At 40.2% G+C, this 144179-nt stretch overlaps 2 protein-coding genes across 7 annotated transcripts; one reads left to right on the top strand and one right to left on the bottom strand.

Annotated features, from left to right (window-relative positions):
• Positions 1 to 1533: 1533 nt before the first annotated feature.
• On the top strand, positions 1534 to 98315 carry Arhgap12 (Rho GTPase activating protein 12). Of its 6 annotated transcripts, XM_038332700.1 has the most exons (20): positions 1534 to 1684; positions 18530 to 18664; positions 23530 to 23566; positions 25778 to 26532; positions 56106 to 56366; positions 60416 to 60556; positions 61891 to 61971; positions 64894 to 65019; positions 69491 to 69565; positions 73814 to 73875; positions 78157 to 78238; positions 85375 to 85476; positions 87934 to 88032; positions 90434 to 90536; positions 91827 to 91943; positions 93616 to 93714; positions 95244 to 95321; positions 95425 to 95559; positions 95798 to 95900; positions 96775 to 98315. In XM_038332700.1, the coding sequence occupies exons 4-20, from the start codon at positions 25855 to 25857 to the stop codon at positions 96947 to 96949; spliced, it is 2517 nt and encodes an 838-aa protein (XP_038188628.1). In that variant the 5' UTR covers positions 1534 to 1684; positions 18530 to 18664; positions 23530 to 23566; positions 25778 to 25854; the 3' UTR covers positions 96950 to 98315. The 6 variants fall into 6 exon arrangements, with proteins under 6 accessions (XP_038188628.1, XP_038188626.1, XP_038188630.1 ...); XM_038332698.1 differs by lacking the exon at positions 18530 to 18664 and having other exon boundaries at positions 1535 to 1684; XM_038332701.1 differs by lacking the exons at positions 1534 to 1684; positions 18530 to 18664 and adding an exon at positions 2297 to 2537.
• Positions 98316 to 101599: 3284 nt separating this feature from the next.
• LOC119816320 (histone H3.3A-like) lies at positions 101600 to 109410 on the bottom strand. Its single transcript, XM_042055315.1, has 4 exons — positions 109269 to 109410; positions 107408 to 107535; positions 102015 to 102174; positions 101600 to 101955 (listed from the first exon to the last, which is right to left on the bottom strand). Exons 1-4 carry the CDS (start codon positions 109408 to 109410, stop codon positions 101600 to 101602), a joined length of 786 nt encoding a protein of 261 aa, XP_041911249.1.
• Between the last annotated feature and the right edge of the window lie 34769 nt (positions 109411 to 144179).

The raw sequence follows: 144179 nt of genomic DNA on the forward strand, positions 1-144179 counted from the left end.
CAGTTTCCTTTTTGCACAGTCCTTGTTTTGGTTTTGGAAAGAGATCAAAAGGGGATTCTGTGGAAAGTAGTTTCAGAAGCACACAGCATTACTATGTATGCGGAACAGTGGCATTATTCTGTATATGCTGAACGAGGGCATGGAACAGGCAACATGTTAGACTGGAGGAGACGGGAAACATGATGAAAGACAATGAAAGGGAATAAATAGCAAGTGCAAAGACAGTATAGTCTCTTATTTTTAAATTCATCTTGAGCATCTAGGAGGAGAACATCTTAGAACATTAGCCCAGTTTGATTTAATAAGGACTATAAGAGACAACTGTAGAAACCTTGCCAACATCCCAGTTGGATTTATTGATTATCACTTAACAAACTTGAGAGTTCAGCTTGTGCTAAGCTGACACTGCTGAATCTTTACGGATGAAGCCAAAAAAGAGCTATTTCCAGAACCTGGCTCTTGAATCCTATGCCAACTTGCCCCTCTTTTCTGATGTTATTGAAATCTGATCTGGACATCCTAAGAGGCACAACCAACAAGTGGTTAATGGATCATTTCTGAATTCCCAATACTTTATTTTCTTTCCAATGTATTTCGCTTTCAGAGCCGGAAGGTTTTAAGTCAACAGTCTTCACGGGATAGTGGAGGTGCAGGCCTCTGACGATTTGAATTCTAGCAACTCTCACTACACGATCCTTCACCCAAACCCTTCACTGTGGGCCACTTCCGGGTTCCACGTTGCCACTCTGCAAACTTTGGACAATGACATCCTGGCCCACAATGATTGCACAGCAGGCCCCATGGCCTCAAAGAGCAGCCACCTGAGCACTGCTCATCCAGCACTCTGAGACAGGCTCAGGCCACACTAGCTCCGCGTAGATCCAGTAGCTCAAGATCACCAGAGTTTCATTTCGTGCCCATATAAGTGCCGCACATTCCCCAATTCCCAGGGGTTGCCAGCCTGTGGACCCGTGACCTAGCGCGCCATTAAGCCCCAGACGGCAGACTCCCTGACGCCGTAGCACTTTCCGTTCTCCATTCCCCCGTATTCCCACTAGCGTTTTCCCAACACTTTCCACTAGATGTTTACGAAGTGTTGACACCTACTCGGCCGCCGGCTTTCGCGCCCTCCCTGATTCCTCTGCACCCCGGAGGCTGCCGAACCAACCTCCGGGTACCCCGCCCATCTGGAACTCTGCGGCCATCTCTCCCCGCGCGCCCTTTGCGGCCCAGAGCCTGGCGCCCCGCCCACTCCGACCGTCACGTGAGTCACCCGCGCTTCACAGCGCCAATGCCCCGCCCCCATACCACGTGACCAGCCCCACCACGCCCACCGACAGCAGCCACCACGTCCCCTCCCATCACGTGCAGCCTCCGCCCCGCCCCTCACGGGGACTCGCCACGCCCTCTATCACCACGTGATCCACTCACCCCGCCCACACCAGAGACCGCCCCCTCCTCTTTCATCACGTGCCACGACGCCCCGCCCGCCCCTTAGCGCCGCCCCGCCCCCGCGCCGGCGCGCTCCGACGTGCCCTGGAACTTACCCTCCCTCGGAGAGCAGCCTGCGGGGACGCCCGGCGGTGGCGGCCGCCTAGTGAGCGCTCTTCAGGCGGGCTCTCCGTCGCTCGGCCACTGCGCCGGCGGAGGAGGGAGCTGCCCGTCGCTAGGTCTCCGACCCTTGGTAAGAAGGCCGGGCGCGGGTTCCCGCGGAACGCACAAAGGCGCTCGGGGGCGCGGGCTATGCCTGCCTGCTGAGGGCTGCGCCGGGGAGGGCGGCGGCCGCCTGGCCCACGGGGCGAGCAGGTTTACATGACCGGGGTCTCAGCCTGGGCTCCCGGGCTTCCTGCCTGCGGGCAGCGGGCCCTCGGGAGGGAGGGAGAGCCGGCCCGCCCCCCGCGGCTGCTGCCGGCGGACACACCTGCCACCTGGGCCGCGGCGGGGACCGTGGACGCGAACGGCGCGCTCTCCCCGGCCCGGAGGAGCGCGTCTGCTGCCCCCGGCTCTGCTCCGAGAAATCCCTCCCGAGCCCTCGATTCAGAGAGAAACAACAGACTTCGCTGCCAGCGCTCTGCCTGCCTCCCGTCCCGGGCGCTTGTTTTGTCTTTCCGGAAAGGCTGCCCTTGACACGTTGTGTCTTAAGTTACTGCAGACCCTCGCAGACAGAATGGCCACAAGGTGGTCATTAGGGAGAAAGGCACGCCCTTCAGTTTCAGAGGCGGGTGATGTTTTCCTTTTTTTTTTTTTTTTTTTTTTTTTTTTATCTTTTTGCCTGCAGCAGCAATTTAAAATGCCTTGCAAAGGCAAAAGCTGAATGTTTCTAGTATACCATTTTTAAAAAGTTGGAATGCCATTCCAAATGTAGAGCCACGGGTAAGGGTTTTAAAACTGGTTACAAGGTTGGCCGTGTATAGTTCATGTTGACACGCGGAAGTAGATTTTATTGACCATTTAGGCACACATTCCTAAAGGGAGGTACATTGGAGGAAGGAGTCACCCGGCTTCTGGTTCAGATTCTGCTGTCCGACTTTAAAGAGGTGAGACCTTGGAAGACTCCGAATGTTGCAGTGAGAAATCGTTCAGAGTGTCTAGCCTGTAGCACTGCTTCTTTTGTACTTAAAACTGAGAAATGGTGGCCTGGAGGTGTTTATTTGCTCACGTCCGGTTGTGCCTACCAGATCTCTAAGAGGGTGTAAGGTGGAATGGATCATCTTTCCGTTTCTCCACTGCTCTGAGTCTGGCTGCAGGTGCACTGTTTTCTATTTGAAAATTGCGTTGTAAACCTGTCAGAACAGTTTTTGGAACCCAAAACCAGACTGGTTCGTGAAGGTATGATTTAACCATGCCATCGAAGAGTTAGGCCAATAGGGTACACATAACTTTCCACCTTTCTGAGGTGATTTTTGTCCAGGAAACAAAGCGTGTGTGTGTGTGTAGTTCTTAGTATTTATTGACAATCTCCTGTTCTTTATCAACCATGGGGTTGGAGATTGCCTTGAGTCATGATATGATGCCACTTGTGTATATTAGTTGTGCTTATATAATTATCAGTCTTTTAGTTTTTGAATATACTATAGTTTTGAGACACAAATGAAATATGTAAATGCCACAGAACAGCTTATTAATTGTATCATTGACTTTTTTAAATAAGAAAATATTCAGTGCTTTTAAAAAATGGACTGATATGAAACATAAGCTTTGCTAATTTAGTCCTAAAAGTGCAAATGACATTATTGGGATTAAGGGCAATAATTTATTATTTATTTGTTTTATTTTGAGATAGGGCCTCACTTTATAGCCCTGGCTGGCTTAAAACTCATTATGTAGACCAGGCTGGCCTTGAATTGACAGAGATCTCCCTCCCCGCCAAAGCTGGGATTAAAGGTGTGCCCCCGCCATGCCCATCTAAGAATAATAATTTTAAATTGACTGAAGTGAGATAGTGATCTAGAAAGTCACTAGGTAATAGCAGTATTTATCTGAGAAAATGGACATTGCAGTTTTTAGTAAACAGTGAGAGAGAAAAGTGAAAATAAGCTTTTATCACACTTTGCATTTAACAGTTGTAATTTTACTTAGGGGTATGTGCTGCTGGAAATCAAACCCAGGGCTTTGGCATGTTAGGTGACCGTTTTCTTATAAAACCAATAACCTAATAAATATGTCACAAATATGTTCTATTCTGACTTTGTAACACAGGAATTCATTGTACTTCAAGTCACCTTCAGTTGAAGACCCAAATACTGGCTACCATCTTTGTGATTTTACTTCTCTATATTGTTAGCTGGTCTACTTGTGCCAGAACCATGTGATTGAGCCATTGCCTTGTTGATTTCATAGACCCAGTGTAAGTCCTGTGGTTCCAGTTTGTAGGTGATTTGACATGGGCCCCAAAATGCTGATGCTTCATCTTGGAGCTCCTCACCTCTGTTGACAACCTAAGGCCTCTCTTACCCTAAAGTACAGGGGAATCATTCTTCTAATAAGTCCCCAGGTCATGTGTGTGCTGTTGTGTGTAGATAGAAATGCACTGCCAGCTATCCTGTAATTTAATTTCTAGTACACATGTTACAAAAAAACTAAGCAAACTATATAGCATAAATCTATTTAACCTAGTATATTAAAACTAATAATTAATATGAAAATTATTCTCATTTTTTGATTAAAATTTTGATAGATTGTGTAGCTTATACTTAGAGCACACAGTTTTTCCTGCCTGTGTTTCAAATTTTCAGTAGTCACATATTATTAGTGGCTATTGTGTTATCCTATATATTGTTAGTCTGAATTTTTTTTTTAATTTTAAATTTTATTTATTTTTATTTTACACACATTGGTGTTTTGCCTGCATGTATGTCTGTGCAAAGCTGTTGGATCCACTGGAACTGGATGTGAACACCATGTGGGTCCCGGGAATTGAACCTAGGTCCTCTGGAGGAGCAGCCAGTGCTCAGAGCCATCTTTCCAGCCCCTAGTCTGAATCCTTGATATACTGTTCTAAGTATGTTTGCAGATTATTGCCTTTGGCAACGTGTTGATTTTGAAGTGTAGATTTTGGGGCCTTAGTTTCATTCCGTCATTAAAATTTCTAGAACTGGGACTCGCTAACCCTTGGTTTATAACTCCAGGATCTGATTATGGAATGTCTGTTTAGGTGGGATCCTAGATGAGAAAATTTGAATGAAGTATGGACATTGTTATGCATACGGTGATTCTGATTTATAGACTTAGAAAAGTGTGCCAGGTGTAACATTTAATGAGACAAATTGGATCTCAGGCACATGGGAACCTTTCTGAACTATTTTTGTAGAATTCTTTTTTTCTTTTTGTTGAAATAAGGTCTTATGTAGCCGAGACTTACCTTGAACTTAATATGTAATGGAAGGTAACCTTGAATTTAAAATACTCTTGCCTCACCTCCCAATTGCTGGGTTTATAGGTATTTGCCACCACATACAGTTTATGCTGTGGTGGGAGTGGAATTCGGTCTCTTTTATGCTGTGCAGCTACTCTACCTAAATATTAAAAATCTTGTTTTTTTTTTTTTGTTGTTTTGAGACAGAGTTTCTCTGTGTAACCCTAGCTGTCCTGGAACTCAATTTGTAGACCAGGCTTGTCTCAAACTCAGAGATCTGCCTGCTTCTTCCCAAGTGTTGGGGTTAAAGGCTTGTGCCACGGCAGCCATCATTACCCTGCTGCTGCTGCTGCTGCTGCTGCTGCTGCTTCTACTATAGATTTGTTGTTGTGGGTGGTGGTGTTTTTTTTTCCTCTTTCTAGACAGGGTTTCTCTGTAGCTTTGGAGCCTGACCTGGAACTAGCTCTAGGCTGACCTCAAACTCACGGAGATTTGCTTGCCCCTGCCTCTTGAGTGCTGGAATTAAAGGCATACACCACCATCACCTGACTGAGTTCTATAAATCTTAAACTCTTCTAAAATAAGAAATACATTTTGTAACTGGAGATCACCTCCCCCCACCCCTCCAGTTCCTGAATTGTAGCACATATTCAGATTGGTCTGATAACACCTAGAATCAGCTATCAGGGAGCAAAGCTGAAAGATCAGAGAAGCAAGCAGAGCAGCCAACCTCTGGAGAGTTCTTACCTCTACCAGTACTCAGACCGAAGACGCAATCCTTTCTCTACAAATCCTCAGACTGCATGCTCAGCCTGAATCTTCAGACTGCATCTGAGCTCCTGTCTTCCCCCCCACCTTATATTCCTCCTCTCTCTGCCTAGGCGTATCACTTCTGTCTCCACCTCTTTAGTTTCCCTCTTTAGTGCTGGGATTAAAGGCGAGTGATTGGGATCACCTTTGTGTGAGCTCTGTTTCTCTTTTAGATAGATTCAATCTTGTGTAGCCAGGGTGGCCTTGAACTCACAGAGATCCATCTGCCTTTTGTCTCTCAAGTGCCTGGATTAATGGTGTGCCACCATTGCCTGTCCTCTATGGTTTACTAGTGGCTTAGCTGTGAACTCTGATCTTCAGGCAAGCTTTGTTAGATTACAAACAAAATGTCATTACATTTCCTTTTTTTTTTTGTCTAAAATTAAAAAGGCTATAACTAATATAAGAAAAATATACAGGCAATAAATGCATCAACAATACATAAATCTAGTCTATTTGCATTTGACAAATTCAGAGAAAATACTCCATTATCTGTTCTATCATGGTGAGTCCAAAGTCTTGTACCTAATTTACTTTCTGTCATAACTTACATTACTATCCAAAACTATCTCCTGATGTCTCTCAACCTTATACACAACTATATTCTGATGTCTCTACACCTTAAACACTTTACACTTCTTTAGTGAGTTTCTTTTCTGAGTCTAGTAAACAAGGGAAGCTATTAACTATCTAGTCTTCAACTTCCTCAGACCTGAGAAGGAAATAATATTAACTGAGTAATCAGGAAGTACAAGCAAGCAACTTCCAAAAAAATGTGAGAAATGACCAATAGCTGCCTGCCTGGGCAGTCACCCAAGGTTCCTTTGCAACGTTGGGGCATCTGTCTTTGGCCTACAGGCCTAGAAGCAGGATTTTTGAAGAACAGTCCCGCCTTGTCTTGGCAATGTTTGTTAGTCACTTTCTTTTGTGTCCTGCTTGTCTAATTTGGACAGCATATTATCAGCAATCGAGGCAAGAACACTTCCTTGCTCAGTGGCTTATTTTTGCCACAAAGAAAATAACTCCATGTGGAGTTTCTTCAATGCCCATCATTGTCTCCGATGTAGATTTGTGCTGCCAAGAGCAAATATGTCTCAGGGTCATTAAAAAAAAAAAAAAACTTATGCCTGGGCGGTGGTGGCGCACACCTTTAATCCCAGCACTCGGGAGGCAGAGGCAGGCGAATCTCTGAGTTTGAGGCCAGCCTGGTCTACAAGAACTAGTTCCATGACAGGCTCCAAAGCTACAGAGAAACCCTGTCTCGAAAAACCAAAATAAATAAAGAACCTATGTTATTAAAACATCTCAAATGCCATATTCTTCCAATCTCTGAAGTGTTTGAAGTTGACCTGTTTAAAATATATCTGGTTGATTTTGAAAACATACCTAATATGACTACAAGTTTAATTGTAATAGGTGACTAATTACTAATCTGCATTTCTTAATTATCCTAAACAATTGATAATAATAACTTTCAAGAACTAGAAACTTGCATTACATTGTTATGTGAGCTGTATATTGAACCAGATTTGAAACATATGTACAGTTTGTTTTAACAAAATCTCAAACTTGTATCAATATACAAAATTTGTATACAATATACAAAAGTGCAATCCAATATAAAATATTTAAAACTAGTAGTTGCTTTATAAAAGTAGATTCAATAGTATACATTTTTATCTTATATCTGTATCCCCCTTTTTCTGTTCAAAACAAGAACCCTGAATATAATCTCCTTTTTTAGCTTTTTTTCCTGACCATTACCAATAACAGCTTGTAACCAGTCCCCAAACAATGACAAAATACCCGTAATCCATTAAATGATCGACAGACCCGTAATCCATTAAATGATCGAAAGCTACCCACCCCACCTTTTGGGAATGTGGGCGTTGTGTTCTGGCTCTGAATGTACAGAGATCTGTCTGCCTCTGCCTCCTGAGTGCTGGGATTATGTTGCATTGTTTTCTCATTGTTGGTTACAAGTTAGTAAACTATTTTCTACGAGAAGAGTTCTTTGTTGAAGTATGTTTTCAGACATCTCTAGCTTGCCTATTCAATTTTTTTAGTGGTTTTTTTTTTTTTTTTTTTTTTTTTTTTAATGTCCAGTTGGAAATCTCTCCAGCTACTATAGTGAAACCAACTGTTTCTTGGTGGAGGCATTTTGCCATTAGGAATTCTGACTTCTTAAATTGGTAGAATAGAAGCCAAACATAGGTGAGTTTTAAGGTAAAATAAGGAGAGGAGTCTTCATTTCTGTTTTTGTGAAGTCTGGCTATGGGAGCAATATTCAGTCCGTGGAGCATTCTGTAGGTTCGCAGCCTGATGCTACTAGGGATGACAAGAAGTAAAGGGCCGTGGTAAGCTTGTTACTTCATATGAGACAATGGACATGACTAGTTTTGAGGGCAGTTAGTTTCCCTCCAGCTCCTGCCTTTGTTACCACGTGCTGAGAAAACCTCAGAGGAGCTCCAGAAAAAGATTTTTAATTTTGATGAAATCCAGTTTGAATTTTTTCTTTTTTCTTTTCTTTTTTCTTTTTCTTTTTTCTTTTTTTTTTTTTTGTGGCAAGCTGACTGTGATTGTGCATGACTATAATTCAGTAATTGAGAGGCCAAGGATGGTGAGTTTGAGGCCAGCTGGGCTACGTGGTGAGAACCTGTGTGAAAAAAATAAACATTTGCCAAACCAATATTCACTTATATCTTCCTAGTTATAAGCTTTTAAAAATCTGTGATCCATTATGTTTTCTATGAAGTATATGGTATATGAGAGCTATATGAATGTTGAAATTTATTGTTTGTTGAAAATGCCAAACTGTGGATATATAGGTAAAAATCTAGGAGTTAGCAGGGCAGTTGTGACTCACTCCTTTAATCCCAGCACTCAGGGAGGCAGAGGCAGGTGGATCCCCAAATTTGAGGCCATCCTGGTCTAGAAAGTAAATTCTAGGACAGCCAAGGCTACACAAAGAAACCCTGTCTCTGAAAACAAAAACACCAACAAAATAATCAACAAAACAAAAACCTAGGTGCACAATTGCTACAACATGTGCTAAAAGTATATGTTTAGTTTTGAAAGAAACTTCCAGTGTGTTTTCAGTAGTAGCTGTACCATTTCACATTCCCACCAACAATGAAGGAATACTTGGAGCTCCATTCTGGCTGGTACTTGATGTTGTCAATATTCTGGACATTGCCCTTCTAATAAGTATGCAGTAACATCTCATTATTATTTTAACTTGCATTTCCTTGATAGCATATGGTATGGATATTTTGATGAACCTCCCCCCCCACCCCCCCCCCCAAGTTTCTTTCTCTAGTGCTTGGTGTCCTGGAACCTGCTCTGTAGACCAGGATGGCCTTGAACTCAGAAGATTGTCTGCTTTTGCCTCTCAAGTGCTGGGATAAAAGGCATGTGTCACCAGGTCTCAACCACCAATCTCTTTTCTTATGTTTTTATGGTATCTGTAATATTATCTTTGGTGAAGTATCTGTTAAGGTCTTTGGCTCTTTTTTTTTTAAAGATTAATTTTTAATTTTGTGTCTCCGTATGTGCACGCTGAGTGTAGGCACCTGTGGAGGCCTGTGCGTTGGGTTTTATTTTGTGTCTTTGTATGTGCACACTGAGTGTAGGCACCTGTGAAGGCCTGTGCATTGTATTTCTAGGAACTGAAGTGTTGTGAGCTGTCTGGCATGGGTGGTGGGTACTGAACTTGTGACCTCTTTCAGAGCAGTAAGTACTCTTAACTGCTGAACTATCTCCAGTCCTAGCCTATTTTTTAGTTGAATTTTTAATTAAATAAATGGATTTTACATTTTTAAATTATTTTATTAAATGTGTATGGGCGTTTGCTTGCTGGATACATTTGTGTCCCAAGTGAGGAGGCCAGGAGAAGGCTTTGGGATCCCCTAAAAATGGAGTTAAATTGTTAGCCACCAAGTAAGTGCTGCTAGTTAGCTAAACCTGGGTTCTCTGAAAGAATAGCTGGTGCAGAGCTGTTAACTTCTGAGCCATTTCTCCAAACCAAATTGATTGGTTTTTAAATGATTAACTTTGGATTTGATACATTATAATTTGAAAATATTGTTGGAAGGTAAGCATGATGGTGCATGCCTGAATCCCAGAACTTGGGAGGTGGAGTCAGGAAGATTAAGAGTTTGGGGTCAGTAGGCATAGGCAGTTCACAGCTAGTTTGGGCTACATGAGATGTTGGAGGGTAAGAGGGATCCATTTTGTTACAATGGATTAGCAGTTTTTTGTATCTATAATCTTGAATGATACTGGTTAGTATCATTTTTTTCCTCTGTCAACAATTTGTTTATGTTGCTTATAACTATAATGCTAACTTTATAGAGTGAGTTGGATTCTTTTCACATTGATCTTTTATGGAGGTTTTTGTAGAAATGTGAGTTTTCCCTTAATTTTGAGTAAAATTAATTTTTTTATTTTTTTATTTTATTTATTTATTTTTTTATTTTATTTATTTTTTTTTTTAGGCAGGGTTACTCTGCTTTTGGAGCAGCCTGTTCTGGAACTAGCTCTTGTAGACCAGGCTGGCCTCAAATTCACAAAGATCCGCCTTTCTCTGCCTCCCAAGTGCTGGGATTAAAGGTGTGGCCACTACCGTCCCGCCCAGCCAGGAGTTCTTTTTGTGGATAATTTTTAATATTTACTTTGTATATGTTGTGTTTGTGCATGTGTATGTATGTGTGTGGAGGGCAGAGATCCCACTTTTTTGTTTGTTTTGAGACTGAATTCTCTGGACTGGAGCTCATAGATCAATAGGCTGACTGGTCTGCTGTCTTGTTTTCTACATGAGTTCTGGGAACTTAATTCAGGTCACATTGTATGCTTGTGGGGCAAGCACTTTACCAACTGAATCTTGACAGCCTGTGGCTAGTTTTTAAATAATCACTCAATTTGTTGCATAAACTATTTAGGTATCTATCTCTTTTTGAGTAATTTCTGGTAATTTTTGTCTTTTAAAATTTTTGTTTTATTCATTTATCAAATTGGTAAATTTCCCTCTCATTGTCTTAGGACCTGTAAATATATTCCTAAGTTTTGTTGTTGTTGTTGTTGTTTTGTTTTGTTTTTTTGACATTGTGTCTTCTGCTCTTGAACAGTGTGATCACAAGATGCCAGTTTATTGGTCTAGAAGAACCAGATCTGGTTCTACTGATTTCTTCTAACATTTTTCTGTTTCCTATTAACTGACTTTTATCTGCTTTTTATCATATACCTCTGTTAATTTTGTATTTTATTAGATTTTTGTTAGTTTCTCAGAGTGTCATTTAGTAGAGATTTAAAAGTTGTTTTCTTTGAAATAATAGTAAATAGTGTAAATGTTGGTACTATTTAGCTTTGTGTACCATTGAATTCAGTTCAGGTTTTCTGAGTTACTTTGAAGTGTATTGTCTAAATAGCAACAATTTTACTTTTTCAGTGGTGTTGAGGATCTAACCAAGAGTCTTTTACTCATGTACTCTGCCTCCAAATTACATTCTAGCCCTCATTTAGGGTTCTTGTAACTTGGTTTTGTAACTTTATTACTTTATTCTGAGCATGATTCTGTCCTTCATATTTTGGGACTTGCTTCATTACCCAGAGTGTGGGCTCTAGGAAGCATGCCTTCCCAGAAGCTGCTCTTCAGTTGTGTTTACTGCTCTTCCTTTGCCAGAGTGTTTTGTTGTGAACATGTGGTACTTGGTTTTGGTTGTTGCTGTTTGTTTTCCTTTTGTTTCCTTTTAAAAAATAATATTTTGGACAGTGGTGGCACTGGCCTTTAATCCCAGCACTTGGAAGGCAGAGACAGACGGATATCTGTGAATTAGAGGTCAGCCTGCTCTACAGAATGAGTTCCAGGACAGGCTCCAAAGCTACAGAGAAACCCTGTCTCAAAAGAAAGAAAAGGAACAACAACAACAACAACAAAAAACCTAAAAATAATCTCTTTAAAAAGTATGAAATGCTTCACGAACGTTACCCTGGCTGGTTGGTATTGACCTGGTTCCAGTGTGTACAAGCACTTTGCTGGTCACCCCTGTGCTTAGTTTTGTTTTGATAGCTTGATCTATGATAGTTGGTGAATGGTGATACTTTTAACTTTTTATTGATTCTTTGTGAATTTCATATAATGCATCCCCAATGCCTCTCATCTCCCCGTCCCTCTGTATTCAGCCTCTGCTCTTGCAGTCTCCCCTGAAAAGAAAACAAAAAATAAAAACTAAAAATGAAAATTAAACAAAAACAAAAAAGAGTATCTTGCCATGGAAGTTGTGATGTGTCACCCTGTCTACTAAACTTTTGCCCAGTTTTACTTGCAAGTGTTTATTGCAGTGAATTATTGGTCTGGTTTGAGGCCTCAGGCTTCTGCTACACCATTAATACTGAATCCTCAGGGGGACTCCTCTCAGATATCCTGTTGTTGCCCTCTGTCATGGAGATCCTGCAGCTTTGGTTCTGCAGGGCCAGCCCTTTCACTCCAGCAGTTCTTAAATGGGGTAGATGTTGGGGTGGGCCAACTCAAAGCCCTAGATTGAGTTGGGTGGTAACTAAATTGGTGATCCTGCCTGTGCTCCTGTGACAGGGCCAGCTCTCCCACTTTGCCCAGGTGAAGGGCGGGGCCATTTCTCTGATCTGTGATAGCTGTCAAGGGGCAGTCCTGCTCATCTGAGCTCATGCTGTCAGGGCCAGCTCTCTCATCACTGCTATGGAGAGGGGCAGGGCAAGCTCTCCCATGCTCATTCTACCAGAGCCATCTCTGTCATTGCCCAGGTGAGGTGCAGAGCCCCCTTTCCTGAGTGCTGCAGCTGGTGAGGAGTGGGGCTGTAACACAAATTCTAATTGGTCTTAATAATAAAACCTGGAGTCCGATATAAAAGATCAGAGAAGCAGAGCAGCTAGCCACTAGAGAGTTCTTATCTCCACCAGTGCTCAGACTGAAGGGGCAATCCTGTCTCTAAGATTCCTCAGAGTGAATGCTGTGGACAGAGACTGTGCTTTCCTTTCCCAGCTTCCCAGATCCAAATAATCACACAGAAACTATTAATAACAACATTGTTTGGATGATGGGTCAGGTGTATTTCTAGCTAGCTCTTACATCTTAAATTGACCCATTTCTATTAGTCTTTGTATTGCCACATGGCTGTTTCTCTTTTAGATGATTCAATCTTATGTAGCCCAGAGTGGCCTTGAACTCACAGAGTTCCATATGCCTCTGTCTCCCTAAAGCTGAAATTAAAGGTGTTCCAAGCAAAATATCACTACATGGACCTGTTCTCTTGCACCACCAGCAAAGAATGAGACCATCTCTCCAGTCTCTACACCTCCAGGGCTAGCTAAAAGGTGGTTTCTTGTTTAGGTTTTAATTTACTTTTTAAAAATTAAATTTGAGTAAAAATTAAGATCTTTGGAGTAATTCTTTTTGATTTTTTGTGAACTTGTATGTTGCCCATACATGTGGAGGCAAGAGGTTGACTCAAATATCTTCGTAGTTCTTTACCTTACTTTTGTGACAAAGAGTCTGCCTGTGACTCCCAGGGATCCTCTGCATCTGCCTCCTCAGTGCTACAGGTTTGTGCCATTGTGTGTGGTTTTTTTTATATGGTTTCTGTGGGACCAACTCAGGTTCACATGCTAGCATGGAACACCAGCTGAGCTATCCAGTCCAGGATTTTCTTAAAAATTTTTTTAATTAAAATTTTATTTGTATGTGTGTTGTTTATGTGTCTGTAGAAGCCAAAAGGTGATGTCTGATTCCCTGGAACTGGAGTTGCAGCTTGTTGTGAGCCATCATGTAGGTGCTGAGAATCAAACCCAGGTCCTCTGCAAGAGTAGCCAGTGCTCTTGCCAGCTGAGCCATCCCTCCAGCCCTGTATTTCTTTGCTCTCTCTCTTTTAAAAGTTTTTTCCCCCAGAGACATGTTTCTCTGTGTAGCCCTAGCTGTCCTAGAACTCTCTCTGTAGACCAGGCTGGCCTGGAACTCAGAGATCTGCCTGCCTCTGCCTCCTGAGTGATGGGATTAGAGGGGTGCGCCACCACCGCCCGGCTTGTGGTTCCTCTTAAAAGAGGTAGAGGACAGAAAGCTCTAGGATTTTGGGAACAATAGTTGATTGCTGGTGTGCTACTGAAGTGCTGCTTCTTCGTGTTCTGAACGTTTGTATGCCTACTTTTTAAATATTTTACTTTGAAAATAACTATGTGATTAGTACTTTTATGCTGTTTGAGTAGGTGGGTGATTTAAATTATACTCTATAACCACCCTTTTTTCTATCACTAAGCTATATCTTAACTTTTATAATCACTTAAAATTTTTTTCTTAAAATTTTTGCTTAAAATTTCCCATTTTACTGTATGTGTGTGTGCATGTATGTGTTCCTGGGAATTGAATTGTGGGCCTCATGCATGCTAGGCAGGCACTATATTGCTGAATTACACCTCCAACCCCATTTTAACCATGTTTAAGCATACCTGTCAGTGGCATTGAGTAAATGTGCATTGCTGTGCATTCATTACTATTATCTATTTCCAAATGTGTTCCTCATCCCAAATCGAAATTCCATACCCATTCAAAGTAATTCTCTGTCTCTTGATAACCGCCATTGTCCTGTTTCTATGCATTTGACTATTGAGGTACCTCATGTAAGTGGAATAATGCCACCTTTTGAGATTGGCTCTTCACTAGAAATGACATTTTCAAAGTGCATTCTCATTGTATTTTGTCAAACTCTTTTTTTTTTTTTTTTTTTTTTTTTAAATAAGACTGAGTACTCGGGCCTGGAGAGATGACTCAGCTGTTAGGGGAACTGGCTGCTTCTCCAGAGGTCCTGAGTTCAATTCCCAGCAAACACATGGTGGCTCACAACCATCTATAATGATATCTGGTGCCATCTTCTGGTGTGCAGGCATACATGCAGGCAGAACATAATAAATAAATGTTAAAAAAAAGACAGAATTCATTGTGAGTGTATACTACATCTTATTTTCTCTAGTGGTTGTGGGCATTTGGTTTATGTGCACTCTGGCTACTGTCAATCATGCTGCTGTGAACATGTGTATACGAATAACCTGAGTCACTGCTTTCAGTTCTTTTGGACATATTTCCAGAGTGGGATTTTTGGAGGAGCTGTCACACCGTATGCCCCACTGTTCAATTCACATTTTGCCCAACAGTGTACAGCAATACTGATCATCCTGCTTCACTACCCAACTGTTTATATATTAAACCTCTCTCTATATATATTAAACCTCTCTCTCTCTCTCTCTCTCTTTCTCTCCCTTCTCCCTCTCTCTCTCTTTCTCTGTCTTCCCTCTCCCTCTCTCTCTCCTTCCCCCCTCTCTCCCCCCATGTGTGTGTGGTGGTGTGGGGGCATGTGCATGGAGTACATGTAGAAATCAGAGGTGGGTTTTTCTTTCACCATGTGCATTCTAGAACAGCAGTTCTCAACTTGTGGGTCTCAACCCCTTTGAGGATTGCTTATAATTCTGCATATCAGATATTTACATTATGATTCATAACAATAGAAAAATTAGTTATGAAGTAGCAACAAAATAATTTTATGGTTGGAGCTAACCACAACTTGATGAACTGTATTAAAGGGGTCACTGTATTAAAGGTTGAGAACCACTGGTCTAGAAGTTTTCCCTCTCCTGCTCTCTCCTGGCTTCCCCAAGCTCTGGTAGCTGCTATTCATCTGTTTGTGAGATCACACTGGATTCAATTTCTGACTTATTTAACATATGTCCTGTGGGTTCTTTTCATGTGTCACAAATGATAGGGTTCCATCATTTTTTATGGCCAGCTACTTTATTGTGTCTACACAACATTTTTGTCATTCGTTGGTGGGAACGGTTGATTCCATTCTTGACTGTTGTAAATAGAGCTGTGATAAAAGTGGAATTGCAGCTGCTTCTTCGGCATGCTGATTTGAAGAAGTTTTTAATTTTAGTAAAGTCCAGTTTTTTCTCCCATATGGATTACGAATTTGTTACATCAAAATTCATTGCCAAATCCAAACTTGTATTTCTGATTTCTGTTTTGTATTGAAGCACCCTACACCCCCATATGTACACTAAACCTTGCACATACTGGGTACCACTAATTTTAACTCCAGCCTGTGAGCTACAATATTTCCTACATTCTAGTAGCCATTTCTAGAAAAAGCCATTGAGATGCCCATTTCTGTCATTCGTGGCATGTGGGTCTGCAGATACCCTGTGCAAATTTTCTTTTTAAAAAATTTAATTACATTTTTTTTTCTTTTTCTGAGACAGAGTCTTACTATACCCTGGCTGACCTGGAAATTTACTGTGTAGTCGTCCTTCAAACTCAGAGATACTCCTGCCTCTGCCTTTTGAGTACTGGGATTAAAAGCTTGGGTACAGATTTCCCTCTTATTAAAATATGCTTGCTTCTCCACATGCTGCTGCTGTTGTCTCCTCATTTCTGTTTCAGACTTACGCCTTGCTTTGCATTCCTTCGCTGGTCTTCCCTTGTTGCCTCCTTCACTGCTTCACAGCCATCAGCTTTTTTCCTGTGTTCTAGTTTTGCTATTTCTTTACAGCCAAACTGATTTATGATATTTCCCTTTCCTTTTCATTACCTGTTTTAGTTCAGAGAAGTGTTTAATTTTGTGTATCTGTTCATTCTTAGAAAGCAGAGATTATTCATTAAGAAAAAACTTGAAGTACTTAACTGCTGGCTAATGATTATAAATGTACAACTTAGAAAACTAGTTGGTCACTTCTGTTGGTACCTCTGTGGATTTTTGTTGTACTCATTAAATTTTATTTTATTTATTAGGTGCCTGTTCAGGAGCTGTTGTTCTTATTTTTTCCCTTTTGTGGTTCTGGGGTACATACTAGGCAAGCACCAATTAAGCTGTATCTTCAATATTTTGCTTTTTTTTTAAAAAGAAATTTTGATTTACTCTTTGACAGCTTTGTACATGCATATATGTTCTATCACAGTTACCCTCCATTTCTCATCCCTACCCCTCCTTGGCTAACTCTCCATCTCCAGTTACTTTATTCATTTTTTGTTTTGGGGCCTCACGCATGTTAGAGACTGCTCTACCACTGGGCTATGGCATGTTTCTGATTATTAATTTTAAGCACTATTTTTTTAAAAACTATGTGGAGAACATAGTGCCAAGAATTAGTGATTTAGCTGTAATATTTTAGATTGCTTAATATTTACAAGTTTGAGTCATATTTTCATTTTATTGTTCTAAGTACTAGAGTATTAGCATTACTGCATGTGATGTGCATATCTGAATTAGTCTTCAATTATAAACCTTTATGGATGTATTTACTTAAGTTTTTGTTTTTCTTTAATATATTATTTTCTTGTTTATTTTATTTTGTATATATCTGCTAAGATGTGGTTGGTTAGAACAGATGTCCTGGGGGAGGAAGATAACATTTGCTGAGCTGTATAATTTGTGGTAGGCTTCTTAGTAATTTTCATGAGAAAGACAGTTTAAAAAATAACAGATGGGAAAAAGAGATTATCAGATGATAAAGTACCATGATAGAAAATTCTGAGTCTGAGTTCAGAGTAGAGCAGCAGTAGATGTGACAGTGCTCCTCAGATGGCTCAGTTGGGAAAACCTGAGTTTGGTCCACAGAACCCACATAAAAAGCCAGGCATAGTAGCATGTGATTGTAATCCCACGTCTGGGGAGATGGAAACCCAGTGTATCCTTGGGGTGTATCCTTGGGGCTTGCTGATCAGCCAGCCTGGGCTAAGTGGTGCATTCCAGACCAGTGAGACACCATGTCTCAAAAAAGAAAAAAGAACCCCAACAAAACCAAGCCTGGTGTGATGGCTCACATATTTAATCCTACACAGTGGAAGGAGGATCTCTGTGAGTTCGAGGCCAACCTGGTATACATAGTAAGTTTCAAGACAGTCAGAGCTACTTGGTAAGACTCCGGTCTCAAAACAAAACAAGCGAAACTCAAAACAAAAAATAAAAATAAAAAGTAGCAAGGTACATGACACACATGCCCCTTCTCAATTCCCCCTTCCTGTCATACACATACAAAAGATGTAAGTAGGTACCTGTGTGTGTATATGTTAGCTGAGACAAAAGGGAAGACATGATTGCAGCAAGGAAGGAAGAAGACTGGCAAGTGGCCTGAAAGTCGCGTGGATGTTTGAAAAATTGCTGAGAAAAGCAAGGGTGATGTTCAAAGCTGTAGATATGCAAAAACTGAATGTTCTGGTAGTTGGGTGCTTAGCAATTTGTGTTTGGGATGAACACGGATGGAGGCATGTGGTGATAAGTACTGAATAGGTTTCATTTCAGGAGAGTTCTGCTCAGAGAGTTCTCTAGTTAAAAAGCAAAATTCTATCTAAAGTTATCAGAGTGAACAGCTTTTGCCTTAATCTAAGTAGAAGAGGAAGAAACAAATCCAAATCAGAAGTAAGGTTTTTTTTTAATATAGCTTGTTCTTAAACAAAATAGAATAAATGATTCACATAATTGTATATGATTTTCACATAAGCCTGTTTTTGTAGCTACCCCATGAATATCTTAATCTTTCAATTGTTTATAATAAGACTTTTCTTTCACTTTATTTGATTTTTTTCCCCTAGGGTTGTGTGTACTGCATAATCTGCTATGTAGCTTTTTAGATGTTTATGATGTTAACAATTAGGACTTTCCAGTTTTATTTCCTACCTCTTACCTCCCTCGTGAGACTACCTTTCTATATAGATTATAATTTGCCTTTTCTTCTCACATCTCAGTGCCTTTATCTAAAGCTATAGATTGGATGTCTGATGTTGAATTAGTGAAGTTGACTCCTTGTATAATTCTTCTCTTTCTCACTGTTTGTGCATATTTGTCTTTGTAGTCACCAGGGTGGGTGCAGTCAATCATAAGGCCTGGCAGTAAAGAGAGAACGTGGATTGCTGTTCTCCAGTGCCACAACCTGTACTCACATGAAGCCAAACACCATGTTTCCTTAATCATATCTGTGTCTTCAAAGGTACTTTTTATTTTCTATTTCCCTGGAAAAAAAAGAAAACCCAATTCACCCCAGGATAAAGTACAGTATGTTTTCATTTAACAGTAGAATTATGAGAATCTGCATTGGCTGATTGCCTCATTGTTGGACCACCAGTGTATTTACCAGACCTGGACTGTCACTGCTTTCTGCATGCAGTAGATGATGTCAGCACATGATGTTTAATGGTTCCGCCAGCATTACATGTCATATTGTTACAGAAACTCCTTTTTTTAAATTTTTTTTTATTGTTTTGGTTTTTCAAGACAGGGCTTCTCTGTAGCTTTGGAGCCTATCCTGAAACTAGCTCTTGTAGTTCGAGACTGACCTTGAACTCACAGAGATCCACCTGCCTCTGCCTCCAAAGTGCTGGGATTAAAGGTGTGCGCCACCACTGCCTTAAGACTAAATTTATGTCTTAGGTGATAGTTTCTAAAATAGCAATGAAATGCAGTATAAAACACAACTATACAGTCATTTATTATCATCAAGTACTATGCTCTGCATATAATTGTTTATATTATACCTATTATACTGTTGCAACATGGTGTGTGTATGTCATTATTACCAAAAACATGACTAACGTGTCACATTAAGATGTTAAGATGCCATTATAGCAATTTTCAGTTTTATTGACATCTTAGGGACCACTGTCTGCCTCCAGTTTTTGTATTGCACATGACTATGATTCAGTATGAGCTTTCTGGGCTTTTTATTTAGTTTTTTTTTCCATACAGAGTTTCTCTGGCTGTCCTGGAACTCACTCTGTAGACCAGGCTGGCCTCAAACTCATAGAGATCTGTCTGCCTCTGCCTCCCATGTATTGGTGTTAAAGGCGTGTGCTACCATTGCCCAGCTGTTTTTTTTTTTTTAATGATTATTGTGTGTGTGTAGATGGAGCACCGCGTGGCTAGCTTTACACCCAATATAATTACACGGAAACTGTATTCATTTAAACACTGCTTGGCCCATTAGTTTCAGCCTCTTATTGGCTAATTCTCACATCTTGACTAACCCATATTTAGTAATCTGTGTAGCACCACGAGGTGGTGGCTTACCAGGAGAGATCTTAACCTGTGTCCGACTCAGAGAGGAGAGGCATGGTGACTGCCTATGGACTGCCTGAAGCACCTGACTGACTCCCTTTCATTCTCCCACAATTCTGTTCTGTCTACTCCACCTACCTAATTTTCTGTCCTATTAAAGGGCCAAAGCAGTTTCTTTATTAACCAATGAAAGTAACACATAGACAGATGACCATCCTCCATCATTTCCCCTTTTTCTGTTTAAACAAAAGGGAAGGCTTTAACTTTAACATAGCAAAATTACATATAACAAAACAGTTATCAAGCAAGAATTACAGTTACAATATTTATATCTATTTTATCTTTTATCATAACTAAGGAAAACTATAACTATCCATTCTTCATCTCCATCAAAGACTCCAGAAGGATATAATAGTACGTAAGTAAACAAGAAATAAGCAACTTCCAAACTCTAGAAATGACAGAGACATCTTGCTGCCTAGACAGTCACCCAAAGTTCCTCTGTACAGTTGGGGCATCCATCTTCAGCCTTCAGGCCCATAGTATCCAGCGGACATTTCCATGAAGCAGGAAATTTCAAAGACAGTTCAGTCACTGTCTGCTGTGTCCTGCAGAATGTCTCACAGACTCTTTTATGAATCAGGAAACCCGAAAGACCATCTCACCTTTAGGCAAGTTCAGCAGTCCTCTCTCTGTGGGTTCTTTGTGTCCAGTTTGTGCAACAGTCCAGGCAAGAGCAGTTTCTTGCCCAAATGGCTATCAAACTCCATAAGGTGCCTCTTCGATGCCCATCTTCTTCTTTTTTTTGTTTTTGTTTTGTTTTGTTTTTTTCGAGACAGGGTTTCTCTGTAGCTTTGGAGCCTGTCCTGGAACTAGCTCTTGTAGACCAGGCTGGCTTCGAACTCACAGAGATCCGCCTGCCTCTGCCTCCCCAGTGCTGGGATTAAAGGCGTGCGCCACCACCGCCCAGCTTGCCCATCTTCTTAAAGTGTCTCATTGTCATGAAAAGTCCTAAATTATTAAAACATCTTAAATGCCATGTTCTGTAGTCTTTGAAAGATATGAAGTTAGAACTGAAATATATCTCTATCTAGAAAATCTAACTAACATGACTACAAGCTTGACTATTATTGATGATTATCCATTAACAACCTATATTTCCTGATTATACATTGCATTTTAAATGAACTACATAATCACAATACCTTAATATCAGAAATACATATACATATAACAAAATTGACCTTAAAATCCATACCAATGCAAATTCATATCTATATCATATCCCCCTTTAAATGTAAAAGAACATTTATAAATAATATTTGGGAATATGGGCGTAGTTATTTCTCTCCAAACTGCTTCATGCTGAATGGGGGCGCTGCTATTTAGGTCTTTCATGGTATAACCTGTGTGCCAGGTTCATCTTAGTTGGCAGTTGAGTGAAGTGATTTTCTGAAGGTGTTCACTGCTGTAACCTTTCAGGAGGGTGTGGTCTATCATACCATATTGGGATAGAAGCAGTCCACAGGGTCTCATCCTCTGTGAAAACAAAAGAAGGACTTTTCCAAAGATCCAAATTTTGAAGTTAAGGTATTTTCAAAATATCTATCTTGGATTAGTTCAGCAGTATTTATAAACAAATATCTTTTAGCAGCTGTTGCTCATTCCTCAGCATTCAAACAATTCAAAGAGAGCATAATAGCATACAGTATCAAGATTCTCTGTATATTTTCCATCTTTATGTGGCTTTATTTTAACCTCTATTTTGTTTATTTTTACTTTTATTTTTTTGAGACAGGTTCTCTGTATATCTTTGTCCTGGAATAACTCTGTAGCCCAGGCTGTCCTTAGAACTCTCAGATATCCGGCTGTCTCCGCCTCCCAGGCATTGGGATTAAAGGCGTATATCACCACACCCAACTACTCTCTTTCTTTTTTTACTTTAAGAACTTTAACTTTTTTCTTTTTCAAGCCTGCATATATTTTTAAACACACTGTAAATCATTTAGAGGTTTTTTTTCTCTTTGAATCTCTCTTTACTGTATATCTCTCTTTTTCTAACTATATGAGTCTAAGGAGAGGATTAAAGCCATGGCTTTGACGGCTGGATCCAGCCCATTCCTTGGCTTTCCAGCCTTGTGGCTGAGGTACCAGCCAGAGCCGTGTTCATTGCCACAACTCTACAGTGTTTCAAGGTCCCTGCCAGCAAGCAAGCTGCAGCATTCTGCTCACAGACCACACTCAGTCGGACTGCCTGCCTGAAAGAGTCAGAGTTTGCCCTGGCAGGACAGCCCAGAAAGCCGGCATTTTAAAAAGGCACAGCTTTTTTCCTTCTAAGGCTGAAAACCGAAAAGCATGTATTCAGCTTTTCATCAACACGGTTTAAGTGTTTCATGGCAGGACCTCTTAAAAGAGCTGCAGGGTTTTGCAGCTAAAGCTGAGTCAGGAAGTTTCTCTTAGATGAGAGTGTTTGCTTGCCTCTAGCAAGCAGAGCAGATCCGAGAAATTGCTGCTACCAAGAAAACATGCTTTACTCTATTCTTCCCCAAGCTTTCTCAGGCTTTCTGTGGATTCAGTTATCCATGTCTGGGTGCCTTTCTTTCTCCCACAATTCTGTTCTGTCTACTCCGCCTACCTAATTTTCTGTCCTATTAAAGGGCCAAGGCATTTTCTTTATTAACCAATGAAAGTAACACATAGACAGATGACCATCCTCCATCATGTGTGTATGTGTCTGTATCTTTATCAGTATCTGTGTCTGTGCGTGTTAACATCTGTGTGTGTGGCTATGGAAGAAGCCAGAAGAGGTCTTTGGAGTTGTTGTACCATATATCTGTGGCCACCAATACAGGTGCTAGGATCTGAACTCAGGAAGAGCAGCAGGTGTTCTTAAGTACTGAGCCATCTCTGCTGCCCTCATGATGCACTTCTGCAAAGTTGTGAAAAACTGTGTGGAATTAAAAGCACAGAGCGACTTCTGTATGAAATCAGAGATGAACAGTTCAAAGGTTGGAAGTTTTCTTTCCTGTTATGTGCAGATGTGACAGGAGAGGGGTGTGTAGAGACAGGAAGTAGGTTTTGAATGTGGTAAATTTCAGGACTTCTAACCAAACAGTTTTGCTTATAAAAATGTCTAATATTGAGGAATATTTCCCCCTTTTGTAGTTTTCATGACATTGACTCTTTGAAGAGTTTAGTTCTGTTGTGTAATGTCTTGCCTTCTGGACTTATGTGTAACAATTTCATGAGGTGAAAAGTACTTTTGATAGAAACACAGTACAGGTGACAGTCTGCACTTCAGTGTGTCTTATTTAGGTATCCACTGTTGATTGGTGGTTTGATCATTTGGTTTAGAACGCTTGGTTGAAAAGAAGCATTATGATGTCTGTTTCCATTTTTGTAAAGAGCTAAGTAATCTGTGATGAAAAAATATGTTATCTTTAAATACATTTATTCTCTGTGCCCAATGAATACCATGAACTTGGAGAAACAATTAGCTTAGCAATTTTACCAAATTTGCTTATCATAAATCAAAAAAAATTTGAAAAATTGCTGTTTGTCAGAATAAAGGCAAGGGATGTTGAGGCAGTGATGGCAGCAAGCGAAGGCAGTGGCCACACTGACCTCAGTGTCCTGAGTGGCTTTGTTGGAGTGGGTGCTGAGAAGTCATATAGCCCCTTGTATTCCTTATTGCTATCGTGAAAATTAGCTTCAGAATTGTACACAACACAACATTATGTGCTTAGCCTCCATTAAGGAATCTTGGTTAGAGATAATAAATTTTTTTATTTAATTTTATAGGTTTAAATGAAACACCAGATGTTTACAGCCTTCTAAGGTAAGTTTAATCTTTTTGAAACAGTGTTACTGTATTTACTAACTCAAGTAGCTTGTCTAGAAATAAATTGCAGTTGCTGAAATTTTGTTGATGATTAATTTACTTACCACCTCAGCTTACTGGTTTTATCTTAGAGATGATAGTCCTTAGGAGAATGATTGTTTCCACACACAGTGTACAGTAACACCTGCATCTGTGTTAAAACTGTGACCCATCACTTGGGAACAGGCATGAAGTTTCCCACCTGTGCCATGTTAGTGTGCAAAAAGTTTGACACATTTTCAATTTTGGGTCAGTGATACTGTAAACAGGTGGTTTTTAACAGTGATGTTAATCTCTGCAGTGGGGAGACTGAGACAGATAGATCTTGATGAGGCCAGCCTGGGCTACACGATGAGAACCTTTATCCAAAAGTATCAAGTGTTAGTGTTGGCAGTGTGTTTGTCCTCTGTGGGCTTTAGAGAAGATCCTGCCTTACTTCATCATCACTTCTTGTTGCTGGGAATCCTTGATGTTCTGCCAGTTTCTGCTTTTGTCTTCTGTTTGATGCTTTTGTTTTTGTTTCCCTTTTGGCTTTCTTTGCTTCTCTCTCTCTCTCTCTCTCTCTCTCTCTCTCTCTCTCTCTCTCTCTCTCTCTCTCTCCTTCCTTCCTTTTTTCATCCTTTTCTTTTTTCTTTGAGACAGGTCTTTCATAAATCCTGGCTAACCTTAAAGTTGCTCTGTAGCCTAGGATGTGAATGAGAATGAGGACATGACTGCTCCTAGGTATTTTTGAGGAGAAGGATTTTATTGTAGATATGAGGGAGAGAGTTCTGCTAGAGACATCTGGAAGAGTCCAAACTGAACTGGGCCATGAGAGGAGAGAGAGGGGCAAGAGAGTGGGAGAGGAAAAGTAGAGAAGGCAAGCAGATCAAGAGAAAAGAACCAAGAGATCCAGTGGCCAAAATGGCAGATTTTATAGGAATGAGAAGCTGGAGGAAATGAAGCCTAGCCCCTGGACTGGAAAGGTTTAGGATTAGGGGCAGGATGAGAAGTGCTGAGAAGAGCCACAGGTACTGAGTGGAATCCAGGCCTTCATGCATGTTCTTCAGTCACACTATCAACTGACCTACCTCCCTACCCTCCCTTCTCTGTTTCTGGATGTCTTCTTTCTTTTTAAAGACATGGGAGGGGACACAGCTGGAGGATTAGGCTTATCTGGTAAAGTGCTTGCTATACAACCTGAGGACGAAAGTTCAGATCCTTAGCTCATAGGCAGTGCTGATGGGTGTGGCAGCCTGGCCATAATTCTGTCTCATGGGAGGTGTAGACAGAATCCTTAGAGCTAGCTGGCCAGCCAGACTAGCCAAACCTCTAGAGAGTAATAGAGGGAAATACCTTGAGCCTGCACATGGACCTGCATCTACGTGTGCTCAAACACATACAAACATACACATAGAAGAACACGCACACCATACAGTAATAATATAATGAAGAGATACAGATATGGGGACTTTAGGGTCACTCTAAATATGACTATCTTAGAGTTTTTATTGCTGTGAAGAGACACTGTGGTCACAGCCACTCTTATAAAGGAAAACGTTTTATTGGGACTGGCTAACAATTCAGGGGTTTATCATTAATCATCATGGAGGGAAGCATGGTGGCACACAGGTAGACATGGTGCTGGAAAAATGACTGAGAGTTCTACACCTGGATGGGCAGGCAGCAGGAAGAGTGAGCTGTTGGGCCAGGCTTGAGCACTGAAAAGTCAAAGCCTAACCCCCAGTGACACAATTCTTCCATTAAGGCCATACCTACTCCAAGAAGGCCACACGTCCTAATCCTTTCAGATGGGCTGTTGCCTATAGAGAGACCATTTTCATTCAAACCACCACAATGACATGTCTTAACTTTATACCTGCAAAGACCTTTATTTCCAGATAAGATCAACTTTTTAAGTCTTGAGGTGAGGACTTGACTGTACCATCTGTAGGACACAATTTATACCAGTATGGCAGTGTTTACTATTCCCTCTTGGATCATAAATAATATGAAGAGTTAGAATGAAAATATCTTTTTTTAATGAAAATATCTTAAATGTAGGATGATAACATGTGTTATTAGACATGTTTGCTTTATAGGACTTGAAGTTTAAATGGTATGTATAATGTTTGTGAATATCAAATCTAGATTACGTTTATTTTTTTTCTTCTCTTTCTCCATTTAAAGTGTTATATTAACACAGCAAAGCACAAGGCATAATGTGGCATACCGTCTGTCTTGAGAGTGAGTTTTACTGAGTAAAAATGGCTGAGAGAAGTGGGAAGATTGCTGCAGGACAAGTGTATATTGAAGTGGAATATGATTATGAGTATGAAGCAAAGGACAGGAAGATTGTCATCCGACAAGGGGAGCGGTACATCTTAGTGAAGAAGACCAATGACGACTGGTGGCAGGTCAGACCAGATGAGAACTCCAAAGCTTTCTATGTGCCCGCACAGTATGTCAGGGAGGTCACCCGCAAAGCCCTGATGCCACCTGTGAAGCAGGCAGCTGGACTGCCAAATAATTCTATGAAGACGATACAGAGTATGCATCTCCAGAGATCGACAGAAAATGTGAACAAATTGCCCGAGCTTTCAAGTTTTGGAAAGCCATCATCATCTGTTCAAGGAACAGGCCTTATTCGCGATGCCAATCAGAATTTTGGATCCAATTATAATTCAGGCCAAACTCTCAACATAAGCCTGGACCTGACCCATAATAATGGAAAATTTAACAGTGACTCACATTCTCCCAAAGTTTCCACCCAGAATAGGACACGCTTATTTGGTCACTTTCCCGGGCCAGAGTTCTTGGACGTTGAGAAGACTAACTTCTCTCAGGAACAGTCTTGTGACTCAGCTGGAGAAGGCTCTGAAAGAACACATCAGGATTCCGAGTCTGGGGATGAGCTTAGCAGCAGCTCCACTGAACAGATGAGGGTAAGAGAGAAGTCGCGTTTTAATTAAAGCCACAGTGTTATGAATTGGCTGTTCTGTTTTATATGTTCAGAAAACATGGATTCTGTCCTGATTTAAATAGAGAAAAAGTGTGAAATAGCTTATGACATTCAGAGGATCCCTCTGTGGTATTCTTAGTTCTTCTGTCTTTGTGGGGCTGTTTTTCTCCCTGCTGATGTGCACTAGGCAGAAAACTTTCCTTTAATGGTATCTTAAGCTTATGTAGAAGATGTGTTCTGCTTTCTGGTGGTATTCACTTTGACTTGCTTCTAGCAGGTGCTCAGGTGTAGTGGAGAAAGATGTCACTGGCATATTTGTGACTAACTTGCTTATGGAAACTTGATACCCTGGAACACCAAGCATTATTTCATGAATAACCCTACTTCCAGTCTTGCTTGTGTCTTAAGTGTTTCCCCTTGATTGCAGTCAGTGCTGGAAAGAGATGTGTTCCATGCTGGGTGGTGGTGGCGCACCCTTTAATCCCAGCAGAGGCAGGCAGATCTCTGAGTTCAAGGCCAGCCTGGTCTACAAGAGCTAGTTCCAGGACAGGCTCTAAAACTACAGGGAAACCCTGTCTCGAAAAACCAAAAGAAAAAAAAATGTGTTCCTGGTTGATTTTTACTTTTTTCCCTATCTGGCTTACTTTTCAGACTGTATATGCTGGTTTATTATTCAAATGAAGTCATTTTAAAAGTTCATGTATGAAATTGAAATCTCACACATTTGGGAAATTCTGACTTTTAAGTACATTTTTTTAAATTTCCAGTTTAAAATAAATTTAAACATAATATTTTGATTTGAACTTCTCTCTCTCTCCTTTTTTTGTGCTGGGAACTTTACTCTAGGTCTTGGGCTTAATAGGTCAGTACTCTGCTGTTGAACTACTCTCCTAACCCTTATAATAAAATCATTCAGGTTCAAGTTGGTTAGTAGTTAGGTTGCTCTTAGGTATGGTCTAGTTCTGTAAGTTATAGCTGTTTATAGAATTTTTGATTGAATAAAAGAAACGGGAAGATTCTATGGAGAAACTTCCGGTGTTTGAGGTCAAGGCAGGAAGTAGCACTATCATTGTCTCCTAGGGACTCTTGAGTTTTAGTGTGATACTCTGATATAGAATATGTAGTATTTGCTGAGGCTGTATGTGAAGGCGCACGCTTTAATTCACGAGGCAGAGGTATTTGCATCTCCGAGTCTATACAGCAAGCTCCGTACCAGCCAGAGCTACATAGTGAGTCCCTGTCTTTGGAATATGTGTATATGTTAACATATAGACACAGAAAGACATTTCTGAAATTTTTGTATGCGTAGTTCTTTATGGAACCTGGAGGGCTTCAGAAAGATGTTTTCTATTCTATCCAGTCATAATCACTGTTTCACAGCTAAGACTGTATTTTACATTTATGCTCACAAACAATCCTAAGTTCTTTTGGTTATGATAGTCTTAAGTTCCTGAACTGGAAGTTGATGGCTCCTGATTTCTTCTCTGCTTTAGCACGGTTTGAACATCTTAAGAGGAGTTCTTTGGCAGGCTCTTAATTCTCCATGGCAATGGTCTCAAATCTTTTGCATTTCCTTTTTTTTTTTTTTGCTGAATCACTTATACTTTACTCTGATCTTATTAGATCACTTTGCCGTATATTTCACAGCAAAAAATAATTCCCCAAACAACGCACAGAAAAGCCATGGTATAGAAATAGAGGGCATATTTGCACAGTAGTCAGTAATGCTGGCTTTCATTTTCATATGATTTTAACATTTGCCAGCTTTGTGATAATTGGGGGAAATTTACTCATTTTGTAATGCTCTTGGTGAACCCTGGGCCTTTGTGCATGCTAGACAAACACACTACCACTGAGTATCTGTGGGTTTGGCTCAATTTCTTTGTTTTTTTTTGGGGGGGGGGTATTCTCTCTGTGTAGCCCACACTGGCTTGAGACTTACAAGACTGACATTTAACTTCCTCCTAATTCCCTCTTCCAAGTGCTAGGGTCACAAGTGTGTGCACTGTGCCTAGCTTTTTCTGACAGCTCCCCTCCTTAGTTTCTTGCTTCTTGAAGTTCTTCCTCTGTGGTCCACTGAAGGAAGCCCACAGTGGGGAAGGTGTCATAGTATTCTGTAATCCTGTGATTGAGTCTCAGTTTTACACTGTGTGCTATTGGGCTGTGACTTTCCCATGTCTCTCAGTTTTGCCCTTTCCCTCAGGGAAGACCAGAGCCTCTTCTGAGGGCTTTGGAGTGTAGTGATCAGTTTCTCCAGGCTGGATAAACTTTGTTGAAGTTGTTTTTTTTTTTTTTTTAGACAGCTGGTTGTTATTAGCAGGACTGCCTGGACTTAGAGCACTGGGTACCTTTTCTCTTCTTACCAGCCATAGACATGTTTTTGTTGAACCTTTACTGAAGGAACCTGGTGGTGGACTTGGAAATAATCCCCACCAAAATCCAGGTCTCTCACAGACAGTAGTCCCTGTAGTGTGTCCATTAATTCATCATGATTCTATTAGGTGTTCCAACCAGTTTGCAACTCTAGTAGTTTCTGTTTAGTCCTCTGCAACTCTAGATTTACCCTTCCAAATGTTGAGGCAGTAGTTTGACATGAAACCTTGGTTGTCTAATGGGTGCAAGAAATCATGAATTGTTTGATTTTTGGTTTTGTCTTAGTGTTAAGAGAGTGATGATTTTGACATTTTCTGCAAGTTAGAACTAAAATTGGAAGTCGATAAGATTGTGAGTAAAATAAATTAAAATTAATGTTTGTTGAGCATGAACTGTGCATGTAGAAGTCAACTGGATTTCTCCTATCGTTATTCTAGGGATCAAATTCAGGCAGTCTCTTATGACAAAAACTTATCCACTGAGTCGTCTTGCATTTATCTGCTGTTTAGCTTATTAATATATAATATATTGATTGCTTTTTGAACACTCAACATCCTTCCTAGCTGATAATATTTTTGGTCATGGTCACATGAATGGTCTTATTGGTCAATGATCCTATGTATTGCTGAAATCTATCTATTAAATTTTCTTTTACATTTGTATTTAGAAGATGTTGGCTTGCTTTTTTTGTGCTTGACCTGTTGCTTATTAGTCAGGATATCAATGAATGAGTGGGGAAGTACTCCTCTTTTGTGCTTGGTGAGAGGATGCTTAGTTTTGATAGTGTTTTTCTACAAATCCTCCTGGTTATCATCTCATTTGCTTTCTTTAATAATGTTTGAAACAAAGAACACAGGAAAAAGTAAATATAGCTTGGCAAGGCTACATCTACAAGTCTTTGTAAAAAGAGTGCACCAGAACCCATTAGAACTAGCAAGTGCACTTGCAAAGATGATTTCTATCTTTTTATCCTGATTTTAAGTGGTGACTGCAACTCATCCCCTTGGTGGAGCTTGACTTCACAACCTGATTCAACTGGTAATCAGTGTGAAGGGGAAGTTCAAGAAATGTGAGCCCTTGTTGGGTTAGTTACTTTTCATAGTTAAAAAAAAGGTTTCTTATAATAGTTATTGGGATATTAAAAATTATCAGTTTCATTTTGGGGAGATTAGGACCCTTTAAGGAATTGGTTGGTTTCAATGAAGTTTTCAAATTTGTCCTGGCAGTGTTATTTACCAGTTCCCTGTGTACAGTGTCTTCATTGATACTTTGTGTTTCATTCGCCATGTTGTGTTTCTTTCCCCTCAGTTTTCTTTGTTAGTGTTGCAAGGGTTTGTCAGTTTTATCTATCTTTTCAAGTAGCACAGTACTTGTTTCATTGATTTTCTTTGTTTTCCTGTGATAAATCTCATTGATTTCTCTTCATTGTTTTGTTTTATTTTTGAGGCAGGGTTTTTTGAGGCCCAACTTAGCTTTGAATTGTGCAGTAAGATGACCCTGAACTCCCAATCTTTCTAGGAAAATTAAGACATTTCTCACCATGCCTACTAGCTATGGTTGTCGTCGTCTCACCCTCTCTCCCTTCTTATTTTTTATTTTTTACTTTTTGAGACAGGGTTTCTCTGTTTAACAGCCTGGAGCTCTCTTTATAGATCAGCAGACTGGCCTCCAATTGACGGAAATCCAATTAAAGGTGTGCACCACCACACCAAACCACCAGCTCTGATTCTTTTCCATAGGTATATTCCTATTCCACTTCAGCTTTCTGAAGTGAAGGCTTAGCTAACTGGTTTGAAACTTTCCTGTTTCCTAATATGAGCATTTGTTGCTGTAAGTCTCCCCAGCACTACTTTAGCTTTCTCCAGTAAATGTGCTGTATTTTGTTTTCATACTGTTGAATTCAGTGCATTTTAAAATTCTCAAGATGTGCTTTTATGTTCTTGGGATGCTTGGGAAGTATCTTGTTTAGAGATTTGGATTTTTTTCACTTTTGTGTTACTGGTTTGTGGTTTGGTTCCTTAGTACTTGAGTAACAATCTGTGATTTAATTTTAAAAAAAAATTGTTGAGAGTTGTTAAATGTCCAGGATAGGATCTTGGAATATGTTCTATAGATATTGAAATAGTGTATTATGTTTTTAGTCTATAATTTTGATGAGTCTCTTTAGTTTGATGATGTTGAGCCTTTTGTAGTCTTGCTGATTATTTATTTATTTATTCATTCATTCATTCATTTATTTATTTATTTATTTATTTATTTATTTATTATGCACACAATATTCTGTCGGTGTGTATGCCTGTACGCCAGAAGAGGGGACCAGATCCCATTACAGATGGTTGTGAGCCACCATGGGGTTGCTGGGAATTGAACTCAGGACCTTTGGAAGAGCAGGCAGTGCTCTTAACATCTGAGCCATCTCTCCAGCCCTAGTCTTGCTGATTTTATACCTGCTTGCTGAAGAGTTCAGTTGGTAAGTGGGTCTGTCTTCTCAAGTCTTTCTACTTGGGTCCATATATTTTTAGCATCATTTTCTGTGGCAACTTTGGCACATACACTTTTCCAGATTGTTATGCTTTCCTGTACATTTGATGTCTTTATAAATATTCATAATCTGTTTCTGGCAGCTTTCTTTGAGATCTACTTAATCTGCTCTTATAGAAACATAGGAAGACCTTTTAAATTCTTCCTCTTCAGTCTGTTCTGCCAATCTTTGTCTTTTAGGGGTCACAGAATGTTGAATTTAAGTAATTATTGATTGCTAAACCTTAAGTCTTCCATTTTACATTTTGTTTTCTGTTTAAGAAGAAACAGACTAGTGTAAGAAGACACTAGCTTTCTTGTGGCAATTTTTAGAGTTTACTTTTGAATGCTTTGTGTGTTCCTGACATTTGTTTTTTGTTTGTTTGGTTTTTTGTTGTTGTCGTCTTTGAGACAGGGTTTCTCTGTGTAACAGCCCTGGCTGCCCTGGAACTAGTTCTTGTAGATTAGGCTGGCCTCAAACTCACAGAGATCCACCTGTCTCTGTCTCCTGAGTACTGGAATTAAAGGTGTGTGCCACCACCGCCCGGCTCCTTTGTGTAGTTTTCGGTGCTTGCTCTAAGCATTGTGTATACTGGCATGGCTTGTTGTTCCGCTAGTGTCATATTGCCAGTTTGAGTAAACCATGAGTTCATCCTCCCTGGACTTTTTTATTCTGCCATTTCTAACTGTCCTGTCCTTTAAACACAAGAGAAGCCCTCACTGTTGTTTTCATTGCAACTGCCAAATACAGTCTGGAAACTGTAGAGGTGAATTCAGAATTCTCTCTTCTCCCTTTACAGTCCAGGTTTCTTTTCACTATTTCTGTTTTGCCTAGAGAACCAGCAGGCTTAACTCATTTAAGGCAAGTTCTTAGTTTTCTGTCATCTGAGGATATTTTGGTTTCTCGTTATTCTTGAAGCTTTTGATAACTACACAATTCTGGGCAGTTCTTTTTGCCAACTCTTCAAAAACACTCATACCTTCTAGCTTCTATGGTTTTTGATGAGAAGCTTTTTTTTTAAAACTTTCTTTTTCAAGTGAGCCCTGTTTCTCTTGTAACTGTGTTCATATTTTTCTTGCTTTTCAATTTGACTGTGATGATTTTTAGAGTGGATCTTTGTGCATCTATCCTGTTTGTGGTTTGCTCTATACTCCCCACACCTCAAGTTTCATAAGTTTCTGACATTCTACAATTTTTTTTCAGCCCTGCGCTCTCTCACTCTATCTCTCTACATCCCTTCTCTCTTTTTGGGACTTTGACAATTGAATGAATGCTAGATCATTTATGGTTTCATGGGTACCTAAGGCTCTGTTTATTTTTATTTTCTGCTTTCTTTTTGTTGATGGGATTGGATAACTATTAATAGGATGATCTGGAATTTGAGGTTGGCCTGAGCTACATAGCCAGGTCTGTCAAAGATCAAGTACTTCAAGTGGAGTCTTCATCTTTTCATTGCTCCATTCTGATGCTGAGCATACTGTATAGTATCTTCTTAATTGCCCCCATTATTAAAGTTCTAAAGTATGTGTTTCTATTTCTCTCCATATACATAGTGCTCTAGTTAGCTTTTTATTCTATGATAAAACACCATGATCAAAAGTAACTTGGGAGGGAAAGGATTTATTTGGCCTATAAGTTACAGCCCATCACCAGAGGAAGCCAAGGCAGGTGCTTAAGGCAGAAGCCACAGAGGAGTGAGGTTTGCTTGCTTATTTCCTGGTTTGTATCTGCCTAGAGATGGCACTGCTCTTCTTGTTTTGTTTTTCGAGACAAGGTTTCTTTCAAACAGTCCTGACTGTTCTGGATTTCACTCTGTAGACCAGGTTGGCTTCAAACTCACAGAGATCTGCCTGCCTCTGCCTCTGCCTCCAGAGTGCTGGGATCACCAGTATTAAAGGCATGCTCCATCACTGCCTGGCAATACTTTTACTTTCATACAGGCAGGCGTCATTAAAGGACTACTACGCATATCTTCAGTTTCATATACTTCGAATCTTATTCTCAGTATTTTATCTTTTTAGTTATTTAAAGTTAATATTATGATTGAGGAGATGGCCCAGTGGGTAAGGGTACTTCCACCAAATCTCATGACCTGAGTTTGCTTCCCAGGACCCACAAGGTTGAAGTTTCAGACCCTAAGTTAACTGTAAGCCCCATCTGCCCAAAGACCAGGTAACTTCCTGGGATGCTGGGAGTTGGTAGCTCTTGGAAAATAGCAACAAAGCCTCATGGGAAAGTACAGTGACCTATGAGTTTTGTCCATATAAGCCCCACCAACATATGTCTGGAGGCCACTTACCAGGCAAATTTCCAGATGTTGATCCTGACCAAATTCCATCTTGGTCAGTATTCAGCACTTTAATGCTTGCTTTAATTTGGCCAAAATGTTTTTTGTTTTTGTTTTTGTTTTTTTTTTTTTTCTGGCAAATTTCAGGACTAACAGAAGAGAACTAATTCCTACAAGTTGTCTTCTGCCCTCAGTATGTGCCACGGCACATGGATATGCTCCCCAGATTCATACACAAACAAATATATGTTATTTTTTAATAAATAAAAATAACTGGACAGTGGTGGCACAAATCTTTAATCCCAGCACTCGTGAGGCAGAACCAGGTGGATCTCTGAGAGTTCGAGGCCAGCCTGGTCTATAGAGCTAGTTCTAGTATAGCTAGGGCTGTTACACTGAGAAACCCTGTCTCAAAAAAACAAAAATTTATATTTTAAATAGACCAACCATTTTCAGTTTCAGGAATAATAAATGTACTTTTTCCTATTTCCCATTAAACACAATTATAAATTCTGAGATTAACAGATGATACAAACCCACAAATTCTCTGATAGGAAGAAGACAAACTAAACAGTGATATGGGAAAAGTTATTATTAGTTTGATCGATTTTGGTTTATAAGCCAACCTAAGTAAGATTAAGCAAACCACATTTAGACAAAACTGTGCCTTCCTTTCTAAATAACATCCTGGAGGTGCTCTTTGGCTTCCTACTGCTTGTCAAATCTTGCTACTTAATTTTTTATTTTAAATAGCAGGAAAGAATAATAATTTTTAGATTTTTATTTGGCTGTGTACTCAGAAAACCAGAAGACTTGAAACTTCATGGAAACTGTGAACTCCTTTTAGGAAATTCATATTTATATCACATTTTACTGTAGTTTCATAGTGTCCAAAGACCCAGATTAGAGTGATCTGGACCAAGTAATTAGAGTAAAAAAACAGCAAAACTTCAAGAAATTTGAGCCGTAGATGAATAGATGGAAGAAAGTTTGGGAGTGGAGTAAGACAGGCTTGAATTACATTTGTATCAACCTGGAAGAAGAAACTGACTCAGTTGGGAGGACTGATCTTGTTCCTTTGGCACCCCCACCCCACAGGAGATAACTGGGGTCTTCCTGTAAGAGCTCCCCTGGAACAAAAAGCTTCCTTTATTTGTAGATAGCTCTGTTCCTAAGGCCCCTTCCTCACTTGGTTGTGACCTTTTTTAGGATCTAGCACAAAGCGGTGGATTGTCTTCTAAGAGAATGCCTGTATGTGTGTTCATACATACGGTTTTATTAGCTCACAGGCCACATGAAAGCCCTCTGTGTTCTCGTCACATTGTGTCAGTGGACCTTGCTTGTATTTTTTCTCAACATTTCCCCTCCATCCCTTCTTTACCTTTTTTGGAGACAGGATTTCACAGAATAGTCCTGCTTGGCCCTGAACCTGTGATCCTTCTGTCTTCATCTCCCACGTACTGGGACTACAGGCTTGCACCATGCCCAGTTCATTTTCTCTTTGCTGAGACAAACTGGTCTGTTTTATCTTTCATCTAAATTGTACTTGCCCTTTTTTCTTCTTGGTTTTATTTTTATATTTGTTTCCCCACACCCTGCCTTCATATTTGTGTGTTAGTCAGAATGCTTACTAAGTACTAGAAACTTGGTCATGAATAGTTTAGTTAAAAGAGCTTCCTGGTTTCTGAAAGTGAACTACAGAATGGGTGTTTTCACCCGGCATTAGGTTTGGAAGAGGGACCTTACCCTGTGAGGATTCTCTTAGCCATGGTTGTCCGTCCATGATGTTGTTTCATCCCCATAACTAGAGGCAACTTACCAGCTTCCGTCAGGCATACTCCTAACTTTTTTTCCATCCATCCTTCCTTCTTTCCTTCCTTCCTTCCTTCCTTCCTTCCTTCCTTCCTTCCTTCCTTCCTTCCTTCCTTCCTTCCTTCCTTCCTTCCTTCTTTCTTCTTTTTCTTTCTTTCTTTCTTTCTTTCTTTCTTTCTTTCTTTCTTTCTTTCTTTCTTTCTTTTCTTTCTTTCTCTCTCTTTCTTTCTTTCTTTCTTTCTGGGACAGGGTTTCTTTTGGTGTAGACAAAATGTAGCCTTGTAGGCTTTCCTGGAACTCACTCTGTAGACCAGGCTGGCCTTGAGCTCACAGAGATCTGCCTGCTTCTGCCTCCTGAGTGCTGGGGTTAAAGGCATGTGCCACCACCACCCGGCCTACTCTTAATTTTTCTGTTCAACAATTTGTTTTTTTTCCCCTTAGTTCTAATGGAGCAAACCTTGGAGGAGTCTAGCTTGACTTGACTTGAGGCAGTGCTTGTACTGTTTTTAGTGGCCAAGGGTTGGACTTAAGTCCAGGGACATGATTGAAGCTGCTCTAAAATGTATAGCTAGAATTGAAAAAGAGTTCCCCCAAAGAAGCTGTAGACAGGCAGTTTGCAGAATACGGGAGAGTTGCCAGGCAGACAAAGTATACTGCCTACATATCCTAAGTCTTTCCACATTATACTTTGTACCAGAATGGCAGTTGACACCAGCTGCTATATATAAAGGCCAGGGAAGTGTAGGCAGAAAGTAAAGTTCTGGGTCACATAGAAAATTTTTATGATAAAAGAGTTTTAAGTGATATAAAGAAAGAAGAATAAAATATCTTTGAATGAATATGTTCATGTCTGACTCTCCAAGTTATAAATTTCTTGGTGCCAAAGATTTTGTCCTTTTGATAATCACTATTATGGAATATATCTATTATACATTGAAAACAATACTCGATTAAAAACAGCAGCAACAACAAAAAACCCATAGGGCTGAGGAAGGAGCCCAGTTGTGAAAACTTGTATTGTAAGCAGAGACACTTGAGTGTGATTCCCAGAACACATGAAAGAGAGCCAAGTGTGGTAGTAAGTTTGTAACCTCCAGTTTGGGGAACTGAAGAGAGGTAGATTGCTGGGGCCAGTTGGCCAGTACTGGGCTAATGAAAGACTGTTTTCAAGAAAATAAAACAAAAAATAAGAGGTGAATGGTGCCTGAGTAATGATACCTGAATTGTTCCCTGTGTACACATACATACCTAACAAATACAAAACACCTTGGTATGGCTTGTGTACAGTTGACAGCAAATAAAGTTGTGATAGTTTTATGTGCTAACTCAGCTGGTCTACACTGCCTAGATATTTTGATTCATTATTATTCTAGATGTTTCTCTGAAGATGTCTCTTGTATGAGAGTAACCTGTTTAGATTTTGAGCAAAGCATATTAACCTTCATAATGTTTGGGCATCATCCAGCTTGTGGAATGGTTGGATAGAACAAAGACTGATCTGAGCAAGAAAGAATTCTCTGAACTGTGACTTCCCTTAAACTCCCTGGATCTCATCCTGCTATCAGTCCTGCAGATTTTGGATCTGCTAAGATTTTGGTCTTGTAAGTCAAATCTTTAAAAGAAATTCCCTTCCCGTATAACATTTATACACGTACACGCTCCCTGTTTGGTATGTTTCTCTGGAAACTCTACCTAATAAACAGTAGAGCTGCTCCACGCCCTTAAGTTTTTTACCACCACAGTTAGGTGCTCAAGAAAGGAGTGAAGTTCACATGCAGACTCCTGCAGAGACTTCCTATCCTGGTTGATTATGGGTTTCATTACTCTGGTAGACTAGATGCGCACTCGGGAGAGTGTGAGGTATGAAGGGCAGTCCATTAGCAGTGCCATCAGAACTGTATCTGTTTGGGGAGAGAGCAGATAGCCAGAGGAAAGAGTGTGGGAATGGTACTTGTACAAAAATGCTATGTTCATAATAGCACAGCAGCGGGCCATGAGACCATGCCGCAGGTCTCCGAAGTGGCGGCAGGCATCAGGTCCTGAGAGCAGCCAGTCCTAGGCAGGGATGGCGCAGTTCCCCAGTGGCTGCAGCGGGCCATCAGTTCCAGGCAGGAAGCCGCATGGTGGGTGAGAGACCTTGATGGGACAGACAATCCCATGAGGAGAAACAGACAGATGGGCACACCACAGGACCACGCTGCAGGTCTCCAAAGGTGGCTGGTCCTGGGCAGGGAGCCACATGGTGGGTGAGAGACAGAGACATGGATAGGCACACCATGCATAGTGAGGTTGGACATTTATTTAGTGGGTTATGGAGGGGAAAGGGGAGAAGAGGAAAAGAGCAGAGAGAGAGGGGGGGAGAAGGAGGAAAGAAGCTGCCTCTTCAAGAGGGAGATGGAAAAGGGAAGAGATTCAGGTTGGAAGCTGAAGATCAACTTGCCTCAGTGGATGGGGAGGGCGTGGGCGTGGTTTGTCTCTTAAAGGAACAGAGCAGACCATTACACATGTAGAAATTATATGTCTGTGGGGTATATACTATGATGTTTTGCTTGATACATGTGTTAATTTTATGATATTTGAATTAGGTACACCTACTAAAATATTTTTTTTTTTTGTGATGAAAGCATCATCAGTCCTTTGCTCTGGCACCCTTCCCCAATTTACTTTTGTGTGCATGGGTGTGCATTTGAGTGGAGGTCAGAGGATTACATTAGGAAGTCAGTCATTTCTCTCCTTGCACCATGTGATCCAGAGATTGAACTCAGGTTGTCAGGCTTGGCAACGAGTGCTTTTACCTACTAGGTATATCACCCCATGTAGTGATGAGATGATAAGGCCTGCTTTTCATCCCACCCAGATCCTACACGGCTAGCTTTACACCCGAAATAACAACACACAAATTGTATTCATTTAAACACTGCCTGGCCCATTAGCTGTAGCCTCTTACTGGCTAACTCTCATATCTTGCTTAATCCATTTCTATTAATGTGTGTAACACTACAAGGGGTGGTGGCTTACCGGGAAAGTTTCAGCATGTCTGACCTGGTTGCTAGCTTCATGGTGACTGTCCCAGAGAGGAGAGGCATGGCGATTGCCTCACTTCCCTCTTCCTCCCAGCATTCTGTTCTGTCTACTCCACCCACCTAAGGGCTGGCCTATCAAGGCAGTTTCTTTATTAACCAATGAAATCAATACAAAACAGAAGACCTTCCCACATCAACCCCACATCTTCCTTCCTCCTTCCCTGTTTGAAGTATACAGTGTGTTGTTATGTACAGTTCCTCCACAGTGGGACACAAACTTCTCTTTCTGATTTAATACTCAATGTAAACTTTCCTTCTTCTTGTTTCTACTGGTCCCAGCCTTTGGTAAACACTATTCCATTCTCAGCTTTTATTAAGTAAGTTTTGTATTGCATTGTTTATTTACTTTTTTGCATGCCAGTACTTAGCACATACGTATGTGTATTGTGTGTGCAGCGACGTAGCTTCTGTGTGGAGGCTAAAGGACAACTTGCAGGAAAGAGTCGAGTCAGTTTTCTCCTTCCAGCATGTATGGGGTTCCAGGGATTGAAGTTGGGTTGTCAAGCTTGTCTGTTTATATGTTGATCCATCTTACTGGCCTGAAAAAAACTTCAAAAAACCAAAAACCTAGATATGAGTGAGATCAAGTAATGTTTATTCTTCTGGATGATTTATTTCACTGACTATAATGTCTTCCAGTCTCATGCATGTTGCTATACAGATGATGGGATTTCCTTTTTATGACTGAATAAAATTAATGCATATTCACATATTTTTCATGAATTGTATTTCATCACACATATTTATCTTATTTTATCCATTTTATCTGTTACTGGACACTGGTTAATTATATTGATTATTGTGACTGATATTAAGCATGAGAGTGAAGATGTTTCTTCTACTTTCTCATTTTTAATAAGTACTGAGGTGTGATTGCTGAATCAAATGGTTAAGGAGTTTCCATGCAGGATTGCCACAGCATTCCTCCTGACAGTGTGTGAGCATTGTTTCTTCCCTGTCCTCAAAACAATTCATACCTGTTTGAGGTGTCTCACTGTAGCTTTAATTTGCATTTGTCTTGTAATTAGTGTCATTCAGCATTCTTTGGTAAACCTATCCACTTTAAAAAAAATTTAATTTTTATTGTTTGAGAATTTTATATAATCTATCTTGAACATATTTATCTCCAACTCCCAGATTTCCTTTTTATTCATGCTTGTTTTACTGTGCAGATTTTTAGTTTTATGTAGTCCATACTGTAAGCCTACACATTCCCATATTTTGATATCCATGGTTGCCAGTACTTTTATTTGAAGGCTGTTCTTTTTTTCATTCTGTGTTCTTACTACTTCTGACAAAGACCTGTTTGCTGTCATGGCTAGTTTACTTCCAGTTCCTCTCTTGTCCTGTTCCAGGCTAATGCTATGCTGTTTGACTTCTGCTTTGAGACACATTGTAGAGTCCTTTAGTGTAAAGCTCCCTGCCCACCTCTCCCCAAATTCCTTTAGTTATTGGGGTCAGTTACATGATTCTTTGTAGATTTTAAGAATTTTTTTTCTCCCTGGTATGGAGAAAAATGTTACTATTTTGCTAGAGATTGAGCTGAATCTGATTACTTTGGTAGTTTGGACTTTCTAATGTACTGATTTAGTCTGCCAGCCTTTGTACTTTGGAGTCTTTTTCTGTTTTCTGTGTCCTCAAGTACTGGGCAATTCTTGCTTCAGAAGGGGCAAACATAACAGGTCTGTCAATTTGGGGGGGAGGGACAGCCCAGGCTAGCTGTGGTCTTCTGATCCTCTTCTAACTCTCCAGTGCCAGGATTGCAGGTGTGCTCCACCAGACTTGGCTGTGATCTGCTTTACTCGGCTCTCACTGACAGCATGTTAGGCTGTTTCCTAACAGAACACATTTCTGTAGTGCTAATCATCCATAGCAAAATCATCTGGAGAGTTAAACATGGTAGATAAAATTCTGTCTTGTCTAGAGTTTCTGCCCCAAAGAACTCAGAGTTTCATGAATTTTAGTCCATTCTTTCCAGCAGTAGCAAAAGCAATGCACATGGAAACTTATTTTTAAGAATTTTTTATGTTATTTTTGTCTGCCTGCATTTATGTCTGTGCCCTGTATGCACGCAGTGCCCTTAGAGTCCAGAGGGTGCATAAGACCCCCTGACTGGAGTTAACAGTTGTGAACTGCCCTGTGGGTGCTGGGAATTTGCCAGTGCTCTTAACCACCGAAGCATCCCCCTACAGACAGACAGACAGACAGACACACAGACACACACACACACACACACACACACACACACAGAGGTATATATTAGTATATTTAGTTAGTTTGTAATATGTTCACCATATATTTAATGTTACATTGGAGAAAAACAATGCACTATAAGAAGTATCACTTGCCTGATGCAGTCCTGGCTTTTGGTTAGGTGGGCTCTGCCTGACATTTTGAGTAGGTGTAATTGCAGAGCTTAGTCTGGTCTTATTTCCAGGCTGCAGTCTTTGCACATCTTAGAAGCTCTTAATCTCCAGACATGCTGCAAGGTACCTCCGCATCTGGCAGACTGATTGAACTGCTTTTGCTGGGAGGGGTTCCTGTGTCCATCTGTGCGAGAGAGGGTCAGATTGCATGTTGTCAGAAATGTGTTTGAAACTCATTTTAAAAAGAAATTGGTGAGTCTATCTTGGTAGTTAATTTTTTAATTTCTCAGTGATTCTTTCAAGTGTTCTTTGTGATACTGAGGAACCATGAGAATTAATCTTGAGGATTATTTCTGTCCTTTTACTAAGAACTAACTAGTGCCTCAACTGTTGGATGGCTCCATGTTAAGGTGCCAGCAGTCAAAGAGGACCCTAGGAAAAATATACATGGATCTAAGCTACATGGGAAGTAGGAAAGGACAAGAGCTCCTGAGTAAATTGGGAGCATGGGGACCATGGAAAAGGGTAGAAGGGGAGGGGAGCGGTGAAAAATATATAGCTCAATAAAAACAATAAAAAAGAGAAATACATCAAACTGGGAAAAAAAAAGGTGCCAGCAGAACATACTTGTGTAGTGATAATCTTTTATTTTTGCTTACCAAAGCTAGCTAGAGACTAGAAACATACTGAATGGGAAGTCATGGCACTGACACAGGCGTATCAGTCATAGTTTCCAGACTAAAATAAAAGTGTATTTTGATGAATATGGGAAGTGAGAATGTGCTTCTGTGCACAGGAGAAAATATTTGAGATATGAACTGGCCTGTTTTGTTGTCATGCTTAGGGAGAGAGAGATCCTTGGTTAATTATTTAATATATTTATTATCTATACTGTGTCAGACATGTTTAACACAGAAAAATTAAAATCTTCTCAAGTCTTTACTAAAAGACAAACTGAGCTAATGTGAAGTGATATGGTACTAAGGTCTCTGGAGTGTCTCTCTCTGTGACCACAGGGGGAGAAAAGTACTGCGGTGACTCGCATTCTTAGACAGTGTTAGAAGTGCTCGTGATAGTTCTGTTTGGTGGGCAGTGCAGGTTGTGACTAACAGTCTGGACTTTGGAATGCTTCTGTAACTTCCTCATACAGAGGAATACATGCCAGTTGACAAAATAAGTAAGTCAGATTAGCCTCAGAGTAAATGTTTGATAACATTAACTGTTATTTAATTGGTTTTGATTTGTTGAAAGGAAAAATTCAAGGCTTTATGCCTTTCTCTTTGAGATCTTCAAAAGAGACTACTAAGCAAAAACTTTTTTAAATGTGTAGTTTCTAAGTTAGAATTAATTCATTTTAAGGTTCCAAGAGCATGTCAGACAAGTGTAGTTCCAGAAGCTATGCCCCTCACTCTCCTTTTTGTTTTGCTAAGTTGCCCAGGCTGGCCTAGAACTTGTGATAATCCTCCTGCCTCAGCTTTTTGAGTAGCTTAGATTACAGGCATGTGCCTCTATGCCAGGCTCTGCTTGTTATTTTTTAACATACTGTCACATTGTGTTTGTCAGGCTTTCTATTTTATGAGAATGGTAAACACACTTGGAAACTTACTATGTGAAGTATGGGAAGATCTCTCTGTTGTTTGCAGATTTTCTCAAGGGCAGACCTTGGGTCTGTTACTTCATTCTCAAATTCAAGCAATGAGGTAGTGGACATTTTTCAAATGAGAGAGTGAATGAATGAACGAACATTAAAAAAAACCTAGTAAATAAAATAACTAAAGCTGCTTGTTTTTCTTCTCCCAGTAAGGCATACTCTAGCAGGATGGTTGTTTTATTACTTAGCTGAGGTATTTCTGATTTTTATGGTCTAATCTATATGATTTTCTGAAGAATTTTTAGTGTGATATTGTTTACTTCTTATAACTTATAACACTTAACCTTTTCTAATCACTGGTTGTTAATTTTTATATTAAGTTCATAGCTTTTATAAACTGTTCATCCTTCAGTAAGGTGTTATAGGTAGTATAGCGTATGGAAGGAAGATGGGAGATACAGAATCTGAAGTCATGTGGCCTAAGTTCGAAGTCTGGATGGGTCATTTTCCAGTTTTCTATCCTTGGGCAAGTAGCTGAACTTTTCTCAGCCATATTTTCCAATCTGTATAATGGGGTTAAATAGTGACATCCATACAGTGTCCTAGACACTTTCCTGTGATAAACACTGTGACCAAAAGGAATGTGTGGAGGAAGGGTTGTTTCATCTTACACTTCCAGGTAACAGTCCATCACCGAGTGAGTCAGGGCAGGAGCTTGAGGCAGAGAATTTAAACAAAGGCCGTGGAGGAATACTGCTTATTGGCTCGCTCTTCTCCCTCCCCCCCCCCCCCCCCCCCCCCCCCCCCCCCCCCCCCCCCCCCCTCTCTCTCTTTCCTTTCTCTCTGTCTCCCTCCCTCCCTCCCTCCCTCCCTCCCTCCCTCCTTTCTTTCTTTCTTTTCTTTCTTTCTCTCTTTCTTTCCTTTCTCTCTGTCTCCCTCCCTCCTTCCCTCCCTCCTTTCTCTCTTTCTTTCCTCCCTCCCTCCCTCCCTCCCTCCCTCCCTCCCTCCCTCCCTCCTTCCCTCCCTCCCTCCTTCCCTCCCTCCCTTTTCCTTTTTGTTTTTTTTTCTATTTGTTTGTTTTGTTGTTTGTTTGTTTCTGGACAGGGTTTCCTGGAATTCACTTTGTAACCAGGCTGGCCTTGAAATCACACTGCTGCCCGAGTGCTGGGACTAAAGCCACCACATCTGGTTCATCCTGCTTTCTTATACACCCCAGAACCTCATGCCCTGGAGTGGCACCACACACACTGAGCTGGGCCTGTCCACATCAATTATTAATTCAGAAAATGCCCTATAGACTTGCCTACAGGCCAGTCTGATGGTGGGCGGTTCTCAGTTGAGGTTCTTCTTTCCTGATGACTTTAATTTGTATTCAGTTGACAAAAACTAACTAGCACATATAGTTCTGATGAACACTAAGTAATATCAACTTTTAAAATAATGGGCAATTGACAAAATATACTATGTAAAGGCTTTCTGTATTCTTGTTTTATATGTATATATTTTTTTTGTAATGGAATCCAAGTCATGCAGGCAGCACTAAGATATTTTTGTGATTTTTTTTGTTTTATTTTTTGACTTTTTTTTTATTAAAAAAGGAAAAATAGCTAAACTGTGTTTTAGTATTTACTGAGAAAGTAGAACTTAAGCATGTTAGGCTTCAAACCCAGGTCAGAAGACTAACTGAGGCCATTGACCTCTCAGCACACATGCTGGCCTTCAGCTTCTTCCTGCACCCCTCAGTCCTTACCTACTACAGAGTTTAGCTGGCACCGCCTGCCCTACCCTAAACTTCTCCAGCCCAACTGTCCTTCCCTATGTCATCTAGCTCTTTCAGTTACCTGGCCTTGACCAGTCTCTTGGCCCAGGCTGCCCCTCTTCTCTCTCCTTTACCTTACCCCCTTTCCTCAGATGGCCTGCCTCAAGGTAATGTTCACTCTGGAATTCTTCCAGATGTCCCTGCCTCTGGCTATGCACTCCCTTTTATCTACAGTAAACTCTCTGCTGCTTCCTTTTCTCTTCTCTCTCTCTCTCTCTCTCTCTCTCTCTCTCTCTCTCTCTCTCTCAAAGTGAGCATATGAATGTAAAAGCTATAGGATTGTGGTTTGTATCTGATTGATGGTGCTAGCCGGTACATTGAGGATTTGGTGGTTTTACGTTAAGAACTGTGAGATTGTCTTAAGGATCTTTCTGGTGATGTATATAATGAGACAGTGTTGAAATAGAATCTGAAAACTCTTCCTAGTATTTCAGAAAGTTTGAGTCTATCATAGAAACAGTTTTTTGTTTGTTTTTGGAATTTACAACCTATTGAGTTCTGGGATTATCAGTATGCTCCACCATGCCTACCAGGAAGCAAAAGTTTAAACACATTACATGAACCAAAGGCTTTAAAAGAACTGTTAGGGTTTTTTTTTATGTATTTGTTAAATATTTTAATGATTTTTATATTTGGAAAGGAAGAGGAAAATAATCAGCATAAGCTGGTTTCAAATTTATTTGAATAATTCATTCATAAATTAATTACATAAATATTTGTTGAACACTAGCTGTGTATTTTGTGGGTTTTTGTTTTATTTTTATCTTTTGTGAGACCAGCTTTTCACTGTATAGCTGATGGTCTCCTCCTAATTGTGATCTTCCTGTCCCTGCTTTATGATTTATTTTTTTGGTTGGGGTGCCCTAATTTTTATATCTTAGAAAGTGTAAAACAAAATAAAATACCCCAAGAGCAGAACTGTCAAATTGCTGTCACACAGATAGATAGCACTTTGAGACGTCTGCCCTAGAAGTCCTGCTGCTGTTGCCATTGTATTATGGAAGGAACTTTAGGAGTTTTGCTATGAAATTCTAAAAGGCAAACTGAAAGTCAATTGTTCTGTGTGAAAGGTCACCTGAATCAACTGTGATTATTTTGTCATTTAAGATATCAGCAGAAGTTACACTTGAGTGATGGATTTCTGCGTTTCTTGCCTTTAATCTTGTATATTGTCTGAGTTTATTTTTGCCCATTGTATTTGTATTTCATAATTTAAAAAGGGGAATGTTCTAGGTAGCGAATGTATCATTTTTCTAGTCATGCAATTGTGATTTTGTTTTGTTAATTATATTTATTTAGATATCTTCTTTAAGTATGCCAGATTTTCTTTCATTTATTTTTAATGCTAATGGGGCTGTGGAAACAGCTTAGTGGTTAAGAATGACTGTTCCTTTTCCAGGAGACTGGACTTTGATTCCCAGCACCCACATGGGACAGCTCTCAACCATCTGTACTTCAGCGCGAGAGGATGCAGTGCCCTCTCTTGTCCTCTGCAGGCACTTGCATGCACACGAGCACACACACAGACACACAGATAAAATAGTTTATTTGAACCGGACGGTGGTGGCTCATGCCTTTAATCCCAGCATTCAGAGGCAGAGGTAGGCAGGTTTCTGTGAGTTCGAGGCCAGCTTGGCCTACAAGACCTAGTTCCAGGACAGCTAGGGTTGTTACACAGAGAAACCCTGTTTTGAAAAACAAAACAAAACAAAAAAAACAAAATAATTTGTTTTGAATGCTTGTTTTCAGAGACCTTATTAGATGCCTGTGTCATGGCTAGTATTGATGAGTATATACTCAGAATGTATACACATAAGGCTAGAGTATTAGGGAAGGAAGACTGGTGCTTTATTTGTCAGCTAACTTTTCTTTTGTAAAGCTTTGTTAATATATTTTTAATGAAAAATCTTTTAAATAAGATATGTTGACTTGCTAGCAATTTTAAAAATAAAATCAAACAGGAAGGAATGCGATCTTGTTATAATTTTCTGTTGATGTAAGTTTAAAGACAAAAGGGAATTGGTAGATGTTGGTGTCAGCCTAGTGACTGGCAGTCACATGAGCCTAGTGCCTGCAGTATTCTGCTGTGCACATCATTTTCACGTTAGTGCCATCACTGGAAATGGAGAGGCAGACTTGTGCTTTCCTGTGAGTGGCACTTTCTTCCTTGAAAAGGAACCAGGCGTTTTTATGCCTTACATTATTCTTCATTCCAAAGGGCAGTGGCAGACTAAAAGGAAATGCTGGGCAAGAAGTACATCTTAGCTGAATTTCAATGTCTGTGCAGGCCATTCATGGTGTCTGTGTGTTCAAGTACCATGTGTGCATATGGGCGTGCACCTCGGGGGCCTTGGAAAAGGATAATCTTTAATTTGATTTATGAGATGGGATTCAGAGACAGGCTGATCTCTGTGAGTTCAAGGCCAGCCTGAGCTACAAAGCAGATTTCAGGACAGCTAGGGCTGTTACACAAAGAAACACTGTCTTGAAAAACCACAAAACGAAACAAAAACAAGAAAACCTGGGTTGAGAGCCAATTTTTGATGAAAAAGGAATCTTGCAGTCGCCTTAAGAAGTTACTAAAGGCTTTGGAAAACAAGTTGCAGTTTTGACCAGACATGACTTCTTATAGACTGGAGCATATTTTTTTTTTAAGTGTGCCTGTGTTTCCTACACTTTTTAATTTGATTAGAGTATGGTGTGTGAAGAAGTAGAGAGAAACAAGTTGCTATGTGTGTGTTGGAGGGGATGATGCGTATATGGAGGTATGCTCATCCATACGTGTTAACCAGAGTTAACATACCAGGTTTTTGCCTCTGTTACTGTCCTTTTTTTTTTTTTTTTTTTTTTTGAAGGTTTTTAAGACAGCTCTACGAAATCTCATTTTAAGACTATTAACTACACATTCAGTGTAGAATTAATAGATTATCTAAGCAGCTGTGGTCTAGAGTTCTCAAGCAAACTTGCTAATGAATTCTTACATGTGGTATTCTAGAAAGCCATTTATTCAAGCTTGAAGTGACAATATAAATCTTTTCCTTAAGCAATATGAACTGTTTTGTTGTTGTTTCAAAATATTCTCATAAAACAAAAGAGATACTCTGTGGACAGAAAAGAAACCAAATTATGGCGGGGAGTGCAGAAGAGGGTGTTGGCTCTCCTGGAGCAAGAGTTTACAGACGTTTGTGAGTCACCTGGATTGGGTTCTGGGAACCAGGCTCTAGGTTCTCTAGAAGGACAGTACGTATCTTAAGCACTGAGCCACCCCAACCCCCACTATTAGCTTTTAATCTCTAAAATGTTAGAACAAAGTATCTGTAGTCATTCCCTGAATGCTGATGCTAGAGTTACCATTCAAGTCCCTTGGAAAGGAGATTTGTGATTGTGAATGGCAGGGGACCAGGTCATTGTCTGCTGCTTCATCAACATTAAATAGCAGCTAAGTCTGCTACCTCAGCATAATGTCCTCTTGGAGAATTGTGTGTGCTTTGTGACCAACAAAGACAAACTTGTTTGGATGGGTTTTTTTTGCATATCAATAAGAAATGTCATCAGTATATATTTGCTTCTTATAGTCATTTCCTTTGTTTTTGATTTGTTTTTAAATACTTCATGGGTATTGGAAAACAGTAAAGGAGAAAATAAGATTCACTGAAGTCTGTTACTTATTTTTCTGTGTATGTACAGATGATTGTGTGGGGGTGTGCACATCACAGCACACATGTGGAGGTCAGAGGATAATCTCATTCAGCATGGATCTGAACTCAGGTGATCAGGCTCTCTCAGTGGGCACTTTTACCCACTGAGCTATTTTTTGGCCCCCAGCTTAAATTTTAAATTTTACTTAAGTTTATTTGTTGAAGTTAAGAATTGTGATTAATTCGAGTATGTTGTGTTTTCACCTGTTTTATGAAACATAAATATAAGTCATAATGAATTTTTAAGAGCTAATTGAAATATGGTGTAAGATGTACACTAAGTTTTAAAAACATAAGTTTAAAAGAAAACTGGTTATATTTTGTGTTAAATATATAAGGAAATGATAATATTTGGATATACTAGATAAAGCATATTAATATCTATTTCATTTTACCTTTTTAATGTGGCTACTGAAAAATTAAAAATTTCATACCTGGCTCTTGGTATATTTTTATTTGTGGTGTTTCAGATGCACAAGAAACCTGTGTAAATTCTGCTTCTGGAAACAGAGTGGCTCCGAGAGTTGGAGCTATCTTTTTACATGGTCGTATCTAGCCCCAGGGATTTTACACTGTTATAGAAATAAAGCACCTGACAGTTAATATGAAAGCCCTGGGTGACAGGACACTGCAGCTGTATCCAGTTAGGTGAACAGAGGAATAGCTGAAACACTCTACATCGGTCACATCCCTAGCTTTGTAGTTTTAAACATGGTTTGCTGGGAATGAGACCTCAGAGGTCAAGATTTCAAGATCTAGGAGAAAAGTAGCTTGGGCTTGCTAGTAGGATTGGGTAGCAAGGGGCGTAGAGCGAAGAACACAGAGCACAACAGTGAGCGGAAGCAGCAAGGGATGCTGTTGTGGGATTCGGAGTTAGAGTTAAGCGTGTGAGTAATAAGGAGTGTGTTTCTAGAGATTAGCTAGTGCTACTAAGGAGATTGGACAAGACAAAGAAACGGGGTCAGTAAACACCACGTTGCACACAGTGGTAGTCATTCCAGCAAAAGGAAGAGGCCTAGACTAGGTAGTTACTTTGGGTAGGAGTGGAAAGAATTGAAGTAGTGTTACAATGGGAAAACAGTAAAACTGTTAAAGAGTCACAAAATAACTTCAGATAGAAGAGGATACTGTTAGGTGAATTGATAAGTGCAGGGAGGTAGTATTTGTGGAAAACTGTGTTTGAAATATGTGTAGAGTATCAGTATGTCTTCAGGTTACTTACTGTGGCTCAGGAAGAGAGATGTGTTGGAGGGAAAGATAGTCTTGCTGAAGAAATGACAATAGGTAAGGAGATTTCCCATGAAGACTGTAAAGATGAGAAGATGGAATTGATTTTAGACTCTCATTTCCAGAGGCTTCCTGGTTTACAGGTCTTAATTGTGTTAAAGTAGCTTTTACCTAGGAACTTTCTGAGTGCTTCTCTGCACAGATGCTAGGCTTTGAAGATGAGGGGATAAGCCTGGCAGATGCTTCTGCCTTAGAGGTAATTGAGTTCTGGAAGGAAAAGTGCACTGAACTACAGAGCAGTGAAGCCAGAGGAAAGGGTGCTTGTGCGAGCATAAGTAGGAGTGTCTGTTGTGGCCTTGATCCGAAGGGAGAGTTTTCTATCATTCCTTTCAGTTAATCTGACTGCATGAGCTTCCCAGCTGGAAGCTAACATGACAGTGATCATCTAACATCTAGGACTTGCACAGCAGCTTCCAGTGATTTTAGTTTCTGTTGTTAACGTGTTAACATGGCATGTTGATAGTGTTATTAATTTGTACCTGTTGCTAATGGTTAATAACACATGAATGGCTTCATTAGTGTGTTGTAGGATTTCTAGAAATGAGCATTTGTTGGGCTTCAGAATTTCTCCTTGAGACCTGTTTGTTTGTGGTGTGTAAATGTTAAATAAGTAGACCATCAAAAATAGCAGTGTGCTGTGCAGAGCTGGAGCCTCAGAGAGGCTGTACTTTAAGGTAGTGTTTGGATTTATGTTTATATTTCAGAATTGTTAAGTGGGAACTATGCTGTTTTTTTCTAATAGTTGCCTGAGGTGAAAAACTTTGCTTTGGAGGTAAAGTTGATTGGTGATTTTTAGTTTTAAAACTAAAACAGATTTAGCTGTTTTTTTTTTTTTTTTTTTTACTGTTGACTGCTTAGTACGTTTGCTTGTTTTGTTCCCTAGTGTCCTGTTAACTGGCTAGGTGTCACAGTAGGTGTTATAGCAAAACAAAAAACAAAACAAACAAAAATAAAGACAAAATACAAAACTTGTTTAAATAAATTATAAAAAACATACATACACACTTTTGTTTGTTTCCTTTGTTTTTGTTTTGATAGGGTCTCACTATATAATCCTGGCTAATTCTGAAGCTTGCTATGAGGATTAGGCTGGCCTTGAGTTTGGGGTATTTCTCTTGCTCTTGTGCTGGGATTATAGGTCTGTGCTACCTTGCTTGGATGCACGCGCACTCACAAACAACACACACACACACACACACACACACACACACGTTCTTGTTGCATTAATTAAGAGTTAAAAATAATGTAAATTCAGTTTTGGAACCTAGTCCTAGTCTTCCCCCATCCTAAATCAGTATGATGGTTGGCTAGAGGAATTTATTCTACTCAGTGGTCTACTTCTACATTTCTGAGGTAAAGATTTAAGGATTTTGCTGAGTACCATATATTGTTTAATAAATGAGGTGTTTCTCCTTAGCCGACTTGGATTTTGCCATTCTTTGAAGTTTATTGTTCTTAAGTTCTTAAGTTGACATCAAAGGTAAAAGACAAATAGTACTTCCTGCATTGAAATAAAACTTCAGATGTGGTTTAAGTTTAAAGCTACCCCTTAGATGTACTTCCCAAAGTTTCTTCCTGGAGATCCTTTGAGGATAAAGTGGAATAGGCCAAGTCTTTTTTAAAGTATAAAATTGGGTCATGAGCAGAGGTACTAGTCCCAATTTGGTTGTTAATTAACGACAGATATAGCATGTACAATTAACTTTGTTTTTTTTTTTTTGTTCTCCTTTTAAAGGTTGATTTTTTTCATTGCATGAAAAATTCACTTTTGTTTGTTGACGGCAATATACAAACAAGGTTTTTTTGTGTTAGAAAACTAACCTTACTTTGATTCATATATTCTAAGTGTTTGTTAATTCTTGCTTTGATTCTTGTGTAGGAAAAGGCAGCTGGAGTATAAACTTAGATTTGTGCTTAATCAAGGGGACTAAGTCCTCTGATCAAATTTTATCAGTCTTCTGTACAACATCATGTATGATAATTTATACATGTAGGCTCTTGATCCTCCCACCATTTATAATTATTTCTGTGTTCCTGCCCAAGAATTTTAACATAAGTGACTGATACAGATACTGCATTGAAACTCTAGTTGTTACCTGGTTAATCCTGAACATGCAGGTGCTTGTGTCCCCAAACTCTGTTCCTAAGCAAGCTCTAGGGGTAACCATCCTCATGCTAATAAAGTTAGATGAAATATAGAGAAGGTCTGCCTGTTCTTACTCTGATAAAACTGATGTTTTTGTTTTTCCTCATGCTTTCCAATTTTTAGATGGGATTTACTATTTAGTTTTGTATTCTATTTTTCTTGTCCTCATAATTAATTGTTTTTGCTGCTTTAAATCAATTACAAATTGCCTTTTCAAAGCTTATGTAATATTATTAGACAGTACTAACCATGCCTTTGTTCTTACACATTCAGTTTGATTCTGTTAAGTAACAGTACAGTGAACATCTCTGTTATGAAAGGAATTCTTATTTTTATTTTTGTAAAAGATTCTAAAAATATTTCTAGAAGTCTTCTTAAAGGAATTTTTTAAAAATTTAAAAAAATCAAGTACTAGAGAGATGACCCAGTGGTTTAGAGCAGTGACTGCTTTTCTAGAGGACCCAGGTTCGATTCCTGAGCTTACATGGCAGCTCCAATTCTAGAGAATCTGATACCCTCTTCTGGCCTTCGTGGGCACTGCACACAAATGACATAGATATACAAACATGCAAATCACTCATACATATAAAATAAATAATAATTTTAGCTGGGTGTGGTGGCACACAACTTTAATCCCAGCATTTGGGAGGCAGAAGCAGATGGATCTCTGAGTTCAAGGCCAGCCTGGTCTACAGAGCAAGTTTCAGGACAGCCAGGACCACCTAAAAAAACCTGTTTTGAATTAACCACCACCCCCATCATTATTTTGTATGTGACATCGTTCACATGTTGTGTGGGCACCCGAGCCACTGTGCACACGTTGAGGACAGAGCACAATTTTGTGGAATAAGTTCTCTCCTTCTACCTTTACATGCATTCCAAGTATTAAACTTAGGTTTATTAGGTTTACAAGAAAATACTTCTGCCCTCTGAGCCATCTATCTCACCAGCTCTCTGGAAGTTCTTGAAGCCTGCTGCCCAACTGCTTCCTAAGTGTTTCTATACCCATATGGTAATAGACGAGAACCAATTCCTGCAAGTTGTCCTCTGACCTCCACATTCCACCTCCACAGCACAAGTACACCTAAACACACAAATAAAGAAAATTAAATGTTTATGTGTGGATATGTATGTTCTCTAGACAAAACAGTATGTTATTAATCATTGTTGTAACTAATACTTGTTTTGTATTCATACAAGAATTAATTTGATATTTTATAGTGAGTATTTATACCAAGAATTTATTTCTTTAGGAATTTTAAAAATAGTTTGGATGGTTTAAAGGATGACAATTCCTTTAAATTTTCCCATTGATTTAGGAAATATATATATATATATATATATATATATATATATGTATGTATATATACATACATACACACACACACACACATATATATATATATACTTCTTTTATGTTTAAGATTTAGAATTGCACAAGTTCTGAGTTCTGTTCTTTTCCCATACACTCTGAAGACTTAAACCAATTGTGGTGGCACATGCCTCTTATCTCGGTACTCTGGGAGACTGAGACAGGAGGATTGCTGGGAGTTCAAGACTGTCCTGGGCTACATAGTTTTCAGTTCAAGACTATTGTGGATACATAGTGAAATACCACTTTAAAAACTGAAACTTGAGATTGGAGAGAGGCTCAGCAGTTAAAGTGCTTGCTGTGGAATCAGGAGCACCCAAGTTCTGATCTTAACATCTACACAAGCTGAATATGCATCTGAAACCCCAGTTCTGTGCATCCATAACCCCGGTTCTGTGCATCCGTAACTCCCGTTCTGTACATCCGTAACCCCAGTTCTGTGCATTCATAACCCCAGTTCTGTGCATCCGTAACCCCGGTTCTGTGCATCTGAAACCCCAGTTCTGTACATCCGTAACCCCAGTTCTGTGCATCCGTAACTCTGGTTCTGTGCATCCGTAACCAACCCCAGTTCTATGGAAGGCAGAAACATGAGAATTTCTGGGACTTGTTGACTTCCAGTCTAGCCAGTAAAATGCGAACTCCAGGCTCAGGAAGAGATTGCCTGATTCAAGAAGAGACTGCCTCAAAGGACAAGGCAAGTGAATCGTGGAGGACACTCAATACTCTCATTTATCCTTTACACCTAAGTACAGATGTATGTACCCTTCCTCTACCCATGATGTGCATATAGGCTCACCTCCACAATAAATGAATAAATGAATAATCTTTCTTTAAAAAAGAGCAAACATTGAAGATTTAAGTAGATTATGAATATTGACTAAACTGATTAAACAGGGCTAATTCTTCTAGAAACTCTGTGAAGGGTGTGCATATGTGTTATATGCATGTGCACTTCCCTATGTGGGTCCATGTGAAGACCAGAGGTTGGAACTGGAATATCTCTGAATTATCTCTCCACCTTATTTTGAGACAGGTTTGCAGTGAACCCGGAAACTCACTCCTTAGGCTAGGCTTTCTGCCAGTAAACCCCAGATCCACCTGTCTCTGATCCCCAGCAATGAGATTACACATGTATACCACCTGTCACATGGAGCTGGGGACTAGACCTGAACTGCTGGGATTACAGGCATACACCACTGCTCTTGATTTTGTGCTGTGCTGGGACTCAAATCCAGGGCTTTGTGTATGCTAGGCAAGCATTCTACCATTGAGATCCGTCTGATAGTTGTAACTTTTAACATTACAATAGTTTGGAATGTTCTTTCTGGCTTTAAGCCTTAGTAACCAATGCCATTTTGGGTGGCATCTATGGTAATTCTTTCTCTCAAGGGTACTATGCTGAGAGTTGAACTCACAGATTTGTGCATGCTAAACAAAGTGCTTTTGAGTTACACCATTAACAACATTGGTGCTTTTAAACATGGCACATAGGGTTGTCTTTGTTCTTATTCTCCTTGCCACTTCTGTCACACACTTTGTGGGTTAATATGAGTCTGTGACAGGTGCCTTTGCCCCTTTTCTGAGACAGGGTCCCACTCTGCATCCTTGGCTGTCCTGGAACTTACTGTGTAGACCAGGCTGCCCTCAAACTCACAGAGATCCCCCTGCCTCCTCCTGAGTGCTGGGATCAATGTTAGCGCCACCATACCCAACTTCCTGCTGTGCTGTTTTCTTTTCATGTGTTTCTGCTGCCTCCCAGCTAGCTCCCTTTTGGTTTTGCATCCCAAAAGACTACTCACCCATGATTAGGATGCTTCTTTTTGCTTCCATAAATATCTGACCCCCGTGTAGTCTCAGCATTGTCTATTATTCATTAAAATGATTAGTTAATTTCACTCTTCTTTACTATATTCTGAGATCCTAGATGGCAGAATTTTTATTTGTGTTGCACATGATCCTCAATTCATTTGGGAATGTTCATTCTCAAATAGGGGCACAACTAACCATCTTTTTCCTCAAATTAGTAATGGTCGCTCTGTCACTCCTAACCAGTTCCAGTTCCGTAGTTTTGTGTTTATTTGGACATTGTTCATTCAGTAAATTTTGTTATCTACCGAGTACTAATGTACTAACCATACTAAACCCTGAGATTGTGTATTAATTTGTAGAGAATTACATGTAATTGAGCTTTGAAATTAGGAACTGGGTTTGTGTCTGTTTACGTTACTGTGGTACTGAGGAATAAGTTTGCGGCTTTGTGATTCTAAGCATACTCTGTATACCACTGAGTCAGCTCTTGGAGGAGCATTTTCTAAGTATTCTCATTTGGTTTTAAGATTTATTTCTAAGTAGTTAACTCTTTGTTTTCCTACTGTGAATGGGCATTTCTTTTTCCAGTTACATTTTCTGATTATTTATTAAGTTGAGAGTGATTAGATTATCACATACCTGACTAAGACTATGAAAATATAGTTTAAAAATTATCTTGGAGCTGGAGAGGTGGCTGAGAGGTTAAAAACATTTGCTGGTCTTCCAGAGGACTCGTTTGCTCCCTGCCACCTACACTGAGCAGCACATAACACTCATAACTGGCTCAGGGAGTCCGACAGCACCCTCCTAGCATCCTGGCATGCATTCACATAGACATGTACACAAACAGAGATTGATTTTTTTAATTGCCTAAGACCTTAGAATTTTAGAGCCAAAGGAAACCTTAGTGACTTGTGCCCATCCTTTCATATATGGGTTAAATATTTTACTTTTGGATAGGTGAAGTGGTCTCACTCACTTCTATTCAGTAGATCTTGAATAGAACCTACAGCTGCCAGTTAACAGACTCTGTTGCTTTCAAAGGGAGGGAATCTGTCAAACACTCTTTGGATTCTGTTTGAAGGTACTTACATTTTCAATATGGTTGTGAATATTAAATTATAGCATTTATGCCCATGCTTTTATCTGCTTTCATTTTTCATTTAAAATTTATTGGTTGTTTTCATGCGTTGTTTTGAAATACTTGCTCATTTACTCTGTAGTACTGACAATTAGACTGTGATCATTCTGGGCGAAGGGGGTATCTTAGATATTTTATCCAAATTTTGAAATACATTAGTATAATTTAATTATAAGTCTCTTTTAATGTCATTTCAATTTGTAAATGTTATGCTGTTTTAAAAATGAAATTTAAATTTTATTTTACAGGCAACCACACCCCCTAATCAAGGAAGGCCAGATTCTCCAGTTTATGCTAACCTGCAAGAACTGAAAATATCACAGTCTGCTCTCCCTCCACTTCCTGGGAGTCCAGCAATTCAAGTTAGTGGAGAGTGGGAAACTCACAAAGACAGTTCAGGCCGTTGCTACTACTATAACCGTGCAACCCAGGAGCGAACCTGGAAACCACCCCGATGGGCTCGGGATGCTGGCACAAGCCGAGATTTCCAGAGCCCAGGGGAACAAGAGGTATGAGTAAATCAGAGTCAACCAAAGGCTCCCAGTTTTTCTTTCATTATTCAGAAATGAAGGAAAGGGCTTGGTTTCTTGGTGTCAGTATGGTGGAGCATTTTTATCTCTAGGTATCAAATGTTTCCCCAAGCTTCTTTCTAACCTCTAACTGTTGTGCAGATGCTGGATTTAAAGAGCACGCGCTGCTCCTGGGCTGGATTAGAGCCATCCTCTGTCGGATCTTGATCTTCTCTTTACTGCATTAGGAGGCCGCATGTAGATGTGGGCACTGGGGCTCCTAACACTTGGGGGATGAAGCCTAAAAAAATCAGTGTCGCAGCTGTCCTGGCTGCATAGCAGTTTTGAGACTGGCCCATCTCAATAACTCCCTTATTCCCAAAAGGATGCTTATTGTATAAATCAATAAGAAAAGAAAGAACGCACATGACTAGAGAAGTAAAAACCAAGTTACTTATCAGAATAGTTACTTTTTTTTTGGTTAGTCTTCTGTGGCCATCAAACTCCTGTTTATTTTTCTGTCAGAGGGATACAAAGTGACCTTTTAATTCTGCTTAAGGGAAGTGATGATAGTGCCCTTGCTGTGGTTGAGTTAGTCAAGTGTAAGGATAATTCCCTCACAGCTCTTTTCCTAGGGGTAGTTGACTTTTCTCCTGCTTTCCTCGCCCCTCACTGCAGGCTCTTAGACTTGACTAGCTACATTGTAGCAAAGTGCTTGTTTTTTTTTTTTTTTTTTTTTTTTTTTTGTAGTTTAGATGTGTAGGTTAAAGGTAGGTTGAGTTGGTGGGATGAAGTCAAGTCCTGCCATTTTGTGCTGGGCTACCCACAGCGACCAAGTCTCACAGGTGTAGTAGGAGCAGCGGGCTGCGTCCCACCACCATGCTAGCTTTACATCCGAAATAATTACACAGAAACTGTATTTATTTAAACACTGTCTGGCCCATTAGTTTTAGCCTCTTATTGGTTAATTCTCACATTTTCCTTTAACCCATATTTAGTAATCTGTGTAGCACCATGAGGTGGTCGCTTACCAGGAGAGATCTTAACCTGTGTCTGTCTCGGAGAGGAGAGGCAGACTTTTCTATGAAGCAGGAAATTTCAAAGACAGTTCAGTCACCATCTTCTGTGTCCTGCAGAATGTCTCGCAGACTCTTTCTTGAATCAAGAACCCCGAAAGACCATCTCACCTTTAGGCAAGTTCAGCAGTCCTCTCTCTGTGGGTTCTTTGTGTCCAGTTTATGCAACAGTCCAGGCAAGAGCAGTTTCTTGCCCAAAGGGCTATTAAACTCCATAAGGAGCCTCTTCGATGCCCATCTTTTTCTTGAAGTAGATTGGTGCTGCCAGGAGCAGACATGTCTCATTGTCATGAAAAGCCCTAAGTTATTAAAACATTAAAATGCCATATTCTGTAGTCTTTGAAAGATATGAAGAATGCCTATCTGAAATATATCTATGCACATCTAGAAAATCTAACATGACTACAAACTTGACTATTATTGATGATTATCCATTAAAAACCTATATTTCCTAATTATACATTCCATTTTTAAATGAACTACACAATCACAATACCTTAATCAATATTAGAAATACATATACATATAAAAAATTGACCTTAAAATCCATACCAATGCAAATTATTCATACAGCTAACTGCCCAGGAAGGAGCTGGGTCACCTGTCCTGCATTTAGCAGACTCTAATAGCTTTGTAGCTAGTCTTCCCTTTCTTGTCCCACTTTTCAGTTGTCTATTCATGGTTCTTGTTGATGGTGACTTGCACTTTTAATGTTCACAAATGAGAACAAAAATAGAAAAACCATAACAAAATTGTTCATCTGTATTGAGAAAGCTAGGAAACTTGTGTATGGATTACATCTCTAGAAAGATTTGAAAATAAACTATTTTGTATATTAATAGTGAAATCTTCATAATTATTAAAGAAAGGTTAAATTAGCGAATAATTGAAAAAATCTAGATATACACAGGAAACTTATGAGTTTCTTAGCCTTCTAATTATGTAAATGAAAGTGATTTGTCTATTAGGGTCTCAGCTTATACTTTCAGCACAGTAGTGTGACAGTAGGTATTTTCAGAGTTCCCAAAGCACACCTTTTATCACTTCCCAGAAAGGGTGCACATGGAGGTAAAAATGAGACTGTGTGTGTCTGAAAATGTCTTGTCCTGGTTCTGTATTTAATTAACCAAAGGCTCAAGTATAGAATTATAGATTGGAAGTGATTTTTTTTTTTCTCACAATTACAAGGTGTTTTGAACTTCACTTGAATCAGATATCTGGGTCAGATGCTTGTCTACCCTGTTGGGTCTTTCCGTGTGGACTGACTGGTCTCCACAGAAGCTTTCAGCTATTCTGCCTACATCCTGGGGCTTTCAGGGTGTTGGTGCCAGCATTCAGTCCTCAGATGCTTCCTTAGTCTCTATATCCATGTCTTGACTATGTTTTGCTTTGTAGCTGAAGGAAGGTCTTATTGATTGCCCTCTTGAGGGGATTAACTCCCATAGTTCTGCTGGGGAGCATGCCTAAAGGACAGGCGTGAAGAAAGGGATTCTGGCACCTTTAGTACCTTGACCTTTAACACACCTTCCCCTGTTGGATTCTGAGTAAGTTTATTGTTCTCTGCTCCCACGGCTTGCCTTCCAGTTTAGGCTCCGCTGTCTTCTGCATGGCTAGTTGAGGTGTTTGTTTTTAGGGGTTTGTATCTTTGTAGATATAATTCACTACAGTTGTTTTTGTAGAACTTGAAAGGAAGTAAGTGATCACTCCTCTGTTTTACCTTAGAGCAGTGGTTCTCAACCTTCCAAATGCTGTGGCCCTTTAATACAGTTCTTCATGTTGTGGTGACCCCCCAACTGTAAGACTATTTTCGTTGCTGCTTCATAACTGTAATTTGCTACGGTTTGAATCATATGTAAGTATATGATATGCAGGATATCTGATATGTGACTCCCAAAGGGGTCACAACCCATAGGTTGAGAACCGCTATCTTAGAAGCTTATCTAGTGGTTTTCTTAGAATAGTGGTTCTTACCTGGTGACAGTGCTTTGCAGAACAAATGTGCTTTCCAGGACTTTGGCAGTCTGGAAGTATATGTTTGTAACTTTTTATTGGCATATACTTAACTGACACATTATTGAGGTATTTTCTATTTTAAAGGACTTCTATAGTTTAAAATTGGTTCTTTTTGTTTGGTTTTGTTTTTGCTAATTCATTATTATGTTTTCTGGCTTCCATTGTTGATGCTGAAAACTCAGCTGTCAATTTATCCTAGGAAGAGGAATCTGTCTTCTCTTGCTAGTTTCTCAGAAGATTTACTTTTCTGTAATCTCACTAGGTTGTGAATGGTGAAGATATCTTTGTTAATAACCTTTCTGTTGTTGATATCACACTACAGAAAACCAAATCAAAGAAGAGAGGGTTTTCTTAGGTTCATAGTTTCAGTCTGGTCAGTTGGGTTCGTTGTTTCTGGCTGTTTGTTGGGGAGAATATCATAGTAGGAAGACAGGCAAGACAGCTGCTAGGGAAGAGAGAGACGAGGAATGGGAGACAGAGAGCAAGGAGCCAGGGATAAGCTACGCCCTTCAAATACTTACTGCTTGTTCCCTGTTTGCTCACGCCAGTCTGCCAGTCCTACCCTTTAATAGCTCATTCAGCCTTGGCTTTAGAATGGCTGTATCTAATCTGCATGACTATCATCTTTTCAGTGGCACCAAGAGCTGAGAACCAAGCCTGTCACACGCAAAAGCCTTTCAGGCTGTTCTGTGTCTAACTTGTAACTAGTTCTTTCCTGTCAAGGCTTTTTTCAGGATTGCATTAATATGAACAAATAAATAAACATTATTAATTTTACCTCCCTACTTACAATGTACTAAAGACAATTTATTTTGAAAATTAGATATTTGAATATTAGTATATATATATTCAAGATATACTAGTATTTTTAGTCAAGTAAATTCATTCTTTTTAGATTCTCACTGCACTGCATATTTGTATTGAAAGAAGAAAAATCCTTGTGTTTCTGACTGTTTGTAGCCCTTTTCATCAGAAGAAAACTACCACAGCAGTTGTTACAACCAGTCAGATAGTCAGTGTGGTTCTCCTCCAAGGGGTTGGTCAGAAGAGTTGGATGAACGTGGGCATACCTTATATACCAGTGACTATACTAAGGAAAAGGTACTTTTCTTTTTCTTCTTTTTCTTATCTAGTGTACCTGGGCATAATCCTCTCATGAGATAATTGTGTACTGAGCTTTTCAATAGCAATAAAATAAACTCATTAGCTGGTATGGAGGTACAGGTTTATAATCTAACACTTGGGAGGCAGAGGCAGGGTGGAGGTTGAGTTTGAGGTTAGGCTGGATTGATTGACAAGGCTCTTTCTCCAAAAAAAATCTTGTGGGAAGTATTCCTCATGGTAATGGAGTACTTAGTAATACTACTGATTCATGGTTTTGTTTGTTTGATGTGGCTGGGGATGGAGCATGGGACTTCACACGTGTTGTGCAAATAGTCTACCACAAAATTTCACTGTGATCCCTGCTTCCCAGTTTAAATGGGCTACGGCGATGGTGATTTTTGTGGTACTGATAACCCATTCAGATGGATCTTTGTGGGTAGGCCTGCTGTCATTTGGTTGGACTTCTTCAATAAAAATATTTCCTTGTACTTTTCTTTGGGGAGGTTGAGGGTGTTTTGTTTTGTTTTTCCAATGATTTTTCTCAATCTGCTCTTACTACACACTCTCACATATCTTATATTCCTTTTTCCATTAGGACAAATTTGTGTAAACAAAAACCATGAATCTAGTTTTTTGTGATTAATTAGTTTATAAATATATCAAATTTTTATTCATTACCTGTGAAGTCATTTTAAATGGTAGCTAACTGGTTTGCTAGTTAAGGGTAGGGGATAGGCAAATAGCCCTCTTTCTTGCTTCAGTTATTTAGCTCCAGAATACATAGAAGTAGTGTTTTTTTCTTCTGTAGTAATAAAGATTATATATTCATGTCAGCAGTAGTCTTTTCCCCTTCCTGTCCTATATTATTTTGTGTGCAATTCTCTTCTTGTTTTACTTAAAATGCATTGAATATAATGCATTGGCTGAAGGAAATAATAAGAATTTGTGTAAAATAGGTCTTTAAGTTGTAAAATTTTGTGTTGAAAATAGTTTTTTTAATGTTTCAAACTTCTTTTCGGGATGGGTTGTACCCTGTACTAGCAGATGTGTGTCTCTATGCATCTTCATGTCATGTTTCTTACTATATTGTTAAGTGATATTTGAATTACCACCTGACCTTTGAGGAAAGAGAAATCGACACTGATATTGAGTAGTATACTCACTAAACTTAGGTGCAGTTAGTTGATGTGATGAGCTTTTTGAGTTTATTTGTTTGCTTGGTAGTTCATTGTAAGTAGGATGAAATTTCTAAAAATAATTAATAACTCTTAGAGTAGCCAGTTAAAGTAGTCTTTATTTAAATTAAATAAAAATCTGTTGTGTTTTTATAGTGGCTCAAGCATGTTGATGATCAAGGTAGGCAGTATTACTACAGTGCAGATGGATCTCGGTCAGAGTGGGAATTGCCAAAGGTAAGACATTTAATGTTGACCTTATGTTCATAGTGAATGTCTAAAGGCATGAGACTTGCTTCATTTATTTATCTAGAGACAGAGTCTTACACAGTAGGGCCGGCTTGTCTGAAGCTCCCTTTGTAGACTAGGGTAGCTTTCAACTTTCTTTAGTTATCTGAGGTTCTTATGTGGAATTGGCCTTGTTTTTTTTTTTTTTAAGAAAAGAGGATAGTAATGTTATTCAAGATCATCGTTAGTCAATGTGTATATAGTAAATCAGTAACTGACCCCCCCTCCCTCTCTCTCTCTCTCTCTCACACACACACACACACACACACACACACACACACACACACACACGTACACACATACACGTTTGACCCTGCCAGGTATTGATGAACACACAAGTTCGCTGCAGTATTGTAAATTATTACTAATATTGTCAGACATGTCTTTGGTAGCACAAAGTGCAAGAGTATGCAGTATTATCATGTGTGTAATGCAGTATAACATAGGTAAAAACATTTAAGATGAATTTTTCAAAAAAGATTTAAGTATGTGTATGCCTGCTTATCTACATGGGCATCACAGTATGAGTAAGCATAGCCTGTGGAGGCCAGAAGAGGGTGCTGGATCCCTGAAATTACAGGCCATGGCAGGCTCCTCCATATGCGTACTGAGAACTGAACTTGGGCCCTCTACAAGCACCCTTAACCTCTGAGCCATCTCTCTAGTACTTTGAGATAGATTTTTAAAATAGGAACATGAAAAGTTAAAAAGCAAATAATTACATTATATAAAATATTAAAACTTAAATATATTGATACTAAGATTTTATCAAAATATGAGATGCATGTGGATGATGAGCATTGAGCTTTGGGTTTTTTTTGGTTTTTTTTTTAATTTTTTTTTATTTTTTTTTTATTTTTTATTTTTTTTTTTGGTTTTTCGAGACAGGGTTTCCCTGTAGTTTCTAGAGCCTGTCCTGGAACTAGCTCTTGTAGACCAGGCTGGCCGCGAACTCAGAGATCCCCCTGCCTCTGTCTCCCAAGTGCTGGGATTAAAGGCGTGCGCCACCACCACCCAGCCTGAGCACTGAGTTCATCATAGAGTATAGCTAAGGAGAGAAGGAAAGACATGGTGTCTGGAAGTTGTATTCAGAAAGCATCAGGTGTGTGTTCCTCTTACTATGTTTTCTTAGAAAAATCACTAGAAACAAATATATTAAAGTGGTAAAAACTCAGTGCTCAGTGTATATATATACACACACACACACACACGTACGTACGTACATACATACATACATACATACATTGTTGTTTACATGTGTGTTTTTGTGAGGGAATCAGATCCCCAGAAACTATAGTTACAGACAGTTGTGAGCAGCCATGTGGGTGCTAAAAATTGAACCTGGATCTTCTGGAAGAGTAGCCAGTTCTCTTAACTGCTGAGCCATCTCTCCAGCCTGTTGGGTTCTTAGTATAGTCTGTTTAAAATAAAGCACAATAAGATTTTAGTTTAGGTTTTTAAAATTTTTTATAGGAATTAAAAACGTTAAAGTTTGGCCATCTTTTTAAATGAAGGGTGTTTAAGTTGTGGGGCTGCTCTTGTGTTTTCCTTTGATTATGTGTTCTTTATCATCTCTAACATTTTGTTGTGCTTTGTTTGCATCTGTGACTATTCTGCGCCTAGTAAAATGTAAGCATATTTAAAATTATGATTATTACCCATATTAATTTTACATTATTTTTTTGTTGCTACATAGAAAAGCTTTCCTAAATTGTAGTAATTACAAGCTCAGAAGCTAGGCAAAGTCCCATGAAATTTTATATACCAGCTTACACACAACCACACAGTGATTGCTAGTGATGATTTTATTTCAGAGAAGCCCCATGTAACAGTTGGGTCTCTTTACAGACATTTGAGATATCTGGCACAGGATTTTGGTGGTCTTTCAACATCATCATTGTTTAGTCTAGAAATGATAATCAGAAGATTGCTGTTTGTCAGAAAATGCTGAATTGAAAACAAGCACCCATATGTGTTGACTACTTTGCCCATTTCAGTGTGAAGAAAGAATAACAGCTTTGTTAGATGGTTTGTTTGCATTCACTTTGAAGAGTTAAAAAAATAACATATTGTACAGAGAAAACATAGTCCAAGTATAATAGTTGAAATTATAATCAAAGTCATTAAAGGCTAAGGTTTGCTGGGAGTGATGCAATGTTTCCTTTTGTTTCAGGAAAAGAATGCACCTGTTTAGACATTGATTGCTATTATTATTTTATTACAGCTTAGATCATTTAAGTTGTCTACATAAGGTAGCACAACTCTCAAAGCTTTATAGTTTTCCATCTTTCTGTATGATCTGCTTTACATTCCAGATTCCTCCATGGTATATACTGCACTGATACCACATAAATTTCACATGAAGTGTTCTTTTGGCAGCGATTGCATGTCTTTTTCTTTCCACACAATTAGTATGTTCAGAAGTAGTGTTCAGAACTCGTGTTACTTTAGAAAACCAGTAGTATGTCTAACTTTAAGTGAAGCAAAGACAAAAACCCCAAGCCATTAAATGTAAAAGCTGTGTGTCTAAAAAAAGCCTTACTTAAGCCTTATAATAATTATGGTAGTGTTTAGGAAGAACCTGATGTTTCTACTTCATTTACTCTTAAAGCAACTCTATGAGGTGACAGGTCTGCTCTGTCTTTTTTGCAGCAGTTTATGGGGAGTAAAAATTTTACAAAAGATAACACTGACTGGATATATCCAACTGTAAAATCTAGGATTCAGTCACAAGGTTGCTCAGTAAGAAAACCAGACAATTTTTAGGGTGTTCTCTTGAACATTGCCTAGTGATCAATCATGTGACATTAGGAGCCACTGTAGGTTCACATTTGTATTTTAAACTTATGAAGTGTATTTTGTTTTCTTTAGTATAATGCTTCATCCCAGCAGCAAAGAGAAATAATTAAAAGTAGGAGCTTGGACAGGAGGATGCAAGAACCAATAGTGTTAACAAAGTGGAGACACAGCACCATAGTGCTGGACACCAATGACAAGGTAAGAGATTGGAAAAAAAATGTGTTGAGAATTTTGGCAAGTGTTTGGAGAATTATATTGTTAATAGTTTATAGTTTAGCATTTTGTCCTACTATTTATGCAATATTTTGCTGTTGTTAAATATTGCAAAATATTGCTGTTGTTGGCTAAAATATTGACTTCTTTTGAGTACAAGTTAATGTTTTATTTTTCCACTATTTTATACATACATATACAATGTACTTTGTCTTTATCACCCCCTCACTAGCCTTTCTTGTACTGTTCCCACTGAACCTCTTCTCAAAAAAACTCCCTATTTTCATTTCTTTGCTTTTATAGCCTGTTTTCAAAATGGCTTGGGTGATACTTACTTGGGCAAGGGCAACTTATAAGTGGCTATCTTAGGATAATAATACCTCCCTATCTTCAGCCATTAGCTGCCCATAGTCCCTCAGTGAGGGGTGAAACCTCATGAGTTCCTCACTATGTGTGTTGGAGTGGTGAGAAGCCTAGTCTTGTCAAGTAAGGCTTTATGAAGGCATTCACTGTTGCTTTGAGTTTATGGTTGCAACAACCATTTCATATCCAGAAGGTTTGTAGCACTTCTTCCCATCCTCTGTCTTCTGTCTTTCTGTCCTCTCTCCCTGACGTTCCCTGAGCCTTGGAGGGTAGTATAGATACCCTGTTCAGGGAAGAACACTCAATAGTCATTTAACTTTTGCATGCAAGTCAGTGTTTTTGTCTTCATGCACTGTGAAAATACTTTCTTCTTAACTAAATGACATGCATTTGTATTTAGCATCAGTTTATTATGTACTAGTTTTGGTCTTACACTTTTCTCAAATTTTGTACAGTAGACCAACTTTTTTGGGAATTACTGGTGTCTAATATATGTACTTGACATGTTTGAGCTACTGTATGTATATATATATGTGTATATGAGTATATATACTCATAGTATATACATAATCATACATTGCACTATACATACACATACATACAGTCTTACTCGATTTTAAAGTCACTTTTGCAGTCTTTGATCTCCAGGAAGGTTCATATAGTAAAGATTTCATTTTCCCTGTCCCAGGAAAGACTGGGATTCCAGCCTCGTTACTTTATTTTCTCACACAGAATTGCTTTTATCAATCTGAGGAGTGATGTTTTTTGTTTCTAATAGGGGATGAGTTTTGATTCATATTTCAGAAACAGTGGTTCTTAAACTTCTTCACTTACACTCTAAACAGTATGGTTTCCTTTCAGGGCAAGGTGGACATTCACTGTGCCTTTGTAGAACATTGGTCATACCCTGTTAGAAGATGATGGGGTGATAACGTTCTAAAGTTAAACACATTGCCTTTAAAAGAACATTGTCATTCTTTCTCTTTAAAGCCATCATCAGTTTTCTCTTGTAGCACAATGAACAGGTTTTTCCCCACTTTTGCTCCTTTTGTTTCTTGTGAAACAGGATCTTTCTCTGTAGAGAAACTTATTGTAGTAACTTGGAAGTTATTTTAGTAACTTCTATATTGCTGTAAAGAGACACCCTGATGGAGGTAGTCTTATAAAAGAAAGTATTTAATTTAAGGACTCACAATTAAGAGAGCTATATTTCATGATCATCAAGCTGGGGAACATGACAGTAAGCAGGCAGGCATGTTGCTGGAGCAGTAGTTGAGAATTGTAACTGATCCACAAGCACAAGGTGGGGAGTAGGGAGAGGGAGGGAGGGAGGAGGGACCTACAGGTCATAGCACACTTCCTCCAGTGAGGTCACACCTCCTCATCTTTCCCAAGCACTTCCACCTACTGGGGACCAAGCATTCAAATATATGAGGACATGAGGGCAGTTCTCATTCAAGCCACCGTAGTGACCCTTCTGTCTTCATCTCCAGCGTGTACACCACTGTGTTTGGTGAAAATGAACTTTGTTGGTACGTTCCCTCATGTTTGGCTACTTTTAGTCTTAAATACTTTTATAAACAATTGATTTTATTTAGTTCAAAATAAGATGTTTTGTTAGTGTAATTGAGTATAAATTAATCTTTGTAATAAAACAAGATAGATTTTTAAAGTGGTATACACACTTTCAATGTTTATAATATGGTCTTACAGAACAATAATGAAATTAGACCAATTTCTAGGTTTTGTTTTCAAGAATATTTTATAACTAAATGTAGATCTAGAAGACACACTGAATGAATGACGTTTTAGAATCATGTTATTGAAGATATATTTGAAAATCTATTAGTATTGAGATTAGCCTAGGCAAGTAAGATTTCTTAGAGGTGTTTAATGGAATTGGATTATATTTCTAGGTATAGAAAACTCTTTGGCAAAAGCCATTGTTGAACTACCTCCACTACCTCTTCAAGTGAAAATAAAAATATTTTGGTGAGGTATACTTAGAGTTTCTTTTTTCATATATCCCGTTATAATCAAGAGTGAGTGTACACACATGCACACCCATTTCTGTGAGATTCAGTTTTAATCTGATCCTTGAAGTCACCTTCACCAATTATTACTTCACGTCCTTTTTTTCATCTAATTGCCTCCAGGCAGCAGCAATGTGACTGTCCTGAGAACAGACGTTTACTTATTTTTAGTAGAAATCTCTCTCTTCCAGTTTGCCCTTTGAAATAGATTCACAGCTAATTGCTTCATCAAGTAAATATTTCCATTTCTTTCTATCACCTAAATATGCCTTCTTAAAATAGGGCAGTCTTTGAGGTTATGAAAAAGTGACTGCACTGGAACAAGCTTATACATAATGGTTATATATAACAAACTGAATAAAACCCAGTGTTGTGTGTCAAGTGTTATTACAGCAACATGGATTCTAGTTCAGAAGCCGGATAACCTTGAAGGAAGTCGTTGTGGGATGTGGGTATTACATCCAAGTGGATTTCCTTGTTTCTGCTTATGTATGATTCTTACTAAAACTGTTCATAAATGTGAAAGATGTGTGTATACATATATACTTACAGAGGTACATAAATGTACACTTGCTTCTTTACTATAGTTATAATTATATGTTCATTACTACTCTTATTTGGGATTATATGTCTGGTGGACCTATATTGCTTTTGTTCAATTGCTTTATAGTTTGCAGATCATTAAATCTTTACTTTTTCAGACTGTTAAAATACACAGAGAAGTCATATTACTGAAGTCAGAAAAATTACTCAAATGAGGTTGAACTGAAATTTGGATGGTCTAGTTTGTTTTTCTGGAGTTTGTGAATAGGAATTTAATATTTCATCTATCAGTGGTATCCATGGTATTAGCTTTGATTGTTTGGTTGTAAGATTGTCCTTTCAAAGCTTACCCTGTAAGTCTTGATTGCCGCCTAGTTTCTGTAAATATAAATTGTACCAGTAGCAAACTGAAGATGTTTTTCAAGTGAATGAGTATTGAGATCAGGTTTGCATTGTTACTTGCATTCCTAGGCTTGTTGTCAGAGTCTTCTAGTTTCCTGAGTGTAGACATCAGAATGAATAGATGTGGAGATGAATATTATTTAAAGGCATTGTGTAGTTGGGTTGGAAATTGGTTAAAAAGTCCTGGTACTCACTTATTCAAATCATTCAAAGCCATCTAGGAGAACGGAGAAAATTTAAATAGAAGTAAGAGTTGCTACGCCCCCCCCCCCCAAAAAAAAACCCTTTTAGTTTTAATCCTTCATAAGAAATACTATCTTGGGGGCTGGAGAGATGGCTCAGTGGTTAAGAGCATTCATTGCCTGCTCTTCCAAAGGTCCTGAGTTCATTTCCCAGCAACCACGTGGTGGCTCACAACCATCTGTAATGGAGTCTGGTGCCCTCTTCTGGCCTGCAGGCATACACACAGACAGAATATTGTATACAGAATAAATAAATATAAAAAAATAAAAAAAAGAAATACTATCTTTTAGTTTTGACCAGACAGGCTGTTTCTAGGACCCCTTGCTCATTTGCTCTTAGGATACTCTTGTAAGCTTAAACATGAAGGCATCCCCCAGGGCATCACTTATCTTTAAATTTAGATTTCTGTGGTTTTTATTTTTATCTTTATATCTAATTATTGAATGGTAACTATTAATTCCTTGAAATATGGTTAACAATTAAATTTATTTTCTCATTACTTTAGGCTAAAACTTCTATTTTGCCAATTACATGTAATTCTTGTGAATGTTTCTAGCACAGCCCTCAATAATCACGTCTATCATACTAATAACATGTTATATGGTGGCTAGTATATAATTTTAAATAGGATTAATTAACAGTGATGGACTATTTTAGTCAACATAGTTGCTATAAAAACATAGTTGCCATAGTTTGTAAACCTTTAATAAAATATGTAGTCTTCAACTCAATGCCATCCTACTTTTAGAGCTGAAACAGAGTAACAAGCAAAAGGTTTCCTTTGTTTGCCTTGCTAAGCTCTCCCACTGTGAACACGGGGAGAAACATATGTTTAAAATAGAGTAACGTTTTTCATTACTTATTTCTTATAGGAGTCTCCAACTACCACAAAACTCTGCTTACCTGAAAATGAGTCTTCTCCTACCTCATCAAAGCATCAAGATCCAGTTAGTATATTAGAAAAATGTAAAATAAATAGCCTAGTCTTTTCAATCACTTTCAGTAAATTAACTTTTTAAAAATATAATGTTGAAGTAATTTTTGTGCCTTTATTAAAATTTATTGGCCTTTTAGAAAAAATACAATTAAAACATTTTTAAGAATCAAATTTTAATTTGTTTTAAAGTCCCTTTTATGCAAAATATGGTATTAATTTATATGTGATAATTCTAAGTGACAAATTTATACTTGGTTTTTAAAAATAAGAATTTCCAAGCCTGGCAATGGTGGCACATGCATTTAATCCTGGCACTTGGAAGGCAGAGGCAGGTGGAGTTCAAGGCCAGCCTGGACTACAGAGTGAATTCCAGGAGAGCTAGGGCTATACAGAGAAATTCTGTCTCAAAAAACAAATAGCAACAACAGAAATTTTCCAGAGAATATTACAATTACACTTCTTTCTTTCCCAGGCCAGCAGTCTAAAGGTAAGACGTATGCTCTTCCTTCCCAGCAGCATGACTGCCCTTGCTGATCTGTAATATGGAAGGCCTTGTTAATGTGGCCAGCCAGGGAACACTGGAGATGCTAAGTCCTCACACTCTCCTGCTTTCCTTTCACACTCATCTGCTCTTGGCCTGCACTGCTGTCCCTTATTGGTGACATTCGACATTTTTAAGGACAGGATAGCAAGACTACACTCTTGGGCCCCTGCTGTGTCCCTCGCTCGTGCTTCCTGTGTCCTCTTCTCCCATACTGCATAACACTCCCATACTGCATAACCCTCCTCCCTCACCGAGACTGCCCCGCACCTCTGCCTGATAGCCTGTGCATATCCACTAGGGTGAAGTTCAGACTTGACTTCCTTAGAGAATGTAGGCCCATCCCTAGGCTAGATGAGGTTTCCTTGTGATACTCTTTGTAGCCTGAGTTTGTTTACTTATTTTGTTAGCCAAGAGCAGTACTGGCACCCTCTGTGGTCAGCTGCCACTGCCTGTCTTCCCCACCTAGGAGTGCTGTTGGCAGAGCCAGGGGTACTCGTTCTTACTGCACAGTCACACAGTTACTGCTCAGCAAATACTTGATGAATTAATAAATGCAAGTTTGACACTTTAAAACAACAAACTTTTATTGTTACTATTTGATGAAATTGTGTCAGACTTGTACTTACAGAGTTCAGACTCTGTGCAGGCCTGGGTTCCCACCTGTGCCTCACTTCCTCCTGGTCCTTCCTGACCTTTGTTTTCCCTTCTCCTCATTTATATGTTCTGGAAATACATGCATGTTTTAAATTGTTGTTCTCTTATCTTTGTGGTTCCCATCATGTTGTATATACTTTCTCTTTTAAAAATTAGTACTAAGTAAGCTAAGAGATAAATGATGAGCTGTAAAACAGCTTCTCTTTAGACCTGTTTTTAAATTTGGGCAGTAGACAGTTCACAGAAACCGCCTCATAGACGATGCTTTAACAAAAAGGAATTGTAAGTAATTGTGGAAACATGAGCTTGTAAATCTACATACAATTTCAAAGCACTGGTTTACCAATATTTTCACTGTCTATTTGACATCTGTTAAACTGTCCTGGGTGTAGGGTGCCCTCTGATGGCTTCCGTAGGAACTGTCTCACCAGTGTGCCTTCTGTTTCAATGCTTTCCGTTAAGGCAGAACAGCTGTGTTGATCCTGCCAGGACCACTGTTTCCACACAAACACGGTGTTGCGGGTGTGCTCCTTCCCTGTGTGCCTTTTCTGTTCTTTTGCCTCCCAATGAGACTGTTATCCCTTTGACCTCTCTTTCCGGTGTCTACTTTCAAGGCCTTTGCCTGCCCTACCTGTCTCTTCCATTCATATCTAGGAACTACAAAGCTGTTTCCCCCTCCCTCTGTGTGAGTTAAAATCTTGTTGTAAAAGTTTAGTGGAAATGAAGGTACAGATTTAGAAGGTTTTCTGTCATTGAAACTGATTCTGGTGCCTACCTAGCTGTTTAAACTTGGCACTTCCCCTAGTATCCTCCATTTCCCCTGTGTGCCAATCCGTTTGTCTACCTTGTTATATAATTAGAGGACTCTGGGATGTGCTCTCTCTGTCTCTCTCTGTTTCTCTCTGTCTCTCTCTGTGTCTCTCTCCCTCTCTCTCTCCCTCCCTCCCTCCCTCCCTCCCTCCTGTTTCCATCTAGTCCAGGGGTCAGCTCCTTTAGGAAGCCATTCTGATTCTGTTCTTTCTCATCCAGGGTGAATTTTTTTTTGTCCAGGTTGAGCTAGGTGTTCATTTCTCATAGCACTTAACACATTGTGTGATGATTGGTTTGGGGTACTTTCTATACATTTGGATGTAGCAAGTTTTGTTCTTTTATATTCAAATGAGAGAGTTTACTAATTAGAGCATCAGGACTTTGTCTTACTCCCTGTGGAAATTGGGTGAAAGCTCTCACTCCTTTTGAACAGTGCCTGAACAAATGCAGCTTTTTGCTGGTTTGTTTGTTTCTAGTCAGTTTCATCCACCTGTTGACTCTGGTAAGAATCCCTGAGTTTTGTTTTTTATCATTCCTGCACATACACTGTCAGTCTCTCCTGCTGTTCATTCACTTTTCCTCTTTGTTTTGATACCTGTGTCTCTGTCCTGCTGCTGCCTCTGCTTTTGAGCTTTCCAGCTGTGACTTTAAAAAAATACCACAGCGTCTCACTCCCGTCAGTCTACATTAAAGTGGCCCATTCAGAGGGATTAATGCCATTCTCTTTCTTTGGAAAATTTCTCCCTGTATCTGATGAAAGGACAATAAACGCAGAAGGCTCTTCTGTAATATCTTACACATGCTTAAAATTGCATTTATGCAATTTATCTTGTGCATACTTAAAATTGTGCCGTTGACATTTTTGTTGAAAGGCAAGAGGATTCTTACCAATTTTCATATCTGAGATCAAACAGAAATATTCTTTTAAAAATGATTGCAGTAAAATTATGAATGCTTTATTTCCAAGTTTTCAATATACCAAAAATAGGAGCTAACAATTTTTCAGCTAGAGATGCAAGTAAAGTTTCAAACATTATCTTGTAAACATTAAGAAGATACTCAATATTTTGTTTATTTACCATACAAAAAAGTTTGATTTTTTTTTTTCTTATTCAAGTACCTAGAGAGAATTTTCCGAGGAATCAGTTGAATAGAAATAAATTTTGGGTCTGGAGAGATGGTTCAGTTGTTAGGATTGCTTGCTGCTCTTGCAGAGGACCTTAGTTTGGTTCCCAGAACTCATACCAGGCACTCACAGGGCCTATGATACTTGCACTTGTGTATGTACATACCCACAAACAGATACACATGAATATGCAGAATTAGAAGTAAAACAACTATTTTTTTAAAAAAAGAAATTCTTAATTTCTTTGTATATGTGTTTCAGTTGAGTTATAATTGCTTATTGTCTCGTGCATATTATTTGGAATATTGATAATTATAACAGCCACCAACTCAATAAGATTAATCCCATTCATGTAGGAAACTAATATGGTGAGAAAGTATTACTTCATTTTTATCTGCAAGACTTTTAAGGTAACATCGACTAGCGATGGTTAGTGATAAACTTTGTGTCACTCTTTCTTTTTAAACATAAGTGTTTCCAGTGTCCAGACCACATGGTAACATGGTTAATGAAGCGCATATTGGCGTTTCTTTGTATCACATTAAAATCTGTGTAGCACACTAGATTCTTTTGAGTAATTTTCCAGTCACTTCATTTGTTCTGCCTAGTCACTATTATGTTCTAACAAGATTAGTACATTATTTTACTATGTTAATTTTGTACTGTTTATCATAACATCACATCACATTCTTTGAACAGGAAGATGTAAGCTTTTTTCTGTTGATTATTTGTGAAACTCTTAATTGCTAACGAAGTATCTGATGGCTGCTATGACTTAGGAGAAAAATATGTTTCATCAGATATGGTTGGGCATGTCCATGAATGGTAGAGGAAGGAGGGCAGGTATTCAAGGCTAGGCTTGGGTTTATAGCAAGTTCCAGGCCAGCATGGGCGGCAGGAGCCCTTTGTCAAAGTAAATAAATAAATAGTCCTTAATTATAAATTACTGAAAATAATGTGATAAAAATGTGAAGATGATTAAAGCACTTTAATAATAAGTGTGTTATAAAATGACTGCTCTTTTAAGGTTGGAACTGCAAGACCATTTGGATTCTATTGATTATTACAATTTGAACATTATTGTCTATATGAATGCTACACTAAAAGTATCATTTTGTTCATAGGGTCAGGAGAAATATGGATTGTTAAATGTAACAAAAATTACTGAAAATGGAAAAAAGGTTCGGTAAGTATGAAATCTTTAATATTCTTACATGTTTATCTGATTGAAGTAAATGAAAACTTATTTCATTAGAACTGATAAACGATTTAGAATAATTTTCAATCATGTATTTTCTGCTTTGTTTTCCATAAAATATTTTCTTTGTTAACATCTTTAAAAAGTAATATTTAGAAACAAGAGTGTCCTGAAGAAACATTTGCTTTCTTTTGAGATATTTTTCTTTCGGCAAGTCATTAGTGGTGGTACATAGTAAAAACGAAGATACGCTGACTACTGTAGGAAAACTCTTCACCAGCTGTGTTCCCTCTCAGGTCCCCTGAGCAGTAGAGCTTTCTTCCAGAGAGGATGTACATATAGATGTTTGTGTGTACGTAGATGCCATTATTAAACGTGCTCCGTTTTATATTTATCTTGGAGAGAGTTCTACTTCATTGCATCAGAGCCGGCACGGCGTGTGCTGCTGCAGTGCAGTCAGTCACTAGCAAGTCAATCATTACTTATTTTCAAGAATGAGACCAGGCCTGCTGTTGGCAGGTATTTAGGGTGCTTACAATTTTTGCTGCTATACACAATATCACATTTAGTGTTTTTCATAGATAATTTTGAAAGTGTATAAATGGTTTGGTGGGCAGTAGTGCTTGCTTTGCAAATATGGAGGCCCGAGTTCAAATACCCACCAACCATATAAAAAGACTAGGTGGGACTGGGTGGTGGTGACTGTGGTAGCACATGCCTTTAATCCCAGCACTCAGGAGACAGAGGCTGGTGGATATCTGTGAGTTCGAGGCCAGCCTGGTCTACAGAGCGAGTTTCAGTACAGCCTGGACTACACAAAGAAACCCTGTCTTGAAAAAACAAAACAAAACAAAAAACCCAGGCGGGGCTGCATGTGCCTATCTCCTCCAGCATTAGTGGGGGAAGGAAATAGGCAGATTCTAAGGTCTCGCTCATCAGCCAACCAGCATGGCCAACATGTGTTCTGTTTGCCTGTCTCACGACTCTGCATGTGCACTCGTACACTTGAATAAGATACCATATACACACATACACACAGCGTGTTTCCTCCCTCCCTCCCTCCTTCCGTCCCTCTTTCTTTCTTTCCTGTCCTATAACTTGCTCTATAGATCAGGCTGCCTTGAACTCAGAGATCCACCTGCCTCTGCCTCCCGAGTGCTGGGATTAAAGGTGTGTGCCATCACCTTTTTTTTTTTTTTTTTTTTTTTTGGTTTTTCGAGACAGGGTTTCTCTGCAGCATTTTTAGAGCCTATCCTGGAGCTAGCTCTTGTAGACCAGGCTGGCCTCGAACTCACAGAGATCCGCCTGCCTCTGCCTCCCGAGTGCTGGGATTAAAGGCGTGCGCCACCGCCGCCCGGCACCATTTTTTTTAAAGAAAGGAAAACAATTCTCCCTTTTACAGCTAAAGCTGGGAAGGCAGAAATGGATCTTTCATAGTAGAGAGGGAGGGTCGTAGATGACCTGCAAAGAAGCAGAAGCACCAATATGAAACAGGTTCACAAATAAATGAAAGTCACCCTAAAAAGAGTTCCACACAAAATGAAATCAAAAATAAATTTTAATAGACAGTGTTAGAATCTGCATTATGTCTAACATGCACATAGACTGTTTAGATTTGCTGAAACAGTGGGTACTGAAATTGAAACAAAGGACTGTGTTTAAAAACAGCCTAAAGTGATTTAGAACTATGAACAGGGATGTTAAAGTGTTTTTTTTAAAAAAAAAAAAGTAGGACTAGGAACCTAGTAAAAAAAGGGGGGGAAAGCATTTGATGTATTACAAATACAGGTACTATAAAATGGCAAAGCAAGGAGATAGAAAGATGGCTCAGCGGGCCAGATTGTTTCTTGCACAACCATGAGGACCTGAGTTTGAATCCTAGCACCCCTGTAACAAGTCAAGTATAGTCTCATCATACCTGTAACCTCCATGCGATAGGGGCAGAGACAGGAGGATCACTAGGGTTTGCTGGCTGCCAGCCTAGCTCCAAACAAGAGGTTTAGGAAGAGACCTTTCCCCAGAGACATAAAGCTGAGTGTGAGAGATGATAGAGTGACGGTGCTCTCTTCTAGTCCATGGTGTGTGCAGCTCATGCACTTACACACATGCACATATGCTGTACTTACATATGCACATGCATACCTGTGTGCATAAAATAACAACTTGGTGAATCAGTTCATGGTTCATTGCTTCATGAGTAATAGCCATTGATGGGCTAGGGATGTAGCTTAGTTGCTGTAGTGCTTATTGGACATACCCAGAGACCTGGGTTTGATTCCCAGCATGCAGGTGGAAGTGGGAACTTCAGAAAGAAGTTCAAGGTCATCCTTGACTCTGTGTTGGGTTTATCCAGCACTGGGACACATATGACCTGGACTTAATTACACTTTATTGGGGGGGGGGGAAGTTGTGCATAAGCTACAGGAAATGGAAAAGTAAAAACTCAGTAGTGATTTTACTTCACTTTCCTTCATCTATGAAGTTCAAGTATGTATAAGAAGTAATAAAATACATCTCATTAATAAATAGTGAATTCTACATTCTGAAAAAGTAATCAAACATGAATTCTCCTAGAGTTCCCATAGAACGGACTGTGTGTAACTGAGAGGAAAGTCATACTTCTTTATAGCCTGTGGAGTCAACATTGCTTTTACCCCCCAGGAACTGAATTCTCTTATAATTATATCTTTTATTTGCAAATACTAATCTGTGTTTGCTAAAAAGAAATTTTCTAGGCTTCAAATAGATAGAAAAATCTCAAATAATGTAAGGCTCACTCCAATGGGAAAAACATGTAAGCAAAAACTCTTTTATGGAAAATTTAAGATAACAAAGCAGGGAAGTTGACTTAATTCTGACCAGAGTATAACACCAGTCACCTTTAAGGTTATTAGTAGGAACATTGATAGTATTACTCATGTTTATTGTGAACTTAACATGTGTATCTGGAGATAGGATCGTGAATCCATGGTTAGTTTCTTTTAAATTTTTTTATTTTATTTTATATATAGGAGCATTTTGTCTGCATGTATATTTGTGCACTGTGTGCATGCTGGTTTCCAGGGATGTCAGAAGACAATTCTGAGTCCTCTGAAACTGGTGTTACAGATGGTAACCACCATGTGGTTGCTGCAAATTGAACCTAGGTCCTCTGCAAGAGCAAAAAAATGCCATCTCTTCAGCTTCCAGTGGACAGTGTGTTTAAAAGACCCATATACAGGGCTAGCTAGATGACTCAGCAGGTGTAGGTGCTTGCTTCCCAAGCCTGTCAACTTCAGTTGGATTCCTAGGACCTGCATGAAGATGGAAGCAGAGAACCAATTCCAGAGATACCCTCTAACCTCCACATGGACAAGTACACACAATAATATATATAACACTTAAAAAAGAAGACCTGTATACACAACACACCTAATACTGGTTGCCTTTGGAATGTGGATTGGAAGAGAAATGGGAACTTTTTCCTTTACACCAGTGTTTCTCAACTTTCCTAATGCTGTAGCCCCTTAATACAAGTCCTTATGTTATGGTGATCCCCCCCAGCCATAAAAATATTCTTGTTGCCACTTCATTAACAGAAATTTTGCTACTGTTAACTATTGTAATAGAAATATCTGTGTTTTCCTGTGGTCATAAGCAACCTTTGTGAGAGGGTTGTTGAAACACCAAAAGGTTGTGACCCCTAGGTTGAGAACCACTGCTTTATACATTTTGACTGTGCACATGGAGGTTAGAGAATTGTGGGGATTTTCTCTTTATAGTATGTGAGTCCAGGGGATTGAACTCAGGTCATCAAGCCTAGCAGGTGTATTTACCTGATGAGCCATCTCTCCAGCCCCTCCTTCATATACTTTTATACTCAGTTTTGACATATATATGTTGACTTTGTAATTTAGTAATTTTTAAAAATCTCATATTAGTGAGGAATCAGTAATTATATACTTTTAAAATATTTTGTATACTGCCTGTTGTTTTGAGTATGTTTTATCCATATGACTTTAAAACATTCTTCTTAACCACATTGTGCTAGATGAGTTCTATGTGAAAACAATTGGGTATTCTGGTTATAGTTATTTTGATTACTTACATTTCTGACTAACCTCATTTATTGGGGGGGGGGGCTGTATGTCAGATTGAGGCCCTAAAATGACTGTGGGTGCCATTAGAATCATGTATCTAGTATAAATAGTGTAAGTGCTAATCACGAAATTGTGGTCTTGGTTTCTAATGTTTAGTTGACAGTGTTGCTTTTCATCTGTATCATTGCAGAAAGAACTGGTTGTCTTCTTGGGCAGTGTTGCAGGGTTCATCTTTACTTTTTACCAAAACTCAAGGAAGTAGTACAAGCTGGGTAAGTATTTCTCCTCTGTGGACATGTTAAACACTTAAATTATGTGAGTGTTTAGGCTGAATGTCAAGGCTCTAAATTTCCAAAGTCCTTAAAGTAAATCACATGTGCATATAAAAATAAAAAACATTGTCCTGAAGATGCCTTCTGACCCACAGGAGACAGAAAAGTCTAGTTGGCTGTGTTAAAATCAGCAGTTGGCTTTATCCTTTGAACCACCAGCTCTCAACTTCAGCATTGCAGAATATTGACTTCCTTTTTAGGATGTAAAAGCTTTTTTGTGTTTAAAATTATTATTTCAGGTATTTATTTTGAAAATGGGTAGTCATATGCTGGGCCCAGCTTTGCTTGTCTGACCCTTTCTAACTAGGGTCGACTCATGTCCATGTCTGTGTAATGTCAGGTAGCTTTTAGGAGACAAAGAAATGGGGTTTTTCTTTTCTTTATTTTAGAATTTTATTGCTATTGTTATTAAGTTACATACAAGGGGGGCTGGAGAGATGGCTCAGTGGTTAAGAGTGCTGCCTGCTCTTCCAAAGGTCCTGAGTTCAATTCCCAGCAACCACATGGTGGCTCACAACCATCTGTAATGGGGTCTGGTGCCCTCTTCTGGCCTGCAGGCACACGCACAGACAGAATATTGTATACATAATAAATAAATAAATATTTAAAAAAAAAGTTACATACAAGGCATAAATTGCTGATGTTGAATGCTGGCATGTGTCAGCTGTTCTAAATGCAAAGGCTTATGTGCATCTTCTCCCGCTATTCCACAACATCCACTTTGCTTTTCCTCTTTTTCCCATCACAGGTGAAAAATCAAGGTACCAAACATTCAAATAACTTTAAGACTTTACAAATACTAAGTGACAAATCTGGGTTTTAGAATATTGAAATTGGCTTCAGTGTTCATACTCTGGGTATTTCTAGAACTCTCAGTAATTGCAATTAAAGTATCAGTATTCAAATAAAGTTTAAAAATGAAATTACCCTAAATGTATCTGGTCTGTTTTTATCTGACACTAACCAGCATTTTCTTACAAATACTGATTTCTTTTTCAAATAGTAGAGGGTCACCCTTTTGTTTTCTGCCTTTGTGACGCAGCCGTTTAGACTGTGCTGAACCTGCCAAGCTACAAGCCTGAGCACTCTGATAATGCACTCTAAAAATCCAAATCAGCTTTGCATGAATGTGAGCGTTCTAGAATATTTCTTCTTTTTGTGCCTCACTAATCCTTGAATTTGTTCTCTGTTCAGCGGATATAGTGGAAAATGACTTAGAAAACACATTCATATCCAAAGATGGAAATGTTGGTTTGACCTGTCTTTCCTGAAGTAGATTGGGATATGTCTTCCTCCTTTTCCCACTGAAGTAAAGTATGTGGTCTTTGTGTTGAGGCATTTCTGAAGAACTGTGTTTGTACTTGGGGTTCAACTCTTATTAGAAACTGACTGAAGAAAATGAATGAACAAAAAGAAATGGAGAAGCAGTTAAGATTAATAACTAAAAACCCAGTACCTGAAACAAGCTGCCCAGCATTCATTGATTTGATAGCTAATGAGGCTTACCTATTGAAGGCTGTGGTAGATAAGATACAAGTAGACAGACCAGTGTGGTGATGGAGGTCATCTAGGTAGGTGTGGTTGTATTAAGATTAAAGTCTTTATTTTTTTTTTTTAATTTGAAAGAGAGAGCGAGAGACAGACACAGATTAAGAAGAACCATGTAGTTACCAGGCTTGTGCTGCAATCCTACTTAGCCATGTTATCAGCCCTGTATGTGATTTTTTAAAAATGTAAACAACTTTAGAAATTGGCAGATGTCATGTGAGCACAACAGCACACAATCATTCATGAGATACTTGTATTTTGTTTGAAGTTTTGCTGCATAACACTTTTGCACAATTTAGAATTCATTATTAATGTGTTGATACTGACAGATGCAGATGTGGGAAGCCTTTTTGTCACCCGACTGACTACTGTGCTGCAGTTGTGATACAGCTCAGAATTCACTGGGCTACCAGGCTTGAAATTGTAGGGTAATTAATGAGATTTTCATTGAAGTGATTTATTTATCGTAAATGAAGTTTTACTAATGTTATGGTTAGATAGTACAATTCACATACTAAGAGAATAAAAACAAAGTTAAGTGGTTCAGTCAATACAAATAATCATATTTAAATAAGAAGTATATGAGTCTGTATAATGTATTTTGCAGAAACTTCATAAATAGCAAGGTTTGGCAGGATATGCAAGATACCTCTTAGGATTACTGGACATGATTTGAAAGAATTCTAGTTTTATTTCTTCCATTCAGTCAGCAAGTAGAACAAGCATGGGTAAAATGTGTCCCTATCTGCAATGGAGTCTCCTGGGTAAAGTGTGTCCCTATCTGCAGTGGAGTCCTGCGTAAAATGTGTCCCTATCTGCAGTGGAGTCCTGGGTAAAATGTGTCCCTATCTGCAGTGGAGTCGCTTCTACCTGAGATGAGATTCTGAGACTAGAAAGGGCCAGAAAGACAGAGACAGATGTGCTAAAAAGAGCTTCTCTGACTCTGAGCCGGTGGTGTGCTGGAGCTGAGCTCTGTCAGAGCCATCCTCATTTCCCTGTGCTGTTTATAGTTGGGTTTGAGGAGTATGTAAAGGAGTTACATTGTAAGCGAAGTATAGGTCTTTAAAGGTTATAAACACTCTAGAATCACCAGAGGTCACTGGAAGAAACAGCAGGCTCTCAACCCGTACACCATCCAGACTCATGCTCACCCACATGCTTTACATTTCTTCTTTTTAAATCATCATACTCTTACATTTTTTCAAAGAAGAGTTAGTTGAGTAAATGAAATACATGCATTTCACCTGCAACTGAGAAATTTGCACACATACCCACAAATAATAGACCCCACAGATATCTGTAGTTACTGAATCATTATTTTAAAAATCATTTTTTATCTCTGTGTGGGGTGGGGGAGTTGAGGGGAGGAAGGCTGACTGTCAGTGTGGGTGCACATGGAGGGCAGAGGACAGCTTTCAGAAGTGTCTTTCAGCCCTGTCAGTTCTAGGGACTGAACTCAGGTTGTCAGGCCTACACAGCAAGCACCTTTATTCAGTGAGCCATCTCACTAGCCCATGAACCATTCTTTTGTACTTTTAAAGTCCCCCAAAATAGATGTTTTAGGACATGTATTTCTGTCATGAGTGACTGTCCTGTGAACTAAGGTGTTTAGCAGATGACTGGCACCTCCACCTCTCACTATTTAGGACTTGACATTGTCAGATGTCCCGCGTTGGACAAAGGTCACTTTTGTCCTGGTATTCTAGAGAAAGGGGAAGGTAAGCTACATAAGACCACATGTGGGAGCTGACTTGGAAGGGGCCACAGGACTTTGGCAAGTAGTCCTCAGGAGGAAGGCCAGGAGTTTTTGAGCAGAGAGGCTGGGCAAGGTGGCCAAGAGCCAGATGTGAGTATTTTCTGTTAGCTAAGACATACCTGCTAATAAGTTATTTAAACCATCCATCTTAAAAATAAATATTTCTGTAATTACAAAATACTCTAGGAGTTCTAGGTCTTTGGCAAACATATTTGGGAGTTTGCTATGCTAGTATGGCATTTGCTTGTAAGAATTATATTCTTGATGCTGCCTGGTTCCATTGTGCTCTTTCTTGTGTGTGCCATTACACTGTTGTGTGTTGTTATGAAATAATTTTCTTTCCCTGCCCTATCACAGGGTTCAGTCTATGAGTTCTTGCTTTCTTCTTGGAAAAGACCTGTCCATCATCAGTGTATATATAGTCTGATCTTGTTTCATATATCACTCTGTTCTAGTTGCACCCCTTATACTTGTTGGGGTTTTGTTGTTTGTTTTTGGTGCCCTAAATACATTGACAAGGAGTAAAGTGGTAATTTGTTTTGAAAAATAATGAGAAAAATATGTTGCCAAACATACAGATTCCATTTTTCTATCATTTTCACTCACTGTTTATGTTTAACTAGTTGTTTATATGTGATCTTAGACCATCCTAATTCTACAAAACATACTAGCAACTAATTAATAACTGGTTTTGTTTTACTAACTATATTCAAGCTCAATTCTGTGTAGAAGGTTTCTGTGTCTGTTGTGGTTTTGTGGTCACCACAAAGGTAGAAATGTTAAAAATAAATGTTAGCCTTATTTTTGTTTTTATAATCTCAGTAATAGATTCAATTTAACCCCTATTTCTTGTTTTGTTATAACAAGCACATTATGTAAGTCCATATTACTTACTGAAAGACAGAAGAAAAATGTAATAGTTGAAGTCTGGTCATTTCTTAACTAGAAAGCTGCTAAGTGAAGTGCCGCTGTTACAGTAGTAGGCTGTCTGCCACAGTGGTGTGGGTGTGATTCCAGAAGCCAGTATAAACTGACATGGCAACATTTTAGCAAATGAAGCTTCTTATATTCAGGATATATCTGTAAGCTTTATTACTTGTAGATGATAGCTCTTAAAGGTTTAGCATACTAAACCATTGCAGTACCATAGGAATACTCCTTTTCTATTCTTACATAGTAGACTGAGTAGGAATTTTAAGTTATCAGAGCCATGCCAACAAAATAAGTATGTACTTAGTGCTATTTTCTTTTTGTTAATTTTTTATTAATCCCTTTCTTGTGTAGTTAACAAAACGTAATAAATAGCTAAGTTTTTTCCCTTTACTGCCCATGCTACCTATTTTCCTGTTCATCTCACAGCTCTCACCATGTTGCTAGAGGCTTTTTAGCATCTGACTTACAATTTCTAGTAAAGATTGAATAAATGATGTGGCTTATGCTTTCATATTTTTGAAAGTCATTAGTTATTGGCAACATAAGTAGTTGATAAAGAAGTGAGTCTTGAAAGCACAGAGCAGGATCAGAGGCTGTTTCTTAGAAAATGTGTTTGGCATCTGCTTGTGAGTTACATGTGTGAGAGTCTGGTATTGTCTTAGAACATAATCTTTTGTATGGCTACCAGTGGTCTAGCATACATTTCAAGAAATAGAACTGTGAAACTGCAATGTACCTGTGTCTGCCTGTTTACAGATAATAGCTTTACCCAGTTTCCTTCTCTATCGGTTATCATGATCATAGATTGGAGCTGAGTGCCTATCAGTTTGAAGGCTCACCAGATTTAGATATACTTAAAATTTTAAAATCTGAAAAGAGAAGGATTTAAGATACTCTGTTTAACCTTCAGTAATGTAGCAAGATACAAGATTAACTTGAAAAAAACAGTAGCCCTCCTTTACACAGGTGGGCTCAGAAAGAAATCAGAGAAACATTACCCTTCACAATAGCAACAAATAACATAAAATACCTCAGAGTAACTCTAACCAAACAAGTGGAAGACCTGTATGATAAGAACTTTAAGTCTTTGAAGAAAAAAATTGAAAAAGACACCAGAAAAATGAGATTTCCCATGCTCTTGGGTAGGTTGAATTAACATAGTAAAAAAGGCAATCTTACCTAAAGCAATCTACAGATTCAATGCAGAGCTCATCAAAATCCCAGCATAATTCTTCACAGACCTCCAAAGAATAATACTCAACTTTATATGGAAAAGCAAGAACCCAGGATAGCCCAAACAGTTCTGTACAATACAGGAACTTCTGGAGGCATCACAATCCCTGACTTCAAACTCTACTACAGAGAGAGCTACAGTGCTGAAGACAGACAGGAGAACCAGTAGAACCTAATCAAAGATCCAGACATCAATCCACGTACCTACAAACTCCTGATTTTTGACAAAGAACCAAAAAAAAATATATATATAAAATAGAAAAAAGAAAGCCTGTTTAACAAATGGTGTTGACATAACTTGATATCAACATGTAGAAGAATGAAAACAGATCCATATCTATTTCCATGCACAAAACTCAAGTCCAAATGGATCAAAGACCTCAACATACAGCCAACCACACTGAACCTCATAGAAGAGAAAATGGGAAATACACTTGAAGTGGGAAGTACACTTGAAGGCATTGGCACAGGAGACCACTTCCTAAATATAACCTTAGTAGCACAGACACTAAGAGAAACAATTAATAAATGAGACCTCCTGAAACTGAGAAACTTCTGTAAATCAAGGGTCCCAGTCAACAAGACAAAACGGCAGGCTATGGAATGGGAAAAGATCTTTACCAACCCCACACTGGACAGAGGGCTGATCTCCAAAATATACAAAGAATTCAAGAAATTGGTCTTCAAAAGAACAAATAATCTAATCAGAAACTGGGGTACAGACCTAAACAGAGAACACTCAACAGATGAACCTAAAATGACTGAAAGACACTTAAGGAAATGCTCAACATCCTTAACCATCAGAGAAATGCAAATCAAAACAACTCTGAGATTCCATCTTACACCTGTAAGAATGGCCAAGATCAAAAACGCTGATGACAGCTTATGCTGGAGAGGTTGTGGGGAAAAGGAAACACCTCTGCATTGCTGGTGGGAATGCAAGCTGGTACAGCCCTTTTGGATGTCAGTATGGCAATTTCTCAGAAAATTAGAAAACAGCCTACCTCAAGACCCAGCAATACCACTTTTGGGTATATACCCAAAGGATGCTCAATTATACCACAAGGACAGGTGCTCAACTATGTTCATAGCAGCATTATTTGTCATAACCATTACCTAGAAACAACCTAAATGCCCCTCGATCAAAGAATGAATAAGAAAAATGTGTTACATTTACACAATGGAGCAGAAAAAATAATGACATCTTGAAATTTGTGGGCAAATTGATGGATCTAGAAAAAAAATCATATTGAATGAGGTAACCCAGACCCAGAAAGACAAATATATGTATTCACTCATAAGTGGTTTTTAGACATAAAGAAAACCCAGCCTACAATCCCAGATAACCTAGACAGCAAAGAGGACTCTTACGAGAGACATACGTGGGTCTAATCTACATGGGAAGTAGAAAAAGATAAGATCTTCTGAGTAATTTGGGAGCATGGGATCATGGGAGAGGGTAGAAGGGAAGGGGGGAGGGAGGGACGCAGAGAAAAATAGAACTCAATAAGATGTAAAAAATAAAGATAATCTGGATTATATACGTTAGTCTTTTTGAATATACATGTATATCACATAATCATTTTTCCTTTTTTCTAAAATAAAGTTTGGGAGTAATCAGTCCAAACCAGAATTCACAGTGGACCTAAAGGGGGCAACAATAGAGATGGCATCAAAGGACAAATCCAGCAAGAAGAATGTATTTGAGGTAATACATTGTTTACTAAATAACTCATTCTTGGCTTTAGTATGTATGTTTTGTTTTAGTCTTTCGTTGTGACAAATTGAGGCAAAATTTGTGACTGAGTCATCTGTACTATAATATTGTAAGGGGATTAACTTCATTTGCGTGTTACAGAAAGTAAGGGTTACCAGCCTTGTTTCCCAAATTTTGTCTTTACTAGCAGTAACAAAAGGATGTGATTTTTAATATTAGAAAATAACTTTAGGAAGGTATTTCTTGGAGAGGCTGTGTGTGTGTGTGTGTGTGTGTGTGTGTGTGATCTCATGTCTTAGTGTTGCTGTGGCCCTAGAACTATTCTACAGAAATGAAGTCTCTCTTCCCTGTTGCTCTAACCCTTCCACTGCACTTCATGGTCTTGAACAGTTATTTGTCACCATGTAGCAGACAACTCTAAAGCTCAGCAGCTTTGCAAAAGAACCCCTCATGCTTGCTGCAGTTAGTCCAGGATGTGTCCGGGCTGTTCTGCTCTCACCTGGGAGCACTCATGAGGCTCAGATGGACTGGGTAGTTTGAGCTGATCTCATTTCTCCACATGACTTGTATTGGCTATAGCTAATGGAGGGGCTTCCTTCTCCCTAAGACCTCTCTTTTTTAAGAAGGCCAACACAGACTGCTCCACATGCAGTCAGGGTTCCAGCAGGGTGAAATGGCAAGGCTTCTCGAGGCCTAGACTTGGAAGTTGGCCTAGCTGCAGTGTTCTGTTATAACACGGCTCAGAAGTCTAGCTAGTATTCAGGGCCCTGGGTAGTAGTAAGAGTTCGCGTGGGACAGGGAGCAGTGGAGTTGCACTGTAGAAAGCTGGAGAATTTGTAAGATGTGCCTGTATCTGAGGCCTTTCACTGTAGACTAGGCACTTTGCCTTCAGCAGTGTCTTCCAAGGAGAACCTACATGATTTTTTGTCATGCGTTAGGTCATGGGTACCAACCCACACCGATCTCTGCTTCTCAAATGCTGTTTATCTCCAAGACTCAAGACAAATGCTACAACAGTGATGCTACTTTAAAAAAAAAATAAAACCTTGAATTTTAATTTGGTGTGCTTTGCCTTTAACATCACTTATAATTTTTTCTAGATTAGACTGTAGATTATTAAATTAGCTTTTTTTTTGCTTTTAAGAAACTTTTAACTTTGATTTAGGAACCCCCCTCCTCTATCTGTAGTAGCATACATTCAGTGCACAGAGGTGGAGAGGTGGGGGGGCTTTACCACCTGTCTAGAGAGATGCATGAAAGGATATTATTTCTGAATCGGTTTGCATTTCCAGTAGCTGGTTTCTGAATGAGAAAAGGATCCATGGTCAAATACATTTTGGAAATAGAGTGTATTTTATCCCTATTTTAGACAGTTTCCGTGTTCTCTAAATTGTCATGCTCCTGGGGATGCTTGAGGGAGAGCATCTTGTTAGACTCCTTAAATCCAGCGCTTTCCAACTTACTATTTCATCATATTTTAAGTTTAATTTTTGAGTAATAGCTTTATTAAATATTACTTGAGAAATTATGGGGGAAATTATCCTCAGAACATTGTTTGGGAATTGTTTTGGGAAGCTTGCCAAATGTTTCTCTAGGAAAACAAACGCATTACTAGCTAGGACATGTGAGGGTGCTTTCACAGCTGACAACTCTTTCATTAAAGTGTAAAAATCTTAGGCCAGAGAGATTAAGTTGTTTTGGGTTTCATATAAAATAATGATATCCATGCTTCAGTTCATGATTGAACAATTAGTAATATTTCTGCTCAGAAGGAGTGTGAGGTTGATGAGCTAGCTCAGCAGGTAGGGCACTTGCCGCCACGCCTGATAACTTGAGTTCAGTCCCTGTGACTGGTGTGGTGGGGGAACAGACTGACTCGTGTTCTCTCCCCTCCAAACTCAGGCCATGGTACGCATGTGAACGTACACACACAACAAATAAATGAATTAAATCAATAGATAGAGGTATAAAAAGTTTTAAAGGGACGTCATATTGTCACTCATACTCAGTCATCACCATCTGTTAAGTAGGAAATACTGAAAACTTAACAGTTAAGTCTTTTTTTTCTATATTTATATTCATAACCAGACCATGAAAATTCTCAGGCTATGAAAAACTACTTAAGCTATATGAAATACCACAGACTTTTATTTCTTTACAAATGATTCAGTTTTAATTGTAAATACATTGCTTTGGTACTTGTATTTATTTTTAAATGACTTTACTACTTTGGGATTCTGAATTACTAGATTTTTATTTAGAGTTTATTGCAAAAATCAGCCTTATCCTCTATAAAATAATTAGCCTAGCATTCCTAGCTGCCTGGTACCTCTATTGCTCTCCGTGTGAACCTAGTGCACTAGAGACTGCAAGCTTTGAAGTACATGTTTTTTCATTTATTGTGTTGAAAGCACTGACATGTTCTTTCCTCACCTTTTTTCTATAAAGCTGAAAACTCGCCAAGGAACAGAGCTGCTAATTCAGTCTGATAATGATGCTGTTATTAATGATTGGTTTAAAGTTCTTAGTAGTACTATCAGTAACCAGGTATGTATTTGACTTAAGTAAAATTTTTATTGCAAAGTCAGGTGTGGTAGCATGTGCCTTTAATCCTAGCATTTGGGAGGCAAAGGCAAATGGACCTCTGAATTTGAGGCCAGTCTGATCTATATAGAGAGTTCCAGGATAGCCAGAGCTACATTGTGAGACTCTTTCTCAATTTCCTTTAATTGCAGAGCTGTTTTTCTAGTTTTCTAATTGCTTATTGTATATACAAATTTTAGTTTACAGATGGAAAGACTGCATGTGTGTATGCATGTGCTGACCCAGGTGGAAAAGGCGAAGGTCACTTTAGCAGTCTGTGTATAGTGGCCAGTGGATTTGCAGCAGTGTTTATATTAGGATTATAAAGAAGGGACTGATGAAGCTTAGTGTATAGTCCTTCCTTGCCGTCAGAATGTGCTGGGATACTATTTGATGGAAGGAGGCCAGAGGTCAAGTTTTGAAGTGTATGTAGCAGTAGCCTCAGTGTGTTTCTAGTGACACCTTGTTTACATTTCTGCTTCTTCTCTTCTGAAGGTATTCGTTGTGTTCATTGGCATTGGACTGCCAAGAACTGTGTGTTCCTTGCATTCTTAACCTCTTACTTGACATTGAGGGTCATCTAGCTTTGAAAAATGAAAGATAACACTAAGGGAGATGTGAGCTTTTCTAGCAAATAATCATGAATTATATATAATGTAATATTATATAATGTATAATATTTTTACTTGTATCCCTTTCTGTTTATCTCTGATACCATGACTGACTTTTATTTTAATACTGAAATAAGAATAACCTAAATAATTTTCCTAATTTAACATATTGATCTTTTTTTTTGTCTGTTTCTGGGTTTGCTGTACTTATTTTTGGTAGTGTGGATTAACCTAAGGTCTTGTGTATGCTGGGCAAGCACTCTTCCTCTGAGCTCACTCCTACAGTCTAATTGTTTTTGGTAGTCAGTGGTTCATTCTTAGAAATCTCCTATTAAAATTGAAATCCAGCAACTTGAGCTCTGTCTCCCATCTATTTGGGTGGGCACGTAGGTTTTCAGCTGTAACCACAGTACCTGCATTCTTGTATTTAATAAGTTCATGCATGCTTGTGTACTAGGCAGCAAGCAGTACTATGACACACCTTTCTCTGCTAACTGTACATGTAGTAATATGTATCATGCATTAGTGATGAAGTGCAACACACTACAAAAACAGTAAGAAGGGCTAGTCTAGGGAAGGCACTGCAGGGCTGTGCTGTGTATATATTTGTTTTGTAGTTGAGGTTTCCAGAAGCAGGGAATGAGGCAAGGGAAGAAGAAAGAACATATTATTTAATGTGAAACGTGAAAGTACCTACTCTTTCACAGTACCAGAAAATAGAAAAGAGCCAGATGCAGCTTGTTTCTGTAATCCCAGCACTTGGAGTAAGGCAGGGAGACTGCTGAGAGTGCACGCCCAGCTTTGGAGATGCTGATCTTCAGAAGAGACACCGAGTCTAAAAGACTACATGTTTCTAGATTGGAGAATTTTGATTCCCATTAAAATTCCAAGTAGTTTTTCTGGTTGTATTTGAGAACTTTATTCTAAAATTCCTTTAGAGATAAAAAGGGCTAAAAATCCATAAAATTTACTTGAAGAAGGAAGTAAAGACCTGCTGTATTGCATATTAGAACTTCAGACCTATGAAGCTTCATATTTAAGTGGGGGTAGACATACAGATGGTGGAGTAAAGTGCCAGATATAGTATTGTGGGACAGTCAGGAAGAATATACTTTTTAGCAGACAGTAGTGGCGCAGTTGAGTATCCAAGAAGAAAAGGGAGCCCTTCCTTATGTCATAAAGAACCACATCCAGTGGAGTAGACCTCAGTGAGAAGGACTAGGCAAAGTTCTTCACTTTGGGAATTGAGTCCACTTTGTTGTGCTGACCAAGTTACCTTGGTGAGGCTGCAGAAGAGTACTGGGTGCTTTTGAGCAACTAACATCTGTGAACATTAAGTCTGTCTTACAGTGTTGTTTCCATGGTGTAGTAACGTACTCTTAAACTGTTGTCACAGCAACATGGATGTCATGCCCAGGAGTGTAAGTCTGACCCTTTTGTACAGAAAGTAGCAGCTTTGTCTTTTATCGGCCGACTTCCTAACTGCTGTTTATACTACCCACACGTGAATGTCAAATAAGGCAGTTATTCCTAGCGTTCTGAGAGTTAACATGTGTAGTTCTCCTTTAGAAGTGAACGTTAATGTCATTAAAGGAAACATACTTTTAAAGACTGATCAAATACCTAAACCATATGTACTATATACTGTTTCCTAAAGTCATTGGTAAGAGTTCATTATGGCTCATTCTGAAGATTGTTCTTTTCAGCTGCAGCAATATTAGAAGTGACATGTTTGGACAATCTCTCACCAACAGGCAGCAGAGGCCGATGAAACAGCTGAAGAGGAGGCACCAGATTCACCGGGGGCAGAAAAGCAGGAGAAAGAAAAGGACCAAAAGGAGCTTAAAAAACTTCGCTGTAAGCTGTTTCCTTATTTGGTAGTGGTCTCTCCTAGGTTTTGAATACATGCCCATGTAAATATGCAGTCTCTCCAGAGAAGAGTGTCAGGGCTAAGTACTCTCTTGTCAGCTCATTGTTTTTAACCACAGTGCACATCCCTGAGAAACTGTAATAGTAAGGTGGGATGCTTCAAGAGAAAATACAGTACCCTTCTCTTGAGGTCTTAGGAAGCTGGACTTTGTTAAGTTAAAAATATATTTGTTTGCATAGAATCTTAGGCATTTGGAAGTCCAAAGTCAAGGAATAATTGTTCCACTGCTACGTCAGAGGCACCAGGAGCCCACTGTCATGTGCTCATGCACACAGCCATGTACTCAGATCTCCAGAGCACACAGACAGACAAGAGTGCAGCTAAGCCAGCAGTTTTAAGATGGATAGTTTTGAACACAGAAGTATATTATTGATGTTGGCCATTAACTGTGACTCCACACCTTTTCCAGTTTATCTAAATTCACATGCTTAACTAAGGATTTTCTGGCCTCCTAATTAAATGATTAGAAAGTCAATTCTACTTTTGTTTTCCAACAATATAATGAAGATTTTACACAAACATACACCAACACCATCACTCAGCAATGTTAACATAGTTGTACAGTTTTTAAGGGGTTCTTTGTGGTTCAGGCTGTCCTTAAGCTCCCTGTGAAGCCAAGACTGACCTGCCTCTGAGTCTCACGTAGTGGGATTACAGGCATATGTCACCAAGCCATCCTTAAAGTTTTTATTCTCGATTGATGTATTCTTTGCTCTTAGTGTTCTCCAAACATAATTATATTTTAACATGTTATTTAGAATTTCATGTTACTATACCTCATAAATCAGGATTGATGATAATATAGAACAGGCTCTATGTGCTCTGTTCTTATGTCAGAATACAGATTATCATAAAAGCATCAGGTACAAATATGTGGACTTTTCAGACTCATAGCAGTTCACCAGGGTAGGAATTATGGGTTATGTTGTGAATTTTGTGTGTGTGGTACAGGAAATGATATTTACCTTCTGACACTGATGGAAAAGTAAAATCACTTCTTAAGATCTTGACTTACCCCAAAGAAAGTAGAGACGTAGTCCGCTTCTAGTGTTTAAAAATAAGAATTTTGCTTAAAGTTTGAATAACCATTTCTGCTGTGATATTTATTTTATTTATTACTTATTTATTTAACCATGGGTTAGTTTGTTTTGGGTCATCTGTGGAAAAACTTTTACTAGAAAAGTTTCCTGAAGTACCTAATCTGTGTTTGCCTAAAGCAATGAAAGGATCCAGCATGGATTCTTCAGAGCAGAAGAAAACTAAGAAAAACTTAAAGAAGTTTCTTACCCGACGCCCCACACTGCAAGCTGTTCGTGAGAAAGGTTATATCAAAGGTGTGTATAAGAAGTGGTATTTACGTAATGAATGTTAGCTGAATTAGTGTGGTGTGTGAAGCTAAGACCGAGCACTTCCAACGTCTTCATTGTTACTCGTGTCTACCTATGTAGATGAAAGGCTTTGATAATTAACACTGATCTTTTAAAAATGCATGTGTAAAATGCAGCTAAGACATGGAGCCAGGCGTAAATCCCAGACTACACTGTTTTGAAGCCCGTATCAGAGGAGGAAGATGAGATGCATGTCGGTCATTGGTGTTCTTAGATATCACGACACACTTGTAAAGATCACAAGTTAGCAGTGTGACAGACAACCACTAACAGTATGAGAGCAAACAACAGCTAATAGTTCCGTTCCTAATTGTTTGCTTCTGGCTCTAATTTAAGGTAATTTTAAAGTTAACAAAAGATATTTCCCCCGATTTTATGTTTCTTAATTCATTCATCTATCTATCTATCTATCTATCTATCTATCTATCTATCTATCTATCTATCTATCTATCTATCTATCTATTTGTTTGTTTATTTTTTGGTTTTTCGAGACAGGGTTTCTCTGCAGCTTTAGAGCCTGTCCTGGAACTAGCTCTTGTAGACCAGGCTGGCCTCGAACTCAGAGATCCGCCTGCCTCTGCCTCCCGAGTGCTGGGATTAAAGGCGTGCGCCACCACGTAATTCATTTATGATCACCATAATGCACCATCAAGCACCATGGTGGGACATGGTGGCACACAGACAGACATGGTGCTAGGGAAGGAGCTGAGAGTTCTACATCTTGATCTACAGGCAGCAGAAGGAGAGACTGCCACACTGGATGTGACTTGAGCATATATGATACCTCAAAGCCTGCCTTGACAGTGACACGCTTCCTCCAACACCTGAGTCTATGGGGACCATACCTATTCACACCACCATGCATTCATAGGGGTTAGAGATAAGTACTAATGGATCAAACATGTAGGTTGGTTTGTTTAGTGCCTTCAAAAAAAAATGTCAGAGGAGGTCTCAGAAGCAACTCTTAATTTGTTCATTAAATTAACTTTTTCACTGAGAAATATTGAGTTGTTGCCTTGTGGGGTTATATCACTTTAGACATTTTATTATCCTGAATAATTAGCACATATATGCAGTGTCTAAACTGTTTGTTTAAAAGATTAATGGAACAGCTTTTAAAACATTTTGTGGAATCCTGTGTCAGCACAAGAAGAGTACATAGCTTGTTTTAATAGTTTTTAAATTATTTGGGTATTTTCTAAGTGCTGTGCATGAGATAGGAGCCGTGAGCACCTGTTGCTGTTCAGAACAAGGTTCTAGCCCTCAGAATTTACTGGGTGGCAGGCAAACTTGATGAATACTGTGAGCCTTTCCCAGTAATCCAGTAGAAAATGATTGGAATTAGTTATCTTAGGAAAGGATAGTCAGTTTTTCTAAGGAGGTTATTTTTGCCTGAGGCCGGGGTAAAGAAAGGGAACCATATTTAGGGACAGTGGTTTCTGCAGTAGGAATAAAAAATACAAAGCCTTTTTGACAAGAGTGAGTTGTGTAGTCTTTGAGTTTATTTGGGAAGATTAATGTGAGGTTGAAGGAGGCACGTGTGTGCACGCTGAAGTACTTAGCTGTTTTCTGAACTGATGTTTAGCAAAGTGATTCATTTAAAAAACATCTCTTTCAGATCAGGTTTTTGGATCTAATCTTGCTAGTCTGTGTCAGAGAGAGAATGGGACGGTGCCAAAATTTGTGAAGTTATGCATTGAGCATGTCGAAGAACATGGTAAGAGAATGCTGTCAAGTTTTGCTTTTCACATTAAGCAAAACAGCTCTTTGTTTTAGACCAAAATCCCTAGGGCTGGACCAGTAAAATGGCTCAGCTGGTAAAGTGCTAGCCACCAGGCCTGAGGACCCGAGAGAGAGAAAAAGAACCATTTTCTATACAGTGTCCTTTGACCTTCACACAAGTACTATGGTACCTGTCTCACATACTCTTAGTAAATAAGTGTAATAAAAGCTCTTATAAAATTGTATGATTTCTGAGTGAGACAACCAGAAGTTCCTTATGGTCCTGAAATGTATTTAAAAAAATGAAACATTTTGTGTGCTAAAATATTACCTAATTTTACCTTTTTCAAATTAAGGCCTTCAGGCCTCATTCAGTGTTTGATATGTCACTATAGTAGCAGTCCAAGTCATCTGGAGTTGCGAGTGCTTATATGAAAACAGGGGTGACTGAAGCTGGCAAGGACTGATGTGCTGGTGTGAGTGCTGTAAGGATGGTCGTCGAGAGAGTGCTTGTGGTACCATAGAAAGGAGAGCTCAGCTACATCATGTAGGTCATTTCCTGAGAGTACAACAAACTCGTTTCTTATGTCTTATGACTGATAGTGCATTGACTATTGTCACAGCATCTGTGTGTATCAGAAGCATCCGACACAGGTAGCAACTTGTGTTACTTCATTTGTAACTTCTGCCAATTTCAGATCTTTTACCCATTGACTCTGTCAGCATGACAGTCAAGACTTGACACTGTTTATTTGCTTTATTTGAGGCTAAATGATTAATAGAACATTAGAAATGTGCTTTGTTTGGTGTGTACAGCTTTGTTATTTAATGAATATTTAATATTTTCAGGTTTAATTATATGAATTTCAAATGATTCTGGCCATACCTGAAAAAATATTATCACGTGGTATGTTCTCTGTAGAACCACTAGTCAGTAGCTTTGGATAAGCCTACCATAAGCAATTGGTGTGACAGATACTGTTAAGAGAGTGCCAGTGTCTTCAGTACATACATTTACATTTTAAAATTATGTGCAAAAAAATGGACGGGTCGATTTTATCTTTGCTTTAAAAACTATCCTTTAATATCTTAATATTAAATATTAATTATTAATATTAAATAATAATGTTAATAATAACATTAATATTAAATATCAGTTGTTCATATTTTGACTTTTGTGAGATTTTTTATGAGCAAAGCCACAGTATACCTGGTAAACAGTAGAATTTCTGCTGTTTACTAAACAGTATTCAGAATAAATTGCCAAGAATCTAAATAACCATGTAGGAAAAGAGAATTATTTATCCAGTTGATTTTTAGCTAATGCTAAGAATAAGAATTCTGCAGCTGGGTACAATGTATCTGTACCTGCAGCTGCTTGGGCAGATGAAGCAAAAGATCGCTGCAGCCCAACATTTTGAGGCCAGTCTGGTCAGCATGGTAAAATCCCCAAATGGAGATACTTATGCATCTTTAGAAGCAACAGTGAGTTTCTTCCAAACATGAAGTATTATTTCCTTGTAGGTTTAGACGTTGATGGTATCTACAGAGTAAGTGGCAACCTTGCAGTGATTCAGAAGCTGAGATTTGCTGTTAATCACGGTAAGAGGGTGTGCCCTCCTGTTTATTTCCAGCAGCACTGCCCATAGCCTGAAGAACTGGTTCAAAGCAAGCTTAAAAATGTCTTATTCCTACTGTTTTTCAGATGAGAAGTTGGATTTGAATGACAGTAAATGGGAAGACATTCATGTAGTCACTGGAGCACTCAAAATGTTTTTTCGAGAATTACCAGAACCTCTTTTTACATTTAGCCATTTTAATGATTTTGTTAGTGCAATTAGTAAGTATGTTGTTCTATTCAGTTCCTCCCCACCCCCGATACTGAAAATCATTTTTACAAATTAAGCTATTGGATAGTCTTTTTTTAAACAAGTTTTTTCAACCAATTGAAAAAACTCCAGAGATTTTAGGTGTGACCACCAGATGTCACTGTATGTTACCAAACACCCGCTTCCAAACTCCATTGCCTTTCCTTCCATAAGAATTTGCTGCAAAGTGTCTGCTTATTACTTTTTTAGAACAAGATCCAAGGCAGCGTGTCACTGCCGTTAAGGACCTAATCAGGCAGTTGCCAAAGCCAAATCAAGATACAATGCAGATTCTGTTTAGACACCTCAAAAGGTAAGAAGCTGTATGGGTAGGAAGTGTGGTTTAGGACAGTGGAGAGCACATGGGACAGGGTCATCCAGGCCCCAATTCGTCCATAGATGTGTCATTACTGTCTTTGTAAGTTTTTCAAAGAAGGTCAACTTGTAGCATTTATTTTTCTTAGTGTACTACTCACCACACAGTAGGCGTTCTGACAAGACTGGACTTAACGGGAAGATGAGATGGCTTAAGTGGGACATGTGACATTAAAACATAGCTCTCATGGCTCTCCATTGCTACTACAGAGCTACTTTAATAAAAGAATTTGTTACATCTCTGAAACACTGAAGTAGTAAAGCAGGGCTGGCAAGATGGCTCAGCATATAAAGGCTTGTGCCACTGACTCTGGGGACCTGTGTTCAGTCCCCAGGACCCACCTGAAAGAGATAACTGACTGTCACAAGTTGTCCTTTTAACTTCTGGATGTGCACTGTGGTGCACACACACAAAGTGTGAAAATAATAAAATACTAAAGTACCTATTAGACGATTTTTTAAAATAATATTAAATTGAAAGTTGTAACTTCAGTTCCCTGATGAACTATCCTCCCCGTGTAGACGATGGATCACTGTTACCTGTGTGGTAACTTATTTAAGTCTGTATCCTAGTCTGAAAGCAAAGCCAAAATATCACCATTTAAAGTTTGCCACAGTACATATCTTGCTGATCTTTCAGCTGTTAATTAAGAAACCGGCTCCATGTAGCAGCCAGACCGAAGTGACGTGCTTAAATCCTACCTGTATCACCCCAGCAAAGTCAGCAATCTCTTTCTAAATGCAAACTGTTAGGTTTGTAATACAATTTGACGTTTTCCTCTGTTTCTTAAACGTTTGTTTTCTCTCTCTAGGGTTATAGAAAATGGAGAAAAAAACCGAATGACCTATCAGAGTATAGCAATTGTTTTTGGCCCCACTCTGCTAAAGCCAGAGAGAGAGACTGGTAACATAGCGGTTCATACCGTGTACCAAAACCAGATTGTAGAATTGATTCTTCTGGAATTAAGCACTGTCTTTGGACGCTGACTCTCATGAAAAATAGCCTGTGGAAAAGAATCTGGATTCAGAAATTTCAGATCTTAAAAATGGTGTGTTTCATTTTTGGACCAAGCAGTGACAGTGACTCTAATTTTGCACTTTTTTGAGGGTCAGAGAAGAAGAAGAAAGTGAAGATACTAGCGGGCCCTCATTTGCTGCTTTTTTGCAAGCAAGCAGCAAGCTATAACTGTGTGTAATTTTGAACTCATTTTATCCTGGATGCTTGCATTTCATATTTGAATATCAGTAAAAGGTGAAAACTCAGAATTCTGACCAGTCATCTACACTGGATAACTTGGTGAGGAAAATGGTGTGGGTCCCACGTGTCATTGCCCTTGCTGTCACCAGACTGGATATATAGATTTCTTCTCATGCTCTGTAAGTTCTTTACTTGGTACAATGATAGTCATTGCCAGTTATTTTAAAAGACGTTCTTGGGCGTTTAAAATGAAGTTGATCCATTTGAGACCTGTGTACTACTTTTTTCAGGGAATCTGCATGAGTGGCAGTCTTTAGTGCTGAAGCTCATAACCCAGATAGGATCCCTGGGTGAAGGTTTGCTATCTAATTTTACTGTCTCACAGCATCCTTGCTGGATACCTTGGTTGTTTGTTAGGACAGCACACTGACAATACTTAAAACACTGTGATATACTGGAGTTCTGATTAGTCTAAGTCAAATCAGGGCATTTGGTACGTGCTGTACTGAATTATAGCTAACAATCCTGATTATGTTTAGTGCCATATTGAGTTCTTGGTATGACCCTCTGGAAGTAGACATTGTTTGATGTAAATATGCACTAAGGACTTAATATAATTTAGCTTATGTATATACCTGTGTTGTATAGGCTTAGAGTACATCTAACCTGGTGTTTCTAATCATGGCATTGGTAACCGTTTCCATAGCTTCCTCCAGAAATAAGCCATTATTTGAGAAAGTTAAAACACGCACTTTCAGGTTTTAATTACATTTACTGGCAGATTACTTCAATGAGAATGGTACTGGGAAATACTGAGTAGACTTGCTAAATAGTGAACACACTACAAGAGGAGCTTTTTAGGTTATTTAATATGTACAGAAAACATTAGGAAGGAAAATCATAATAGAATTCTAACCTCCACTTGAATAGTGGAAACCTGTATAAATCAGATGGATGTTGGATAGAAAATGACACTGCAAAATTTGAGTATTTTCTTTTTACATTACTAATGTAGATTGATTTATATAATAAAACAGGGTTTGGAAGGTTTTGTTACAGGGAGGCATGGTCTGTTGAAGATTTCTAAATGTATTTTTCTAGATTAACTGCTGTATATGAAATGTCTAATCTAATAAAGGAACTATAATAAGCTTAGAGGTTTTTTTTTTCCATTGAAGATATGCATTTTGGTTCTTAATTTGTTGTTGATGTTTTGTTTGTTTTTATTTACTGACATACTTTTATACCTCATTTTAGAAAATCAACCAAATCCATATTTCCTGTGGCAGATTGACTTTTCTCACTCCTATGTTTTCTGTTCTTTCTGTACTAACAGCTCCTTAACACCACACACTTCTTTTTTCATAGGGTTTGAAAGGAAATGATTTGTGACCATGATTCTTTTTCCTAGGATTGTATTTGTAATTTCCAGATTGCCTTCCTTGGTAACAATTTTGTGTGTGTGTGTGTGTGTGTGTGTGTGTGTGTGTGTGATCTGTGCAGAACCTTTTTCCTAAATCTTGTAGCTAAGATACTCTCTGTGCTGTAATCTTCTTAAGTACATAACATACTAAGCTGCTTGCCAGTGGATGCAGATTGCTTTGGTGTTGGGGGAGGCTGCTTGTTCATTCCTGGCTACTCAGACTTGAAATAATTACACAAAACTGTATCAATTAAACACTGTTTGGCCAATGACACTAGCATATTTCTAGCAAGCTCTTGTATCTTAAATTAACCCATTCCTATTATTTTATATTTTACAACAAGGTTCATGGCCTGCCAGTGGCAAGGTTCCAGCTAGCAGCTCATGTCTTTCTCCTTTGGTGGTTACATGGCTTCTTTCTGATTCTGCCTGCTCTCTGTATCTCTTTTAGCCTGGCTTTACTCTGTTAAGCCATTGGCCAAAAGCAACTTCTTTCTTAACCAGTGGCAATAAAACATATTCACAGCATACATCTCCTCCCACATCACTTTGGATGGGGAGAAGTTCCAAATCAGCACGTGTAGACCTGCAGATGCCGTTAATAATACAGTGTGCTTTAGGGTTCTTGTGTCTTGACTATGTACCAGGAAACCAATTAGACTCAAGTCTGTGATCTGTGGTATTCTTTCTCTTGGTGGTCATGGACATGTCAAAGGGTTAAAATTGTCCTGTGTTTCTTGTTTCAAAGTACATGTGTGTATGCAAAGTCTTTGATGTTGTATTGTTCTACCACTAATATTGTATTGTAATGGTGTATGTACAATGAGGTCAGTGTCTTGTTTTTTCATCCTTTGTGAATTAAAAGTTATCAATTGTTTTTGTAATAACAAAACCAGTAATATTTTCCTGTCTTGACAACTTGATTTTTTAGCAGAAAATATATTAAAATCTAAAAATAAATATTATTAGTGGAATTTTATTTACTAACAGGCCTTTTTTTTCAAAATATCACAAAAGAGACAATTGAAAGAAAAAGTTTATTTGAATAACTATTGCAATTCTAGTTAGAATAATACTTCCTTAAATGTTGTGTCAGTGAGGCATTTTGCCTTTTACTCTGAAGAATAACAACAGCTCTGACAAGGTGTTGTTTTAGAGCGGGGTAATCGAGTTTTTCCTCTTTGTGAAGACTACAAATCCAATCATGAGTTCAGCCAGGCTTCAAACTTAATGGCCGATAGGTTATGTTCATAAAATACATCCTCACATAAGTGTGCGCATTGCTGTCGCCCATGGGCGTGAAACTCACTGAAAACAGTAGTGGCTGATGCCTGGGATCTGTGACTGTTCTAATGTCAGCACTTGCAGCTTCGACAGCTACAATATTGGATAATAAGTCTGCAGTAGCAGGAAAAGTTACTCTGTATTTGTGCCAAGACTGCTTTTCCAGCTAGTGAGAGAAGCTTCTAATGAAAATAAATATGGAGTCTCCTAGAAGCACCAACTCCTCAGACTGTGAGGAGCATATGACAGTGTTCAGAAGACATAGACTAGGACACCCTGCTCTCAGTTGTCCAGGAAAATACACATGTTCTAATACTGCACTTGGACAGGAATTTGAAAGTGCTTAGAAAATAGGATTTTGTATAGTTGACTTTGTGTCTGAACTCTAGCCTCAGCCTCTTAAATGTGACTTTTAATTTGAAATAAAAGAAAAAAATAAAGAGATGGGTACAGAAAACCAGCAGGCTCATATCAATGGTGTGATGAAGTCTCCTGGAAATCCTGTAGAGTCAGGCCGAGCCAAACCAGACTGCTTATTGGAGGAGGGAGGAACAGGGTGGGTGCCTGATGAGATGGTCTCTAACTGCCAGGGTGAGTCTCCTGAGGAATCCCAATGAGTCTTCTTCATGCAGTTTTGTAGACCAGTGGTGGCGGTAAGTATATTCAGCTTGATCATACTTTTCACAGATTAGTCTTCTGTGGGTCTGGCACTTGGCTGCCCTTTGCCCGTGGCACCATGTGAGCAGATCACTTTCCTAGTGTTCACACAGAGCACTTGCAGAATAAGGTGACAACTGGACAAACCATTACAGTGCACACTTAGCAAAGTCTGATTTCTCCCTTTATTACACTTCTGCCAGTGCACGCAGATAAGCATGCTTTGGTAAAGATGTTTGATTACAATGCTGGTACACTGTTGATGAACTTCATAGACATCGGCAGGACACGTGATGTCGAGCAGCTGTAGCAGCAGGGCCTCTCCAGGTGAAGTCATGACTCAGTGACCTGGAGGTCCTGCATAACCTTCAAGGCCTTTTTTCTCTTTGGCACATTTTGAAAGTTCACATTCAGGCAAAAGCAATGGGAAACTCAGTCTTTTTAACTGATAAATGAAAGACTAGGAGGAGTCTTTATAGTTAGGGGGATTTATCTGCTCTTTTTAACAGATGAATTAACAGGCCTGGATTGCTTATGAATGTCCCAAGTTATAAGCATACTTATCAACTAAAGCCTGAGGCTAAAAGGAGCTAGTTCCCCCTCCCCTTAATAAAAATCTATTAAATATATTCATAATTCTGGGCTGTTTGATCAAAGTTATTTCTACTAACTTTTTTTTTAATAGTTTAATGTATTTTAATAGCAAACTTACACGAACAGCAGAGAAGACAGACAACATCAAAAACATGTACTTGCATGTAGGACAACTCAGAAAAGTATAGTGAATGATGGAATCTACTGTATGATAAAAATGTTACAAACACCATTTAGTTGCTGTCAATAAAAAATTTACTTATTTTAAAAAAATCCAAATGCTGGCATTGTTCAGAAAATTTTAATAGGTTTATTTATAATTGTTATAAAGTTGAACTGTTGAAATGTGTTCACAGAAACATTTTGCTTGCATTAATGCTTTACATCTTGCATTTATATTAAAAATTCACACACAAATGCAAATGGAAAAACTGCCAATACCTGATTTCTGTCCTCTATTTTTCCACTCGCAACCATATACTTAGGGACCTTTTGACCCCACGGGAAAATATCTAACATTCAGAATATGATAACAGGAAGAAGAGGAAAAAAATTTTTTTGAGAATGAAATGTTTCCCCTCATAGTGGACTCTTTAGCACGTTCTCCGCGTATGCGGCGTGCTATCTGGATATCTTTTGGCATAATTTTTACACGTTTGGCATGAATAGCACACAGGTTGGTAGCTTCAAAAAGGCCAACCAGATAGGCCTCACGTGCCTCCTGCAAAGCACCAATAGCAGCACTCCGGAAGTGCAGATCTGTTTTGAAGTCCTGAGCAATTTCTCGCACCAGACGCTGGAAGGGGAGTTTGTGGATCGGAAGTTCAGTGGATTTTTTTTTTTTTTTTTTTTTTTGGTTTTTCGAGACAGGGTTTCTCTGTGGCTTTGGAGATTTTGATAGCGTCTGATTTCACAGAGTGCCACAGTACCAAGCCTGTAACGAGGTTTCTTCACCCCTCCAGTAGAGGGCGCACTCTTGCGAGCGACTTTTGTGGCCAGTTGTTTTCTGGGTGCTTTACTACCGGTGGATTTATGGGCAGTCTCTTTGTACGAGCCCTGGCTTGGGCACCTCCTTACTTACCCCGCTTCTCCTTCGGCTGGAGCTCGGCAAGTGAGAGGCGGCGCTGGTGTTAGAGAGGGGTGGCGGCGCAGCGACGGCTGCGAACATCTCTACTAACATTTTATATAGTATATTTTGATCATGTTTTTCTGTTCCTCCCAGATTCTCCCTGCTTCCCTAAACACCAAACTTCATCATCTCTCACAAAAGAACAAAACGAAAACTGAAAAACAACCAATAAGAAAAAAATTGACAAAGCCAAAATAAAGCCACAAAACAAGTAGGCAAAAATACCACATGGAGTTCATTTTGTGTGGCCAACTACTTCTATGTATGGAACGTGCCCTGAAATAAAACACGATTGGAGAAAACCGATTCTCCCTTTACCAGTATCAGTAGCTTCTTAGTAAGGGGGAGCCTGTTCTACTCACCCTGCCCCATCTCAGTGCTGGAACTCCCCTGGCTTGAACATGTGTAGGTCTTATTTAGGCTGCTACAGTCTCTGAGTTAAAATGTGTATCAGCCCTGTTGTGACTTGAAGTCATCCACCACCTCTGGCTCTTAAAATCTTTTCCTACTCTTCTGCCTAGATTCTGAGCCCTGTGGGGAGAAGGTTGGTGAAGAGATCTCCTTTAGGACTGAGTGCTCCAAGGTTTCTCACTGTTTCCATTGTCCAGTAGTGGATATCTTGATTCCCTTCTATTGGAAGAAGCAGCTTCTCTGATGAGGGTCAAGCAATGTACTGAGCTGTGAGCATAGCAGCAAGTCATTAGGAGACATCTTATTGTCATGAGGAACTGCTTTAACTGTTGGTTTAACATGATCAGTTGAGTTAAGTTGTGCCTTATTCATAAATGATCCACCTTGGAGGATGCCTGAAGCTTGGTCAGTACCAAACTATCCCTATCTATATCCATCTGTCCATTTATGTACATTTGTTTCTTTTTATGTGTGGGTTCTGTATTTGTGGATTCAGTCAACCATTAACCAAAAATATTCAGCATAGCAAATATTTATGTGTTGTAAGTGATCAATATGATTTAAATTATGTGGGAACATGCATAGGCTCAGTACTGTAATATAGTAAATATTACGGCATTAAGGGACTTGGGTTTCTATAGATTTTTAGCATCTGCTAGGGAAGAGTCTTAGATTTGAGAGATCGAGGCATTGGTTTTTTCCAGTATAGCCTGCAACATTGCCACACACACCCAGTACCAGTCCATTCTTTCATGTTTTGTTTTTATGACTCAGCATTTGCCTCGTGTTTGCTTTGCATCACTGCACTTGCACTCTGGGCCCATCATTAAGTAAACTTGATTTTGAAATTTGAAGTTAACTTGAAAGCAAACACTGGTACACTGCCGTTCATCTGGTAACTACCAGGTGATACAAGTAGTGTACACAGTGTGGCTTCACCAGACAAAAAGATGGCTTATGTCTCTTGCGGGATAGAGATTTCATCGTTTTACTCAGAACAGTGAACAAACTAGGTTTTGGATTTTCCATTTAATAGTTTAGAATTACCACTATACAACAACTTTATAGCAACTGTAGCCTCGGGAAAAAAAACTGCAAGAAAGGAGGGATTATTGTAAGGCACATTCTAGATCAATACCTCTATTGGGGGGAGAGCATAACTTGTTTTATTTTGTGGTCTTATTGTCAGGCTAAAATAATTTTATGTGACATTGAAATTCTATTCTTTTACACATTATGAAATTCTATTATTTTACACATTATGCTTATTCTGTAGGTGTCATGGGCTAGGGCCTGGGTTCTGCTATCTCTTCATTCTGGCTGCATAGAAAATGAACCAGAATCTCTCTCCCCCTCACTCCCTCACTCTCTCATTCCCTTTTCCTCTCCCTTGTTCCCCCTCTCTCTTTCCTAGCAAAAAATGAAGCCTGAAGTGTTTGTTTGTATCCACTGGCCTTGAACAGACCATTGTGTGTATTTATCTCTTTATTGTGTTTCGGTTAGTTCCATATAACAGAGTTGTCCAAAGATTGCTAACCACCGTGAAAGTTCTTCATGGTAAAACGCAGTTAAGATTTGCTCTTTTAAGCAGGTAACTGCATGGCTGAACATAGTGTGCAACCAGAGCCTCTGCATCTTCACACCTTTGCTTTGCTCCCCCTCGAGCTCTTGGCCCATACATATCTGTTTTCTGTCTCTATAGTTATAACTAATTCATCTAAATGCAATCAAACGGTATTTCCCTTTTTATGACTGGCTTGTTTTTTTCCTCATGTCTTTAAGATGCTTTCATTTTTAGCATATTATGGGGTTACCATCCTTTTACAGGCAGAATAACTTTTTCTTAACCATTGCCTATCAGTAGGGAAGGTGGCCTCCACATCTTGGTCACTGTGGCTAATGCTGTTAGAAGACAGGATGGATAACTAGCTCTTTAAGACTTATCCCAGCACTTGGTGGGAAGCAGAAGCAGGAGGAGCCCTGTGAGTTAGTGGCCCGGCCTTTTCTACAGAATAAGAACCAGCCAACAGCAAAAAGAACTCTTGGCAGTGGTGTTGAATTTGACACCAAAGATGACAAGACAATTGAACTTCATGGTATCGTGTGTTTAAAAGAAAAATACAAATACAAATGCAAAGATACAAAACTAAAACTCAATTCAAAATAATCAAAGGACTTGACTGTTTGCTCCAAAAAACATGGACAGCTATGGGCCCGTGAGAATACACAGATAGCTGTAGGACCTGTGAGAATACACGGATACTGTAGGGCCTGTGAGAATACACGGATAGCCGTAGGCCTGTGAGAATACACGGATAGCCATTGGCCTGTGAGAATACCCGGATAGCCGTTGGCCTGTGAGAATACACAGATAGCTGTAGGGTCTGTGAGAATACACGGATAGCTGTAGGGCCTGTGAGAATACATGGATAGCCCTTGGCCTGTGAGAATACACAGAGGGCCGTTGGCCTGTGAGAATACACAGATAGCTGTTGGCCTGTGAGAATACACGGATAGCCGTTGGCCTGTGAGAATACACGGATAGCTGTTGGCCTGTGAGAATACGTGGATAGCCGTTGCCCTGTGAGAATACATGGATAGCTGTTGGCCTGTGAGAATACACAGATAGCCGTTGGCCTGTGAGAATACATAGCTGTAGGGCCTGTGAGAATACACGGATAGCTGTAGGGCCTGTGAGAATACATGGATAGCTGTTGGCCTGTGAGAATACATGGATAGCTGTAGGGCCTGTGAGAATGCATGGATAGCTGTAGGGCCTGTGAGAATACACGGATAGCTGTAGGGCCTGTGAGAATACACGGATACTGTAGGGCCTGTGAGAATACACGGATAGCTGTTGGCCTGTGAGAATACACGGATAGCCGTTGGCCTGTGAGAATACACGGATAGCTGTTGGCCTGTGAGAATACGTGGATAGCCATTGCCCTGTGAGAATACATGGATAGCTGTTGGCCTGTGAGAATACACAGATAGCCGTTGGCCTGTGAGAATACATGGATAGCTGTAGGGCCTGTGAGAATACACGGATAGCTGTAGGGCCTGTGAGAATACATGGATAGCTGTTGGCCTGTGAGAATACATGGATAGCTGTAGGGCCTGTGAGAATGCATGGATAGCTGTAGGGCCTGTGAGAATACACGGATAGCTGTAGGGCCTGTGAGAATACACGGATAGCCGTAGGCCTGTGAGAATACACGGATAGCCGTTGGCCTGTGAGAATACACAGATAGCTGTAGGGTCTGTGAGAATACACGGATAGCTGTTGGCCTGTGAGAATACACGGATAGCCGTTGGCCTGTGAGAATACACGGATAGCTGTAGGGCCTGTGAGAATACACGGATAGCTGTAGGGCCTGTGAGAATACACGGATAGCTGTTGGTCTGTGAGAATACACGGATAGCCGTTGGCCTGTGAGAATACACGGATAGCTGTAGGGCCTGTGAGAATACACGGATAGCTGTAGGGCCTGTGAGAATACATGGATAGCCATTGGCCTGTGAGAATACACGGATAGCTGTTGGCCTGTGAGAATACAAGGATAGCAGTTGGCCTGTGAGAATACACGGATAGCTGTTGGCCTGTGAGAATACACGATAGCTGTTGGCCTATGAGAATACACAGATAGCTGTTGGCCTGTGAGAATACACGGATAGCCGTTGGCCTGTGAAAAGAAGCCCTGGTGTCTGGTCAAAGAAGTCAATTTGGAGAGATTTCAGCTTCACACATAGGATGGCTTTCACAGGAAAGACAGGTTAAGGGTGTTGAGAGACTTGAATGTTTGCAGTGATTAGCAGTCCCCTGTTGAGGATGTAAAACCACTGTTATTTCAGAAGACCTCTTCTCAATAACTCCTTAGTCATGGTGACCACATTTCAGATGCCCAGCACTAACATCCTGTGGCCAGCATTATCTCATCCTAACAAGAGAACATTCCAGAAGATTGATTGTGATGAATAAGTATTTATAAAACAAAATTTTTGCCAAGTTCTTGGATAAAAGAGCTAAGGGACCGATTGTTTGATTGTTGCCCAAGACACTAGACTTTAACATTAGGGAGGGAATACAGCTTAAATAGAGGGCTTCCCAGCCTAGAAACCTGTCACAGCATGGACCTGTGGATTGGGGCTATCAGAGTGGGCAGAATGTGGTGTGATCTCCAGTTATAGCTTTATCAAAATTGGGTCTAAAAAAAACACTTTGAAATTGTCTTAAAAGGAACCTAATTCTTTTGGGGGGGGGTTGGGGGTGACCTTCACTATGAGAATCTTCTCAGAACTGTGTCACAAACTTACATCCAAACCTTAGGAACTTGCTGTGGGGTAATGCTCTCGTACATGGTAGAGATTTCTCACTCATATTGGTTTGATAAAATCCTGATTGGTCAGTAGCCAGGCAGGAAATATAAGTGGGATAACCAGACTAGGAGAATTCTGGGAAGAGGAAAGGCAGAAAATCAGTGATGAGAATGCTTCTGAGAAAAGGTACCAAGCCACATGGCTAAACCTAAGTAAAAATTATGGGTTAATTTAAATGGTAAGAGCTAGTTAGTAATAAACGTGAGCAATAGGCCAACCAGTTTATACTTAAGATAAGCCTCTGTATATTTCTTTGGGACTGAATGGCTGTGGGACTGGAAAAGACATCTATAGGAATTTTAACTTTGTTAGGAAAGATTTTCTAAATTCTATTTTAGGAACTCCAAAGAAGCAGTGAAAACCATGGGCTACCAGCTGCTTCACTCCACCCTCTGCAGACCGCACTGGTGGACTGGAGATAGCAAGGAAGTCTCTGGCTGCCTGACATTCAGGCATGAATAAGAGAACATTGTCAGTATTCTCAAAACAAATCACTGGATCTGCACATGACAGCTGCTTGCTGAAGTGTGGATTACAACTGCACAGGAAGAGCCTCCAGAACAGGTGGAATTAGTTGCTCTTTTCCTCTCTCTCTCTCTCTCTCTCTCTCTCTCTCTCTCTCTCTGGTTTTTTTTTTTTTTTTTTTTTGGTTTTTCGAGACAGGGTTTCTCTGCAGCTTTAGAGCCTGTCCTGGAGCTAGCTCTTGTAGACCAGGCTGGTCTCGAACTCACAGAGATCCACCTGCCTCTGCCTCCCGAGTGCTGGGATTAAAGGCGTGTGCCACCACTGCCCAGCTTTCGATTTTTGTTTTTTTGAAACAGTTTTTTTTTTTCTGTGTAGCTTTGGAGCTTGTTTTGGAACTTGCTCTGTAGACCAGTCTGGCCTTGAACTCACAGAGATCCACCTGCCTCAGACTCCTGAGTACTGGGGATTAAAGGCATGTGCCACCTCTTCCCGACAGTGTTTTTGTTTTTCATCAAATTACTATTTGGTTTATTTTAAGGGTGTATGCCATGTCCCCCCTCCACCACCAGTGGTAACACTCATGTATAGTTAACATACAATGTTCTAGTTGAAGAAGCTGCTATGGATGTATTTTTAACCCTGTTCTAAAGGCTTTCTATGAATAAGATTTTTTAAGTTCTGGGAAAGGAGTATGGTTCCCTTCAATCTATCTTACTGTGTTTCAGGTCAGACTGAGATCACAGGAATGTGGCTTTGCCCCTGCTTCTCTCATTGAGAGCACAGGTATGGGAAGCTTCTTGTCACCTTTTCCCTTCCTACCCTGTTCTGTTGTTTGTTTTTGACAGTTGCGTTGCTACCCTGGAGCCTGTGGTAGGACTTCTTGAAGACTGTTCAGAGTGTCCAGCCTTTCCTGGACATGATCATGGGGGAGGGTGTCTAAAAAGCCAGTACCACCATGTTGAGAAGGAAACTAGATCATTTCTGTTGATCAAGAGTCCTAACATTCTTGGGTAATAGTTTTACGTATTCTGTGGATCCTGCCCTTGGCTGAAGAACCAGATCTAAAGGAACATCCCTGATACACAGTTACTGACCTACGAATAACAAGATAAAAGATTATTGAATCTACTTTAAAAAACAACTATTAATATAAAATATTTTGTATTTTTTATGGACTTTGTGTACTGATACAAATTTAAGGTAATTTTTGTTACAACACACTGTATATATGTTTCTACTCTTGTTTAAAGAATTTTTGTATACTGTTATAAATTTAAGATTATTTTTGTTATACCATATTGGACATATATTTCTATTCTTGTTTAAGGTATTGTACCTATGTAAATTTTTGAAATGTAAGGTAAAATTCTAGTTTTTGAAAGTTATTGTGAACTAATTAGGATAATCAAGAAACACAGGTCAGTAGTCACCTATGACAATCAAATTTGTAGTCATGTATAACAATTAAAATTGATAGGTATGTTTTCAAGGCCAGGTATTTATAAGAAAGAATAAGACTCCATGTGTGATTTATTTGGGAGCTGGGTGGTGGGTATCTCAAAGAGCTAAAGAGAAAAAGAAAAAAAATCCTCTCTCTTACATTTTGGTGTACCAACATGGGGCTAGACCAAAAGAAAATAAAACATTTTCCCATTTTCTTTCTTTCTTATCGCTGATGTATAAACTTCCCATCACTACAATGAAATACAGAGGCAACAAGTTTATGAGAAGTTTATTTTGGCTCAGCATTCTTGGGGTTCTAGTCTACCACCTGTAATTGCCTTTGGGACTTTGACAAGGGCTGCACCTCTTGCCAAGAGCACAGAGCACATAAGAGAGCAAACTTCACCCCCAAAGCCAAGCAGTAGAGATAAGACTCCACAGTCCTCTTCAGGGCATGCTCTAGTCATGCAAAAATCTCTGCTAGGTCCCACCTACCGCAAAGCATCACCCTGGGGACCAGCCTTTATACACTGTCTATGGAGGGTACTCATCCAAATTGTAGCCCTTGAACATGAGATATTTAATTGCTCATAGAAATAAGAACTTGATGAGGGAGAAACTGTGCTATATATGGTCACAGATATGAAAATTTTGTACTTTTTTTTACAATGAATACACAATTTTTAAAATTGTTTTCAGCATCATATTGTGTATTCTTTCTGGTGCATATCTAATATGAAATTGAGCAAGTGTGTTCATGTGGGATATTTGGGTTTTACCCAGATTCTCAGAATGGAATAAAGGAGTTACAACAGTCTGGTTAAAACAAAAGTATAGGCTGTTGAATTTCAACTGGCAGTCACAATAGGATTCATAAGCCATCTTATGTATGGAAAAGAAGACACAGTAACTTATTAACTGTGCCTACCAAAGAGACCCACAGAACATGATCAGCTAAGGAGGAGACCCTAGCACCTGCACTCTGAAGTCCACTCTCATTCAATGCTAGCACAGATTATGGATATAAAGCTGGTTCCAGATGTGAAGCAAGAAGTATACAGATGATACTGCAAGGCCTTATCACAGCAGAGAACCTGATGAGTATGACAAGGTTTTTGTCGAGAGCATCGTGACAGCACAAGGAACACCAGTGAGCAAAAGCAGGACAGTTTCAGCTTCAGTAATAACTGTGATGAAAGGAAAGCTCTTCCTATGCTCAAATGCACAACTTCATTTAAAACTAGATTGGTCACCTTGGGGTGGTGAGAGGGAATCTTGTCATCTTGTAAGTAATGGGGGAAAATCCAGTTTGTCCTATCCATGGTGGACGAGAGACCAATGGCAGATGAGGGGAAGCACCAACTAATGATGGACAAGGAAGTGAGAAAATGCCAGGTATTCAGTTATAAACTATTGAATTGATATGGTGCAGGAAATTGCTATTGTCATCATTCAGAGATAACTATTGTAACTGTTTGGTTTTATCACACAGGAAGTAGACTTTGAGTCTGGGCCAGGGTCTGAATTCAGTTCCCAGAAAACTCAGAGGACCACATTACCTGAGCCCATGCGAGGAATACCCAGACTGTAGAAGTTGTAGGAAAAGAACATGTGGAAAATAACATGATAAATTTGTGTATCTTTTTTTCCTCGGCTGAGAATTAGGCATGAGTTAGAAACAAAGTCAATGGCCAAAATTTAGGTATTTGGCATTTTATCAGTTCTCTTATCTGCACTCTTCTATTGTTCTTTGTTTTTGTTTGTTTTTGAGACAGAAGTAGTTTTGGCTGACCTGGAACACTCTATGTAGACCAAGCTAACCTTAAACCCACAGTGATTCACTTGCCTTTGCCTCTTCAGTGCTGGGCTCAAAGACATTTGACACCTTGTCCAGCTTTTCTGCACTTTGAGGACACTTTGTGGTGGAATGGAGCTCCTCTATGATGTGTACACATGGTTCCTCTGATCAGTGTGTAATGACATCATGGTAGCATTTAGACCAACTTGGATTCATGTATTGTTTGGTTGATTTGTCAAAGCAGCAGATGGAAGGAGTGTTGATGCTGATGAGGACTGAAAAGATGCCTGTCTGATTCACACTCTGAGCGGTACAAAAACTGACAAAATATTCTCCCAGTACTCAAAAGTGATGGCTTCATTCAGTAGAGAAAGACAGATTACCCACAACTGAAGTGCTGACACATGCCTTAATTGTCCTCTTTTGTTTTCTAGTTGATGCAAATGAAATATCTGCCAACATGCATGCCAGATTACACTCATTAATCAGTTGTAACCTTGGAATGGCTGCAGGTACAAGAATTTTTGGGAAAAGTCAATAAAAACACCGAGAATAAATTGTTCATGTGGAATTTGCCATAAAGAGGTTATAAATCAAATATGCATCACTAAATTCTGTTATCTTGTGTGTATGTGTTTTGTGCTAGCTATTAAGCAGCACATTTCTGGAAATGTAAACATTAGTAATAAATGTTACTTGCTTTGCTATTAGCAAAGTAGTAGAATTATTTCAGCTACAGAGTAGCAAGTTAGCACAAGAACATGGAGTTCTTGCTACGAATAGCACAAGAACATGGAGTTCTTGCTACAATGAAGCATGTCACAAAGGGAACGACTGGGGTCTGTTTACTTAGTATGGATTATAGAACATGTTCAGCAGCTATGATTCACAGAGTTAAGGGCTTTCATTCATGCTGACAAAAAGTAGCAGCTTGAAATCAAGTCCCATCCTGCTGCTGACCTTCAGAGAAAGCAGATGTGTGATTACTTTTAACAAGGGTGTGGAAATGAGAATAAACTTGGGAGCCAGGGTCCCTTTCTTCTGAAGTTCGTAGGAAACAGACTATGGTGCTAGGTTAGCCAGCTACGCAGAGCCTGAATTCAGCAAACTCAGAGGCCTGAGCATTCCAAAAATCATCCCATGGGAACACTTTTAGGAGGTGAAATTACAAATACACTTTTCGTGAGGGCAGAGTGGGAGAAGAGAAGGGAAGGGAAGGGGAGGGGAGGGGAGGGGAGAGGAGAGGAGAGGAGGAGAAAGAGTGACTAAATAAAGAGGTGCCCGTCTGCGAAGCTCTCTGACAAATACATGTGACAAACAAGAGCTCAAGTTGCCCAGATAGAGCACGTCACCAAAATGTCCATGCAAGAGTGCAGCTGTAAGAGGCTATTAGAGATTTGTCATGAAGGTTAAGAAAGAGCTGCAGAATCCCAGCAAGCAGTGCTGGATAAAACAAGGCAAAGATGGATGGATGCCAGAGTCAAGGAAGCCATGGAGAGAAGGCAGCAGCTCAGATGGACTCATCTCCAGAATCAGACTGACACTGGCACTCTTCTGCCTCTTGAACAACCTGCCAACAGACACCCCAAATATGTCCATGATGCTGTGTAAGAGTGGAGAGAGCATACACAAGCATCAGGTCAGGAAGAAAAACACTTGAGCATGAGGTTGGGCACATGAATTCTAGGGCTAGGGACGCTGAGGCAGGAAGATTGTGAATTTGAGGCTAGGCTGGGCTGCAGAGTGAGACCCTGAAAGAAAAAAACAAAGAGTTTGAAAAATATTGTAATCAACAAGGCCTTGTATGAAATTGTTGTCTGGGTTTCTGTCCTTCCTGGTTTCTGTCCTCCCACCAGGTCCCACAGCCGTTTAGCCCCAAAGAAATCACACAGAGGTCTATATTAATGATAAACTGATTGGCCCATTAGCTCAGGCTTCTTATTAATGCTTATAACTTATATTAACCCATTGTTCTTATCTATGTTAGCCACATGGCTCAGAACCTTTTTCAGTGGGGTAATCACATCTTCCTTCTTCTGTGGTTGGGACAGGACTGGGTCCTCTTCCCAGCATCTCCTGTTCTCATTGACCTGCCTCTACTTCCTGTTTGGTTGTCCCGCCTATACTTCCTGCCTGGCTACTGACCAATCAGCATTTATTTACAATTTAATTGACAGAATTCAGACCATTGTCTCACACCATGAAATTGCACCCAATGTTTTAGATAACACTTAGCCTCTGGTACTTCTTGGTGTAATAGCTGCCACAAATATGAATGCCACAAATATGCCCTCATGGGAACTGTGCTGATATTAATGAAGCTGACTGTTTTGCTGCGTTACACACTGGATGTGTCAACACTGAAAAGATGAACACTCAGTGAATCAACACCATCCAGTGGAGACCACTGTATTACGATAAAGGAATTGAAGATAGTTTTAAGATTTTAAGTTGAAAGTAAAGTATGGAAAATTTAACTTCTACTTGCCATGTTCTGGTGTGATATAAAGAATGCTGCCTACAATTATTGGGAAAAGTGGTTTAAACACTCTCTCTCCTCTCTCTCTAGCTATGGGAGGTTAAAGTGCCCCCACACAATCAGAACAACACAGTAAGTACTGAAATAGACATGACAACCCTTAGTTCCTGTTGGTCCAAGTATTAATAACATTTATGAAAGTAAATTTATACATGTATAAAATAATAGCTGTGTTGTTTTGAAAACATGCTTATTTTCATAAGAGTTGACATGAAATAGATTTAAAATTCTGTGTCTTTGTTTTTAATATGATCAACAGCAATTGATAAAAAATCCAGATAAGCAATTTTCTTTCTGAGCAGTCTTATTGTAACCCAGGTGACTTTGAGCTTGCAACATCACTGCCTTAGCCTCCCGAGAGCTGGAATCATAGGTGTGAACTTCATGGTGTAAGTACTAGTGGCTGTTTTTTTTTTTTTTTTTAACTGGATTCAGAAGGAGAAGCTCCCAGGGAGGACAGCTTCCAACTCTGGTATTTTCTTTGGTTCCCTGCATTCACTTGGCCAAAAGTTTAGCATGTTCTGCTGCTTCCTTCTTGTTTTTCTTTGTGTGTTGTAACAAGACGCTGAATGTTAGCTGCTTTGGTCCTGGGCTTCTTACTCTCTTTGTGTTTTTTCCCTCTTTGTTTAAGGGCTTTCTGACCACATATTGGTGGACATCATCTGTAGAGAGAGTGGACAACTTTCTGATTCTGCTTGCTCTTGTGGGCCCCAACTGCTGAGGCACAGTGGCACCTGCCAGTCCAGGACTTTCTTTCTCTCCTTTTGTTTTTCCCACAATAACCAAATTGACAGCACTCGGGTTGGCATCCGCAATACATCCCCTAACAGACTCACATTTCTCTCGCTCTCTTTGGTCTAGAACGAGAGTGCCCCTTATTCACCAACTCTTTGCAGAGGGTCGGGACGCCTTGCTTCATGGAAAACCTTGTTTGGCATTTCCACCACTGATCTGGACCACATAATCCTTCCATTCTTCACCCAGAGCATCAGCAGCTACTTCTTCTCATGGGCAGTATGACACTTGTGGGCATTGTCCCCTTCAGGAAGTTCCTGACAGCTGGCAGCTGGAAAGAAACATTCATCTTCATCTTGATGCAGCTGATGCCCCAGAGATCCCATGAAAAAGAACTGAATTTCATTTTATTTTTGGTCAATTGATTTTCTTAGCATATTTTATTCTATTTATCTTAATTTTTATGTAACTGATTTTAAAATTATTTTTATTTTGTGTGTATGAAGTGCCATGCCTGTTGGCTATGGAAGCAAAAATAAGGCATTGGATTCCCAGAAACTGGAGTTATAGATGGTTGTGAGCTGCCATGTGGATGCCAGGAACCAAAGCCAAGTCCTTCAAATCCAAGTTAAGAGCAGAAAGTTTTTTCAGGATTTGTGGCCATCACCTTTCATGATGAGCCATCTTTAGCCCTGCTTCCATTGTTATTACGTCATCCCTCTCACAGGTTCTTCTCTGAGGTAGGATGAGCTAGGACTAGCCTTCTCAGGCTTTAGGAAGTAATTGAACTTCACAGAGAAGGACATCTGAGAGACCCTCGCTGTTGACATCAGACCATGCGGACCTCTTGGGCCTCTCCCTATCCTCTAGTTTCTTCATAAAATGGTTTAATCAACACTTTTCAAAAAGTTCAATCAGAGTTTAGTGATCTAATTCCAACTGTGATAGCCAGCTTTACTATTAGCCATGAGATGACTTACAAAGAAAAGGTGATCTTGACTCGCAATATTGAAGGTCACGCTTGGTAGTCAGCGTGTGAGGCAGACACTGCAATGGATCAAAACTGCTCACCGCATGGCAGCCACCCAGAGAAAGAGCTGGAGGAAAAATTCACAGAGCCCTAATATCCTTTCAGAAGATATCCCAGAGTCCTATGACAGACCCCCACCTTTAGATTTTATAACTTCCCAATAGTGCCAAGCTGGAACCAGTCTGTTAGTATGTGGCTGGGCAATAATTAGCCAGACCACGAATCTAGTTCCCTGATGGAACTGTTCTAATTATTATTTTTTCACTTCTAGGAAAACACCATCTTGGAATAAAGTGATTTTCTTGACAACTTGTTAAAATGAAATATATTTATTGTCTAAAAAAATCTAAAGTTTTTTTCCTCCAAAAGTTGTATTTATTTATTCTTTCAGTATAGATATCAAAAATATCTATATTGGGGCCAGGGAGATGGCTCAGCTGGTAAAGAATAAGGAAGAGTCTGGTTCCCAACACCCACTTAAAAAGAAGATCAGTTGGTGTGGTGGCATTCAATAGCTGAAGAGACATTCAGTGAGCCTAGCGAGACACTCTCCAAACCATGGCGGATGGTTCCTGAGGAATAATGCCTATGTTCTGTGGTCTCTCATGTGTGTGTACACAGCTGTATGCACACATTGCCCACTCCCACACAAAATAATTTCAAATTCTGAAGGCAAAGGGACATATTAAAACCATTTCCATCATCTTTGGGCGAGCTTACACCTGGGTCCAGAGCACTTGAGGCTTCTCATGCTGACACAGGAGTTTCTCTTTCCTTTGATGTCCTTTTCCTTTTTCAGAGTTGTGGTTTCACCATGTAGCTCTGGCTGTCCTGGAACTCACTATGTAGACCACACTGGCCAGAAGCTCACTTGAGAGGCCTGGGACTAAAGTCATGAGCCACTCTGCCCAGCTAACATAGCATTTTCAGTGATGTGATCCTGTGTAGTTCTGGGTTGGCATAACCAGCACAGAGCTGCTAACTCTGTTAAAATGTCTACATTTTGTTCAATATTCAGAAAGAAAGGAGAGAGACATCTCTCCACGAATACACTGGGTATGCTGGCTTTTCTGCCTCCCCTAAATGCAGTGATGCAGTGTCATGCCTGCCATAAGAGGATACATATTGTCTTAGGGTTTCCATTGCTGTGATAAAAAACACAATGGCCAAAGGGAGGAGAGGGTCCAATTCGCTTCATTGTCATTAATGGAGGGAACTCGGGGGCAGGAACTCAAAGCAGGGACCTGGAGGCAGGAACTGAAACAGCAACCACAGAGGAACACTTCTTACTGGCTTGTTCCTTGTGGCTTGCTCAGCCTGCTTCCTTATAAACCCCAGGACCACCTACTCCAGGGTGGCACTGCCCACAGTGGGTTAGATTGTCCCATATTAATCACTAATTAAGAAAATTCCCCACAAGCTTCCCATGAGTCAGTCTTCTTGGCATCTTCTCAGTTGTGGTTCCCTCTTCCAGGTTAGTCTAGCTTGTGTCAAATCTACAGAAAGAAAAATCAGGACACATACCAGCTGCTCCAAGATGTCAAGCTTGCTTAAAACTTTAGTAATACTGTTTTCATTATTGGACTGCTTAAACTTTTTCTCTTAGATAACAGTATATTTTGTTGAGAGTAATTGTGCTGTCAGGTAAAGGAAAATAATCATTAAACACTGATGCTATCTTCCTCTTGACAAGTCTAATTTCCCTGGTTCATAACACACCGAGGCTCCGCTGACGAAATCAAGCAGGAATGGTAAATTACCTGTCAGATTCATTTGTCTGCTCTGCTCATTATCCTTGGTGCGAATCCACTGAGGTGACTGCATACATGTGTGCATGCATGTGTGTGTGTGTGTGTGTGTGTGTGTGTGCGTGCGTGCATGTGTGGGTGTGCGTGCGTGCATGTGTGGGTGTGCAGCGCATCTGTTTTAATTTTTAGCAGTGTGGAAACATACCTAGAAATACCTCTTTGTAGAAGGAAACTTGGTATATAGCCCAAAGTTAGCTATGCATAACTGAGTTCCACATTCAAAACTGACCAAATTCAGTTCTTTTAGCTTTGATGGTTTCTTCTGATTGCCACTGTTTTTCTTTCTTTCTTTTTTTTTTCTTTTTGGTCTTGTTTTGTTTTTTGAGACAGGATTTCTCTGTGTAACTTTGGCTGCCCTGGAACTCACTCTGTAGACCAGGCTGACCTTGAACTGAACTCAGGGAGATCTGCCTGCCTCTGCCTCCTGAGTGCACTCTTTTTCTTAAGGAATTCTACATATATGCATGAACACTCTACTAGACCAGCTACCAAACACAGGGTTTTCCCTGTTCTTTACATAATTGAAATTGAAAACCACATTGTAAAATGTTCTCAAGGGCTTTCTAAAGCCCAAAATAGAAACTGTAAATTAAATCCATAATAACTAATGTTCTTTTTAAAAACTTGGAGAACAGTGCCTTTGGATGCAGAGATAATGACAAAAATTTTAAAACGTTTTGGTTTAAGATTATTGAGCTTGCAGTTATAGTCAGTTTTCAGTTAAGGCAACGCCGGATGTCATCAACTTATAAAGAGATCCAGTTTATGTTTTCATCTGTGAGGTTTCTGTCAGTGCTCAGGAAGAGCGGTGTTCTGGGGGCCTGTGTTGAAGCATCTCCCATAGCAGGGAACCTGTGGTGGGACCCAGGCCATATCGTGAAGCAGAGAAGGGAGAAGCTTGTCACTGGACGTGAACCCCTCCCCCACATATAGCTTTGGGGCCACCTTCTGTTTCACTGATGTCTCTGTACCTTTAAGGAAGGAGAATTCATCACAAGAACTTTTAGCATTTTGAATGGCTCAGCAGGTAAGAGCACCACAGAGCTCCCCCACAGAGCTTGATTTCCACAAGGCTGGTCACAACCATCTGTAACTCCAGTTCCAGGGGATCCAGCTTCTGCTTCTGGCTTCCATAGGCACCAGACATACCTCACATAAGTTAAATAAATCAAAAAAAAAAAGGAAAAAAGAAAAGAATAATAAATACCAAGGAGGAAAGGAGGGACATCACAGCCGGTCTTGTCTCCAAAGTGTCAGACAGAAGGGAGATGGTGGAGGTTACAGACTCTTCTCAGGACTGGCAGGAAAATTATTTCCTCCTGCTAAGGTGTCACTATTTCAGAGACTTGCATTTATTTTTCTTTATTAACTAAGTTTTTTTCATTTATTTTATATCCTGACTGCAGCTTCCTTCCCTCCCCTCCTCCCATACCGTCCCCCACCTTCCCTCTGCCCCACCTCCTGTCTCTGTTCAGAAAGGGACAGGCCTCCTATGGGTGCCAATAAAGAATCTATCCTATTATACAATTTCTGATCGGGGGGAATAGGATTTGAGTTGTAACTCAGGCCCTGGGTAGAGAGATGACGTTCTAAACTGCTGGGAGGTTAGATTATAAAAGACAATATCATTGTCCCCTCCCTCTAGAGTTCACCCAAACCTGCCTGTCAGTCACCTGGATGGGAAGCTGTATCTTAAAGATAAAAGCTAAAAAGGCTGTCTCCTTGGTGGGCTGTGTTTACAGACCGCGGACGCTCTCCCTCAGTGCAGTTTCTTCCCTGCTCAGTCGCTCAGAAAGCATAACTGTTGCTTTCCCTCTTTCTGTCTTTTTTTTCAGACACTGGTCCAAATGCCAAGCCTGCTTGTTCTGACATTGGGCACCTCTCTCTTTAGGGATGTCTCCTCACCAAGCAAGGCAGAACTCCGAGGCTGAACCAGCCCACTTTCTGTCTCTAGATAAAACCGCATGGCTTCTACTCCTCCTATGCAGCTCCCCTTTCTCAGTAGCTTGCCCGCAGGCTGTTTTTAATTTTTCAGACTCCAGTAAAATAGTCTGCATGTGTTTTAAAATTCTCCCTTCTGTGAGACTAAGCACGGTGACATACATAATGGCTCCACATTTCCTGGCCAGCCAGGCGCTCCTCTTAAAGGGTCTTCCCCTTCCCAGCATGCTCACTTGAGGACCAGACTTCTCACACAGAGCCGTTGGGGCACACTTGAGATCCAAGCTATCGGAGGCTGAGATGATTTTTAAAACCTTTCTTTAGCATCAGTTCCTTCCTGCCTGACCTTTCCACATTGGAGGATTCTTGCCCTGAGTCCATTGGCGAAGGCAAGAATGAAGCCATTGTGAAACAAAGCAGATCGTAAGCAAGAAGCTCCGTGAGGTGACCCCATGATGTACTGTGATCGGGCTTTGTTTAACAGCATGTGACCCAGGGAACACTGTGGCTGCTGCCTTGATTTTGCAGATGTTGCTTTTGGGAAGTGCCAGAATGTTTGAGAATGGGGTCTGTGAGAGGCCCTTTAGTGCTTGGGCTGTGCATTTACACAGGACTTGCCTTTCTCTCTGACTCAGTTCAGAACGGGCCTTGCGTCCGCATATACATGTCCTCGCCACAGGCCAAACCAAGTGAGGCTGCCCAGCCTTGGACTTTGTGCCTCCCAAACAGTGAACTAAAGACATATATATATATTAAAATCAATATACATATTGATTTTATTGAGCTCTACATTTTTCTCTGCTCCCCTCCCTTCTCTCTCCCCCCCTTCAATCCTTTCCTAAGGTCCCCATACTCCCAATTTACTCAGGAGATCTTGTTTTTTTCTACTTCTCATGTAGATTAGATCCATGTAAGTCTCTCTTAGAATCCTCATTGTTGCCTAGGTTCTCTGGGATTGTGATTTGTGGGCTGGTTTTCTTTGCTTTAAGTCTAAAAACCACATATGAGTGAGTACATATGATAATTGTCTTTCTGTGTCTGGGTTACCTCACTCAATATGATGTTTTCTAGTTCCATCCATTTGCCTGCAAATTTCAAGCTGTCATTATTTTTTTCTGCTGTGTAGTACTCCATTGTGTAAATGTACCACATTTCCTTATCCATTCTTTGGTTGAGGGGCATTTAGGTTGTTTCCAGGTTCTGACTATGACAAACAATGCTGCTATGAACATAGTTGAACACATGTCCTTGTGGTATGCTTGAGCATCCTTTGGATATATACCCAAAAGTGGTATTGCTGGGTCTTGAGGAAGGTTGTTTCCTAATTTCCTGAGAAATCACCACACTGATATCCAAAGCTTGCACTCCCACCAGCAATGGAGGAGTGTTCCCTTTACTCCACATCCTCTCCAGCATAAGTTGTCATCAGTGTTTTTGATTTTGGCCAGTTAAGATGGAATCTCAGAGTTGTTTTGATTTGCATTTCTCTGATGACTAAGGATGTTGAGCACTTTCTTAAGTGAAAGACATCTTTCTTATAAAGGAATTTTATCTCAGTAATTCAAACTGACTAACACAATACACTATAGGCTGGCTTACTCTATGAAATCCAGGTTCTTGCCAAATTACCCTCACAGCTGTGCTCTGGTGAACTCTGACTTTCTTCTGGTTATTTTGGGAGGGCCACAGATAGAAGAGGACCTCTGCTGCACAACCAAGTAGTCACTTCCAAACTGGATGCCCTGACCGCAGGGAAGTCCTGGGTGAAGTGAACACCAGGGTGAGTGCAGCTGCTGGATGTGTTGGTAGCCATGTGGTGTACACCTGCAATCCCAGCACTTGGGAGGCTGAAACAGAAGGGTTGTGAGTTCAAGGCCAGCAGGGCTACATAGTAACATCCTGTCTGGGTAAATAAATAAGAAAATGTGGGGTGTTGAAGCAGATCTATTATGCGCAGTTCCACAGTTTTTAATTACAGTTGAAGCAAATTGCTTGCATTTTAAAAAGATTCAGTCAAATAAAATAAGAAAGTAAACATCAAGAAAACAAACATCATTTAAAAAGAAAGGTCATTTAAAAATGACCTTTGGAATGAAGCAGAAAGTTCTCAAAGGAAGAAATATAAGTAGCTAATAAACATTTTTTAAAAAACATATTCAATATCTTTAGCCAGCAGGGAAATACATATTAAATCACCTTTGAGATTCAGTTCTATCCAAATCTGTAGGTGGAGTTTCTCTGTGTCCCAGCAGCCACAGCCAAATGACCACACTAAGACTTATTATTAATTATAAATGCTCAGCCAATAGCTTAGGCTTGTCTCCAGCCAGCTCTGATAAATTAACCCATTTCTATTAATCTACATGCTAGCCTGAGGCTCCTTTACCCCTCCTGTGAACTTCCCATGTTGCTTCTTCTGTGTCTGGCTTGAGACTCCTCAGACTCTGCCCTTCTTCCCAGTATCCTCTCTGCCCGGAAAATCCTGACTAGCTATCAGCCGATCAGCTCTTATTAACAATGAGAGCAACACATTTCACAAAAGGGTGATTCCACAGCTTTTCCCTTTTTGTCTAATTAAAAAGGAAGGTTTTGACTTTAACATAAGAATTACAGTTACAATAGCCAGTCTGTTTGTATTTGGCAAAATTAGAGAAAATATCATTTATCTTATCTTTAGGAGTCCGAAGTTTTATGCCTAATTTACTTTTTTTTATCACAACAAAGGAAAACTTTAAGTCTAATCAAAATGCCTGTTATCAAGAAAATAAACACAAACTGCCGCTGAGAATTCAGGGAATTCTCAGAGCCTTTATGTGCTGATTGCCGGAGTGTGAACTGTGCAGCCCCAAAGGCAGCCAGTGTGGAGGTTTCTCAAAAAGCTAAAAATAAAGCTACCATATGAGCCAGCTATAATACTCCTGGGCAAACACCTAACGGACTTTATGCTTTAGTAGAGAGACTTACACATCCGTGTTCACTGCTCCTCTGTTCATAGTAGATAGGAAACAGAACAACTTAGATATCTATCAACTGGTGGATGGATGATGGAGACATGGTACCTGCACACAATGAGATTTTAGTCAACTCAGAGAATAAAATGATGAGTTTTACATCAAATGTCAGACCCAGGAAATATTAAGTTAACATAATATGCTAATATTATGTTAAGGCCTAGAGAGACAAACACCATGCTCTCTCACATATATGGATCCCAGCTTCAAATATCTAAACATTGATATTCATGTTTATTTGGGGCTTCTATAGAGGTCAGGAAACTAGAAAGGGCACACAAGAGGGGGAGGGCAAGAGGCCTTATGGGGAAGGAGGTGTAGAAAAAATGTGACCTAAAGGTGGAAATCAAAGGTTGAAGTAGAAATAAGGGAAGGGGGATAGGGGAGAGGAAGAGGTGAGGAATGGGCTGGCTAAAATTGGGGAATGAATAGCCATATAGAACTCCACTACTTTGTAATCAAATTTAAAAATGGAGTGCCCACAGGTACAATAGTGACATGACCATTGTGGGGTGACCAACTACTTTCTCATTGGGTTTGAAGCTTGCTCTACAGGAGGGAAGTTTTGCTCAGTAATGTAAACATGATTGAAAGTCCATGGCTGAGGAGACATGTGTGTGTGTGTGTGTGTGTTGCTTTACTAAATGGACATGTCAAACTGTCTTATAAGTATTTGCTTTTCTACCCAGAGATTGTGCTGCTATCAATCTTGTTTAATCCTCTCTGAGGCTGGAGCCGTTATTGTGGAAACTCAGAGCCAGTCAAAGTGCTGAGAATAGCGGCTGTTGGGTGCTCAGTCCTAAACGAGATGTCTGTGTCACCTATTCCAAGGCTACGGGATATCTCAGGAAGGGAGGCATGTAAGTGCTAGATAATGGGAAGGAAGGGGCTGAATGCTGGTTTGGGATACGGCAAGGCCATACAGCACTCATGAACTCATGGCGGCTGCGGTTGCCAGCACAGCCTGCAAAGGTCAAGCCAGCCCAAGTTTTAGCCCTGAGCAGAGACTGAGGAGCTCTGGGCGAGTGATTGCCCCTGGGGCAAAGGGCCACTTTTCTTCAGGGTATGACTGCTGGCAGTTGTCCATGCTTGTGTGGGCAGCAGTAATTGGATTCAGTGTAAAGAGGACATGAAGGTAGGAGAATGATGTCTTGTGGGAGGAAGAGGGGAGAAGTGGAAAAGCTGGAAGTAGACATGATCAAGACACATTATAAACATGGATCTAGTTGTCAAAGAATAAATAATTTTTAATTCACTTATACTTATCCACCATAAAAAGGAACAAGTTATAATGAAATTAAAACTAGAAGAAAAAAAGAATTTATATTTTTTTCATGACTCATATAAATAAAAGTGTAGTTGATAATAGAAGCCTAAACCCTAAGTGAAGCTGCCAGCTTCTCACGGCACAGATGCTCACTGAGATGCACAGAGTTTGGAGTAGCTTCCCTAAAGTAGCTGTGCCATGCTTTTATTTTTGAGTTAATAAAAACAAAGTAATTTTATTTATTTTAAAAATAAAAAATTAAGAATTGAAAATGATCTACACACGTGTTTATGCATCTGTGTGAATGTATGTGTGTACTCACACAGAGAGATCAGAAGAGGACATTGGATCTTAAAAGCACTCTTAAGTGGTGAGCCAACTCTCTTGCTACCAAATTTCTCAGATTTTTTAGGACTTGTGTTACTTCATATGTAGGACACGGGTAGAAATACCTCTTCACAGTTCTCAGACTAAGGATAAGGAGGTATCTGCGTTAGAGTGAGTACCCAGCATGACCAAGCCATTTAGCAAAATTACTCCAGCTACAATCCTAAAATAAAATTCTATCCTTTGTGTGCAGGTGCCTATGATTGTGTGCAGGCATGCGGCGGCCAGAGGTCAATGTCCAATGCCCTTCTAGAAGACTTTCCACCTTAGTGTTTTGAGACAGGGTCTCTCCCTGAAGCTAGAGCTCGATAATTCAGCAAGAGTGACTGGCCAGTGTTGGGGCGGCTGACCAATCCCTGCGCTGAGGGGCGTGGCCGCTCCAGGGGCGAAAGGTACCTTTAAAAAGAACTGGGTTTGGGATAGGTGCCCCTGTTTTTTCTCCCTCTTGGTTTGCTACTCTTCGCTGGAACCTTGGCTCTGTAAGTTTATCCCACTTCCTTCCTTTATTAAAGCTGATTATTTCGGACAAGGCTAGTTTTGATTATTTCCCATTGTCGCCCAACCGCCGCGCTACATTTGGCGCTGCAACATGGGGCGCTGACCACCACACCACTTCCTCGCATCCTCCAGCCCCGCACTCCCGCGGCCTGCACCTGCCGCTTCCCCGGGCCGCCCCCCGGCTGGCCCACCACTCCAGCGGGTCAAGGCCGTTGCCGCCATCACGGAAGAACTCCCGGTTGTGCAGCTTTTGCGCTGTGGAGATCCAATGTTGATATTAATTCAGCGGGGTTGTCTGCAGCAGTTTTTTCCCCCCTAGGAGCTGCCTGCATCTCAGCGTGTGAGAACAGAGCCCGAGCTCAAGCCACACGCCCCTCCCCCTGCCCGCTTTGTAGACTGTAGATTGCACCCGTACAAGCGCAATCGGCCCCAATCCACATCCCTCTGCTGCTGCTGCCCCGCTGCAAAACCGCGAGAGAGGAGCCGGCCGAGCCTCCGCTGTCTGCCTGTCCACTCTTCCCTCCCTCTGCTGCTGCTGCTGCTGCCGCCACCGCCATCGCCACCGCCTTTGTCCCTGAGTGCCTCCGCTCACTCCCCACGCCTCCGTGATCCCGGACGCCATCTTTGATTTTCCTGGCCACGTGGATCCAGGTGCACTGCGCCATCTACTGGTGGACAATAGTTATTACGGGTAATTTTTTCTTTCGTTTGAAAATAAATAAATAATCTGATTGAAAATGTCTGATAATATCATCATTGACAGATTTTTATAGCTTGTTTAATTACACAATGACTGAATTTTGGAGCGATGCAGATGTGGTTTCCTTTGGTTGGATATTTACAGGGCTTGGTATCTTCCTTATTTTTATTTTTTTCATTACAACGTGGTTGGACAATAGAAAAATGATAGAGTCCTTACAGGCAGAAATTTGAAAAATTAAAGAAGGGCATGACTGTTTTGGGAAACAACTTCCAAATGGTTGAGACAATTTCAAAAACAATTCAGATCAACAATAACCACATCAATAAACAGTTTAAGTTCTCGAAGAAAAGTTTGAAGTTCTCGAGGAAAGGAATAATAGATCTTTCTCTGAGATGGCTTTATCATTTGAGAAAAATGTGCAGGAAATTCGTACTGCCTCTCAGAAAAATTTCATTGCTATGGAGTCAGGAACAGCTGATTTGAATCATAAATTGCAGTCCCTGTCTGCAGGAACTGAAACATTATCTGAGAAGATTCGAACCGTTGAATGTATTAACAAGACTTTATCAAAGGGCTATGAAAGATTACTGGACATACTTTCAATACAAGATGGCACAATTCATGCCATGAAAATTCTGTCCAAGGATGAGATATTATCGGTGTTGGACAAACTTCATATCTTAGAATCCTCTATGAAGGCCTTGGAACATAATGCTGGACAAGAGATTCAGGCATTGCAGAAGGCAATGGTAAACAGATTTGAAAAGATTGAGGAAATTATAGACTCTGATGAACAGGAGCAAATGGTACAAAAGAAAATCTTAACCCCATCAGTGAATAGAACTCTCCGGGATAATTTCCACAAGACCTTGCCTGTCTTTCCAATAATAACAACAGAGAAGGTGACTGGTTCTAAAAACCCTAAGGTCACCAAGGAATATACATGGGAACCCATCCATATGAATGATCTGAAAGAAATTAAAGAGGCTGTTATGAATTTTGGGATACATAGCTCCTTTGTTAAGGAGATGCTAAAATCGTGGTCCACAAGCATAAGACCAACACCAAACAATTGGATTCATTTGACATTGGCGGTTCTAGAGAGCGGAACTCAATTAAACTGGAAGTGTATGTTCAGACAGGAGGCTAGACTTTTAGAACAGCAGGAAAGAGCGAAGGGAGTTGACATTACCCTAGATCAAATTCTGGGTGAAGGACTCTATTCTGATCCTCTAGAACAAGCTAATTATGATGAACACACCTTATCCATATGTAACAGCAGCCTTAAAGGCTTGGGACAGGGTTCAAGACCCAGGACAGAACGGAATCATATATCAGAGTCAAACAGGGTCTGAGAGAACCATTTGGTGACTTTTTACATAGACTAACTAAAGCTGTACAAATAAGGATATCTGACCCAGAAGCAAGGCGTATAATAATTGAGTCCTTGGCTTATGAGAATGCCAATGTGGAGTGCAAAAGGGTTTTGACACCTTTAAAGATCAGATCAGCACCTTTGGATGAATGGGTCTTGCATACAATGAATATTGATACGTTTGACTATGGCATTGAGACATGGGTAGAAGAAGCAATTGCCAATAGTAAAAGAAGACATCAAAATACCAAATGTTTTAATTGTGGCAGAATGGGACATATGAAACGGAATTGTAGACAAAGGATTTCCAGAAATAATAATAATAATGCCTCTTCCAGGAATAACAGGAATAGGAGGCCTCAGCCTTCAGGTTTATGTAGGAGAAGTGGAAAAGGTAGACATTGGACAAACGAATGTAGATTGTCAAGAGATAGACAAGGAAATCCACTGCAAGCGGGAAAGGCAATGGGGGGGCCTCTCGCAGGCCCCCATGGCGAATGTGGTTCAGTCATTTCCCATTACTATGGAGAACATGCCTTGTCAGAACAATTAGAAAGCCCCATGCCTGCTGTTAAAAGCAAAAATGGCCTGAAAGATGAATTACGTGTATTTTGGCAAACTTCTATAAGTGATCAAAGACCAAAGTTAAGAGTGTGTGTAAACAGCATTTTCATTACTGGCCTGCCAGACACAGGAGCAGATGTAAGTATCATTACTCCAGAATCTTGGCATCCGTGTTGGCCTCTACAGGATGTAAATGTTCAATTCTTGGGAATTGGAACCCTATCTTGAGTAAGGCAAAGCACGAGATGGGTTGAATGCATAGGGACAGAAGGACAAATAAAAAAATTAAGGCCACATGTAGCTAATATTGCAGTAAATTTATGGGGCCGTGACCTATTGCAGCAATGGAATACCCAAATTAACATTCCTGCTGCCTCTAGAGCATATATTTCTGAGGAAAACATTAAAAGATATTACAGATGGCGAAAACCAGCCATTCGGGCTGTACAAGAACACAAGCAAAGGATGCCCCTTCAGAAATACCAACGGCCCTACCTCTAAAATGGTTGACTGAGAAACCAATATGGACAAAGCAATGGCCTTTAGCTGAGGAAAAGTTGTGGGCTTTAGAACAGCTGGTACAAGAGCAATTAGATGCTCAACATATTGAAGAATCTACCAGCCCTTGGAATTCTCCTGTATTTGTGGTTAAGAAAAAATCTGGTAAATGGAGAATGGTGACAGATCTCAGAGCTATCAACAAGGTTATTCAGCCTATGGGCTCTCTGCAATCTGGACTTCCTCTGCCCTCTTTATTACCAAAAGGATGGCCTCTCATAGTTATTGATTTGAAGGACTGTTTCTTCACCATACCTTTACAAGAAAAAGATAGAGAAAAGTTTGCCTTCACAGTGCCTACTTATAATAACTCTAACCTACCAGGAGATACCAGTGGACCGTCCTTCCACAGGGCATGTTGAACTCTCCCACTTTGTGCCAATACTTTGTAAATTAACCATTGCAAATAATACGCAAGCTATTTCCCAAGTCTATAATTTATCATTACAGGGATGATATCCTGTTATCTGATTCAAACATGGATACCATAGAAAGATTGTTTGAAGAAGTTAAAATAGTTTTACCTAAATGGGGATTACAGATTGCTCCTGAAAAAATCCAGAGAGGAGATTCTGTTGATTATCTAGGCTATAAAATAGGTTTGCAAAATATCAAGACACAAAAGGCACAAATTAGGAGAGATCGACTACGGACTCTTAATGACTTTCAAAGGTTGTTGGGAGACATTTCCATCCTTCGACCGGCTGTTGGGATAACACCTGATATGATAATTCATTTAAATAAAACCTTAGATGGTGAAAAAGACTTAAACAGTCCCAGAGAATTAACAGCTGAAGTGGAAAAAGAACTGACAATGGTTGAAGAAAAGTTACAGGAAGCACATGTGGATAGGGTGAATCCAGAACTCAGTTGTATTCTCATCATATTGCCTTCAAAAATTTCTCCTACAGGAATTTTAATGCAAAGAGATGATGTTATCTTCGAGTGGATCTTTCTACCGCGTAAACCAAGTAAGAAAATAAAAACTTATGTGGAGAAGGTTTCTGAATTAATTATAAAAGGCAAATTGAGACTTTGTCAACTAGCAGGCATGGACCCAGCAGAAATCATAGTGCCTTTCACTGCTGATGAGATAAGAAAATTATGGGAAGATAATGAACCATGGCAAAGAGCTTGTGTTAACTTTTTAGGAGAAATTAATAACAACTATCCAAAAAGCAAGAGGCTTAACTTTATAAAGAGAACTTCTTGGATTCTTCCTCAAATCGTCCGTGATGCTCCAATAACTGGAGCCAGTACATTTTATACTGATGCTAATAAATCAGGGAAGGCAGGCTACAAATCAGAAGACTTGAGTAAGGTGGAACAAAGTCCTTATGATTCTGTCCAAAAGGCAGAATTATTTGCCATTCTTATGGTGCTAAGGGATTTTAAGGAACCTCTTAATATTGTTACTGACTCACAATATGCAGAAAGAGTTATCTTACATGTTGAAACTGCTGAATTCATACCTGATGATATTGAACTAACCTCATTGTTTATACAGGTACAAGACATGATCAGGAACAGGCTTTGCCCTATGTATATAATACACATCCGATCCCATATGGGTCTGCCAGGTCCTCTAGCACAAGGTAATGCAGATATTGACCAATTATTGATTGGTAGTGTGCTGCAGGCTTCTGAATTTTATGAAAAGCATCATGTCAATAGCAAAGGCTTGAAGAAAGAGTTTTCCATTACATGGCAACAAGCTAAGGAGATTTTAAAGAAATGCCCTACTTGCTCTTTCTATAACCAAACACCACTGCCTGCAGGGGCTAATCCAAAGGGCACTAAAAGAAATGAAATCTGGCAGACGGATGTGTTCCATTTTGCAGAATTTGGCAAATTAAAATATGTACACCATACCATTGACACTTATTCAGGTTTCCAATGGGCAACTGCTTTAAGCTCAGAAAAAGCTGATTCAGTAATCACTCATTTGTTAGAAGTTATGGTCATCATGGGTATACCTACACAAATAAAGACGGATAGTGGTCCAGCTTATGTCTCTAGGAAAATGAAATGGTTTTTTGCCTATTACAATATTAAGCATGTTACAGGTATACCATACAATCCTACAGGTCAAGCAGTCATAGAAAGAGCAAATCGAACTATAAAGGATATGTTAAACAAACAGAAAGCCAAGAGGCTGAGGTCTTTGCATTTTCACAGGGGATAGGGCTAACACTGGGAGCAGAGCAAGCTTCCTTAAGGCAACACTGCTGTAGCTGAAGTGGGGCGGATGAGTCTGTGATGAGCTGCTTGGAGCATGTATTCTTTGACATCATCCTTTCTGAGATGCATGCCAGGCCCCTGGGCTCCCCCAGCCTAGGTCCTTGCTGGAGCGTCAGGTCCATGTAGTAGAAGTGTATTCTCTACAGTGTTGCTGCTGGGAGGTGGTAGAAACCCGAGGGGCGGACTGGAGCCTAGGGAGAGGTTCTCTGGTCTCTGGGTGTGTGGGGTGTGCATCCCAGGAGTCCAGCAGCATGTGATCCATGTCTACACCTAGCGCTGTGCACTCTTCCCATCAGGGCTCTGAGGGGCCTCTGAGGGGCCATCCTCCTCTAACACACAGGGAGACTGATAGGCCCACAACGTTCTTGAACTTGTCAGGCTTACTGGGCCCTGCTGGTGGGATAAAAAGACTTCGTTTCAGGTCAGGAAGGTGAAGAACTGTGCAATCTCTTTTATCTACCTATGTTCCCTCTCCTTATCCTGTCAGGAATCTAACATGGACCATCTCATTGGCCCATGTTTAATCTTTCAGTGGCATTTTACATTCACATGAATGTACAGCTTCCTATGGTTTGGAAAATACTGCCATTAATTTCCAAAACAGATTTTGCCTTTCTAAATACCAACTGATGTTTACCTTCAGGAGGCAGACTGCCCCAGAGCCTGTGAGTCCAGGAATGTGCTGTGTTACAGACAACGCAAACAGGAGGGAGGCAGATCCTGGCTGCAGATGCTCGGGCCACAGGGAGCCCTGTGCTGGTGTGTCTTTCCCTCTACCCTCTTCTCTGAGACAACAGCATGGCCCCCGTGCCTGCAGAGCTGAGCACTCTGTGAACAGTCCGAATTTATCCCACCTTTGTCTGCAGCAGACGATGCGTAGGTACAGAGCAAAGCTAAAGAGGTTGGAGCTGGAAGCTTGTTTTGATATTTTTGATATTTTTTGATATTTCCCCCACTAAACATTGTTGTTTTAAGCTCCAAACTTGTGAAGTTGTGTTTAGTTGTCACTTCAGAGAGGGGAGATTGCAGAAGTGTGGTCACAGCACACACTTGATCTGGGCCATGCTCTGCTTAGCATCAGGATGCCCACCAAGGGATGTAGTTTCTGTTCTCAGCTTTGCCATGAACTAGAGACCATGGCAATTTCTAGAAATTCAGCCTCCTGCAGGGCTTGGTTTAGGCACAAGCCTTAAACCCCAACACTGAAGAGGGTAAGGTAGGAGGAGCTGGAGTATGGGCCTCCGTGGGCTCATCAGACCCTGCCTTAAAATCAAAACAAAGAGCAAAGAAGAAAGAAAAGAGAAGAAAAATAAAAGGAAGACTAGGAATGAAGATGAGAGGAATAGAGATAAGGAGAGGAAGAGGGATGGAAGGGGAAGGGAGGGTGAGGAGAGGAAGGGAGGTGAGGGGGAAGAAGGTGGGGGAGGGTAGAAGGAATCTAGTTAAGCAAGACTGTGTCTAGGAAGTTAAGAGGTGTCTCAGCGTGGGAGCAGAGAACTGGATGGAAGGAGGCTCTCCCTGTGCCCATTTTATAGATGAGCCATCTCAGCTCTCAGCCAGGTGAGTTGACTTATTGCTATTTTGCCCTGAGGAAACCACTCCATGTTTCTCTCCCAACTGCAGGGACAGTGGGGCTGGGGCTGCTACACCCCTTGGAGACCCAAGAAGCAGTGAGCCCAAGTAAAGTATCCCAGGGTATCTGGAAGGGAAGTGGTCTGATCCCTGGAGATCCTGCTTCACACCCAACCCTCATGGGCTTGCCAGAGGTGTATCCTCAGGACAGCCAGACCCCTTTCTTTCTGCTTTTCCTTTATCCATGCCTCAGTGTGTGGCTCCATGGCTTGTAGGAGTCTTCCTGAAGACAGCTGCTGTTGATTTACAAGGCATGGCTCCTGTGTGCATAACTTAACTGAATCTGTCACCTTCGGTGGCCCCACACAGCTGCCACACAGCACCAGCTGCCTCCCTGGCTTTGTTTGGTCTCTGCTTCCTCTTATCCTGCAGCCGTGGGTCCTGTCTACTCCAAGCACCTTGATTAGTGCTGGCTGTCTCTCGCCCACCCACTGCTTCGCATGGCCCATGCATATATAGTGGCTTACACACAGTTTAGATTAGCAACAGAGGGCCAGGCCGGTCCATCAGCAGCAACTTGCGGGTGGCAGCATTAGCTCTTAAACATCACAATCAACTCTCCAGGTGGCCTTTTAAGTTGGTGTGGGGCTTCCTGCTCATCCATAAAGCAGGCCCCAGTGCTGGCAAGAGCACAAAATGCATGTTTGGCCTTTAAGGGTCCCAAATTAGAGCACAGTTCTCATCAAGCTGGTGGGAATCTGGCTCCACAAACACACTAACACTCATTCAAACTCTCTCTCACACTCCCCACATAAATGTGTACAGATACACATTTTCTCTCTCACATACACACATACTCACACGCACCACACACACACACATACACACACATACCACACATCACACACACCACACACCACACACACACCACACACATACACCACACACATCACACACACCACACACACCATACTTACACGCACACCACACACACACATCACACACACACACCACACATCACACACACACCACACACACCACACTTACACGCACACCACACACACATCACACACATATCACACACACACCACACATCACATACACACTACACACACACCATACACACAAACTACACACATCACACACACCACCCACTCTTACCTATCCCTGCTCCTGTCAGCCATGGTCATCACAGGCTGCCCAGGGCTCTCAGACCTGCTTTCTGCCCCTCCACCTTGTAGATGTCAAGCATTTACAATTACTTGCAGGCCCAAATCCAATAGCATCCCCCAGAAGACAGTACAAGGGAGTCCTTTCAGTCCCAGTTTCCCCTCTTCCTGGTCACAAAACCTTGAGAAAATGGCCTCCCCCCTCTATTTATGTGTATGGGTGTTCTGCCTGCATATACATAGATATAGATATATGTCTCTCTGTATGTATATATATGCAGATTTCATATATCACCACATGTCACAGAAGAGGAAGAGGGAATCAGGTCCCTGGAGCAGGATTTATGGGTGCATCAACATGTGAATGCTTGGACCAAACCCAGGTCTCCCCAGGAGCTGCAGGCCTTCCTAACCCACAGCTACTTCTCTCGTCCCTGAGAATGACTTCCGAACTCCTGAATTCAGTTTCCTCATCTAGAAACATGAGACGGAAGAGCACACCCTAGTGGGGATGTCCAGATGATTGGGAAAAGAACATGAGTGCTGATCTGATCCTGACACCCTTTTCACTCTCATCACCTGCAGCTAAGGTAGAAAATATTATTTTATCATGTCTTTGGCTCAAAACTTCAAAACTTTAGTCTAGGAAGGAGAGACTCTTGAAGCTCACACATGTTGAGAGAGCCAGGGTTGTCCTTAGTGGTGGGACCACAGTTCCTCAGATTTCATTTGCAGGCCTTATGGGGAAGTTTTCTGTAGCAGTTCCTCTGGGATAAAGCATTGCATCTTGGAGAGAGGTGCCGTAAGACCCAGGATGGTCTGAAGGTGGGTAGAATGTTTCAGCCTCCTGGGAAGCTCCTTAAGCTCAGGAAGTAAGCCACTCAGAGCTTTCAGGAAGTCCCTGAAACCAAAGAGGTTCACTAGGCCTCTTCCTCCCTATTAATATTACACATATAAATAGTAAGTCTGCTGGGAGACACTTTCAGAAAGACGCTCAGACCAGACCAGTCACTGAAAGAGCAGAGAACAGCCCAGCAGCCTGGAAAAAGAGACGTAGAGCTGCCTATGCATTCTATAGTGAACTCCAGCAGCTGGCTCATCTGGAGAACTCTCCAGCTAAGTCCTGGGTCCAGGTTCCCCACTGCCAAGGGATTGACGCTCAGGAGCAACCCCCCCTTACCTCTCCGTGATCACATGTGGTAATTAGCTTCTCTTGCTGTGAGAAAACACTCAAGGAAGTTAGTTTCAAAGGATGAAGGTTTTGGGCTTGCAGTTGGATGATGTGGGCAGAAGTCACAGGTTCTTGGCTCCACCCCTTGGGACTGCATAGCACAGTTCATTATGGTGGAGACTGGAGTAAGAGAAAGCTGCTCATATAAAGGTGGCCAGGAAACAGAGATCACATTCTGGTTTGATTCTGAAGCATTTCACAGGTTCATGTTTTGAACGCTTGTCCCCAGCTGGGGGCACTGCACTGTGGTTTAGTTCACAGGAGAGGGTGAACCAGGGAGGCTTCCTTAGCTTAGACTTCTTCCCTCTAAAACTGTGAGCTAAAGAAACTTATTTTCAGGCCGCGGTGGTGGCACCCCCCTTTAATCCCAGCACTCGGGTACAGAAGCAGGCGGATCTCTGTGAGTTCAAGGCCAGCCTGGTCTATAAGAGCTAGTTCAGGACAGGCTCCAAAGCTACAGGGAAACCCTGTCTCAAAACAAAAACAAACAAAACACACACCAAAACAACTTATTTCCATTATAAAGTATTTATCCTCAAGTATTTTAAGTGTTTTACTATATCAAGAGAAAATTGACACAGGATAGCAGGAATGAATTATTCTTTGGAAAATAATTTTTGTTTTTGTTTCTTGAAACAGAGCTTCTCTGTGTAGCTCTGGCTGTCCTGGAACTCATTCCATAGACCAGACTGGCCTCAAAATCAGAGATCCACCTGCCTCTGCCTCCTAAGTGCTGGGATTAAAGGTGTGCGCCACCACACCCAGTCCTAGGCAAACATTTTCACTTGCCTCCCTCCAGTTATGAGCTTGTGCCATTTTGTGAGGGTTACCAGCTTGGGGAATATAGTTCCTTTTATTCCAACCCTCAGACTCCTAGATCACATGGAAAAACATGGGAAGAACTTGAATACAGTGTTTTTGTGAGAAAACATTGTAATGATTATTCTTGGTTGTAAACTTGACTACACCTGGAGTGAACTAACCCCAAATGGAGGGCACCTGTGAAGGAAACCCCAAACAGAGGGCACACCTGTGAAGGAAACCCCAAATGGAGGGCACACCTGTGAAGTAACCCCAAATGGAGGGCACACCTGTGAACTAACCTCAAATGGAGGGCGCACCTGTGAAGGAAATCCCAAATGGAGGGCACCTGTGAAGGAAACCCCAAACGGAGGGCACCTGTGAAGGAAACCCCAAATGGAGGGCGCACCTGGGGAGTAAACCCCAAATGGAGGGCACCTGTGAAGGATTTTGCTTAATTTTTAAGTATGAAGATTCACTTCTAATCCAGAACTCTGAGGTGGGAAGACCTCACCTTCTGCTGGAAGCCTGTATAAGAACATGGAAGAAGGAAGCTTCACTCTTTGCCTGCTTGCCCTCACTGTTCTAGCAAGCCCATTCCTTTGCTGGCATTAGAACTACTTCTTCGGGATGTGGGCACATACTTAAAACCAGCTGAGACATCCAGCCTTGTGGACTGAGCAACTACTGGACTCTTGAACCTTCCATTCACTAATCATTGTTGGATTAGCTAGACCATAGTCTGTAATTCATTCTAATAAATCCTATGTACATGTGTGTGGTTGTATATATAAAAATATAAATATTCATTCTATAAGTTTTGTTATTCTAGAGAACCCTGACTAATACATTAATGATATGCACAGAAAGAAGTTGCTGACCAGGTGGTGGCGGCGCATGCCTTTAATCCTAGCACTTAGGAGGCAAAGTCAGGTAGACCTCAGTGAGTTTGAGGCCAACCTGGTCTACAAAGTGAGTTCCAGGACAGCCAAAACTGTTGTATAGAGAAACTCTGTCTTGAACAACCAAAAACCAAAAATAAAAAGAAGTTGCTGAATATCTGAAGAAACAAATATGAGAATCCCAGGGTGAAGCAGGAGATCATCACATAGTATGATGAAAGTACATATTTCCAACAAGATTCATTATGACACCTGGCATATCTTAATAAAAAATGAAACCTTTTCTTTTTAAAAGATCAATCCATTTTTAAGTTTTATGTGCATGAGTGTATAGCCTGCGTGCATGTCTGTGTACCACGCATGTGTCTGGTGCTCAGGGAGGCCCAGGAGAGCCACTGGATTCCTAACTGGAGTTACAGACAGTTGTGAACTACGATGTGGGTGCTGGGAATCAAACCCAGGTCCCCTGAAAGAACAAGTGCTCTTGCCTACTGAGCCATCTCTCCAACCCCAGGAGGTTTGTGCTTGTAAGTCCTTGTAAGAAAAAGAACTGAAGATAGTGACAGATTCAGTAATGCAGAGTCAATCTGTTTCTGCTACTCTAAGAAAATCCCTGAGAGAGTGAGCTTGTAAACAAGAGGTTTGTTTGGGTTTACAGTGCAGTCTCAGAGCCTGATCAGTAGACACTGGAGCTTGTGGTGGATGGGAACTGCGGAACTCTCAGCCAGGAGGAGAGTGGCAAGGGCTTGCCTGCGATGACTTGGGGCCTCTTACAGGTCCTGCTTTTTAAAGGCCCCACCAGTACAAACAGCACCCCAGGAACCAAGCTTTCACAAGTTTATCCTTGATGGACACTAAAGATTCAATTTAAGGAGGAAACACATTCACCATATTCTAAGTCTGCCCCCCAAACTCAGGGAGGCAGCTGGGAGCTCACAAGCTCCAGGGGCGAATCTACTACTCTTCTTTTGCTAAATGAATGTAGTTTTAAACTGTCTACTAGATCCCTATTTCTCTACTTCTAGATTACTTCATGTCTCTGACCCCATCAGAGACGTTTCTTTGCTCAGTGGACAGTGGTTAACACAGAAGCTCGGAACTACTCAAAGTGCAGAGAATAAGTGTTTGTGGAATGCTTGGCCACCAGGAGACAGCTACACCTTTCCCCTCCCCACAAAGTTCAGGGAGTCAGGAAAGTTGAGGTGAAAAGATTATAAGAGCCAGAGATTGGGGAGGACCCGTGTGAAACAAACAGCATCTTCAGGGGGAGGAACAGTGTGAAGAAACAAGCAGCATCTTCACAGGGAGGACCAGTGTGAAACAGCAACTTCAGGGGGAGGACCAGTGTGAAACAGCATCTTCAGGGGGAGGACCAGTGTGAAACAAACAGCATCTTCACAGGGAGGACCAGTGTGAAACAAACAGCATCTTCAGGGGGAGGACCAGTGTGAAACAAACAGCATCTTCAGGGGGAGGACCAGTGTGAAACAAACAGCATCTTCACGGGGAGGACCAGTGTGAAACAGCATCTTCAGGGGGAGATTGTAGGATCACTGTGCTCATGGGCTCACAGCATCTGCGGCTGTGTATCTGCATAGAATCATATCAGACAACATTCCAGCAAGGGTGAGGGAGGCACAAGCCCCCTTCCCTTAGCCAAGGAGCTATGGCTAGTCCATGTTTTCTAGGGGAGGAAGAGTCTGTTTGCTTTAAGGGTGTGGCCTGTGGTGATCAACCACACTCCAATGGATGGTCTCAAACCCATTTGTATATGGGAAGCATAGACTAGACTTGGTGAGCCACTTTAAAAAAAAGGGAGGGGAGCTGGAGCAATGGCTCAGAGGGTAAGAGCACAGGCTGTAATGGTTTTGGTCCCTGGTCCCTTTAAGAGACAAGCCACACCCACTCCCTCCCCTATCCGCTGAGGCAGGCTGATCTTCAGCTTCCGGCCTGAGCTCGCTCTCTTTTCCATCTTCCTCTCAGAGAGGCAGCTTTGCTCTGCCTCTCTCCCCACTTCTCCGTATCTCCCCTGTCTCTCTCTCCTCTCCTCTCTCCTCTTCTCTCTCTCTCTCTCTCTCTCTCTCTCTCTCTCTCTCTCTCTCTCTCTCCCCTTTCTTCCTTCCCCCTTCATAACCCCCTGAATAAATATTCAACCTCACTCTGCGTGTTGTGTCTATCCATGTCTCTGTCTCCTGCCCGCCAGCCATGTGTCTCCCTGCCTGGGACCAGCCACTGCTCGGGAACCGGCAGCCATCTCTGCCTGGGACTGGCTGCTCCCAAGGCCCTCTGTCTGCTGCCACATGGCCTGCTACCACCATTTGGGACCTACAGCAATTTTGCTGCCTACTGCCACCTGGGACTCATTTTTTAAAAAACAACACCAACCTTACTGAGAACTCAGGTTTGGTTCCCAGCACCCATGTGACTCACAGCTGTTCACAGTTCCAGTTCCAGGGACCTGATGCCTCATCTGACCTTTGGTGACAACAGGCACACATGTGGAGTGCATACGTACATACATACATACATGCAGGCAGAATAGTCACAAAATAAATAAGGACATGAAGTTGGGGGTAGGTAGGTGGAGAGTTGGGGTGAATATAGTGTATTTTACATTGTATGAAATTCTCAGAGTATTATCACAAATATTTAAATAATGATAATAATAATGAAATTACTATTATATATTTTACTGTAGACATAAATTCAACCAGAGTCTTGGTGTCAGCTGTAGTATCTAGAATCTTGACCATCATCACAGAGCTGACTGTATGAAATAAAACTTCACATAATGAAAATGTTGCAGTATTTTAAGTACATAGAAAATGAGCAAAATATCCTTTATTGTAATGTACTAAAGTTGGGAGAGTATTTTGCATGTTTTGAAAAGTAAACATAAAGATGAGTTAGTGACATGGAAAAGTGCCAGGGTCTTGTCATTAAGTAGCTGAGGCTGGATTTGAACCTCTGACCTTTAGCTCCAGTTGTCAGAGTGTTGAGTTACAAGCCACATTCTTGGCACGTTAGGGATTTTGTGACATTCCATCTTCTGTTACTTAACTTTAAAAGAGTAAGAAGAATGTCTGTCACCTGCCCCTTCATGTCATTGTGTGTTTAATAGTTAGTGGTAACACAACACTACAGGGAGTGTTCTGATTTACAAAACTATGTGGTTTGTAGTGCTGGAGAAGAACACTCATGTGTTAAAAACTCTTGTGTTTCACCCTTTAAAATGTAGAGACAGAATTTCCTTGTTTAAAAGTCTGCCTGTGAGAATGTTAGTGTTTCAAGTAAAACCTATTATTGGCATCCGAGAGTTGGATCCACTCAGGCCGATTTCAGGAGGAAGCATACCCGAGAAAGTGAAGTGCCCAATGGTGTGCTGGTGCTGTTTCTTTTCAGTTACAACAACTATCACAATGAAGTGTTTGTAATAAGGAGGCCACTTGGTCGTTCCAGCCGCTCACCCCGAAATAACCACACAGAAACTGTATTAATTAAATCACTGCTCTGCCCATTAGCTCTAGCTTCTTATTGGCTAACTTTCACATATTAATTTGACCCATTTCTATTGATTTGTGTATGGCCACGTGGCTGGGGCTTACTGGCTAAAGTTCCAGCGTCTGTCTCGGGCAGGGCTACATGGCTTCTCCCTGACTCTGCCTCTTTTCTCCCAGCATTCAGCTTAGTTTTCCCCACCTAGCTCTGTTCCCCTATAGCTCTGCTATAGGCCCAAAGCAGCTCCTTTATTTATCAATGGAATCACAGCATACAGAGGGAAGTCCCACATCAAGTATTTGGACCACAGGGCATTGTGCTACAAATCTAAGAAGTAATGAAATATGGGTATATTTTCCTGGCTGTCATCTTCACACTGAGGAGGCTGAAGCAGGAGGATTAAGAGTTTGGGGCTGTTCATTAAGACCTTGTCTTAAAAAAGAAAACATATAATTGTGCATATACAAAGTCACATTGTGCCCACAAGCCTAATTATTTTGTAGTATTAATGAATAAAATGAATTTAAAGCATTGCTTAAAATGTCCATATTTATGCATTTAATTTGTTTGCAGTGTTTGTAATCAACTTGTAATCATATAGATTATGAGAAACATATGTATCTTTATTACCACAAATACTAATTTTGATAAGGTTATGTCATGAAAAACTCAAAATACAAGAGAGGTCTGAGTCCCCTATTATTTTGTGGGTAAGTTAGTTCCAGGACTGTTACTTTTTAAATGATACAGTGAGCTTCATTGCCGCAGTGATGTTTCTTTCCCAGGGGCTGACTCCTGGTGGGGACAGTGAATTAGAGAGTGCTGACTTCAAGGCATGGGTTGGGTTTGCCTCTATACCTTGAAGTTTTTCTACAGAGATGCCAATAATGGACATGCAGGTTGCTTTCCTGCTCCTGTGACGGCCAAGAAGGCCAAGAGAGACAACTTACCTCACTGTTTCAGAGAGATTTCACTTCATCGTGGTGGGGAAGGCCGGGCAGCCACTAACTTGGCTGTAGGGGTGTGTGATATAGGCTCCTCACACTGCTGCCGAGCAGGAAGCCAAGCCAGAACCGGCCTGGTGCAGGCCTCTTCCTTTAACCAGAGCCTGAGCCACCTCCTAATGGTTGTGTAGCCTTCCCAAACTTCCAGCTGAGGACTGAGGGGACTCAAGACACAGCTTGTAGGGACCATTCCAGATTTCAGACCATGGCACGTGTCCACCAGCAGCAGAGACAAAGTGTCCCCCAACCCTTGGTTTTCCCTACCGCTTTGTCTGACTGGGAGCAGTGGTCCCCCAGGGGCTTTAAGAGGAAGCAGCTACTGGTGGTGGCCATAGGGGCAGCCTCTGACCCTTCCTCTGTGAGATTACGTTCCCTGGAGCCTCAGGTGGTGGTGGGCCCTCTGGTTGTGTGATGGTGGTCTTTCAGGGTGGGGTGGTGGGGAAGTGACCATCTGTTTAGCTGTGGGTGGGAGGACTGTGCACATCGACTGCCTGTGGGCGGGGGGGGGGGGGGGGGGGGGGGTTGCCCATGAACTGCTCTCTGAGGATCAAAGATGAGTGGGAAGATCCCCCTCCACCATGTGGGAAGCATTTGTCTCCACGGGAATCCCTGCAGAAGAAAGAAAACACGTCCTTGTGAAAGGCCTTCAGGTCCTGAACAAGTTCCGTGGCTGCTTCCGTCCGCCTTTGCTGAGGGAAGCCAGACTTCATCAGCAGTTGGGGCTCCAAGCCCTTACTCTGGGCTTAGCTGTTTTGCTCCATTCAAGAAAGTGCATTGCTACTATTTATCTGTTCAGCATGTGTTTCTGTGTGTTGTCGCCCTTTTGAACTGCTGTTAGCACTCTTTCAGTTATTTTTTTTCTTTGTTTCAGATAAAGACCTCCAGAAAAACTTACAGCAACCAGATCACTCCCAAGATGGTTTCTCTATACGGCCCTAGCTAGTCTTGATCCATTTTCTTCTGCCTCCCCAGTGTTAGGATTAAAGGTATGTGCCACTACATCTGGTTCAAAATTTTAGTCTTTTTAGGAAGCAGTTAAATTCTGCCTCTAGGAGTTGATCCTTTCTGCCATCTGTTGTTGTTGAATTTGTGATGCATGCCCTAGAATTGAGCATGCTCAGGAATGCACCTGAGAGGGCCTGGGAGCCAGACCAGAGCCATGACAGGTTTCTAATAGCCCCTGCCAGGGACAAGGCCTTAGTTTCAGTTTACTGGAGGTGGCTGGAGCTGAGCAAACAGTTCTCAGGGAAAACCACAACTCAGGGGCAACCAACCAATAAGTCCCTCCTTGTCCTTCTGCTGGCTCAGCAGAAGACCACAGTCTCCTGATAACTAAAGATAGCTTTCCTTCCCTGCTGTTGGAAAGTCCTAAGCCAGTAGGACCTCCCACCAATCAGTCCCCAAACTAATCCTTCCTCTACCATTCAGCCCCAGATTAATCCTTCCTCCCTGGAATTCCCTTAACTCCATTTATTTATTTATTTATTCATCCATTTATTTATTTATTTATTCATTAATTTATTTATTTTTATTTATTTATTTATTATGCATACAATATTCTGTACATATTCTGTCTAATGTATGCCTGCAGGCCAGAAGAGGGCACCAGACCTCATTACAGATGGTTGTGAGCCACCATGTGGTTGCTGGGAATTGAACTCAGGACCTTTGGAAGAGCAGGCAATGAATGCTCTTAACCGCTGAGCCATCTCTCCAGCCCCCCTTAACTCCATTTAAAAGGAACTTGTGACCTTATTTAGGGGGTAACCATTTGCCACCCGACTTGTTGGAATTAATAAAGCACTCTTGTTTATTGCATATTTGGGGGATTCTCTCAGACCCTAATACACGTTACACAGATGATGGATCTGTCCTCTAAGAATGTGTCCGAGTTTCTCCAACAAAAGCCCTTTGCTTTGCTTAGGAAAGTACCCTTTTGGGACATCTCTCCAGTCTTTTTGGGTCTGGGTTACCTCACTCAGAATAGTATTTTCTATTTCCATCCATTTGTAATATAATTGGGCATCTCTTGGGTAAATTCCCAAGAGTGGAATTACTGGGTCCTGGGGTAGGTTGATCCCAAATTTCCTGAGAAACCTCCACACTGCTTTCCAAAGCGGTTGCACAAGTTTGCATTCCCACCAGCAATGGATGAGTGTAACCCTTACTCCACATCCTCTCCAGCAAAGGCTATCATTGGTGTTTTTGATTTTAGCCATTCTGACAGGTGTAAGATGGTATCTCAACGTTGTTTGGATTTGCATTTCCCTGATTGCTAAGGAGGTTGAGCATGCCCTTAAGTGTCTTTTGGCCATTCAAACTTCATCTGTTGAGAATTCTCTGTTCAGTTCAGTGCCCCATTTTTAAATTGGGTTCATTAGCATTTTAAAGTCTAGTCTCTTGAGTTCCTTATATATTTTAGAGATCAGACCTTTGTCTGTTGCAGGGTTGGTGAAGATCTTTTCCCAGTCAGTAGGCTGCCTTTTTGTCTTAGTGACAGTGTCCTTTGCTTTACAGAAGCTGCTCAGCTTCAGGAGGTCCCATTTATTCAATGATGCCCTTAATGTCTGTGCTGCTGGGGCTATACGTAGGAAGCGGTCTCCTGTGCCCAAATGTTGTAGAGTACTTCCCACTTTCTCCTCTAACAGGTTCAGTGTGTTCAGATTGATATTGAGGTCTTTAATCCATTTGGACTTGAGTTTTGTGCATGGTGATAGACACGGATCTACTTTCATTCTTCTACAGGTTGACATCCAGTTATGCCAGCACCATTTGTTGAAGATGCTTTCTTTCTTCCATTGTGTGCTTTTAGCTCCTTTATCAAAAATCAGGTGTTCATAGGTTTGTGGGTTAAGATCTGGGTCTTCTATATGATTCCATTGGTTGACTTCTCTATTTTTATGCCAATACCAAGCTGTTTTCAATACTGTAGCTCTGTAATAGAGTTTGAAGTCAGGGATGGTAATGCCTCCAGAAGTACCTTTATTGTATAAGATTGTTTTGGCTATCCTGGGTTTCTTGTTCTTCCATATAAAGTTGATTATTGTCCTCTCAAGATCTGTGAAGAATTTTAATGTGACCTTGATGGGGATTGCATTGAATCTATAGATTGCTTTTGGTAGAATTGCCATTTTTACTATGTTGATCCTCCCAATCCACGAGCAAGGTAGATCCTTCCATTTTCTGGTATCCTCTTCAATTTCTTTCTTCAAAGACTTAAAGTGCTTGTCAAATAGGTCTTTCACTTCCTTGGTTAGAGTTACCCAAAGATATTTTATGCTATTTGTGGCTATCGTGAAAGGTGACGCTTCTCTGATTTCTTTCTCTGCTCCCTTATCCTTTGTATATAGGAGGGCGACTGATTTTTTGGAGTTGATCTTGTATCCTGCCACGTTACTGAAGGAGTTTATCAGCTGTAGGAGTTCTTTGGTGGAGTTTTTGGGGTCGCTTATGTAACTATCATATCATCTGCAAATAACGAAAGTTTAACTTCTTCCTTTCCAAATCGAATCCCCTTGATCCCCTTGTTTTGTCTTATTGCTATTGCTAGAACTTCAAGCACTATATTGAAGAGATAAGGAGAGAGTGGACAGCCTTGTCGCGTTCCTGAATTTAGTGGGATGGCCTTGAGTTTCTCTCCATTTAATTTGATGTTAGCTGTCGGCTTGCTGTAAATAGCCTTTATTATATTTAGGAATGACCCCTGTATCCCTAATCTCTCCAAGACCTTTATCATAAAGGGGTGCTGAATTTTGTCAAATGCTTTTTCAGCATCGAATGAGATGATCATATGGTTTTTATCCTTCAGTTTATTTATATGATGGATTACATTGATAGATTTTCGTATGTTGAACCAGCCCTGCATCTCTGGGATGAAGCCTACTTGATTGTAGTGGATAATTTTTCTAATGTGTTCTTGGATTCTGTTTGCCAGTATTTTATTGAGAATTTTTGCATCGATGTTCATGAGTGAGATTTGCCTGTAATTCTCTTTCTTGGTTAAGTCTTTGTGTGGTTTAGCTATCAGGGTAATTGTAGCTTCATAAAAGGAATTTGGCAATGACTCTTCTGTTTCTATATTATGAAATACCTTAAGGAGTATAGGTATTAGGTCTTCTTGGAAGTTCTGGTAGAATTCTGCATTGAACCCATCAGGTCCTGGGCTCTTTTGGGTAGGGAGGTTTCTGATAACAGTTTCCAATTCTTTGCGACTAACAGGACTATTTAGAGCATTTACCTGGTCCTGGTTTAACTTTGGTATATGGTACTTATCTAAAAAAGTGTCCGTTTCTTTTACATTTTCCAATTTTGTGGCATACAGGCTTTTGTAGTAAGATCTAATGATTCTCTGAATTTCCTCTGTGTCTGTGGTTATGTCCCCTTTTTCATTTCTGATCTTATTAATTTGTGTGTTCTCTCTCTGCCATTTGATTAGTTTGGTTAGGGGTTTGTCAATCTTGTTGATTTTCTCCAAGAACCAGCTTTTTGTATCATTGATTCTTTGGATTGTTTTCTGTGTTTCTATTTTGTTGATTTCTGCCCTCAGTTTGATAATTTCCAGTCTTCTACTCCTCCTAAGTGAGTCTGCTTCTTTCTTTTCTAAA

Source organism: Arvicola amphibius, chromosome 6 (genome assembly GCF_903992535.2).
Source record: "Arvicola amphibius chromosome 6, mArvAmp1.2, whole genome shotgun sequence".
NCBI lineage: Eukaryota > Metazoa > Chordata > Mammalia > Rodentia > Cricetidae > Arvicola > Arvicola amphibius.

Coding starts and splice junctions, on each gene's coding strand:
- Arhgap12 (XM_038332700.1), top strand. CDS start 25,855: ATGGCTGAGAGAAGTGGGAAGATTGCTGCAGGACAAGTGTATATTGAA. Junction 85,477..87,933: donor GCAAGAAGAATGTATTTGAG/GTAATACATTGT, acceptor TTTTCTATAAAG/CTGAAAACTCGCCAAGGAAC. Junction 90,537..91,826: donor GGAGCTTAAAAAACTTCGCT/GTAAGCTGTTTC, acceptor GTTTGCCTAAAG/CAATGAAAGGATCCAGCATG.
- LOC119816320 (XM_042055315.1), bottom strand. CDS start 109,410: ATGACTAGAGCATGCCCTGAAGAGGACTGTGGAGTCTTATCTCTACTG. Junction 107,536..109,268: donor CCCAAAGGCAATTACAGGTG/GTAGACTAGAAC, acceptor TGTCATGTGCAG/ATCCAGTGATTTGTTTTGAG. Junction 101,956..102,014: donor CTGTGAAATCAGACGCTATC/AAAATCTCCAAA, acceptor AAAAAAAAAAAA/AAAAATCCACTGAACTTCCG.